Below are 140,859 nucleotides of genomic sequence, written 5' to 3'. Positions count from 1 at the left end.
GTGAAGGTCTTATGAAGAAAGGCTGAGGGACTTGGGTCTGTTCTCATTGGAGAGAAGAAGGTTAAGAGGGGATTTAATAGAGACATACAAGATGATCAGTGGATTAGATCGGGTGGGCAGTGGGAGTCTTTTTCCGAGGATGATGACTTCAGCTTGTACAAAGGGGCACAGCTTCACATTCAGGGATAATAGATTTGAGACAGATGTCAGAGGCAGGTTCTTTACTCAGAGAGTGGTAAGGGCGTGGATCGCCCTGCCGGCCAATGTGGTTCACTCAGCCACATTCGGGGCATTTAAACAGTCCTTGGGTAAGCAGATGAGTGCTGATGGGCTGGTGTAGCGGGGTGGGCTTATATTAGTTCACTGGTCTGTGCAACAACAAAGCCCGAAGGGCCTGTTCTGCGCTGTATCGTTCTATGTTCTAACCCCCCACCAGCACTCATCTTCACTGGTTTCATCCTCGCCGCTTCGAACTGTCTGTCTCCACTCGAACTATCTTCTCAGCTATCCATCTTCAATCCGCCTCCCCCTCTCTCCATATTTATTTCAGAATCCCTTCCCCTGCCCCATTTCTGAAGAAGGGTCCAGACTCCAAACATCAGCCGTCCTGTTCCTCTAATGCTGCTTGGCCTGCTGCACTCATCCAGCTCTACACCTTGTTTCTTCAGATTATCCAGCATCTGCAGTTCCTACTATCTCTGAAGAGATTTTCTTTCTCTTCTCCCACAGCAGTCTTGGAAACAACTCATATGGGCGTGGGGATTTGTTCACTTTTAAACCAGCCAATAATTTCAATTTCACACTGCATCTTCCTGCTTTATAGACATCAATGCTCCTCCTGGAAGGGAGGACAGATGGGAGGTGCTTGTCGACTGTATCGATGCTCTTCAGTTCTGAACACAGATTGCCCCATCACCCTTCGTACACCCCGGTTTCTAATTGGCCCTACTCTTTCCCTGGTTATTCTCCTGCTTGATATGCCTGCAGAATATCTTGATATTCTTTCCAATCTTGGCCACCACCGTTTCTTCACACTTCATTTTTATACGTCACTAGTCATCCATTCATTTGCTCCCTTTGCACTTGTCATAAACATGTCCTGAACATTCCTCAAGATCCAGGGTTCTCCAGGCTTGTTGATCATAAATTTCACCCAAAACGGAACATAGCTGGCCTTTACTCTCCCAGTTCCTTTTCTGCTGTAGATTCGCCCTCAACTAACTTCCCAAAATATTACACCCAGATCCTGCCTTGTTTCAGTCAAATATGCCTTACCCCAAACCAAAAACATTTTTTTTTAAACAGATCTCCTCTCCCACGTTGAAAAGTCTGTTGTCATGGTCACTATCACTAAAGCACTTAGCCACTGTCACCTTGAACACTGCCTTTGTGTCCCAGAAGTAGGTCCAGCATTGCACCGTCCCTTACAAGCTCGTCTACATGGTGATGTTAAATAATCTCTCAAATGTATTTAAAGAATTATTTCCCAAGTCAAACTTTTATGTTATCTCAATTAATGTTGTGCAGTTGAAATCCCCTAATATAATCTTTATATTATTATTTTCTCACCCCTCAGTGAATTACCTGCTCTTCAATTGCCCACTGCTTGGAGGCCGACAGCTTAAATTCCTCACCACATTAGCAAACCCTTGTGCAAGGATTTTGGTTTCTTTCTGCTTCAGCTGCAGACCAGCCAACTTGCAGAGGATATACCATCCCCACAAATTGTCGTTCAGATCCATGTGTCTAAATCCCTCCCCAAACACAAACACTTGAGCCAAGCATTCATCTGTTTTCTTCCCCTTTTTCTTGCCTTCTCAGCATGTGGCACCAGGAGTAATCCAGAGATTGCAACTTTAGAGGTTCTGCTATTTAATCCACTGCCTAGCTCTCGGAACACTTGATGCAAGACCTAATCACTCATCTTACCAAAGTGTACATCGAGCTGCGTCTTACAGTCCTCCTCCTTCAGGATATTTTTAATGACATTGTTGATCTGGTTAACACGCCATAATGGAGTCACATCAATGACTGTGAAAAATCTGGTCTACCCAGATCGTCGCAATGGGCAAAAAAGCACACCAATGTCTCTACTTCCCAGGAGGCTAAGGCAATTCAAATATAAAGGGCAACTTTCATTGATGTACCAGAGAAAGCATCCTATCTGGATGCATATCATAGCATGGTTTGGCAACTGTTCTTCCTAAGAAAACAACAGACTCCAGAGTCATGAACACAGCACAGTGCAACATGCAAATCAGCCTTCCACTCATTCATTCCACCTATACTTCCTGCTGCCTCGGGAAAGCAACTGAAATAATCAAAGGTCTTTCTCACCCGCCAATTACACTCTCTTCTACCCTTTTCTGAAGGGAAGGTGTCAAAAACTTTGTATTCATGTGTGAACAGATCCCAGAAAAGCTTCTTCACCACTGTTATTGGACATCTGAATAGAACACTTAAAATTTTAAATCTAATTTTGATCTTGCTCTCTGTGCATCTTCTCTGTTGCTGTCATTATGTTCCATTTCACTAATGCACCTTGTATGGTATGATCTGTCTATACTGCATGCATCACAGAACTTTTCACTGTACCTAGGCATATGTAACAATGAATACTCTAATCAAATTGACTGTGTGCAAGAGAGAGGTGAACATATGATTGTGTTCAAGAGTGCAAAGACAGTGCACGAAAGTGTGAGTGTGCGCAGGACAGAATGTGTGCGCCAGTGACTGTGCTCAAGAGCGTGTAAACGAGAGTCAGCACAAAAGCGAGTGTAACAGCATGCATGAGGCAGTGAGAGTGTCTGTGAGAGCGAGTGAGCTTGAGAGCAAGTGAATTTGTAACCCCAAGTGTGTGAGGGAGAGTTTTGTGTGTGTGTGTCTGTGTGTAGTTGAGTGTATGAACATTGGCAAAAGATCCTGCGAACAGGGCATGCAAGTGTGCCACGGAATGTGTGCAAGACCATGCATGATTGTATGACAGTATGGAGTATGAATGAGTGAGAACGTGACTCTGTGTGTGTGTGTCTGTCCGCGTGTGTCTGTCCGTGGTCAGTGTGTGTGGATAGTATGTTTGTGCATGAGGGAAGTGTTGGGGGAGAATAAGGAGAGGAGAGATCGAGAGAGCGTATGAGAGAGAGATGAGATGAGGAGAGGAATAAGAAATGATGAGTGGTCAATACCTGGAGGTAAAAAAGAACAGTGTGAGTGTGTTAATAGAAGCCGCTGGATAGAATATGGAGGCTAAAATAGTATCAGAGGTAATGGGAACTGCAGATGCTGGAGAATTCCAAGATAATAAAATGTGAGGCTGGATGAACACAGCAGGCCAAGCAGCATCTCAGGAGCACAAAAGCTGACGTTTCGGGCCTAGACCCTTCATGAAGGGTCTAGGCCCGAAACGTCAGCTTTTGTGCTCCTGAGATGCTGCTTGGCCTGCTGTGTTCATCCAGCCTCACATTTTATTATCTTATAATATGGAGGCTATTGTTTTACTGATGGTACTGAATGAAAAGCAAGTGACACCTCTACTTGTTAGGGGACAGGAGATGTGCATTCGAGAAGGAGATACAGTCAAGCCTTGTTAGAGACAGCAGACACATTGAAAATGCACAGAAACTGAAATTAAAGCTTTCTTGTCAATGTGTCAAGAGGTGAGACAAATATGACGGGCTAATATTGTACCTTTGTGCTCAGTAAAATCATAGAATCATGAATCAGAGAATCCTTACAGTGTGGAAACAGGTCCGTCAGTCCAACACAACCACACTGCCCCTCAAAGCATCCCACCGAGACCCATCCACCCATAACTCACCTAACCTACACATCACTGAACACCTTGGGAAATTTAGCATGGCCAATCCACCGACCTTGCACGTCTTTTGACTGTGGGAGGAAACTGGAGCACCCAGAGAAAACCCATGCGGACACATGAAGAATGTGCAAACTCCACACAGATAGTCAAAGGGTGGAATTGAACCCAAGTTGCTGGTGCCGTGAGGCGGCAGCGTCAAACAGAGCCCCTGTGCTCTTTATTATGCCAATTAAGCTGCAAGCATTATTTTTAAAGGAAGGAAACGTACCATCGTCACAGGATGCCAGTGCTTTCAATTTTCTATCAGCTTTGAGAACTTTATCCATGTCTGTCTTGACAAGGGCAAGGTGATGGCAATGGTGTGAACAGCAATTTGATTCACTCTAAATCAACTATAACACTAATTTCCAAAACTTTGAAAACTCAATGTCCTGTTTTTCGAAGATGTCTGCATGTTCCATGGAAAATCATGTATTTTCCACTGCCTACCAGGCTAATCATTTCTTCACTATGATCTCCGTCTGTCTCTCTCTCTCTCTCTCTCTCTCTGTGTCTTGCCCTCTTTGATTTCTGGAATTCCCGCCCTCCCTACCCTCAGCTACCTGTGCTCATATGCTCGAGGCTTCTCCAATTTTCTGATGTTCATGCTAAAGCTTTAAGATCCCCGCACTGAACGTCAGCAAATTTTTCCAGAAGCCTCAAATGACTGCTGCCCAGTGGCTCTTACATCCATTTTCATCACTATGAAGTGCTTTGAGAGGTTGGTCATGGGTCACATCAACTCCACCCTCCCACATTACCTTGATTCACTGCAATTCACCTACTGATGCAGCAGATCCATCGTCGATGTCCTCTCTTTGGCTTTACACACATCTCTGGAAGGTCCAGATAACAAGGGCATCTACATCAAGCTCCTACTTATTGACCACATCTCCACCTTCAATACCCTAATGCCAAACAAACACATCTCCAAGATTTTGAGTAGGATTAATTTCTTATATTTTTATGCCAATTATATGACTGAATTAATTAAGTCGATTTAATTTTCAAACAAGTCTAGGTTTCTTTGTATTTCACCAGAGTCCAAATGTAAATTTATTCACATGCAAATTACATGAATGGCTTCAACATACAAATAAGTTCAGAGCTGATACACATTGTCATATAGGTTATGACACTCAGAAAACTTGATGTAGCAAAGACACCTAACATGTGCTGTCTCTATGATAACAAGGTGTAGAGCTGAATGAGCACAGCAGGCTGAGCAGCATCAGAGGAGTAGGAAAGCTGACGTTTTTGGTCCAGATCTTTTGTCAGGAATTGGACACAAAAGAATCTGAGATAACAGGTGTAGAGCTGGATGATGAGAGATAATGGGAACTGCAGATGCTGGAGAATTCCAAGATAATAAAATGTGAGGCTGGATGAACACAGCAGGCCAAGCAGCATCTCAGGAGCCTGAGATGCTGCTTGGCCTGCTGTGTTAATCCAGCCTCACATTTTATTATCTTAGAGCTGGATGATGCTGCTTGGCTTGTTGTGTTCATAAGACCATAAGACAGAGGAGTGGAAGTAAGGCCATTTGGCCCATCAAGTCCACTCTGGCATCTGAATCATGGCTGATGGGCATTTCAACTCCACTTCCCTGTACTCTCCCCATAGCCCTTGATTCATCCAGCTCTACACTTTGTTATCTCAGACTCCCCAGCATCGGCAGTTCCCACTACCTGTGTGGTCCTCCTCTACGTCAGGGAAACCAAGCGGAGGCTTGGTTCACACTAAACAACTGCACGTCCCAGTCGCCAACCATTTTAACTACCCCTCCCAATCCTCAGATGGACTGTCCATCCTGGGCCTCCTGCAGTGCCACAACGATGGCACCCAAAGGTTGCAGGAACAGTACCACTTATTTTGCTTGGGAACCCTGCAGCCTAATGGTATCAGTGTGGATTTCACAAGCTTCAAAATTTCCCCTCCCCACCTACATCCCAAAACCAGCCCAGCTCATCCTCACCTCCCTAACCTGTACTTCCTCCCACCTATCCACTCTCCCACCTCAAGCCCTACCCCCATCTCCTACCTACCAGCCTCATCCCACCCCCTTAGCCTGTTTGTCCTCCCTGGACTGACCGATCCCCTCCCTAACTCCCCACGTACACTCATCTTGACTGGCTCCATCCACCGCCTCTTTAACCTGTCTGTCTCCTCTCCACCTATCTTCTCCTTTATCCAGAGATAATGGGAACTGCAGATGCTGGAGAATCCAAGATAACAAAGTGTGAAGCTGGATGAACACAGCAGGCCAAGCAGCATCTCAGGAGCACAAAAGCTGACGTTTCGGGCCTAGACCGTTCATCAGAGAGGGTGTTGGGGAGAGGGCTCCGAAATAAATAGGGAGAGAGACGGGGAAGCGGACCGAAGATGGAGACAAAAGAAGATAGGTGGAGAGGAGAGTATCGGTGGGAAGGTCGGGAGAGGATAGGTCAGTCCAGGGAGGACGGACAGGTCAAGCAAACGGGATGAGGTTAGTCAGGAGGAAATGGAAGTGCGGCTTGAGGTGGGAGGAGGAGATAGGTGAGAGGAAGAACAGGTTAGGGAGGCGGGACAAGCTGGGCTGGTTTTGGGATGCAGTGGGGGGAGGGGATGAGTTGGGCTCGTTTTGGGATGCAGTCGGGGAGGGGAGATTTTGAAGCTTGGGAACTTCACATCGATACGATTGGGCTGCAGGGTTCCCAAGCGGAATATGAGTTGCTGTTCCTGCACTCTTTGGGTGGCACCATTGTGGCACTGCAGGAGGCCCACGATGGACAGGTCGTCTGAGGAATGGGAGGGGGAGTTAAAATGGTTCGCGACTGGGAGGTGCTGTTCTTTATTGCAAACCGAGCGGAGGTGTTCTGCAACGCAAACATGAGATTTTTTCCTTCTAGCTTGCACTCACTGGAGCACTGCAGCAAGCCTGAGACAGAGATTTTGGCCAGGGATCATGATGGAGTGCTCAAGTGACAGGCAATTGGAAACCTGGGGCCATTTTTATGGACAGAATATAGGTGTTCTGCCAAGTGGTTGGTCAGTCTGTGTTTCATCTCCCCGATGCAGAGGGAGGCCATATTGAGAGCAGTGAATACAGTAGACTAGATTGAGTGAACTGTGGGTAAATCGCTGCTTCTCCTGGAAGCCTTGGATAGTGAAGCGGGAGGAAGTAAATGGACAGATATTATGCCTTCTGTGGTGGCATGGAAAGTGCTGTCGGGTAATGGGGAGGTGTTGCGAATGGATAAAGAGTGGACTGAGGTGTCCTGGCGGAATGGTCTCTGCGGAAGGCTGACAAGAGAGGGGAGGGGAATATTTGCCTGGTGGTGGAATCTTGTTGGAAATCGTGGCTGATGTTCTTCTAGATGTGGATATTGATGGGTTGGGCTTTGAGGACCAGTGCACATCATCAGGGGTGAGGCCAAAGTGTAGGAGATGGGTTGGACACAGCTGAGAGCTCTGTCAACCACAAACGCAAGGAATACTCAGTTGAGGAAGAATGCAGACATTTCAGAATCCCTCCAACAGAAGACGAAATCATGAGAACAAGTGGATCTGTCGGGACAGTCCTGTTTGAAGATTATGGGAACTAAGACTACGTTGTTTGTCATAAAGGCTATGGTTGAGTGATCATATTCAAACTGAAGAGACCAAGAATGTGAGATTGGAGAATGGGTGGAGAACCATGCCTCGAGAATCCCTCTGCGGGTCTATGCTTGGCTTGGGCTACTATGGTTACCTTGTCCCAGTTTCGTATGAGAGGCGTGATCCTCCACCCATAATGCAGCCAACAAAGAGATACAATTGGACCCCCACATACAAAACCATACAGATCAAAACCCGAAATGACGGTACTCATGGTAACAGACCGGACAGTATAAATTCCAGACAGAGTAGAGTAACATTGTTTCGCTGGAGGCTTTACTGATGATGTCACACATCATGGTGACGAAACGTCTCAATGAAAACAAGCCAGCTCGGCGAGCAAGTCAACAACCTCAATCAGAGAGCTGGCTGTTTTGAACTACCTTGTTCAAGTGTATCATTTTGGATCTTGAATGTTAAATCTCGCTCCAACACAGGGACGGAGGATTGCTGTTAACAGCTGCATTATAACTAATTCATATTGAATCATTGTTTTGACCAGTCCAGAGATGTGCAGGTTAGGTGGATTGGGAATGCTGAATTACCCACAGTGCCCACATACGTGTAGGTTAGGTATATTAGCCATGGGAAATGCAGGCTGACAGGGATAGAGTAGGGAATGGGGATGGGTCTGGGTGGGATGCTCTTTGCAAGGTTGCTGCGGACTTGTTGAACTGAATGGCCTGTTTCCACACCAGGGATCCTATAAAACCAGGTTTTACTAAATTAGTGAGAGAGTGAGTTTATCAATTGCTAAATGCAAGAAGTCAGAAGGCACCACAAATACACACAAGTTAGAAACAAGAAATTAGCTCAAAAAACATAACCGTTAAGAGGGATACGGATAGTTCAGCCTTTGGATTGTTTGTGAAGAATAGAAAGTGGGATGTTGTGGCCACTAAGTTGGGCGATCCCCGGAATGCTTATATGAATTCAGCAGTTAATTTTGAGATTCTTGTTGAAATTCTTTTGACCTTGTTTCCTTTTTGACATTGCCCTGGTTTGCAGAGCTCAGAGCAAGAGATTGTCTTTTCTTCTAACCTGCAGCATAGGCCTATGAAATGGCTGTCCTAGAACAGTGACCTCCACAACTCCATAGACCACACGAGCAGAGTCGCCCAGGAATACACACGATCTGACATTCAAGAACTATTGAGATAACAATACTCAGTGTGGGATTGGAAAAGACAGCATGTACAAACAGAAAACAGCTGTAAATGCTGTCAAGAGGTGAAATAAAGTTATAGAGCTAAATTAGTGGCTCTTTGCTTACATGCTCATTGTATTCAGAACAAAATCAACAAATTAATAGCACACATACAGGTTGGCGGGCATGATTTGAGAGCTATTACAAAGACATAGTTATAAGGAGATCAACACTGGAGCTAAATGTGCAGGGCGACGTGACATTCCAAAAAGACAGGCAGGAGGGAAACTGACTGTCAGCGATGAAATTACTGTGAGAACAAGAAACGATCTTCGATCGGAAGACGTAGAATCCAATTGTATTTATTTGTTAATGGGAGGAGGACATCACTAGCTACGCAGTGTTTGTTGTCCATCCCTCATTGCCCAGGGGTCAGTTCAGAGTCAATCATATGGCTGTGGGTCTGCAGTCACATGTAGGCCAGACCATGTAAGGATGGCAGTTTCCTTTTCTAAAGGACATCAGTGAACCAGGTGGGTTTTTCTGACATTTGGCAATGGATTCATGGTCATCATGAGATTCTACATTCATGATTTTCTTTTATATTCAATTCAAATTCCACCACCTGCTGTGCTGGGATTTGAACACAGGTCCCCAGAATGTGATCTAAGTCTCTGAATTAACAGTCCAGTAATAATACCACTCGGCCATTTCCTCCCCAATCTTGGAACAAGAAAACCTGTAGCTGACTCCCACATGGGGAAAAACACTGAACCAGGAGCTTCTTCAAACGAGGTGATCGCCTCTTCTTACATTTTAAGATAGCTATGAATTATCAGGACCTTGGGGGAAGCTACTAAATTGGGGGAAGGAGTATCAGGTAGGAGCAGAGCAGTATTAATTGGGAGGAGCTTTTATTGTACATGTCGACATTTGATACGTGGGAGTTATTTAAAGACCTAGTGATCAGCGTTCAGATCTGGCCTATTCCAGGGAAGGAGGAATGACAAGGATGGCAATCTAAGGACATATGGACATAAGAAATAAAGCAGGAGTAGGTCATCTGTCTCTTCCAGCTCGCTCCGCCATTCAATAAGGTCATCACTGATCTTTTTGCGGACTCAGCTCCACTTACCCTCCCATTCACCAAAATCCTCAATTCCTTTCCTGTTCAAAGATCTATCTGTCTTGGCCTTTAAAACATTCAACCAGGGAACCTCAACTGTTTCACTGGGCAGAGAATTCCACAGATTCACAACCCTTTGGATGAAGAAGCTCATCCTCAACTCAGTCTTCAATCTGTTCACCCTTATTTTGAGGCTGTGCCCCGGAGTTGTACTTTCACCCATCAGTGGAACCAACTTCAGTGCTCCTTTCCTGTGTATTTCTTTCGTAATTTTAAAAGTTGCTATTAGAACATCCCTCATTCTTCGAAGTTTCAGTGAGTGCAATCGTAGTCTCCTCAAACTCTCCCCATACAGCAACATTTTCAATTCTAGAATCAATCTTGTGAAGCTCCTTTGCACCCCCTCCAGTGCCAGTACATCCTTTCTCCAGTGAGGAGACTAAAACGGTACAAACTACTCTACATCAAGCCTCACCAGCACCCTATACAACTGGAGCATCCCCTCCCGATTTTTAAACTGCATCACTCGAGCAATAAAGGACACTATTCCATTTGTTGCCTCAATTACCAGCTGCGTCTGCAAACATTTTGTGCTTCATACACAAGGCTGCCCAGCTCCCTCTGCATTGCAGCATGCTACAATTTTTCACCATTTAAGTAATACTCCATTTTGCCCGAATTGCCACCAAAATGGATAGCCTCACATTTTCCATCATTGCACTCCATCTGCTAGACCCTTGTCCATTCACTTACACTTTCTGTGTCCTTCTGCAGACGTTCATTATCCTCTTCACACTTAACACTAAAATGTGTGGTAGAGTAATCTGTGAACTGTAATAGAACATATAACAACACAGCGCAGAACAGGCCCTTCGGCCCTCCACGTTGCGCCGAGCTGTGAACTAATCTCAGCCCATTCCCCTGCACTACCCCATCGTCAACCATATGCTTATCCAAGGGCTGTTTAAATGCCCCTCATGTGGCTGAGTTAACAACATTGGCAGGCAGAGCATTCCACGCCGTTAACACTCTCTTAGTAAAGAACCTGCCTCTGACATCTGTCTTAAAACCATCACCCCTCAATGTGTAGCTGCACCCCCTTGTACAAGCTGAAGTCATCATCCTCGGAAGAAGACTCTCACTGTCCACCCTATCTAAACCACTGATCATCTTATATTATCTCTATTAAATTCCCTCTTAGCCTCCTTCTCTCCAATGAGAACAGACCCAAGATCCTCAGCCTTTCTTCACAAGACCTTCGCTCCAGACCAGGCAACATCCTGGTAAACCTCCTCTGCACCTGTTCCAACGATTCCGAGGCCGCACTAGTGTTTGTAAGTTGCAGCATGACATCACGTCTCCGGAACTCAATCCTTCTACCATTGCAACCTAACACACCATCAGACTCCTGAACAGCACCATCTACCTGGGTAGCAATTTTCAGGAATCTATGCACATGGACACCAAGATCCCTCTGCTCACCTACACTGTCAAGAATCTTTCCCTTGACTCGGTGTTCTGCCTTCCTATTAGTCCTCCCAAAGTGAATCACCTCACATTTATCCGTATTAATCTCCATTTGCCAACTTTAGGGACAATTCTGCAGTTTATCCAATTCTCCCTACAACATGCAACATTCTTCCACAATGTCCATCACTCCACCAACTTTAGTGTCATATGCAAACTTACTAACCCATCCACCAATGCCTGCGTCCAAGTCATTTACACAAATGACAAACAGCAGTGGTCTCACAACAAATCCTTGAGACACACCACTAGTAATCAGACTCCAGGCTGAATATTCTCCATCAACCAGCACTCGTTGCCTTCTTACCGAAAGCCAGTTTCTAATCCAAATGGCTAAATCTCCCTCAATCCTGTGCCTCTGTATTTTCTCCAATAGCCTACCACGGGGAAACTTATCAAAGGCTTTACTGAAGTCCATGTACACCACGCCAACTGCCCGACCCTCATCCACATGTTTGGTCACCTTCTCAAAAAATCCAATGAAGTTTCTGAGACACGACCTGCCCTTGACGTATCCATGTTGACTATCTCTTATAATCCTTTCCAAAATTTTTCCTCCAACACATCCAAGGCTCACAGGTCTATAATTGCCTGGGTCATTCCTACTACCCCTCTAGAACAAGGGCACAACATTTGCAATCCTCCACTCCTCTGGTACGAAACCTGTAGACAATGAGGACTCCAAGATCAAGGCCAAAGGCTCCACCACCTCCTCCCTCGCTTCCCAGGCAATCCTCGGAAAAATCCCATCAGGCCCAGGGGTTTTATCTACCTTCACACCTTGTCGAATTGATAACACTTCCTCCTTACTAACCTTAACCCTTTCAATTCTAGTGCCTCTAACTCAGTCACCTCCTCTACAATATTCTCCTGTCCCTCAGTGAAAACAGATGAGAAATATTCATTTAGCACCTCTCCAATCTCCACAGCGTCCACACACAACTTCCCACTTCTGTCTTGGACTGGCCCTATGCCTACCCCAGACATCCTCTTATTCCTCACATACCTATCGAAAGCTTTCGGGTTCTCCTTTATTTCCCTGCCAATGTCTGCTCATGCACCCTCCTTGCTCTTCTTAACTCTCTCTTTAAATCCTTCCCAGCTAATCTGGAGCTCTCCATCACCTCATCTGAACCATCTGGTCTCATCATCACATCAGCCTCCCTCTTCTGCTTAACTAGAGATACAAGTTTTTTTTAGTTAACCACAGTTCCCTTAGCTTATCGCTTCCTCCCTGCCTGACAGGGACGTGCCTATCAAGAACACGCAATATCTGTTCCTTAAACCAGCTCTACAATTCAATTGTCCCCATCCCCTGCATTTTGCTAACCCATTCTATGCCTCCTAAGTCTTGACTCATCACCTTATAAGGGAGGAATGGAGAAGCCGATAGTGAAGAGGACGATCAGAGGTTACAGCAGAACATAGATAGACTGGAGAGTTGGGAAGATAAATGGCAGATGGAGTTCAATCCAGGCAAACGCGAGGTGATGCATTTTGGAAGATCACATTCAAGGACAAACTATACAGTAAATGGGGAAAATTGATGAACAGAGAGATCTGGGCGTTCAGGTCCATTGTTCCCTGAAGGTGACAATACAGGTCAATAGGGTGGTCAAGGCGGCATATGGCATTGGACGGGGTATTGAGTACAAGAGTTGGCAGGTCATGTTGCAGTTGTATCGGACTTTGGTTCGGCCACATTTACAGTACTGTGTCCATTACCAAAAGGACGTGAACGCTTTGGACAGGGTACAGAGGAGGTTCACCAGGATGTTGCCTGGTAAGGAGGGTGCTAGCTACAAAGAGAGGTTGAGTGGATTAGGATTATTTTCATGAGAAAGATGGAGATTGGGGGGGACCTGATTGAGGTCGACAAAATCATGAGGGTATAGACAGGGTGAACAGCAAAAAGCTTTTGCCACCCAGAGCGGAGGACTCAATTACTAGGGGTCATGAGTTTAAAGTGAGAGGAGGAAAATTTAGGGGAGATATGCATGGAAAGTTCTTTACAGAGAGGTTGGTGGGCACCTGGAACGCATTGCCAGTGGAGGTGGGCGACGCAGACACATTAGCATCTTTTAAGATATATTTGGACAGGTACACGGACGGGCAGGGAGCAAATGGACACAGACCGTGAGCAAACAGGTGAGAGGTTAGACAGAGGATCTTGATCGGCGCAGGCTTGGAGGGCAAAAGGGCCTGTTCGTGTGCTGTAATTTGCTTTGTTGTTTTGACTGACTGGAGGGAAGGAGGAATGGATCGCTGGAGGGAGGGAGGGAGGGAGGGAGGAATGGATGGATGAATGGACGGGGCAAGGAGCAGGAGGACGGGGTGGGGGGGGGTGGGGGAAGGAGAAGGAGGACGGGGGTGGGGAAGGAGGAGGAGGACGGGGGAGGAGAGAGAAGGAGGGCGGCGGCCGGGCGGGGGGGGGGAAGGAGGAGGAGGAGGGCTGGGGTCGGGGGGGAAGGAGGAGGAGGAGGACCGGGGAGGGGGGGGGGGGGGGAGGAGGAGGACCGGGGCGGGGGGAGGAGGAGGAGGAGGAGGAGGACCGGGGGGGGGGGGGGGGGGAGGAGGAGGAGGACGACGGTGGGGGGGGGGGGGGGGGGGAGGAGGAGGACGACGGTGGGGGGGGGGGGGGAGGAGGAGGACGACGGTGGGGGGGGGAGGAGGAGGACGACGGTGGGGGGGGGGGAGGAGGAGGAGGACGACGGTGGGGGGGGGGGGGAGGAGGAGGAGGACGACGGTGGGGGGGGGGGGAGGAGGAGGAGGACGACGGTGGGGGGGGGGGAGGAGGAGGACGACGGTGGGGGGGGGGGAGGAGGAGGACGACGGTGGGGGGGGGGGAGGAGGAGGACGACGGTGGGGGGGGGGAGGAGGAGGACGACGGTGGGGGGGGGGGGAGGAGGAGGACGACGGTGGGGGGGGGGGAGGAGGAGGAGGACGACGGTGGGGGGGGGGGAGGAGGAGGACGACGGTGGGGGGGGGGGGGGAAGGAGGAGGACGACGGTGGGGGGGGGGGAAGGAGGACGACGACGGTGGCGGGGGGGGGAAGGAGGAGGACGACGGGGTAAGAAGGAGAAGTAGGACGGTGGGGAAGGGGAAGGAGAAGGACGACGGTCGGGAAGGGGAAGGAGAAGGAGGACGGTGGGGAAGGAGGAGGAGGAGCGGGGAGTGGGGGGGGGAGGAGTTGAACACAGCAGACATCCTGACATCAGCTTCCCTGGCCTCTGATGCTGCATGTCCTGCTGTGTTCATGCTCACGAACACCTCGTTACCTCCCATTCTCTTTTGTTTGTGTTTTCTTGCTCTTCCTCCCTCCCTCTGATTCTCACCCCCTCTCTCACCTCTGCTGGCCCTAATTTCACTCCCTTGTCATGCTCCTTTATTTCCATCTTTCTGTCCCTTTTCTCTCTCCCACCACAAATTCACTCTCTCTCACTCTGGCTTTATGAACAGGGGGAGAGAGTACAAGAGGAAAGGAAACCAAAGCACACAGCGCCTTCGGCTGAGAGGGAAATTAAGAACTGCCAGAGATTTTCCAAACCGTGACACAGGAGTTGCCTCTCTCCCTCTCTCTCGACAGTCTCTGTCACTGCCTCACCCAACCCCACACCCACTCGCGTCCCATGGTGACTCTCCACAAACCCACCTCCGGGTAAAAATGCAAACACAAGTTACTGGAAATGCTCAGCATCTGTGAAGAAAAAGTACTGAGGTAGCATTTTGGGTGCGATGACCCTTTCTCTCCGAGCTCCGGCTAGAAATGCTCCAGCCTCTGGGACAGGGTCCCCTTGTAGTCGGAGAGCTGCGGGTCGATCTCGGCTGTTCGCTTGGCGCAGGGCATCAAGAGCTCCCCTCAGCCCCAGGAAGGGATATGTTCACCCCCTAACCTTATACTGACAGTGGTTGTGTTATTCCCTCATCCCCGGGAGCCCCTCTTGCCTTCTCACCTGGTCGTCAGAGTGCTATTCGGCTACGGAGGGCGGTGCGATAAAGAGCCCACTTCCCACAGCCGCGGGGGAAGGGGGCATCCCTTTACTCCTCAACCTCCTCCCATCTCATCTTGTGGCAGTGGCTGTTCGGCTGCAGAAAGCAGCGCTGCCCGTGACCCCAAACCTCCCGACAACACCCCTCTCCGAACCCAACCCCCACCACGACCCTTTTGCAGTAGCTGTAGGCCACTCAGTCACAGGGCTGTACGATAGTGACTCTCCCCATGTCCCCTCGCTTCCAGGACGGCTATCCTCCAACGCCTACCCCATCCCATCCCGCTCCTTCCCTTAACCTTGTAGTCGGAGAGCTGTAGGCAGTTCTGCTACGGAAACCCGCGCAGGGCTGTATAATAGACACCCTCCCAATGTCCCCAGCCTTCCCCTCACCCGGGGAGGGGTATTCTCACCCCCAAAACATACATTCCCAACCCCTCGCTTTGTGATAGGAGCGGCGCAGGGTGTGAAACAGGGATCGTGCTCATGTCCCCAGTCCTCCCTTCACCCCAAACCCCGCTGTGACCTTGCAGTCGGAGATTGTTGTCGGCTGCTCAGCCACGGAAGGCGTCGCGTAACGCGGCCAGGTACTCGGGGAGCGCAGGCTCGGTGCCAGGCAGCTGTTCAGGCAGGTAGCTGTGCCCAGGAGCCGGGCAAAGAGGCCTTCTCCCACCTCAGATCCCCGCTCCTGGCAAAGGCGGCGCAGGGCCGAGCCACTGAGCAGCGAGCGCTCCAGCAGCCCAGATGCCTGCTCCCAGCCCGGTGGTCATGCTGGAGGCCGCTGGAGAACAGGAGGTTGTAGGGGTACGGGAGCGTGGTGCGATGATCCCCGTTGCCGAACAGCTGGGTCCTCAGAACCCTCCCGGGAAAAGGGATCCAGACAGCGGACTCGTCGCCGAGGGAGCGGGGGGGGAAAGGCGTGAGTCGGAACAGGAGAGGAAGGGGATTGACTGAGAGGGAGAAAGAGACAGACTCTGTGTGTGTGTGTGTGAGTGAGAGAGAGAGGGGATTAGAAATGCAGTCTGATTGCGGATGGGTTGGGTTTAAATAGAGATTTTTAAACTTCGTTCAAAAAACTCACAACGCTCCCTGCTGAGCGGGTGGAGAGGCTCGGATAGAGAGGAAGAGAGAGACAGAGGGGCGGGGGAGAGGGGACAGAGAGAGGTTCACAGGGAGAGACGGAGAGACAAGGAGACAGGGGAGAGAGAACGGCAGGAGCACACACAAACGGAGCCAGATACAAGACGAGAGATAGAGAGGGGCGCACACAGAGACCAAAGAGACAGAGTGAAAGCGGAGAGAGGAGAGAGACAGAAGTGCACAGCGAGGTGGCAGAGACAAGACGACAGAGAGAGACAGAGACATAGAGTGAGGCACACACAGAGAGATGGAGAGACAGAGATTGTGTGTGTGTGGCGGGGGGTGGGTTTGGAGAAAATGGGAGAGAGAGAGACAGAGTCGTCGAGTTGTACAGCAGGGAAACAGACTCTTCAGTCCAACTCCTCCAGGCCGACCAGATACCGTAACTGACTAGTTCTGTTTGCCAGCCTGTAGCCCATATCCCTCCAGCCCCTTCCTATTCATGTGTCCCTGCAGGTGACTTCTAAATACTGTGAGTATAACAGCCTCTGTCACTCCTCTGGCAGTTCATGCCACACACAGACTACACTCGGGAGAACACGACGGTGCCAAATCCATCTCCCATCCTCTGAGAAAAGGAACCGGAAATGACATCACCAACCCAAGGAAACCGGAACACTTAAAGAGAAGGCGGGACCTAACTCCGGATGCTCACTGATGATTTTACCTGGAATGGTGCCGAAACGTCTGCAAACTAACCTTCCAGCTCAGTGAGCAATCTTACATCCAGAACCTCAACCCTGAGCTACAAATCTTCTCAAAATTCGATAATGCTTTGCCACTTGATTAACAGATGCATCCTATTTTTTGAAAAAAATAAACTTTTTTTGCTGGATGTATGACTGACTGACCAGTGTTTATTGTCCTTCCTTAACTGAGCCTTGGGAGCTCTGCAGACCAATGGTATCAACGTGGATTTCACAAGCTCCAAAATCTCCCCTTCCACCACTGCATCCCAAAACCAGCCCAGCTCGTCCCCTAATCTGTTCTTCCTCTTACCGATTCCCTTCCTCCCAGCTCAAGCCAAACCCCCATTCCCTACCGACTAACCTCTTCCCGCCCCCTTGACCTGTCCGTCCTCCCCAGACTGACCTATCCCCTCCCTACCTCCACACCCACACTCACCTCTACTGGCTTCATGTCCGCCCCTTTTACTTAAGACCAGAAGACATCGGAGTGGAAGTAGGGCCATTCGGCCCATCAAGTCCACTCCACCATTTAAATCATGGCTCAGGGGCATTTCAACTCCACTTCCCTGAACTCTCCCCGTTGCCCTTGATTCCTCGTGAGATCAAGAATTTGTCAATCTCTGCCTTGAAGGCATCCAACGTCCTGGCCCCGACTGCACTCCGTGGCAATGATTTCCACAAGCCCGCCACTCTCTGGCTTTACAAATGTCATCTCATTTCCATTTGAAATTTACCCCCTCTAATTTTAAGGCTGTGCCCATGGGTCCTTGTCTCCCGGCCTCACGGAAACAACTTCCTAGCGTCCACCCCTTCCAACGCAGACATTATGTTGTAAGTTTCTATTAGATCTCCCCTCACCCTTCGAAACTCTGATGAGTACAATCCCAGGATCCTTAGCCATTCATCGTATGTCAAACCTACCACTTCAGGGATATTCCGTGTGAATCTCCGCTGGACACGCTCCAGGGCTAGTATGTCCTTTCTGAGCTGTGGGGCTCAAAATTGGACACGGTATTCTAAATGGAGCTTAACTAGAGCTTTATAAAGCCTCAGAAGCACATCGCTGCTTTTATATTCCAACCCTCTTGCGATAAAGGACAACATTACATTCACTTTCTTAATTACGGACTCTACCTGCAAGTTAACCTTTAGAGAATCCTGGACCAACACTTCTAGATTCCTTTGTACTTGAGCTTTACGAATTTTCTCACCATTTAGAAAATAGTCCATGCCTGTATTCTTCTTACCAAAGTGCAAAACCCCACATTTACTCACATTGAATTTCATCAGTCATTTCCTGGACCACTCTCCTAAACTGTCTAACTCTTTCTGCCGCCCCTCCACCTCCTCAGTACTACCTGCCTGTCCACCTATCTTCGTATCATCGGAAAACTTCGCCAGAATGACCCCAGTCCCTTCATCCAGATCATCAATACGTAAGGTGAACAGCTGCGGCCCCGACACCGAAACCTGCGACACCAATCGTCACTGGTTGCCATTCCGAAAAACAGCCTTTTATCCCAACTCTCTGCCTTCTATCAGACAGCCAATCCTCAATCCAAGCCAGTAGCTCATCTCAAACACCATGGGCCCTCACCTTGCTCAGCAGCCTCCTGTGAGACACTTATGAAAGGCCTTTTGGAAGTCTAGATAGACAACATTTACTGGGTTTCCCCGGTCTAACATACTTGTTACCTCTTCAAAGAATTCTAACAGGTTTGGCAGGCACGACCTCCCCTTACTAAATCCATGCTGACTTGTTCTAATCTGACCCTGCACTTCCAGGAATTTCAAAATCTCATCCTTGACAATGATTCAAGAATTTTATCAACTACCGAGGTCAGGTTAATTGGCCTGTAATTTTCCATCTTTTGCCTTGATCCTTTCTTAAACAAGGGGGTTACAACAGCAATTTTCTAATCATCTGGGACTTTTGAAAGATCACATCCAAAGCCTCTGCTATTTCCTCAGCCACCTTCCTCAGAACTCTACAATGTAGCCCATCGGGGCCAGGAGATTTAGCAATTTTTAGACTTTTTAGCTTTTCTAGCACTTGCTCTTTTGTAATGCCTACCATACTCAACTTTGCCCCCTGACTCTCCCTAATTGTTGGCATACTACTCATGTCTTCCACTGTGAAGACTGACACAAAGTACTTATTAAGTCCTTCAGCTACTTCCTTATCTCCCATCACTAGCCTTCCAGCATCAATTTGGAGCGGCCCAGTGTCTACTTTTGCCTCATGTTTGTTTCTTATGTATTGAAAGAAGCTTTCACTGTGATTTCTAATATGACTAGCTAGCCTTCCTTCATATTTGCTCCTCTCCTTCCTTATTGCTCGTCTGTCTCCTCTGCACCTATCTTCCCCTCTGTCCATCTTCAATCTGCCTTCCCCCTCTCCCTGAAAATTTATGTTCAGGGAGATCTGGGTGTTCAGGTCCATTGTTCCATGAAGTTGGCAATGCAGGTCAACAGAGTGGTTAAGAAGGCATATGGTGTGCTTTCCTTCATCGGACGGGGTATCGAGTACAAGTGTTGGCAGGTCATTTTGCAGTTGTATAAGACTTTGGTTCGGCCACACTTGGAGTACTCCGTACAGTTCTGGCCACCTCATTACCAAAAAAATGTGGATGCTTTGGAGAGGGTGCAGAGGAGGTTAACCAGGATGTTGCCTGGTATGGAGGGTGCGAGCTATGAAGAGAGGTTGAGTAGATTCGGATTATTTTCATGAGAAAGACGGAGATTGAGGGGGGAACCTGATTGAGGGCTACAAAATCATGAGGGATACAGACAAGGTGGATAGCAAGAAGCTTTTTCCCCCAGAGTTATTGACTCAATTACAAGGAGTCATGAGTTCAAACCGAGAGGAGGAAAGTTTCAAGGAGATATGCAAGGGAAGTTCCTGAGGAAGAGGGTGGTGGGTGCCTGGAATGCGTTGCCAGCAGACACGATAGGGTCTTTTGAGATGTACCTGGACAGGTACATGGATGGGCAGGGAGCAAAGACCCTGACAAAATAGACGACAGGTTTAGACAGAGGATCTTGATTGGCGTAGGATTCGAGGGTCGAAGGGCCTGTTCCTGGGCTGTAATTTTCTTTGTTCTTGGATCAGATAAGAAGGAAAAGGGAGGTGTATAACAGTTATCAAGGGAATAAATCAACAGAGTCCCTGTAGACACACTAATGTCAACCAGGCCAACATCCCCAGCACTGAGGCACTGACCATCCTCGATCAGCCACAATGGGCTGGACACTTCATCTGTATGACTCTCACGAGACTCCCCGCATGTTCTAATCCCAGCTTCAAAACAGCAGGCGAGACCCAGATGTGCAGAGGAAGCACTCGGTGATAAACTCAAGGCCTCAACGGTGAAGTGCAACATTCCTGCAGACACCGAGAATCACCGGCCGAAGACGGTCCGACGCCTGAGGAGCACCTGGGAAGGCATCAACACCTCGAGGCTTGATTTGGAAGCAGCGGAAGCCATGCAGCTACATCAACAACCCCCTCACCCCTTCCCAAGACCGCCTTCTGCCCCAAGTGCAACAGAGCCTACGGTAGCTGCATCGGTCTGGGCAGCCACCCGGAGATTCAGCCTGAGAGTGGGAGACTGTCATCCGCGAGAAACCACCATGATGGTGATGTATGGTGTGCAGGGGGATCTTGTCATAGCAATTAAGAGAACAAATAGAGGGCAACAGAACGCTGGTGGCCAGGATTAGGATCAGGGAGAATCTCAAAATCTTCTACAAGTGTCTCAGAGCGAAAGAGAAAATCCAGGGAAAACCAGGTCTCATGAGGGATGAAGAGGCAAATGTATGGTTTGAACTGGACAGCAATTGTCAGGTGTTAAACAAGAAATTCACATCACCTTTTACATGTGAGAAGGAGCATTTCGGCACACAATTCCTGAGCAGAATTAACAGAGACTGGGGACATGTAAGGTGATCCGGTGAATTTAAAATCAGAAGAATTACCTGGAGAACAAGTAACATAGTTCCGCTTATCAAAATGCATGACAAACATAAAGCAGAGTATTACAGTCTGGAGAGTATCACATCAGTAGATAGGAAAATATTGGAGAATATTCTGAACGGCAGGCTTAATTTCCTTGGAAAGAAGCGGGGTTTGATCAGCAACGGTCAGCATAGCTTTGTCAGAGGGAGGTCATGCCTCACAAACCTAGATGATCCTTTCAAAGAGGTGACGGAGTGTGTAGATGGGAATTGATGCAGTGAAAACAGATTTCAGCAAAGACTTGGACAGGGTCTCACATGGGAGCCTGGCAAAGAAGGTAAAAGCTCGTGGGGTCCAGGAAAATACAGCAAGTTCAATCCAAAGTTATACATTGGTCAAATGGGCAGGTCAGTGGTAGATGGAGTGTTAACACTGATAAGTGTATGGTAATGCAATTTGGAAGAACTAACATGGCAAGGAATCTTTCAATGGATGCCAGGACACCAGGAAGGTCAGAGCAATGGTGTTATCTTGGGGTGCTTGTGCACAGATTGCTGAACATGGCATGGCAGCTTAAAGGGACAGTTAGGAAAGCAAATGGCTGAAGAGCTGTGCAGGAGTTTGGTTAGGCCCCAGCTGAAGGACTGAGTGCAGTTCTGCTCTCGCTTTAAATTGAAGGGTGAAAGAATAGCTTTAAATTGAGGGGTGAAAGACATAGGACAGATGTCAGAGGTGGTTTCTTTACTCAGAGAGTAGTCAGGGAATGGAACGCTTTGCCTGCAACGGTAGTAGATTCGCCAACTTTCGGTACATTTAAGTCGTCATTGGATAAGCATATGGACGTACATGGAATAGTGTAGGTCAGATGGGCTTCAGATCGGTATGACGGGTCGGCACAACATCGAGGGCCGAACGGCCTGTACTGCGCTGTAATGTTCTATGTTCTAATGGTCTCTTCATTATCGAAAAGAGGTGATTGCATTTGAGCATGTGTGGAGGACATTCATCAGGATGTTCTGAGGGGGTGAAGCATTTTAACTCGATGGAGAGTCTGGATAAGTTTGAGATAACAAGAACTGTCAATGCTGGAGTCTGAGATAACACAGCGTGGAGCTGGAGGAACACTGCAGGCCAGGCAGCATCACTGTTTTATCTGGATAAGGTTGGCTTGTTTTCTTCCGAAGAGAGAAGGTTGAAGAAGGTCCTGAAAAAATGGTCTGCATTCTGATGGGTCTAGGCGAGGGAAGCAGAACGACCATTCATGGGGTGGGAGGTCGGGGGGCCAGGGGGAAGAGATACATACATTTAAGCTAAAAGGCTCAGAAGGAATTTCAGGAAAGAAAAGACACCCAGAAGGTGCTGGGTGTTTGGAATTCATTGTCTGGGACTTTAGTTGAGGTGGTGGATAATCTTTTCACATTAAAGAAAAAGGGTTGGTACAGCACTTAAAATGAAATAACATTCAAGGCAACGGGCCTATTGCTAAAACATGAGCCGAATGTGAACTTAGTGTGGCTTCAGTGGTTACAGACACAATGGAATGAAGTGCTTGTCCAATTCACACGGATGATCCCTGGAATGGTAGGCTTAACCTATGATGAATGGCTAAGGATCCTGGGATTGTACTCACTACAGTTTTGAAGGTTGAGGGGAGAACTAATAAAAACTTCCAAGATAATGTATGGTTTAGAAGAGGTGGACGCTAGGAGGTTGTTTCCGTTAGGAGGGGAGACGAGGACCCGTGGGCACAGACTTAAAATTCGAGGGGGTCAATTTAAAACTGAAATCAGACGACATTTCTTCAGGCAGAAAGTGGTGGGCTTGTGGAATTCATTGCCGCAGAGTGCAGTGGAGGCCGGGATGTTGGACGCCTTCAAGGCAGAGATCGACAAATTCTTGATCTCAAAAGGAATCAAGGGCTACGCGGAGAGTGCAGGGAAGTGGTGTTGAAATGCCCATCAGCCATGATTTAAATGGCGGAGTGGACTTGATGGGCCGAATGGCCTTACCTCCACTCCTATGTCTCATGGCCTGATGGTCTAATTCTGAAGTATTCTCTTATTCTATGATTCTGGAGCAGGGGACAGTGAGTGGACAGCACAGGACAGTTCACCTAACTTCTCCTTTACCAATCTTCTATCTGCCTCCCCACTTCTCCCTATTTTTTTCAGAATCCCCTTCTCCCCCAACCATATTTGAAGAAGGGTGTCGACCCGAAACGTCAGCTTTCTTGCTTCTCTGATGCTGCTCGGCCCGCTGTGTTCATCCAGTTCTACTCCTTGTTCTCTCAGATTCTCCAGAATTGGCAAGTTCCTACTATCTCTCGAGGAAACTGACTTGTTTTTGCACCAAAACTGTGGTGAGAATGTGGAACGCACCGACTGTGTGGGTGGTAGAGGCAGAAACCATGATAACACTTAACAAGTCTTTGATTGGTCATTTGCGATACCAAGGCATACAAGGCTCTGGGTCAAGTGCTGGGAAATGTGATTAGAATAGTAAGGGACTTGCATCTTGTGAGGGCGCATACAATTTGCTGAAGGGTCTGTTCCATTGCCACAGCACTCTATTATGCTGTCCCTCAATGATCCTATGACAAGTAAGTGAAGGTTTGCAGAAAGAGATAGTTTTCAAGGACAATGCCTAAAGGAAAACTGATGCACAGGCAAAGTGCATGTAAGAATTTAACCAAGGATTAACACCATTCAAGAACTGGAATTTGTGCCAATGCACCAAACCTGCAGATGAAAATGCAGTGTCCAGTTTGATTGCAAACAGCAACAACCACCAGTTAGGAACATGATCCATGGAAATATCTGAATGCCTGTTGTTGTGATCTCAAGCATTTACCTGCATCGAGTGAAATCCACCACCATAGTTCTGTTGCATCGTTAGCCACCTCGCAATCGGTGTTGCATCGTCAAAATCATTCCTTGACAATGCTTGAAGCAAGGCATAAGCAGTGGTTTCCACAGTCATCGCAAAAGCCCGTGCTGCTTCAATTAGATACGGCTTCTCGTCCTCCAACAATGGAGGCTTTCCAGTTACCAACATCACAATCTGTCATTTGAGAAAGGGATTAGCTGAGAATAAAGTTTACATCATATAGATTTTTGTTTGCATTTCAACAACACAACAATGGTTTTGCTGGTCAAGATCCAGCATTATCTCACCACTGATGTCTATAACATTCTCCATACTTCCCGCTCAGTGATGGGTCCTTTTCTTTGGGAAAAATAGGCACCTTCGAATGCAAATGAATCAAGATGAGCTTTAGTTTCTCATCAGGCTACATGGAGTTACGACAAGATGTTATGAGCAAAAGGTGAAGGAGCAGATGAAACCATTCATAGCATCAGTCTGGATGATCTTCTTGCGCTCGTCCTGAGGAGGCATCACAGATCTCAACTTACACGCAATTCAAATTATTTCACGCAATGACAAGACTGAATGTTCTGGATACTGTAAATGCCATGGCACCTGGCAGCATCCCACAAACTGTATTGGAACAATGTGCCCCAACGTCACCACACCAACAGTAAATGTTTTCCAGTACATTTTTAAACACTTGCAACACTCACATTTCAGAGAAAGATGACCTATCACGCAATCGGCAGACAAATTGTCCTGACCAATTATGACCTCAATGTATTCTCAATCATCAGCAAAGTAATGCAACATCTGGATGACAGTGCTGTCAAACAGTTGCACACTGAGGCTCAGTTCACTTTTCGTCATGCCACACTTCTCGCAACCTCATTCAGGATTTACCACAAATATGATCAGAGATCCTGAGCTTGAAAAGGAAGGAAACTGCAATCTGTCATTTCCACCAAGGCAACTTCTGATTGAATGTGGTGTTCAGCAGAGTTATAGGAAGTTGAGTCAGTGGCATTCACTGGATACCTGCACTGGTTGAAGTCATGTCTTCACTTGAACCAAAGTGGAGACATGAATGTTCATTGAATATTGTCCAGGTGTCCAGCAGAATTCATGACTTTTCCAACAGTGAAGTCAACGATGAGAAAATACAGTGAGACTTGGACAATTATCAGGCTTGGCCTGACAAAGGATAAGTAACATTTGCACCATACAAGTGCTAAGCAGCAATCAGCTCCAACAAGAGAGAATATGACCATATCACAAAATTCCATGTCCTTACCATCATCCTTACATTTTTTTTAAATGTGCAAGTGTTATCCAAGCCATGCAAGGCTATGGGCCAGGTGTTGGAAATGAGGTTAGAACAATTCAGTGCTTGTCTTTGACTGTCACAGAATCCGTGAGCTTCAGAATTTATTTCTCCTGTACTGTAGACCACTGAGGTGCTTGGCTATCCACTTCATCAAGGTTAACACTGATCTAAAACCAAACTGGAACGGTTATATAATCAGCAGTAGCCAGGTCCGTTGTACAAACCGCCCTGCTGTGGGACAGGGTCAGGTAAATCCAAGTGAGTGATCGTGGTTGGAGACTCATTCGTTGGGGGCATAGTTTCTGTAGCCACATTTGAGATACCAGGGCTGTGTGTTGCCTCCCTGGTGCCAAGGTCAAGGAAATCTCTGAGTGGTTGCAACAAATTCTTAACGGGGAGGGTGAGCAGCCAGAGGCCATTCTGCACATTGGTACCAATGACGTAGGTAGAAAGAGGGATGTGATCCTCCGGACTGTGTACAAGGAGTTAGCAAAGAGGCTGAAAGGCAGGACCTAGAGGGTAATAATTTATGGGTTGCCACGAGTGCCACATGTTAGTGAGTTAAGTCAGAGAAAGATAAGTGAGAGATGAATGCATTGGTTAAGGAGCTGGTACTGGGGGCAGGCTTTCAGGTTCATGGATAATTGCGACCGGTTCTTGGGCAAGGGGTGACCTGTCTAAGAGGGATGGGTTGCACCTAAACTGAACGGGAACAAATACCCTCACAGGGAGGTTTGCTAGTGCTACTTGGGAGGATTTAAAGACTGGCAGGCAGCTGGGAACCAGAGCAGCAGGTCAGCAAGTAGATGAATTGATGGCAGGTACATGCTAGGACCAATAAATCAGAAAAGAATGGCAGTCAGAGACAGGTACATGAACATGATGGCACGAACAAGCTGAAATAAGATTGACAAGTCGCCAGGCCCGGATCAGATTTGTCCTCGGCTGCTTTGGGAAGCGAGAAATGCAATTGCTTCGCCACTTGCGAAGATCTTTGCATCCTCGCTCTCCACTGGAGTCGTACCTGAGGACTGGAGAGAGGCAAATGTAATTCCTCTCTTCAAGAAAGGAAATAGGGAAATCCCCGGCAATTATCGACCGGTAAGTCTCACGTCTGTCGTCTGCAAGGTGTTAGAAAGGATTCTGAGGGATAAGATTTATGACCATCTGGAAGAGCATGGCTTGATCAAATACAGTCAACACGGCTTTGTGAGGGGTAGGTCATGCCTTACAAACCTTATCGAGTTTTTTGAGGATGTGACTAGAAAGGTTGATGAGGGTCGAGCTGTGGATGTGGTGTATATGGACTTCAGTAAGGCATTTGATAAGGTTCCCCATGGTAGGCTCATTCAGAAGGTCAGGAGGAATGGGATACAGGGGAACTTAGCTGCTTGGATACAGAATTGGCTGGCCAACAGAAGACAGCGAGTGGTAGTAGAAGGAAAATATTCTGCCTGGAAGTCAGTGGTGAGTGGAGTTCCACAGGGCTCTGTCCTTGGGCCTCTACTGTTTGTAATTTTTATTAATGACTTGGACGAGGGAATTGAAGGATGGGTCAGCAAGTTTGCAGATGACACAAAGGTCGGAGGTGTCGTTGACAGTGTAGAGGGCTGTTGTAGGCTGCAGCGGGACATTGACAGGATGCAGAGATGGGCTGAGAGGTGGCAGATGGAGTTCAACCTGGATAAATGCAAGGTGATGCATTTTGGAAGGTCGAATTTGAAAGCTGAGTACAGGATTAAGGATAGGATTCTTGGCAGCTTGGAGGAACAGAGGGATCTTGGTGTGCAGATACATAGATCCCTTAAAATGGCCACCCAAGTGGACAGGGTTGTTAAGAAAGCATACGGTGTTTTGGCTTTCATTAACAGGGGGATTGAGTTTAAGAGTCGTGAGATCTTGTTGCAGCTCTATAAAACTTTGGTTAGACCGCACTTGGAATACTGCGTCCAGTTCTGGGCGCCCTATTATAGGAAAGATGTGGATGCTTTGGAGAGGGTTCAGAGGAGGTTTACCAGGATGCTGCCTGGACTGGAGGGCTTATCTTATGAAGAGAGGTTGACTGAGCTCGGTCTCTTTTCATTGGAGAAAAGGAGGAGGAGAGGGGACCTAATTGAGGTATACAAGATAATGAGAGGCATAGATAGAGTTGATAGCCAGAGACTATTTCCCAGGGCAGAAATGGCTAGCACGAGGGGTCATAGTTTTAAGCTGGTTGGTGGAAAGTATCGAGGGGATGTCAGAGGCAGGTTCTTTACGCAGAGAGTTGTGGGAGCATGGAATGCGTTGCCAGCAGCAGTTGTGGAAGCAAGGTCATTGGGGTCATTTAAGAGACTGCTGGACATGTATATGGTCACAGAAATTTGAGGGTGCATACATGAGGATCAATGGTCGGCACAACATTGTGGGCTGAAGGGCCTGTTCTGTGCTGTACTGTTCTATGTTCTATGTTCTATGTTTATTTCAGTGCAAGGAGTATTATAGGTAAGGCAGATGAGCTTAGAGCCTGGATCAGTACATGGGACTCTGATGTTGAGGCCATTACAGAGGCTTGGTTGAGACAGAGACAGGACTGGCTGCTCAATGTTCCAGGGTTTCATTGCTTCAGACAAGATAGAGGGGAAGATAAAAGAAGGAGGTGCACTTCTAACCTGTGGGAAATGTTACATCTGCACCTCGAAAGGACATTCTGGAGGGCTTGCCCACTGAGGCAATAGAGGTAGCATTGAAAAATAAGATAGACACAATCACTCTGATCAGATTAAACTAATAGCCTGCTCCCCTGTTGCCACTGACACACTGAGGAACAAATATGTAGGCAGCTTTTGAAACGATGCAATAACTCAGAGTTGTCACAGTCAGTGAATTTAACCTCCCCGGTATTGACTGGGACTCCCTTACAACAAGAGTTTAAATGAGGCTGAATTTGTTAAGACTATCCAAGAGAGTTTCTTGACACAGTATGTGGATAGAAGATGGGCCATACTGGACTTTGTCCTGGTCAGGTAACTGGTGAGAAGGGTGGGAAAGCATTTTGGAAATAGTGATCACAACTCCTTCAATTTTAAGATTGCTATGAAGAAGGATAAGTCAGGACCTTGGGGGAAGAGTAAATTATATCAATTTTAGGTAGGAGCTGGGGTGTGTTAATTGGGAGGAGCTGTCACATTTGCCATATGGGAATTGTTTAAAGGCCTGCTTATGAGTTTAGGATCAGGAAGGAGGAAGGACAAGGATGGCAAGGTAAAAGACCCTTGGATAATTGGGGAGGTTGTGAAGTTCGTCAAAAGGGAAAAACAAAAATATGTCAGGTTTACGAAGCTAAAATCGAACAGGGCCGACATAAAGAAAGCAGAAAAAGAAAGGCTATGAAATGACCTTGGCAAGGAGGGTTGAAGGAAATCCCAAGGCATTCTGTGCATACATCTAAAACAAGGGGATAAATAGCAAGAAGGTACGACCATTCAGGATAAAGGAGGGAACTTGTGTTTGGAAGCAGAGGATGTGGGCAAGATCCTAAATGAGTACTGTGCATCACTATTCACTCAGGCGAAGGGTATGGAGGATAGTGGGATTTGTGTGGAGCATGCGAATATGATAACAGCATTTTGAAATCAAGAAAGAGCATTAAGGTGGATAAGTCCTCAGGACCCAGTGGTATCTACTCAAGGTTTTTGAGCGAGGTGAGAGAGGAGATTGTCGGGGCATTCAGCAAGATCTTTGTATCCTTGGTAGCCACTGGAGGGGTACTGGAGGATTAGCAAGTTGCTGAATGTTCTTCTTCTGTTCAAGAAGGGAAATAGGGTCAATCCAGGAAACTCGACTAGCGAGTTTCTCATCGTTCATTGGGAAGCTATTGGAGAGAATTCTTAGGGATTGTATTTATCTGTATTTGGAACAGCATGGCCTAATTAGGGACAGTCAGCATGGCTTTGTGCAGGGCAGGTCACGTCTTACTAAGTTGACTGAATTTTTTGAGGAGGTGACGAATGTGATCAATGAAGGTAGAGCAGTGGATATTGTTTTCATGGATTTCAGCAATACTTTCAACAAGGTGCCTCATGGTCGGATCATCCAGAAAATTAAGATGCACCGAGTCCATGGTGGCTTGGATGCTTGGATTCACAACTGGCTTGCCCAGAGAAGACAGAGGCAAGTGGTGGAAAGGTGCTTTTCAGGCTGTAGATCCAGGAGGATTGGTGTTCCGCAGGGATCTGTGCTGGGACCTCTGCCGTTTGTGGTCTATACAAAATGACTGAGGTGAAAATATAGATGGATGGGTTAGCAAGTTTGCAGACAATAGAATGATTGGTAGAATCGTGATGAGTGTAGACGTCATAAAAGGATACAGATCAGTTGCAGAAACGGCAAGTGGATTTTAATCCATTAAATGTGAGATGCTCCACTTTGGGAAATCAACTATAATGGAAAAATATACAGTTAATGGCACCCCTCAGTGCAGAATTGTTAAGGTGGGGATGCAGGTGCACTCAATCTGTTCATTGAGAACTGTCGATGTGATATCACCTCAATTTCTCTGTTCCCCGCACCAAACCCAACCTACGTCCTGCCCAACTGACTGCCCTCCACGCACTCATATCTCACCCTGACTTTGTTATTAAGCCTGCCGATAAGGTGCTGCTGCTGTGGTCTGGTGAGCTGAAGTCTACCTTGCAGAGGCTGAGCGCCAGCTCTCAGATACTTCCTCCAACTTCTCCTGGACCATGACCGCACCGGGCCATTGTATCTACTACAGTAACTGATCTTGGTCTATCCGGTGATCTTCCCCCTCTGTTTCCAAGCTGAAAGGCCACAGCTCCCCACAGGTTGCTCCTACGCCCCCTAAAAATCCACAAATGAGACTGTCCTGGCAGACCCATTGTTTCAGCCTGTTCCTGCCCCACAGAACTCATCTCTTCCGACCTTGACTCAATCTTCTGTCCCCTGGTCCAAGCCCTGCCCACGTACATCCAGAAATACTCTGACATCTTACGCAGGTTTAAAAACATCAGTTTGCCGGTTCCAGCTGCGTCCTCTTTACCATGAACGTGTAATTCGTTTACACATCCATTCCCCACCGAGAGGTTCTTCGGGCTGTCCTCTTCTTCCTGGAGCAAAGAGCTCAACATTCCCCTCCCACCACCACCCTCCTCAACTTGGTCGACCTCATCCTCACCCTCAACAACTTCTTTTTTAACTCCTCTCATTTTCTTCGGGTAAGAGGAGCAGCTCCGGGCACCTGCATGGGCCCGAGTTATACCTGTCACTTCACGGGGTTCGTGGAACATTCCCACCCACAACACTTTCTCCGATACATCAATGATATCATCCGACTGCTTCTCTCTCTTGTCTGAAATTGGAAAACTTCATCAACTACGCCTCCAATTTCCATCCTGCCCTCACTTTCACCTGCTCTATCTCTGACTCCACCCTTCCCTTCCTCAACATTTCTGCTTCCATTCCTGGGGGTAGGCTTCGCACTAATATCCATTACAAACTCTCTGACTCTCACAGCTACCTGGTCTATATATCCTCACACCCCACTTTCTGTAAAGACTCCAACCTCTTCTCTCACTTCCTCCATCTCCATCGAATATGTTCTCATGAGGCCAACATCAACAAGGGAGCCTCCAAAATGTCCACCTTCTTCCTCAACTGAGGATTCCCCGGCTCCGCGGTCAACAAGGCCCTCAACTGTGTCCAACCCAGCTCCCGCACTTTTGCCCTCACCTTTTCTCTTCCCTCCCAAGACAACAATAAGCTTCCACTTGACCTTACCTATCAACCCACATGCCCACATCCATACAAACATCAGGCACCATTTCCACCACCACCAGCAGGATGCCGCCACCAGACACATATTCCCCTCCTCTCCCTTATCCGCCTTTACCGGAGGACCCGGAGGAAATGCAAGCAGACACGGGGAGAACGTGCAAACTTCGCACAGACGATTGCCCGAGGCTGCAATGCGAACCACTGAGCCACCGTGTTGCCCAGAATCTTGGTGGTGTGGATGAGCAGAGAGATCTCGGTGTCCATGTGTGTAGATCCCTGAAAATTGCCACGCAGATTGATAGGCTTGTTCAAAAGGCGTACGACGTGTTAGGTTTTATTGGTACAGAGATTGAGTTTCGGAGCCATGAGGTCATGTTGCAGCTGTACAAAACACTGGTGCAGCCGCGCTTGGAGTATTGTGTACAGTTCTGATCGCCACATTATCGAAGGATTTGGAGGGGGTTTCTTAGGATCTTGTCTGGTGTGGAAGGAAGGTCTTATGAGGAAAAGCTTCGAGACTTGAGGCTGTTTTTGTCAAAAGAAGGTGAAGAGGCAATTGAATGGAGACATACAAGATAATCAGAGGATTAGATAGGGTGGACAGCGACAGCCTTTTTCCTCGATGGTGATGGCGAGCACGAGTGGAGAAAGGTTTAAATTGAGGTGAGATAGATATGGGACACATGTCAGAGGGAGGTTCTTTATTCAGAGAGTAGTATGGGTGCGGAATGCCCTGCCTGCAACAGGAGTAGATTGCCAAGTTTAAGGGCATTTAAATGAACATTGCTAAATATATGGATGGTAATGGAATAGTGTCGGTTAGATGGGCTTCAGGTTGGATTCACAGGTCGGCGCAACATCGAGGGCTGAAGGGCCTGTACTGCACTGTAATGTTCTATGTCATAATACTTCAGTGAATTCTGGTTACCCTGCCGTATGAAGAATGCTGTTAAACTATACAGAGTGCACTGTGCACTGTGCTGTATGACTCTATGAATCTATGACTGAAGAGCTAACTAGGTGTGTGGATGAGGGCAATGCATTTGATACAGTCTACTTGGGCTTCAGCAAAGCTTTTGACAAGATCCCCCATTTGAAGACTGTTAGAACAGGAAACAGTCCATGGGATCCAAGGACACGTGCACAGGAAATCATAACTCATGTAATTTGAATGAGTTTTTTAAACTAGTAATGAAGAGCATTGATTAAGGCAGAAACATGGACGTATATGGGCTTCAGTAAGGCGTTCAAGAAGGTTCCTCACAGAGGTCCAGTAGGGAAGTTAAATCACACGGAGCACAGGGAGAGCTAGCCATAGAACATAGAACATAGAACATTACAGCACAGTACAGGCCCTTCGGCCCTCGATCTTGTGCCGAGCTGTCAGGCCGAACTCAAGCCCATCTAACCTGCACTGTTCCATGTACGTCCATATGCTTGTCCAATGACCACTTAAATGTACCGAAAGTTGGTGAATCTACTACCATTGCAGGCAAAGCGTTCCAATCCCTTACTACTCTCTGAGTAAAGAAACTACCTCTGACATCTGTCCTATATCTTTCACCCCTCAATTTAAAGCCATGCCCCCTCATGCTCACTGTCACCACCCTAAGAAAAAGGCTCTTCCTAGCCACCCTATCTCACCCTCTGATTATTTTATATGTTTCAATTAAGTCACCTCTCAACCTTCTTCTCTCTAATGAAAACACCCTCAAGTCCCTCAGCCATTCCTCGTAAGACCTTCCCTCCATACCAGGCAACATCCTCGTAAATCTCCTCTGCACCCTTTCCAAAGCTTCCACATCCTTCTTATAATGCGGTGACCAGAACTGTATACAATACTCCAAGTGCGGCCGCACCAGAGTTTTGTACAGCTTCACCATAACCTCTCGGTTCCAGAACTCGATCCCTCTATTAATCAAAGCTAAAACACTGTAGGCCTTCTTAACAGCCCTGTCAACCTGGGTGGCAACTTTCAAGGATCTGTGTTCATGGACACCGAGATCTCTCTGCTCATCTATACTACTAAGAATCTTACCATTAGCCCTGTACTTTGCCTTCTGGTTCCTCCTGCCGAAGTGCATCACCTCACACTTGTCTGCATTAAACTCCATTTGCCACCTCTCAGCCCAGCTCTGCAGCTTATCTATGTCTCTCTGCAACCAATCCTTTGTCACGATCCACAACTCCACCTATCTTAGTGTCGTCTGCAAATTTACTAACTCATCCTTCTACGCCCTCATCCAGGTCATTTATAAAAATGACAAACAGCAGTGGACCCAACACCGACCCTTGCGGTACAACACCAGAAACTGGTCTCCAGGATGAACGTTTCCGATCACTACCACCCTCTGTCTTCTTTCAGCAGGCCAATTTCTGATCCAAGCTGCTGTATCTCCCACAATTCCATTCCTCTGCATTTTGTACAATAGTCTGTTGTGGGGAACCTTATCGAATGCCTTGCTGAAATCCATATACTCCACATCAACCAGTTTACTCTCATCTACCTGTTTGATCACCTTCTCAAAGAACTCAATAAGGTTTGTGAGGCACAACCTACCCTTCACAAAACTGTGCTGACTATCCCTAATCAATTTATTCTTTTCTAGATGATTGTAAATCCTATCCCTTAGAACCTTTTCCAACACTTTACCAACAACTGAGGTAAGGCTCACTGGCCGATAATTACCAGGGTTGTCTCTACTCCCCTTCTTGAACAGGAGAACCACAATTGCTATCCTCCAGTCATCGGGCACTATTCCTGCAGACAATGATGAGTTAAAGATCAATGCCAAAGGCTCGGCAATCTCCTCCCCGGATTCCCCGAGGATCCGAGGATAAATCCCATCCGGCCCAGGGGTCATAGCTATCTTCACCCTCTGTAGGATTTCAAATACCTCTTCCTTGTGAACCTCAATCCCACCTAGTCCAGTAGCCTGTATCTCTGCATTCTCCTCGACAACATTGTCGTTTTCTAGAGTGAATACTGTTGAAAAATATTCATTTAGCGCTTCCCCTATCTCATCTGACTCCACACACAACTTACCACTGCTATCCTTAATTGGGCCTAATCTTACTTTTGTCATTCTTGTATTCCTTAAATACCGACAGAAAAGTTTACGGTTTACCCTGATCCTGTCCGCCAACAACTTCTCATGTCTCCTCCTGGCTCTTCTGAGATCTCTCTTTCGGTCTTTCCTGGCTACCTTGTAACCTTCAACCACCCCAACTGAGCATTCACATCTTTTCGTAACAGAAGCTTTCTGCTTCCTCTTGACCAGAGATTCCACTTCCTTCGTAAACCATGGCTTCCGTGCTCTACAGCTTCCTCCCTGCCTGACAGGTACATACTTATCTAGAAAGCACAGGAGCTTTTCATTGAATAAGCTCTACATTTCTACTGGGCCCATCCCCTGCAGTTTCCTTCCCCATCCTATGCTCTCTAAATCTTGCCTAATCTCATCGTAATTGCCTTACACCCAGATATAACTCTTGCCCAGTGGTGTACACCTATCCCTTTCCATCACTAAAGTAAACATAACAGAATTCTGATCGCTATCACCAAGGTGATCACCAACTTCGAAATCTAACACCTGGCCGGGCTCATGACCCAGTATCAAATCTGATGTGGTCACTGCACTCCAACTCCATTGGTCACTGCATCCCATTTCGCTCAGTCACTGCATCCCATTTCAGTCAGTCACTGCATCCCACTTCCCTCAGTCACTGCGTCGAATTTCACTCAGTCACAGCATTACATTTACTTCAGTCACTCCATCCCATTTCCAACAGTCACTGCATCTCCTTTCCCCGAGTCACTGCACATCATTTCCCTTGGTCACTGCATCCCATTTCACTCAGTCACTGCATCCCATTTCTCACGGACGCTGCATCCAATATCCGTCAGGTACTGCATCCCATTTCCAGAGTCACTGCATCCCATTTCCCTCAGTCAGTGAATCCCATTTCCCTCAGTCAGTGAATCCCATTTCCCTCAGTCAGTGAATCCCATTTCACTCAGTCACTGCATCCCATTTCACTCAGTCACTGCATCCCATTTCACTCAGTCACTGCATCCCATTTCACTCTGTCAGTGCATTCAATTTCCATCAGTTACTGCATTCAATTTCCATCAGTCACTGCATCCCATTTCACTCAGTCACTGCATCCCATTTCCATCAGTCACTGCCTCCCTTTTCACTCAGTCACTGAATCCCATTTCACTCAGTCACTGCATCCCATTTCCAACAGTCACTGCATCTCCATTCCCCGAGTTACTGCATCTCCTTTCCCACAGTCACTGCATAACATTTCACACAGTCACGGCATCCCATTTCCATCAGTCACTGCATCGCATTTCACAGTCACTGCATCGCATTTCACACAGTCACTGCATCGCATTTCACTCAGACACTGCAACGCATTCCACTCAGACACTGCAATGCATTCCACTCAGTCACTGCATGGCATTACACTTAGTGATTGCATCGCATTCCAATCTGTCACTGCATCGCATTTCACTCTGTCACTGCATCCCATTTCACTCTGTCACCGCATCCCATTTCCCTCACTCACTGCATCCAATTTCACACAGTCACTGCATCCAATTTCACACAGTCACTGCATCCAATTTCCATGAGTCACTGCATCTCACTTCACTCATTCACTGCATCCCATTTCCATGACACACTGCATCGCACTTGACACAGTCACTGCAGCTCATTTCACTCTGTCACTGCATTCAATTTCCATGAGTCACTGCATCTCACTTCACTCATTCACTGCATTCAATTTCCATCAGTTACTGCACTCAATTTCCATCAGTCACTGAATCCCATTTCACTCAATCACTGCATCCCATTTCCAACAGTCACTGCATCTCCATTCCCCAAGTTACTACATCTCCTTTCCCACAGTCACTGCATAACATTTCACACAGTCAAGGCATCCCATTTCCATCAATCACTGCATCGCATTTCACTCAGTCACTGCATCGCATTTCACACAGTCACTGCATCGCATTTCACACAGTCACTGCATCTCCTTTCCCTCAGTCACTGCATTTCATTTCACTCAGTCACTGCATCCCATTTCACTCAATCACTGCATCCTATTTCACGCAGTGACTGCAACCTATTTCACGCAGTCACGGCATCCCATTTCACGCAGTCACTACATTCCATTTCACTCAGTCAGAGCATCCCATTTCACTCAGTCAGAGCATCCCATTTCACTCAGTCACTGCATCCCATTTGACTGAGACAGTGCATCCATTTCCCTTAGTCACTGCACCCTATTCCCCACAGTCACCGCATACCATTTCCCTCAGTCACCGCTTCCCATGACCCTCACTCACTGCATCCCATTGCCCTCAGTCACTTCATCCCATTACCCTCAGTCACTGCATCCCATTACCCTCAGTCACTGCATCCCCTTTCTATCAGTCACTGCATCCCATTTCACTCAGTCACTGCATCCCATTTTACTCAGTCACTGCCTCCTACGTCACTCAGTCAGTGCATCCCATTACACTCAGTCACTGCACCCCATTTCCCTCAGTCACTGCGTCCCAGTTCACTCAGTCAGTGTGTGCCATTACCCTCACTCACTGCATCCCATGACCCTCAGTCACTGCATTCAATTTCACTCAGTCACGGCATCCCATTTCCCTCTGTCACTGCATCCCATTTCACTCAGCCACTGCATCCCATTTCACTCAGCCACTGCATCCCATTTCATTCAGCCACTGCATCCCATTTGACTCAGTCACTACATCCTATTTAACGGAGACAGTGAATCCTATTCAACTGACACAGTGCATCCATTCCCCTCAGTCACCGCATCCCATTTCACTCAGACACCGCATCCCATTTCCATCAGTCACCGCATCCCATGACCCTCACTCACAGCATCCAATTTCCATCAGTCACAGCTTCCCATTTCACTCAGTCACTGCATCCCATTTCACTCAGTCACTGCCTCCTACGTCACTCAGTCACTGCATCCCATTACCCTCAGTCACTGCATCAGATTACCCTCAGTCACTGCATCCCGTTTCACTCAGTCACTGCATCCCGTTTCACTCAGTCACTGCATCCCGTTCCACTCAGTCACTGACTCCCACTTCACTCAGTCACTGACTCCCATTTCAGTCAGTCACTCCCTCCCATTTCAGTCAGTCACTCCCTCCCATTTCAGTCACTCCCTCCCATTTCAGTCAGTCACTCCCTCCCATTTCAGTCACTCCCTCTCATTTCAGTTAGTCACTGCTTCCCATTTCCCTCAGTCACTGCATCCCATTTCCCACATTCACTGCATCCCATCAGCCTCAGTCACAGAAATCACATTTCACTCAGTCACTGCATCCCATTTCACTCAGCCACTGCATCCCATTTCACTCAGCCAATGCATCTCTTTTCACTCAGCCATTGCATCCCATTTCACTCAGTCACGGCATCCCATTTGACTCAGTCACAGCATCCTATTTCAAGGAGACATTGAATCCTCTTCAACTGAGACAGTGCATCCATTTCCCTCAGTCACCGCACCCTATTCCCCACAGACACCGCATTCCATTTCCTCAGTCACCGCATCCCATTTCACTCAGTCACCGCATCGCATTTCCTTCAGTCACTGCATCCCATGACCCTCACTCACTGCATCCTATGACCCTCATTCACTGCTTCCCATGACCCTCAGTCACAGCTTCCCATGACCCTCAGTCACAGCTTCCCATTTCACTCAGTCACTACATCCTATTTCACTCAGTCACTACATCCCATTTCACTCAGTCACTGCATCCCATTTCACTCAGTCACTGCATCCCATTTCACTCAGTCACTGCATCCCATTACCCTCAATCACTGCATCACATTACCCTCAGTCACAGCATCCAATTTCCATCAGTCACAGCAGCCCATTTCTCTCAGTGACTGCATCCCATTTCACTCGGTCACTGCATCCCATTACACTCAGTCACAGCATCCCATTTCACTCAGTCACTGCCTCCCATTTCACTCAGTCACTGCCTCCCATTTCACTCAGTCACTGCCTCCCATTTCAGTCAGTCAATGCCTCCCACTTCATTCAGTCACTCCCTCCCATTTCAGTAAGTCACTGCATCCCATTTCCCTAAGTCACTGCATCCCATTTCCGTAAGTCACTGCATCCCATTTCCGTAAGTCACGGCATCCCATTTCCCACATTCACTGCATCTCCTTTCCCTCAGTCACTGCATCCCATTTCACTCATTCACTGCCTCCCATTTCACTCAGTCACTGCCTCCCATTTCACTCAGTCACTGCCTCCCATTTCCGTCAGTCACTGCCTCCCATTTCAGTCAGTCACTGCCTCCCTTTTCAGTCAGTCAATGCCTCCCACTTCGTTCAGTCACTCCCTCCCATTTCAGTCAGTCACTGCATCCCATTTCCCTAAGTCACGGCATCCCATTTCCCACATTCACTGCATCTCCTTTCCCTCAGTCACAGCATCCCATTTCACTCAGTCACTGCATCCCATTACCCTCAGTCACTGCATCCCATTTCCCATAGTCACTGCATCTCCTTCCGCCATTAACTGCATCGCATTTAACTCAGTCACTGCCTCCCACTTCACTCAGTCACGGCCTCCCATTTCACTCAGTCACGGCCTCCCATTTCACTCAGTCACGGCCTCCCATTTCACTCAGTCACGGCCTCCCATTTCACTCAGTCACTGCCTCCCATTTCACTCAGTCACTCCCATTTTAGTCAGTCACTGCATCCCATTTCCCTCAGTCACTGCATCCCATTTGCCATATTCACTGAATCTCCTTTCCTTCAGTCACTGCATCCCATTTAACCGAGACAGTGAATACGATTCAGCTGAGACAGTGCATCCGTTTCCGTCAGTCACCGCCCCCCATTCCCCACAGTCACCGCATTCCATTTCCCTCAGTCATCGCATCCCATTTCCCTCAGTCACCGTATACCATTTCCCTCAGTCACCTAATACCATTTCCCTCAGTCACTGCATCCCATTTCACTCAGTCACTGCATCCCATTACCATCAGTCACTGCATCCCATTTCACTCAGTCACTGCATCGCATTTCACTCAGTCACTGCATCACTTTTCACTCAGTCACAGCCTCCCACTTCACGCAGTCACAGCCACCCACTTCACTCAGTCACTGCCTCCCAATTCACTCAGTCACTCTGTCCCATTTCAGTCAGTCACTACCTCCAATTTCAGTCAGTCACTGCATCCTATTTTACTCGGTCACTGCATCCCATTTCACTCAGTCACTACCTCCCATTTCAGTCAGTCACTGCATCCTATTTCCCTCAGTCACTGCGTCCCATTTCTCTCAGTCACTGCGTCCCATTTCACGCAGTCACTGCATCCCATTTGACTCAGTCACTACATCCTATTTAACTGAGACAGTGAATCCTATTCAACTGAGACAGTGCATCCATTTCCCTTAGTCACCGCACCCTATTCCCCACAGTCACTGCATACCATTTCCCTCAGTCACCGCTTCCCATGGCCCTCACTCACTGCATCACATGACCCTCAGTCACTGCTTCCCATGAACCTCAGTCACTGCATCACATTACCCTCAGTCACAGCATCCCATTTCCATCAGTCACAGCATCCCATTTCACTCAGGGACTGCATCCCATTTCACTCAGGGACTGCATCCCATTTCACCTAGTCACTTCCTCCGACTTCACTCAGTCACTACCTCGCATTTCAGTCAGTCACTCCCTACCATTTCAGTCAGTCACTCCCTACCATTTCAGTCAGTCACTCCCTACCATTACAGTCAGTCACTGCATCTCATTTCCCTCAGTCACTGCATAGCATTTCCCCACTGTCACTGCATCACATTTCTGTCAGTCACTGCATCACATTTCTGTCAGTCACTGCATCCCATTACCATCCGTCACTGCATCCCATTTCACTCAGTCACTGCCTCACATTTCACACAGTGACTGCACCCATTTCACACAGTGACTGCACCCATTTCACACAGTGACTGCACCCATTTCACACAGTCACTGCATCTCCTTTTCCTCAGACACTGCATCCCATTTCACTCAGTCACTGCATCCTATTTCCCTCAGTATCTGCGTCACATTTCCGACAGAAACTGCATCACATTTCACTCAGTCTCAGCACCCCATTTCACTCAGTCACTGCCTCCCAATTCATGCAGTCACTCCGTCCCATTTCACTCACTCAGTGCGTACCATTTCCCTCAGTCACTGCATCCCATTTCTATTCTAAAGAGAATGGTCAAAGAAAGAGTAGGGCCGATCAGGGATAGCATAGGGAACTTGTGTGTGGAGCCTGAGGAGGTAGGGGAAGCCCTAAATGAGTTTTTTGCTTCTGTCTTTACGAAAGAATCGAACTGTGTAGTGAATGAAACCTTTGAAGAGCAGGTGTGCATGCTGGAATGGATAGAGATAGAGGAAGCTGATGTACTGAAAATTTTGTCAAACATTAAGATTGACAAGTCGCCAGGCCCGGATCAGATTTGTCCTCGGCTGCTTTGGGAAGCGAGAAATGCAATTGCTTCGCCACTTGCGAAGATCTTTGCATCCTCGCTCTCCACTGGAGTCGTACCTGAGGACTGGAGAGAGGCAAATGTAATTCCTCTCTTCAAGAAAGGAAATAGGGAAATCCCCGGCAATTATAGACCGGTAAGTCTCACGTCTGTCGTCTGCAAGGTGTTAGAAAGGATTCTGAGGGATAAGATTTATGACCATCTGGAAGAGCATGGCTTGATCAAATACAGTCAACACGGCTTTGTGAGGGGTAGGTCATGCCTTACAAACCTTATCGAGTTTTTTGAGGATGTGACTAGTAAGGTTGATGAGGGTCGAGCTGTGGATGTGGTGTATATGGACTTCAGTAAGGCATTTGATAAGGTTCCCCATGGAAGGCTCATTCAGAAGGTCAGGAGGAATGGGATACAGGGGAACTTAGCTGCTTGGATACAGAATTGGCTGGCCAACAGAAGACAGCGTGTGGTAGTAGAAGGAAAATATTCTGCCTGGAAGTCAGTGGTGAGTGGGGTTCCACAGGGCTCTGTCCTTGGGCCTCTACTGTTTGTAATTTTTATTAATGACTTGGACGAGGGAATTGAAGGATGGGTCAGCAAGTTTGCAGACGACACAAAGGTCGGAGGTGTCGTTGACAGTGTAGAGGGCTGTTGTAGGCTGCAGCGGGACATTGACAGGATGCAGAGATGGGCTGAGAGGTGGCAGATGGAGTTCAACCTGGATAAATGCGAGGTGATGCATTTTGGAAGGTCGAATTTGAAAGCTGAGTACAGGATTAAGGATAGGATTCTTGGCAGCGTGGAGGAACAGAGGGATCTTGGTGTGCAGATACATAGATCCCTTAAAATGGCCACCCAAGTGGACAGGGTTGTTAAGAAAGCATATGGTGTTTTGGCTTTCATTAACAGGGGGATTGAGTTTAAGAGTCGTGAGATCTTGTTGCAGCTCTATAAAACTTTGGTTAGACCGCACTTGGAATACTGCGTCCAGTTCTGGGCGCCCTATTATAGGAAAGATGTGGATGCTTTGGAGAGGGTTCAGAGGAGGTTTACCAGGATGCTGCCTGGACTGGAGGGCTTATCTTATGAAGAGAGGTTGACTGAGCTCGGTCTCTTTTCATTGGAGAAAAGGAGGAGGAGAGGGGACCTAATTGAGGTATACAAGATAATGAGAGGCATAGATAGAGTCGATAGCCAGAGACTATTTCCCAGGGCAGAAATGGCTAGCACGAGGGGTCATAGTTTTAAGCTGGTTGGTGGAAAGTATAGAGGGGATGTCAGAGGCAGGTTCTTTACGCAGAGAGTTGTGAGAGCATGGAATGCGTTGCCAGCAGCAGTTGTGGAAGCAAGGTCATTGGGGTCATTTAAGAGACTGCTGGACATGCATATGGTCACAGAAATTTGAGGGTGCATCCATGAGGATCAATGGTCGGCACAACATTGTGGGCTGAAGGGCCTGTTCTGTGCTGTACTGTTCTATGTTCTATGTTCTATGTTCTATCAGTCGCGACATCCCATTTCCCTCAGTCACTGCATCCCATTTCACTCAGTCACTGCATCCCATTACCATCAGTCACTGCATCCCATTCACTCAGTCACTGCATCCCATTACCATCAGTCACTGCATCCCATTTCACTCAGTCACTGCATCACATTACCCTGAGTCACAGCATCCCATTTCACTCAGTGACTGCATCACATTACCCTGAGTCACAGCATCCCATTTCACTCAGTGACTGCATCACATTTCACTCAGTGACTGCATCCCATTTCACTCAATCACTGCCTCCCATTTCCCACAGTCACTGCAACCCATTTCCCACAGTCACTGCAACCCATTTCCCACAGTCACTGCGTCTCCTTTCCATCAGTCACAGCATCCCATTTCCCTCAGTCACAGCATCGCATTTAACTCAGTCACTTCATCCCATTTAACTGAGACAGTGAATCTCATTGAACTGAGACGGTGCATCCCATTACCCTCAGTCACAGCATTCCATTTCCCTCAGTTACTGCATCTCATTTCCCTCAGTCAATGCATCCCATTTCACTCAGCCACTGCATCCCATTTCACTCAGCCACTGCATCCCATTTCACACAGTCACTGCATCACATTTCACTCAGTCACTGCATCACATTGCACTCAGTGACTGCATCGCATTTCACGCAGTCACTGCATCCCAATTCCCTCAGTCACTGCATCCCATGTCCATGTGTCACTGCATCCCATGTCCGTGTGTCACTGCATCCCATGTCCCTCAGTCACTGCATCCTATGTCCCTCAGTGACTGCATCACATTGCACTCAGTCACTGCATCACATTGCACTCAGTGACTGCATCACATTGCACTCAGTGACTGCATCGCATTTCACTCAGTCACTGCATCCCATTTCACGCAGTCACTGCATCCCAATTCCATCAGTCATTGCATCCCATGTCCGTGTGTCACTGCATCCCATGTCCGTGTGTCACTGCATCCCATGTCTCTCAGTCACTGCATCTGATGTCCCTCAGTCACTGCATCCCATGTCCCTCAGTCACTGCATCCCATTTCCCTCAGTCACTGCATCACATTTCCTTCAGACACTGCAGCTCATGTCACTCTGTCACTGCATCCAATTTCCATCAGTCACTGCATCCCATTTCCCACAGTCACTGCAACCCATTTCCCACAGTCACTGCAACCCATTTCCCACAGTCACTGCGTCTCCTTTCCATCAGTCACAGCATCCCGTTTCCCTCAGTCAGAGCATCGCATTTAACTCAGTCACTTCATCCCATTTAACTGAGACAGTGAATCTCATTGAACTGAGACGGTGCATCCCATTACCCTCAGTCACAGCATTCCATTTCCCTCAGTTACTGCATCTCATTTCCCTCAGTCAATGCATCCCATTTCACTCAGCCACTGCATCCCATTTCACTCAGCCACTGCATCCCATTTCACACAGTCACTGCATCACATTTCACTCAGTCACTGCATCACATTGCACTCAGTGACTGCATCACATTTCACTCAGTCACTGCATCACATTGCACTCAGTGACTGCATCGCATTTCACGCAGTCACTGCATCCCAATTCCCTCAGTCACTGCATCCCATGTCCATGTGTCACTGCATCCCATGTCCGTGTGTCACTGCATCCCATGTCCCTCAGTCACTGCATCCCATGTCCCTCAGTGACTGCATCACATTGCACTCAGTCACTGCATCACATTGCACTCAGTCACTGCATCACATTGCACTCAGTGACTGCATCGCATTTCACTCAGTCACTGCATCCCATTTCACGCAGTCACTGCATCCCAATTCCATCAGTCATGGCATCCCATGTCCGTGTGTCACTGCATCCCATGTCCGTGTGTCACTGCATCCCATGTCTCTCAGTCACTGCATCTGATGTCCCTCAGTCACTGCATCCCATGTCCCTCAGTCACTGCATCCCATTTCCCTCAGTCACTGCATCACATTTCCTTCAGACACTGCAGCTCATGTCACTCTGTCACTGCATCCAATTTCCATCAGTCACTGCATCCCATTTCACCCAGTCACTGCATCCCATTGCACTCACTGATGCATCCCATTTCACTCAGTCACTCCATCACATTGCACTCAGTGACTGCATCGCATTTCACGCAGTCACTGCATCCCAATTCCCTCAGTCACTGCATCCCATGTCCATGTGTCACTGCATCCCATGTCCGTGTGTCACTGCATCCCATGTCCCACAGTCACTGCATCCCATGTCCCTCAGTGACTGCATCACATTTCACTCAGTCACTGCATCACATTGCACTCAGTCACTGCATCACATTGCACTCAGTGACTGCATCGCATTTCACTCAGTCACTGCATCCCATTTCACGCAGTCACTGCATCCCCATTCCATCAGTCATTGCATCCCATGTCCGTGTGTCACTGCATCCCATGTCCGTGTGTCACTGCATCCCATGTCTCTCAGTCACTGCATCTCACGTCCCTCAGTCACTGCATCCCATGTCCCTCAGTCACTGCATCCCATGTCCCTCAGTCACTGCATCACATTTCACTCAGTCACTGCATTACATTGCACTCAGTGACTGCATCGCATTTCACTCAGTCACTGCATCCCATTTCACTCAGTCACTGCATCCCATTTCACTCAGTCACTGCATCCCAATTCCATCAGTCACTGCATCCCATGTCCGTGTGTCACTGCATCCCATGTCCGTGAGTCAGTGCATCCTATGTCCCTCAGTCACTGCATCCCATGTCACTCAGTCACTGCGTCCCTTTTCGGTCAGGCACTGTATCCCATTTCCCTCAGTCACTGCACCCCATGCCCGCTCGGGCACTGATTCCCTATTAACTCAGAAACTCCTTCCCAGTACCTCTGTCACTGCAGCTCATGTCACTCTGTCACTGCATCGCATTTCCATCAGACAGTGCATCTCATTTCACTCAGTCACTGCATCCCATTTCCCTCAGTCACTGCATCCCATGTCCCTCAGTCAGTGCATCCCATTTCCCTCAGTCACTGCATCCCAATTCCCTCAGTCACTGAATCCCATGTCCGTGCGTCACTGCATCTCATGTCCCTCAGTCACTGCATCCCATGTCCCTCAGTCACTGCATCCCATTTCACTCAGTCAGTGCGGCCCTTTTCGGTCAGGCACTGTATCCCATTTCCCTCAGTCACTGCACCCAAAGCCTGCTCGGGCACTGATTCCCTATTAACTCAGTCACTCCTTCCCAGTGCCTCTGTCACTGCAGCTCATGTCACTCTGTCAATGCATCGCATTTCCATCAGACAGTGCATCTCATTTCACTCAGTCACCGCATCCCATTTCCCTCAGTCACGGCATCCCATTTCCCTCAGTCACGGCATCCCATGTCCCTCAGTCACTGCTTCCCATGTCCCTCAGTCACTGCTTCCCATGTCCCTCAGTCACTGCAACCCATTTCACTCAATCACTGCATCCCATTTCACTCGGTCACTGCATCTCCTTCACCATAGTCACTGCATCCCATTTTCATCTCTCACTGTTCCCCGTATCTCACAGACGCTGCATTCAATTTCCCACACTCACTGCATCCCATTTCCCATCGTGGCAGCATCTCCTTTCCCTCAGTCTCTGCATCGCATTTCACTCAGTGATTGCATCCCATTTCCCTCAGTCACTGCTTCCCATGTCCCTCAGTCACTGCATCCCATTTCACTCAGTGACTGAATCACATTTCACTCAGTCAGTGCATCCCATTTCCCTCAGTCACTGCATCCCAATTCCCTCAGTCACTGTATCCCACGTCCATGCGTCACTGCATCCCATGTCCATGTGTCAATGCATCCCATGTCTCTCAGTCACTGCATCTCATGTCCTTCAGTCACGGCATCTCATGTCCCTCAGTCACTGCATCCCATGTCCCTCAGTCACTGCATCCCATTTCACTCAGTCAGTGCGGCCCTTTTCGGTCAGGCACTGTATCCCATTTCCCTCAGTCACTGCACCCAAAGCCCGCTCGGGCACTGATTCCCTATTAACTCAGTCACTCCTTCCCAGTACCTCTGTCACTGCAGCTCATGTCACTCTGTCACTGCATCGCATTTCCATCAGACAGTGCATCTCATTTCACTCAGTCACTGCATCCCATTTCCCTCAGTCACGGCAACCCATTTCCCTCAGTCACTGCATCCCATGTCCCTCAGTCACTGCTTCCCATGTCCCTCAGTCACTGCTTCCCATTTCACTCAGTCACTGCTTCCCATTTCACTCAGTCACTGCATCCCATTTCACTCAATCACTGCATCCCATTTCACTCAGTCACTGTATCCCATTTCCTTCAGTCACTGCCTCTCCTTCACCACAGTCACTGCGTCCCATTTCACGCAGTCACTGAATCGTATTTTACTCAGTCACTGCATCCCATTTCACTCAATCACTGCATCTCCTTCACCAAAGTCACTGCATCCCGTTTCCATCAGTCACTGTTTCCCTGATCTCACAGACGCTGCATTCAATTTCCCACACTCACTGCATCCCATTTCCCATTGTCACAGCATCTCCTTTCCCTCAGTCTCTGCATCGCAATTCACTCAGTGATTGCATCCCATTTCCCTCAGTCACTGCATCCCATTTCCGTCAGTCACTGCATCCCATTTCCCTCAGTCACTGCATCCCATTGCACTCACTGATGCATCCCATTTCAAGCAGTCACTGCATCACATTTCCATCAGTCACTGCATCCCATTGCACTCACTGATGCATCCCATTTCAAGCAGTCATTGCATCACATTTCCATCAGTCAGTGTTTCCCGTATCTCACAGACGATGAATTCAATTTCCCACACTGACTGCATCCCATTTTCCTCAGTCACTGCATCCCATTTCCCTCAGTCACTGCATCACATTTCCTTCAGACACTGCAGCTCATGTCACTCTGTCACTGCATCCAATTTCCGTCAGTCACTGCATCCCATTTCACCCAGTCACTGCATCCCATTGCACTCACTGATGCATCCCATTTCAAGCAGTCACTGCATCACATTTCACTCAGTCACTGCATCACATTGCACTCAGTGACTGCATCGCATTTCACACAGTCACTGCATCCCAATTCCCTCAGTCACTGCATCCCATGTCCGTGTGTCACTGCATCCCATGTCCGTGTGTCACTGCATCCCATGTCCCTCAGTGACTGCATCACATTTCGCTCAGTCACTGCATCACATTGCGCTCAGTGACTGCATCGCATTTCACTCAGTCACTGCATCCCATTTCACTCAGTCACTGCATCCCATTTCACTCAGTCACTGCATCCCATTTCACTCAGTCACTGCATCCCATGTCCGTGTGTCACTGCATCCCATGTCCGTGTGTCACTGCATCGCATGTCCGTGTGTCACTGCATCCCATGTCCGTGTGTCACTGCATCCCATGTCCGTGTGTCACTGCATCCCATGTCACTCAGTCACTGCATCCCATGTCACTCAGTCACTGCATCCCATGTCACTCAGTCACTGCGTCCCTTTTCGGTCAGTCACTGCACCCCATGCCCGCTCGGGCACTGATTCCCTATTAACTCAGAAACTCCTTCCCAGTACCTCTGTCACTGCAGCTCATGTCACTCTGTCACTGCATCGCATTTCCATCAGACAGTGCATCTCATTTCACTCAGTCACTGCATCCCACTTCCCTCAGACACGGCATCCCATTTCCCTCAGTCACTGCATCCCATGTCCCTCAGTCACTGCTTCCTATGTCCCTCAGTCACTGCATCCCATTTCACTCAGTCACTGCATCCCATTTCACTCAATCACTGCATCCCATTTCACTCAATCACTGTATCCCATTTCCTTCAGTCACTGCATCTCCTTCACCACAGTCACTGCATCCCATTTCACGCAGTCACTGAATCGTATTTTACTCAGTCACTGCATCCCATTTCACTCAATCACTGCATCTCCTTCACCATAGTCACTGCATCCCGTTTCCATCAGTCACTGTTTCCCTTATCTCACAGACGCTGCATTCAATTTCCCACACTCACTGCATCCCATTTCCCATCGTCTCAGCATCTCCTTTCCCTCAGTCTCTGCATCGCAATTCACTCAGTGATTGCATCCCATTTCCCTCAGTCACTGCATCCCATTTCCCTCAGTCACTGCATCCCATGTCCGTGTGTCACTGCATCCCATGTCCCTCAGTCACTGCATCCCATGTCCCTCAGTCACTGCTTCCCATTTCACTCAGTCACTGCATCTCATTTCACTCAGTCACTGCATCTCATTTCACTCAGTCACTGCATCCCATTTCACTCAGCCACTTCATCCTATTTCACTCAGTGACTGCATCACAGTTCACTCAGTGACTGAATCACAGTACACTCAGTGAGTGCATCATATTTCACTCAGTGACGGAATCACATTTCACTGAGTCACTGCGTCGCATTTCACGCAGTCACTGCATCCCTTTTCCCTCAGTCACTGCATCCCCTTTCACTCTGTCACTGCATCCACTTTCACTCTGTCACTGCATCAGAGTTCACTCTGTCACTGCATCCCATTTCACGCAGTCACTGCATCCCATTTCACACAGTCACTGCATCCCATTTCACACAGTCACTGCATCCCATTTCACACAGTCACTGCATCACATTTCAGTCAGTCACTGCATCCCATTTCACTCAGTCGCTGCATCCCCTTCACCACAGTCAGTGCATCCCATTTCCATCAGTCACTGTTTTTGTATCTCACAGACAGTGCATTCTATGCTTCTCATTTCACTTCGTCACTGCAGCTCATGTCGCTCTGTCACTGCATCCAATTTCCATCAGTCAGTGCATCGCATTTCACTCAGTCAGTGCATCTCATTTCCGTCAGTTACTGCATCATATTTCCATCAAACAAGGCATCTCATTTCACTCAGTCACTGCATCGCATTTCACTCAGTCAGTGCTTACCATTTCACTTAGTCACTGCATGTCATTTCACACAGTCACTGCAACCCATTTCCCTCAGTCACTGCATCCCATTTCACTCAGTCACTGCATCCCATTTCACTCAGTCACTGCATCACATTTCACTCAGTCACCGCATCTCCTTCACCATAGTCACTGCATCCCATTTTCATCTCTCACTGTTCCCCGTATCTCACAGACGCTGCATTCAATTTCCCACACTCACTGCATCCCATTTCCCATCGTGGCAGCATCTCCTTTCCCTCAGTCTCTGCATCGCATTTCACTCAGTGATTGCATCCCATTTCCCTCAGTCACTGCTTCCCATGTCCCTCAGTCACTGCATCCCATTTCACTCAGTGACTCAATCACATTTCACTCAGTTAGTGCATCCCATTTCCCTCAGTCACTGCATCCCAATTCCCTCAGTCACTGAATCCCATGTCCGTGCGTCACTGCATCCCATGTCCGTGTGTCAATGCATCCCATGTCTCTCAGTCACTGCATCCCATGTCCCTCAGTCACTGCATCCCATTTCCCTCAGTCACTGCACTCAAAGCCCGCTCGGGCACTGATTCCCTATTAACTCAGTCACTCCTTCCCAGTACCTCCGTCACTGCATCGCATTTCCATCAGACAGTGCATCTCATTTCCATCAGTCACTGCATCCCATTGCACTCACTGATGCATCCCATTTCAAGCAGTCATTGCATCACATTTCCATCAGTCAGTGTTTCCCGTATCTCACAGACGATGAATTCAATTTCCCACACTGACTGCATCCCATTTTCCTCAGTCACTGCATCCCATTTCCCTCAGTCACTGCATCACATTTCCTTCAGACACTGCAGCTCATGTCACTCTGTCACTGCATCCAATTTCCATCAGTCACTGCATCCCATTTCACCCAGTCACTGCATCCCATTGCACTCACTGATGCATCCCATTTCAAGCAGTCACTGCATCACATTTCACTCAGTCACTGCATCACATTGCACTCAGTGACTGCATCGCATTTCACACAGTCACTGCATCCCAATTCCCTCAGTCACTGCATCCCATGTCCGTGTGTCACTGCATCCCATGTCCGTGTGTCACTGCATCCCATGTCCCTCAGTGACTGCATCACATTTCGCTCAGTCACTGCATCACATTGCGCTCAGTGACTGCATCGCATTTCACTCAGTCACTGCATCCCATTTCACTCAGTCACTGCATCCCATTTCACTCAGTCACTGCATCCCATTTCACTCAGTCACTGCATCCCATGTCCGTGTGTCACTGCATCCCATGTCCGTGTGTCACTGCATCGCATGTCCGTGTGTCACTGCATCCCATGTCCGTGTGTCACTGCATCCCATGTCACTCAGTCACTGCATCCCATGTCACTCAGTCACTGCATCCCATGTCACTCAGTCACTGCGTCCCTTTTCGGTCAGTCACTGCACCCCATGCCCGCTCGGGCACTGATTCCCTATTAACTCAGAAACTCCTTCCCAGTACCTCTGTCACTGCAGCTCATGTCACTCTGTCACTGCATCGCATTTCCATCAGACAGTGCATCTCATTTCACTCAGTCACTGCATCCCACTTCCCTCAGACACGGCATCCCATTTCCCTCAGTCACTGCATCCCATGTCCCTCAGTCACTGATTCCTATGTCCCTCAGTCACTGCATCCCATTTCACTCAGTCACTGCATCCCATTTCACTCAATCACTGCATCCCATTTCACTCAATCACTGTATCCCATTTCCTTCAGTCACTGCATCTCCTTCACCACAGTCACTGCATCCCATTTCACGCAGTCACTGAATCGTATTTTACTCAGTCACTGCATCCCATTTCACTCAATCACTGCATCTCCTTCACCATAGTCACTGCATCCCATTTCCATCAGTCACTGTTTCCCTTATCTCACAGACGCTGCATTCAATTTCCCACACTCACTGCATCCCATTTCCCATCGTCTCAGCATCTCCTTTCCCTCAGTCTCTGCATCGCAATTCACTCAGTGATTGCATCCCATTTCCCTCAGTCACTGCATCCCATTTCCCTCAGTCACTGCATCCCATGTCCGTGTGTCACTGCATCCCATGTCCCTCAGTCACTGCATCCCATGTCCCTCAGTCACTGCTTCCCATTTCACTCAGTCACTGCATCTCATTTCACTCAGTCACTGCATCTCATTTCACTCAGTCACTGCATCCCATTTCACTCAGCCACTTCATCCTATTTCACTCAGTGACTGCATCACAGTTCACTCAGTGACTGAATCACAGTACACTCAGTGAGTGCATCATATTTCACTCAGTGACGGAATCACATTTCACTCAGTGACGGAATCACATTTCACTGAGTCACTGCTTCGCATTTCACGCAGTCACTGCATCCCTTTTCCCTCAGTCACTGCATCCCCTTTCACTCTGTCACTGCATCCACTTTCACTCTGTCACTGCATCAGAGTTCACTCTGTCACTGCATCCCATTTCACGCAGTCACTGCATCCCATTTCACACAGTCACTGCATCCCATTTCACACAGTCACTGCATCCCATTTCACACAGTCACTGCATCACATTTCAGTCAGTCACGGCATCCCATTTCACTCAGTCGCTGCATCCCCTTCACCACAGTCAGTGCATCCCATTTCCATCAGTCACTGTTTTCGTATCTCACAGACAGTGCATTCTATGCTTCTCATTTCACTTCGTCACTGCAGCTCATGTCGCTCTGTCACTGCATCCAATTTCCATCAGTCACTGCATCCCATTTCACTCAGTGACTCAATCACATTTCACTCAGTCAGTGCATCCCATTTCCCTCAGTCACTGCATCCCAATTCCCTCAGTCACTGAATCCCATGTCCGTGCGTCACTGCATCCCATGTCCGTGTGTCAATGCATCCCATGTCTCTCAGTCACTGCATCCCATGTCCCTCAGTCACTGCATCCCATTTCACTCAGTCAGTGCGGCCCTTTTCGGTCAGGCACTGTATCCCATTTCCCTCAGTCACTGCACTCAAAGCCCGCTCGGGCACTGATTCCCTATTAACTCAGTCACTCCTTCCCAGTACCTCCGTCACTGCATCGCATTTCCATCAGACAGTGCATCTCATTTCCATCAGTCACTGCATCCCATTGCACTCACTGATGCATCCCATTTCAAGCAGTCATTGCATCACATTTCCATCAGTCAGTGTTTCCCGTATCTCACAGACGATGAATTCAATTTCCCACACTGACTGCATCCCATTTTCCTCAGTCACTGCATCCCATTTCCCTCAGTCACTGCATCACATTTCCTTCAGACACTGCAGCTCATGTCACTCTGTCACTGCATCCAATTTCCGTCAGTCACTGCATCCCATTTCACCCAGTCACTGCATCCCATTGCACTCACTGATGCATCCCATTTCAAGCAGTCACTGCATCACATTTCACTCAGTCACTGCATCACATTGCACTCAGTGACTGCATCGCATTTCACACAGTCACTGCATCCCAATTCCCTCAGTCACTGCATCCCATGTCCGTGTGTCACTGCATCCCATGTCCGTGTGTCACTGCATCCCATGTCCCTCAGTGACTGCATCACATTTCGCTCAGTCACTGCATCACATTGCGCTCAGTGACTGCATCGCATTTCACTCAGTCACTGCATCCCATTTCACTCAGTCACTGCATCCCATTTCACTCAGTCACTGCATCCCATGTCCGTGTGTCACTGCATCCCATGTCCGTGTGTCACTGCATCGCATGTCCGTGTGTCACTGCATCCCATGTCCGTGTGTCACTGCATCCCATGTCCCTCAGTCACTGCATCCCATGTCACTCAGTCGCTGCATCCCATGTCACTCAGTCACTGCATCCCATGTCACTCAGTCACTGCGTCCCTTTTCGGTCAGTCACTGCACCCCATGCCCGCTCGGGCACTGATTCCCTATTAACTCAGAAACTCCTTCCCAGTACCTCTGTCACTGCAGCTCATGTCACTCTGTCACTGCATCGCATTTCCATCAGACAGTGCATCTCATTTCACTCAGTCACTGCATCCCACTTCCCTCAGACACGGCATCCCATTTCCCTCAGTCACTGCATCCCATGTCCCTCAGTCACTGCTTCCTATGTCCCTCAGTCACTGCATCCCATTTCACTCAGTCACTGCATCCCATTTCACTCAATCACTGCATCCCATTTCACTCAATCACTGTATCCCATTTCCTTCAGTCACTGCATCTCCTTCACCACAGTCACTGCATCCCATTTCACGCAGTCACTGAATCGTATTTTACTCAGTCACTGCATCCCATTTCACTCAATCACTGCATCTCCTTCACCATAGTCACTGCATCCCGTTTCCATCAGTCACTGTTTCCCTTATCTCACAGACGCTGCATTCAATTTCCCACACTCACTGCATCCCATTTCCCATCGTCTCAGCATCTCCTTTCCCTCAGTCTCTGCATCGCAATTCACTCAGTGATTGCATCCCATTTCCCTCAGTCACTGCATCCCATTTCCCTCAGTCACTGCATCCCATGTCCGTGTGTCACTGCATCCCATGTCCCTCAGTCACTGCATCCCATGTCCCTCAGTCACTGCTTCCCATTTCACTCAGTCACTGCATCTCATTTCACTCAGTCACTGCATCTCATTTCACTCAGTCACTGCATCCCATTTCACTCAGCCACTTCATCCTATTTCACTCAGTGACTGCATCACAGTTCACTCAGTGACTGAATCACAGTACACTCAGTGAGTGCATCATATTTCACTCAGTGACGGAATCACATTTCATTCAGTGACGGAATCACATTTCACTGAGTCACTGCGTCGCATTTCACGCAGTCACTGCATCCCTTTTCCCTCAGTCACTGCATCCCCTTTCACTCTGTCACTGCATCCACTTTCACTCTGTCACTGCATCAGAGTTCACTCTGTCACTGCATCCCATTTCACGCAGTCACTGCATCCCATTTCACGCAGTCACTGCATCCCATTTCACACAGTCACTGCATCCCATTTCACACAGTCACTGCATCCCATTTCACACAGTCACTGCATCACATTTCAGTCAGTCACTGCATCCCATTTCACTCAGTCGCTGCATCCCCTTCACCACAGTCAGTGCATCCCATTTCCATCAGTCACTGTTTTCGTATCTCACAGACAGTGCATTCTATGCTTCTCATTTCACTTCGTCACTGCAGCTCATGTCGCTCTGTCACTGCATCCAATTTCCATCAGTCAGTGCATCGCATTTCACTCAGTCAGTGCATCTCATTTCCGTCAGTTACTGCATCATATTTCCATCAAACAAGGCATCTCATTTCACACAGTCACTGCATCGCATTTCACTCAGTCAGTGCTTACCATTTCACTTAGTCACTGCATGTCATTTCACACAGTCACTGCAACCCATTTCCCTCAGTCACTGCATCCCATTTCACTCAGTCACTGCATCCCATTTCACTCAGTCACTGCATCACATTTCACTCAGTCACCGCATCTCCTTCACCATAGTCACTGCATCCCATTTTCATCTCTCACTGTTCCCCGTATCTCACAGACGCTGCATTCAATTTCCCACACTCACTGCATCCCATTTCCCATCGTGGCAGCATCTCCTTTCCCTCAGTCTCTGCATCGCATTTCACTCAGTGATTGCATCCCATTTCCCTCAGTCACTGCTTCCCATGTCCCTCAGTCACTGCATCCCATTTCACTCAGTGACTCAATCACATTTCACTCAGTCAGTGCATCCCATTTCCCTCAGTCACTGCATCCCAATTCCCTCAGTCACTGAATCCCATGTCCGTGCGTCACTGCATCCCATGTCCGTGTGTCAATGCATCCCATGTCTCTCAGTCACTGCATCCCATGTCCCTCAGTCACTGCATCCCATTTCACTCAGTCAGTGCGGCCCTTTTCGGTCAGGCACTGTATCCCATTTCCCTCAGTCACTGCACTCAAAGCCCGCTCGGGCACTGATTCCCTATTAACTCAGTCACTCCTTCCCAGTACCTCCGTCACTGCATCGCATTTCCATCAGACAGTGCATCTCATTTCACTCAGTCATTGCATCCCATTTCCCTCAGTCACGGCATCCCATTTCCCTCAGTCACTGCATCCCATGTCCCTCAGTCACTGCTTCCCATGTCCCTCAGTCACTGCATCCCATTTCACTCAGTCACTGTATCCCATTTCCTTCAGTCACTGCATCTCCTTCACCACAGTCACTGCATCCCATTTCACGCAGTCACTGCATCGTATTTTACTCAGTCACTGCATCCCATTTCACTCAATCACTGCATCTCCTTCACCAAAGTCACTGCATCCCGTTTCCATCAGTCACTGTTTCCCTTATCTCACAAACGCTGCATTCAATTTCCCACACTCACTGCATCCCATTTCCCATCGTCACAGCATCTCCTTTCCCTCAGTCTCTGCATCGCATTTCACTCAGTGATTGCATCCTACTTCCCAAAAATACTGAATCCCTTTTCCCTCAGTCACTGCATCTCATTTCACTCAGTCCCTGCATCCCATTCAACTCAGTGATGCATCACATTTCACTCAGAGACAGCAACAGATTTCACTCAGTGACTGCAGCCCATTTCTCTCAGTCACTGCAGCCAATTTCACTCAGACACTGCAGCCCATTTCACTCAGTCACTGCAGCCCATTTCACTCAGTCACTGCATCTCATTTCACTCAGTCACTGCATCCCATTTCACTCAGTCACTGCATCACAGTTCACTCAGTGACTGAATCACAGTACACTCAGTGAGTGCATCATATTTCACTCAGTGACGGAATCACATTTCACTCAGTGACTAAATCACATTACACTCAGTCACTGCGTCCCATTTCACGTAGTCACTGCATCCCATTTCACGCAGTCACTGCATCCCATTTCACGCAGTCACTGCATCCCATTTCACACAGACACTGCATCCCATTTCACTCAATCACTGCATCCCATTTCACTCAATCACTGCATCTCCTTCACCACAGTCACTGCATCCCATTTCACTCAGTAACTGCATCACAGTTCACTCAGTGACTGAATCACAGTACACTCAGTGATGCATCCCATTTCACTCAGTGACGGAATCACATTTCACTCAGTGACTAAATCACATGACACTCAGTCACTGCGTCCCATTTCACGTAGTCACTGCATCCCATTTCACGCAGTCACTGCATCCCCTTTCACGCAGTCACTGCATCCCATTTCACGCAGACACTGCATCCCATTTCACTCAGTCACTGCATCCCATTTCACTCAATCACTGCATCTCCTTCACCACAGTCACTGCATCCCATTTTCATCACTCACTGTTCTCCGTATCTCACAGACGCTGCTTTCAATTTCCCACACTCACTGCATCCCATTTCCCATAGTCACAGCATCTCCTTTCCCTCATTCTCTGCATCGCATTTCACTCAGTGATTGCATCCTACTTCCCAAAAATACTGAATCCCTTTTCCCTCAGTCACTGCATCTCATTTCACTCAGTCCCTGCATCCCATTCAACTCAGTGATGCATCATATTTCACTCAGAGACAGCAACAGATTTCACTCAGTGACTGCAGCCCATTTCTCTCAGTCACTGCAGCCAATTTCACTCAGACACTGCAGCCCATTTCACTCAGTCACTGCAGCCCATTTCACTCAGTCACTGCATCTCATTTCACTCAGTCACTGCATCCCATTTCACTCAGTCACTGCATCACAGTTCACTCAGTGACTGAATCACAGTACACTCAGTGAGTGCATCATATTTCACTCAGTGACGGAATCACATTTCACTCAGTGACTAAATCACATTACACTCAGTCACTGCGTCCCATTTCACGTAGTCACTGCATCCCATTTCACGCAGTCACTGCATCCCATTTCACGCAGTCACTGCATCCCATTTCACACAGACACTGCATCCCATTTCACTCAATCACTGCATCCCATTTCACTCAATCACTGCATCTCCTTCACCACAGTCACTGCATCCCATTTCACTCAGTAACTGCATCACAGTTCACTCAGTGACTGAATCACAGTACACTCAGTGATGCATCCCATTTCACTCAGTGACGGAATCACATTTCACTCAGTGACTAAATCACATGACACTCAGTCACTGCGTCCCATTTCACGTAGTCACTGCATCCCATTTCACGCAGTCACTGCATCCCCTTTCACGCAGTCACTGCATCCCATTTCACGCAGACACTGCATCCCATTTCACTCAGTCACTGCATCCCATTTCACTCAATCACTGCATCTCCTTCACCACAGTCACTGCATCCCATTTTCATCACTCACTGTTCTCCGTATCTCACAGACGCTGCTTTCAATTTCCCACACTCACTGCATCCCATTTCCCATAGTCACAGCATCTCCTTTCCCTCATTCTCTGCATCGCATTTCACTCAGTGATTGCATCCTACTTCCCAAAAATACTGAATCCCTTTTCCCTCAGTCACTGCATCTCATTTCACTCAGTCCCTGCATCCCATTCAACTCAGTGATGCATCATATTTCACTCAGAGACAGCAACAGATTTCACTCAGTGACTGCAGCCCATTTCTCTCAGTCACTGTATCACATTTCACTCAGTCACTGCATCCCATTTCACTCAGTCACTGCATCCCATTTCCCATCGTCACAACATCTCCTTTCCCACAGTCTCTGCATCTCATTTCAATCAGTGATTGCATCCTACTTCCCAAAAATAGTGCATCCCATTTCGCTCAGTCACTGCATCTCATTTCACTCGGTCACTGCATCCCATTTCCCTTAGTCACTGCATCCCAATTCCCTCAGGTCACTGCATCCCATGTCCGTGTGTCACTGCATCCCATGTCCCTCATTCACTGCATCCCACTTCCCTCAGTCACGGCATCCCATGTCCATCAGTCACGGCATCCCATGTCCCTCAGTCACTGCATCCCATGTTCCTCAGTCACTGCATCCCATGTCCCTCAGTCACTGCATCCCATTTCACTCAGTCACTGCATCCCATTTCACTCAGTCACTGCATCGTATTTCACTCAGTCACTGCATCTCATTTCACTCAGCCATTGCATCCCATTTCACTCAGTGACTGCATCACAGTTCACTCAGTGACTGAATCACAGTACACTCAGTGAGTGCATCATATTTCACTCAGTGACGGAATCACACTTCACTCAGTGACGGAATCACACTTCACTTAGTCACTGCATCCCATTTCACGCAGTCACTGCATCCCATTTCACGCAGTCATTGCATCCCATTTCACTCAGTCACTGCATCACATTTCACTCAGTCACTGCATCACATTTCACTCAGTCACTGCATCCCAATTCACTCCATCACTGCATCTCCTTCTCCACAGTCACAGCATCCCATTTCCATCAGTCACTGGTTCCCGTATCTCACAGACACTGCATTCAATTTCCGACACTCACTGTATCCCATTTCCCAAAGACACAGCATCTCCTTTCCCACAGTCTCTGCATCTCATTATAATCAGTGATTGCATCCGACTTCCCAAAAATAGTGCATCCCATTTCGCTCAGTCACTGCATCTCATTTCACTCGGTCACTGCATCCCATTTCCCTCAGTCACTGCATCCCATTTCCCTCAGTCACTGCATCTCAATTCCGTCAGTTACTGCATCATACTTCCATCAAACAATGCATCTCATTTCACTCAGTCACTGCAGCTCATGTCACTCTGTCACTGCATCCAATTTCCATCAGTCAGTGCATCTCATTTCACTCATTCACTGCATCGCATTTCACTCAGTCACTGCATCCCATTTCACTCATTCACTGCATCGCATTTCACTCAGTCACTGCATCGCATTTCACTCAGGCACTTCATCCCATTTCCGTCAGTCACTGCATCCCATTTCACTCAGTCACTGCATCCCACTGCACTCAGTCACTGCATCCCATTGCACTCAGTCACTGCATCCCATTTGAAGCAGTCACTGCATCCCATTTGCGCAGTCACTGCACCGCATTTCACGCAGTCACTGCACCGCATTTCACGCAGACACTGCATCCCATTTCACTCAGTCACTGCATCCCATTTCACTCAATCACTGCATCTCCTTCACCACAGTCACTGCATCCCATTTTCATCACTCACTGTTCCCCGTATCTCATAGACGCTGCTTTCAATTTCCCACACTCACTGCATCCCATTTCCCATCGTCACAGCATCTCCTTTCCCTCAGTCTCTGCATCGCATTTCACTCAGTGATTGCATCCTACTTCCCAAAAATACTGAATCCCTTTTCCCTCAGTCACTGCATCTCATTTCACTCAGTCCCTGCATCCCATTCAACTCAGTGATGCATCACATTTCACTCAGAGACAGCAACAGATTTCACTCAGTGACTGCAGCCCATTTCTCTCAGTCACTGCAGCCAATTTCACTCAGACACTGCAGCCCATTTCACTCAGTCACTGCAGCCCATTTCACTCAGTCACTGCATCTCATTTCACTCAGTCACTGCATCCCATTTCACTCAGTCACTGCATCACAGTTCACTCAGTGACTGAATCACAGTACACTCAGTGAGTGCATCATATTTCACTCAGTGACGGAATCACATTTCACTCAGTGACTAAATCACATTACACTCAGTCACTGCGTCCCATTTCACGTAGTCACTGCATCCCATTTCACGCAGTCACTGCATCCCATTTCACACAGACACTGCATCCCATTTCACTCAATCACTGCATCCCATTTCACTCAATCACTGCATCTCCTTCACCACAGTCACTGCATCCCATTTCACTCAGTAACTGCATCACAGTTCACTCAGTGACTGAATCACAGTACACTCAGTGATGCATCCCATTTCACTCAGTGACGGAATCACATTTCACTCAGTGACTAAATCACATGACACTCAGTCACTGCGTCCCATTTCACGTAGTCACTGCATCCCATTTCACGCAGTCACTGCATCCCATTTCACTTCGTCACTGCGTCCCATTTCCATCAATCACTGCATCCCATTTCCCAGTCACTGCATCCCATTTCCCTCAGTCACTGCATCCCATTGTCCTCAGTCACTGCATCCCATTACCCTCAGTCACTGCATCCCATTACACTCAGTCACTGCATCCCATTAACTTCAGTCGCAGGATCCCATTTCCAACAGACACTGCATCTCATTTCCCGCAGTCACTGCATCCCATTTCCCTCAGTCACTGCATCCCATTTCACTCAGTCACTGCATCCCATTTCACTCAGTCACTGCATCCCATTTCACTCACTGACTGCATCCCATTTCACTCAGTAACTGCATCCCATTTCACTCAGTGACTGAATCACATTTCACTCAGTGACTGCATCTCCTTCACCACAGTCACTGCATCCCATTTCCAACAGTCACTGCAGCCCATTTCACTCAATCACTGCATCGCATTTCACTCAGTCACTGCGTCACATTTCACTCAGTCACTGCATCACATTTCACACAATCACTGCATCCCATGTCCCACAGTCACTGCATCCCATTTTCATCAGTCACTGTTTCCCGTATTTCTCAGACCCTGCATTAAATTTCCCACACTCACTGCATCCCATTCCCCTCAGTCACTGCATCCCATTTCCCTCAGTCACTGCATCCCATTTCACTCAGTCACTGCAACACATTTCACTGACTGACTGCATCCCATTTCACTCAGTGACTGAATCACATTTCACTCAGTCACTGCATCCCATTTCAAACAGTCACTGCATCCCATTTCATTCAGCCTCTGCATCACATTTAACTCAGTCAGTGCATCCCATTTCACTCAGTCAGTGCTTCCCATTTCACTCAATCACTGCATCCCATTTCACTCAATCATTGCATCTCCTTCACCAGAGTCACTGCATCCCGTTTCCAACAGTCACTGTTTCCCCTATCTCACAGACGCTGCATTCAATTTCCCACACTCACTGCATCCCATTTCCCACAGTCACAGCATCTCCATTCCCTCAGTCTCTGCATCGCATTTCACTCAGTTGATGCATCCCATGTCCCTCAGTCGATGCATCCCATGTCCCTCAGTCACTACATCCCATGTCCCTCAGTCACTGCATCCCATTTCCCTCAGTCACCGCATATCATTTCCCTCAGTCACCGCATATCATTTCCCTCAGTCACTGCATCCCATTGCCCTCAGTCACTGCAGCCCATTGTCCTCAGTCACTGCATCCCATTGTCCTCATTCACTGCATCCGATTCCCCTCAGTCACTGCATCCCATTTCACTCAGTCACTGCATCCCATTACCCTCAGTCACTGCATCCCATTTCACTCAGTCACTGCATCCCATTTCACTCAGTCACTGCATCCCATTACCCTCAGTCACTGCATCCCATTACCCTCAGTCACTGCATCCCATTACCTTCAGTCGCAGGATCCCATTTCCAACAGACACGGCATCCCATTTCCGTCAGTCACTGCATCCCATTTCCCTCAGTCACTGCATCCCATCTCCCTCAGTCACTGCACTCCAAGTCCCTCAGTCACTGCATCCCATGTCCCTCAGTCACTGCATCCCATTTCCGTCAGTCAATGCATCCCATTTCCCTCAGTCACTGCATCCCATTTCCATCAGTCACTGCATCCCAGTTCAGTCAGTCTTGGCATCTCATTTCCCTCAGTCACTGCATCCCATTGCCCTCAGTCACTGCATCCCATTTCCCTCAGTCACTGCATCGCATTTCACTCAGTCACTGCATCGCATTTCACTCAGTCACTGCATCGCATTTCACTCAGTCACTGCATTCCCTTTCACTCAGTGACTGCAACACATTTCACTCACTGACTGCATCCCATTTCCCTCAGTCACTGCATCTCATTTCACTCAGTCACTGCATCCCATTTCACTCAATCACTGCATCCCATTTCCAACAGTCACTGCATCGCATTTCACTCAGTCACTGCATCGCATTTCACGCAGACACTGCATCCCATGTCCCACAGTCACTGCATCCTATTTTCATCAGTCACTGTTTCCCGTATCTCTCAGACGCTGCATTCAATTTCCCACACTCACTGCATCCCATTCCCCTCAGTCACTGCATCCCATTACCCTGAGTCACAGTATGCCATTTCCCACAGTCACTGCATCTCCTTTCCCTCAGTCACTGGATCCCATGTCCCTCAGTGAATGCATCCCATGTCCCTAGTCACTGCATCCCATGTCCCTCAGTCACTCCTACCCAGTACTTCAGTCACTGCATCCCATTTCCCTCAGTTACTGCGTCACATTTCCATCAGACACTGCAACTCATGTCACTCTGTCACTGCATCCCATTTCCATCAGTCACTGCAGCTCATGTCCCTCTGTCACTGCATCACATTTCCATCAGACACTGCATCTCATTTCACTCATTCACTGCATCCCATTTCACGCAGTCACTGCATCCCATTCCACTCAGTCACTGCATCCGATTTCACTCAGTCAGTGTGTCACATTGCACTCAGGCACTGTCTCCCATTTCCCTAAGTCACTGCACCCCAAGCCCGCACGGGCACTGCATCCCTATTAACTCAGTCACTCCTTCCCAGTACCTCAGTCACAGCATCGCATTTCACTCAGGCACTGCATCCATTTCCATCAGTCACTGCATCCCATTACCCTCAGTCGCAGCATCCCATTTCCCACAGACACTGCATTTCCTTTCCCTAAGTCAGTGCATCTCATTTCCACCAGTCACTGCATCCCATTTCACACAGCCACTGCATCCCATTTCACTCAATGCTTCACTTTACACTCAGTCAGAGCATCCCATTTCCATCCGTCACCGGGTCCCATTTCCTCAGTCACTGCATCTCCTTTCCACAGTCACGGCAATCCCGTTTCTCTCAGTCACTGCATCCCATTTCAATCAGTCACTGCATCTCCTTTCCATCAGTCACTGCATCTCCTTTCCATCAGTCACTGCATCTCCTTTCCATCAGTCACTGCGTCCCATTTCACTCAGTCACTGCGTCCCATTTCCCAGAGTCACTGCATCCCAATTCCCAGTCACTGCATCCCATTTCCCTCAGTCACTGCATCACATTTCCCTCAGTCACTGCATCCCATTCCCCTCAGTCACTGCATCCCATTGTCCTCAGTCACTGCATCCCATTGCCCTCAGTCACTGCATCCCATTGTCCTCAGTCACTGCATCCCATTGCCCTCAGTCACTGCATCCCATTGTCCTCAGTCACTGCATCCCATTGTCCTCATTCACTGCATCCCATTGTCCTCATTCACTGCATCCCATTTCACTCAGTCACTGCATCCCATTACCCTCAGTTACTGCATCCCATTTCACTCAGTCACTGCATCCCATTTCACTCAGTCACTGCATCCCATGACCCTCAGGCACTGCATCCCATTACCTTCAGTCGCAGGATCCCATTTCCAACAGAAACTGCACACCATTTCCTTCAGTCACTGCATCCCAGTTCACTCAGTCTCGGCATCTCATTTCCCTCAGTCACTGCATCCCATTTCCCTCAGTCACTGCATCCCATGTCCCTCAGTCACTGCATCTCACGTCCCTCATTCACTGCATCCCACGTCCCTCAGTCACTGCATCCCATTTCACTCAGTCACTGCATCCCATTTCCCTCAGTCACTGCATCCCACGTCCCTTAGTCAATGCATCCCATGTCCCACAGTCACTGCATGTCATTTCACTCAGTCACTGCATCCCATTTCACTCAGTCAGTGCATCCCTTTTCGGTCAGGCACTGTCTCCCATTTCCCTCAGTCACTACACCCCAAGCCCGCTCGGGCACTGATTCCCTATTAACTCAGTCACTCCTTCCCAGTACCTCTGTCACTGCATCCCATGTCCCTCAGTCACTGCATCCCATGTCCCTCAGTCAGTGCATCCCATGTCCCTCAGTCACTGCATCTCATTTCACTCAGTCACTGCATCCCATTCCACTCAGCCACTGCATCACAGTTCACTCAGTGACTGAATCATAGTTCACTCAGTGACTGAATCACAGTTCACTCAGTCACTGCATCCAATGGTCCTCAGTCACTGCATCCCATTTCCATCAGTCACTGCATCCCATTTCCCACAGTCACTGCATCTCCATTCCTCAATCACTGCATGTCATTTCACTCAGTGTCTGCAGCCCATTTCACCTCAGTCACTGCATCCCATTACCATCAGTCACTGCATCCCATTACCCTCAGTCACTGCATCCCAGTATGCTCAGTCACAGCATCCCATTTTCCTCAGACACTGCATCCCATTTCCCTCAGACAGTGCATCTGATTTCCATCAGTCACTGCATCCCATTTCCCTCAGTCATTGCATCCCATTAACCACAGTCACTGCATCGCGTTACCCTCAGTCACTGCATCACATTACCCTCAGACAGAGCATCCTATTTCCCACATTCACTGCATCTCCTTTCCCTCAGTCAATGCTTCACATTCCACTGAGTCACTGCATCCCATTCCACAGTGTCACAGCATCCCATTTCACTCAGTGACTGCAACCCATTACCCTCAGTCACTGCATCCCATTTCCATCAGTCACTGCGTCCCATTCATCTCAGTCACTGAATCCCAGTTCCCTCAGTCACTGCATCCCATTGTCCTCAGTCACTGCATCCCATTACCCTCAGTCACTGCATCCCATTACCCTCAGTCACTGCATCCCACTTCACTCAGTCACTGCATCCCATTTCACTCAGTCACTGCATCCCATTTCACTCAGTCACTGCATCCCATTTCACTCAGTCACTGCATACCATTAACTTCAGTCGCAGGATCCCATTTCAAACAGACACTGCATCTCATTTCCCTCAGTCACTGCATCCCATTTCCCTCAGTCACTGCATCCCATTACGCTCAGTCACAGCAGCCCATTTCACTCAGTCACTGCATCCCATTTCAAGCAGTCACTGCATCCCATTTCAAGCAGTCACTGCATCCCATTTCATTCAGCCTCTGCATCACATTTAACTCAGTCACTGCATCCCACTTCACTCAATCACTGCAGGCCATTTCACTCATTGACTGCATCCTATTTCACTCTGACGCTGCGTCCCGTTTCCCTCAGTCACTGCATCCCATTACCGTCCGTCACTCCATCCAATTACTGTCAGTCACTGCATCCCATTTTGATCAGTCACTGCATCCCATTACACTCAGTCACTGCGTCCATTTGACACAGTCACTGCATCCCATTTCCCTTAGTCACTGCATCCCATTTCCACCAATTACTGCATCCCATTTCACTCAGCCACTGCATCCCATTTCACTCAGCCACTGCATCCAATTTCACTCAGCCACCGCATCCTAGATCACACAGTCACTGCATTACAGTTCACACAGACACTGCAGCCCATTTCACACAGTCACTGCATCCCATTTCACCGAGTCACTGCATCCCATTTCACTCAGTCACTGCATCTCATTCCCCACAGTCAGTGCTTCCCATTACCCTGAGTCACAGTATCCCATTTCCCACAGACACTGCATCTCCTTTCCCTCAGTCACTGCATCTCCTTTCCCTCAGTCACGGCAATCCCGTTTCTCTCAGTCACTGCATCCCGTTTCAATCAGTCACTGCATCTCCTTACCATCAGTCACTGCATCTCCTTTCCATCAGTCACTGCGTCCCATTTCACTCAGTCACTGCGTCCCATTTCCCAGAGTCACTGCATCCCAATTCCCAGTCACTGCATCCCATTTCCCTCAGTCACTGCATCACATTTCCCTCAGTCACTGCATCCCATTCCCCTCAGTCACTGCATCCCATTGTCCTCAGTCACTGCATCCCATTGCCCTCAGTCACTGCATCCCATTGTCCTCAGTCACTGCATCCCATTGCCCTCAGTCACTGCATCCCATTGTCGTCAGTCACTGCATCCCATTGTCCTCATTCACTGCATCCCATTGTCCTCATTCACTGCATCCCATTGTCCTCATTCACTGCATCCCATTACCCTCAGTTACTGCATCCCATTTCACTCAGTCACTGCATCCCATTTCACTCAGTCACTGCATCCCATTACCCTCAGTCACTGCATCCCATTACCTTCAGTCGCAGGATCCAATTTCCAACAGAAACTGCATCCCATTTCCGTCAGTCACTGCTTCCCATTTCCCTCAGTCACTGCATACCATTTCCTTCAGTCACTGCATCCCAGTTCACTCAGTCTCGGCATCTCATTTCCCTCAGTCACTGCATCTCATTTCCCTCAGTCACTGCATCCCATTTCCCTCAGTCACTGCATCCCATTACGCTCAGTCACAGCAGCCCATTTCACTCAGTCACTGCATCCCATTTCAAGCAGTCACTGCATCCCATTTCATTCAGCCTCTGCATCACATTTAACTCAGTCACTGCATCCCACTTCACTCAATCACTGCAGGCCATTTCACTCATTGACTGCATCCTATTTCACTCTGACGTTGCATCCCATTACCGTCCGTCACTCCATCCAATTACTGTCAGTCACTGCATCCCATTTTGATCAGTCACTGCATCCCATTACACTCAGTCACTGCATCCATTTGACACAGTCACTGCATCCCATTTCCCTCAGTCACTGCATCCCATTTCCACCAATTACTGCATCCCATTTCACTCAGCCACTGCATCCCATTTCACTCAGCCACTGCATCCCATTTCACTCGGCCACCGCATCCTAGATCACTCAGTCACTGCTTCCCATTACCCTGAGTCACAGTATCCCATTTTCCACAGACACTGCATCTCCTTTCCCTCAGTCACTGCATCTCCTTTCCCTCAGTCACGGCATCTCCTTTCCCTCAGTCACAGCATCCCATTTCACTCAGTCACTGCATCCCATTTCACTCAGTCACTGCATCCCATTTCGCTCAGTCACTGCATCCTGTTTCCACAGTCACGCAATCTCCTTTCCCTGAGTCAATGCATCCCATTTCCATCAGTCACTGCACCCATTTACATCAGTCACTGCATCCCATTGCCCTCAGTCACTGCATCCCATTTCACTCAGCCACTGTATCCCATATCACTCAGCCACTGCATCCCATTTCCCTCAGTCACTGCATCCCACTTCACTCAATCACTGCAGGCCATTTCACTCATTGACCGCATCCTATTTCACTCTGACACTGCGTCCCGTTTCCCTCAGTCACTGCATCCCATTCCCGTCCGTCACTCCATCCAATTACTGTCAGTCACTGCATCCCATTTTGATCAGTCACTGCATCCCATTACACTCAGTCACTGCATCCATTTGACAGAGTCACTGCATCCCATTTCCCTCAGTCACTGCATCCAATTTCCACCAATTACTGCATCCCATTTATCTCAGTCACTGAATTCCATTTCCCTCAGACACTGCATCTCATTCCCCACAGTCACTGAATCCCATTTCCCACATTCACTGCATCCCATTTATCTCAGTCACTGCATCCCATTTATCTCAGTCACTGCATCCCATTCCCCACAGTCACGGCATCCCATTCACTTGAGTCGCAGCATCCCATTTCAAACAGACACTGCATCTCCTTTCCCTCAGTCACTGCATCCCTATTCACACAGTCACTGCATCCCAGTTCACACAGCCACTGCATCCCAGTTCACACAGCCAGTGCACCCCATTTCACACAGCCACTGCATCCCGTTTCACTCAATGCTTCACTTTACACTCAGTCAGGGCATCCCATTTCCATCTGTCACTGCGTCCCATTTCCTCAGTCACTGCATCTCCTTTCCACAGTCACGGCAATCCCATTTCACTCAGTCACTGCATCCCATTGCCCTCAGTCACTGCATCCCATTGTCCTCAGTCACTGCATCCCATTGTCCTCATTCACTGCATCCGATTCCCCTCAGTCACTGCATCTCATTTCACTCAGTCACTGCATCCCATTACCCTCAGTCACTGCATCCCATTTCACTCAGTCACTGCATCCCATTACCCTCAGTCACTGCATCCCATTACCCTCAGTCACTGCATCCCATTACCTTCAGTCGCAGGATCCCATTTCCAACAGACACTGCATACCATTTCCATCAGTCACTGCATCCCAGTTCACTCAGTCTCGGCATCTCATTTCTCTCAGTCACTGCATCCCATTTCCCTCAGTCACTGCATCCCATTTCCCTCAGTCACTGCGTCCCATTTCCATCAATCACTGCATCCCATTTCCCAGTCACTGCTTCCCATTTCCCTCAGTCACTGCATCCCATTTCACTCAGTCACTGCATCACATTACCCTCAGTCACTGCATCCCATTGTCCTCAGTCACTGCATCCCATTACCCTCAGTCACTGCATCCCATTACCCTCAGTCACTGCATCCCACTTCACTCAGTCACTGCATCCTATTTCACTCAGTCACTGCATCCTTTTTCACTCAATCACTGCATCCCGTTTCACTGAGACACTGAATCACATTTGTTGTTCTCACTTGAATGCAATGGTCATGAATCTCCTCCAATGGTTGGTCATGTATTTCCAATGCAAAATTTTACCAAGTTTTGATTTTCAATTTTGATTACATGTGTCTCCTCTATTCTATAGGATACTGCAATAAACTCAAATTTGACGAATCATAATTCAACCACCATTACCTACAGAGTTAATTTCATCAAACAGATCCAATTAGAATTGTCACATTCCCAAATCCTGATTCACGTTTTTCTAATTATGGGCCACGTGGTTAAGAAAAAAGACACTTAGAATCAGAGAGATGTACAGTCGGGAAACAGATCCTTTGGCCCAATTTGTCTATGTTGACCAGATATCCTAAATTAATTTAGTCCCATTTGCCAGCATTTGGCCCATATTCCTCTCAACCCATACTATTCATATACCCATCCACATGCCTTTTAAATGTACAAGCCTCCACCACTTCCTCTGGCAGCTCACTCCATACATGCACCACTCTGAAAAAAATCCGGTCCATTTTAAATCTTCCCTCTCTCATTTTTAACCTATTCCCTCCAGTTTTGGCTTCCAGCAATCCGGGGAAAAGATCTTGGCTGTTCGCTCTATCCACGTCCCTCGTAATTGTATAAACTTCTATACGGTCAGCCCTGAACTCCCAAGTTCCAAGAAATAGCTGCCTGTTCAATCCCACGGTATACCTCCAACCTCCGATGCTGGTAACATCCTTTTAGAGCTTCTCTGAACCCTTTCAAGTTTACAACATACAACAATACAGCGCAGAACAGGCCCTTCGGCCCTCAATGTTGCGCCGACATCCTTCCTCTCGCAAGGAGACCAAAATCGATTGCAGTATTCCAAAAGCAGCTGAACCAACGTCCTACATGGCTGCTAAGTGATCTCCCAACTCCTATACTCAATGCACTGACCGATAAAGGCGAGCACACCAAATGTCTCCTTCATATCCTTTCTACCGGTGGCTGTACTTTGATGGAACTACGAAACTGCACTCCAGCGTGCTGCCCTAATTTGCCTTTGCAAAATGTAGCACCTCACATTTGTCTAACCTCAACACCACCTACCATTCCTCAGTTTATTGGCCCTTGTCAATGTCCCATTGTATTCTGAGGTGACCTTCTTGGCTGGCTACTACACCTTCAATCATTGGGAAACTTACTAACCACACCTTCTATTTTCATGTCCAAATCATTGCATCACTTCAACTCCCCCTCCCACTCCCTGAATGACATGTCCATCCTGGGCCTCTTCCAGTGTCACAACCAAACCACCCAGAAACTGGAGGAGCAGCACCTCATATTCCGCCTCGGGAGCTTCCAACTCAACAGCCTCAATGTGGACTTGGCCACCCTCAAAATCTCCCCACCCGCCAGCCTCATCCCAAGACTAGTTCCTCCCCTCATCCCCGCCTCCATGACCTGTCCGCCTTCTCTCCCACCTATCCACTCCTCCCACCTCACTGACCAACTCCCACCACTGCTTGGAATTATTCTTCTTTTCACACTTCATCAGCTCGATGTTATTTCTAAAATCTATTTTCCAATTTTGGAAAAAGTGAGATAAAGAGAAGTAAAAGAAGTTACATTCTTACCACTCGTGAAATCTCTGAATATTCTTCTGTTGAAAGGCCGCCAAGGAACGATGCAATTCTTTTGTCACAAACGCTGTGAGGGAGACATCTTTTTCGGTTCCACTAACTCCACCCTAAGGAAGACAAACCCACGTAACATATCTAGTGACTTAAAGCATACTCTATTGTTGCCCAAGGTGGAGAGCTGGATGAACACAGCAGGTCAAGCAGCATCAGAGAAGCAAGAAAGCTGATGTTTCGGGACGAGACCCTGCTTCAGAAAATTGGCGCTGGAGAATCTGAGATAACAAGGTGTAGAGCCGAATGATACTGCTTGGCCTGCTGTGTTCATCCAGCTTTACACCTTCTTATCTCAGATTCTCCAGCATCTGCAGTTCCTACGACCTCTATTGTTGCCCTTTCACTTCACTGAACTAATATGAGCCAGTAGTTTTGTTTAGGCTCGTGTAATCTTACGGTTATTGGCCTGTACAAAATCCTGAATTAATTTTGATCGACTGACGGGAGGAGAGATGAATTTTATAGAAATTTTTGTTTTCTACCAATTTGCAGAGGGCATCGTGGGCGATTGAAGGACAGTGTTATTATCCTCCAGGTCTGTGGACTGCATCGTTACCAACTTGCCCATTTGCATACACATACAATATTCATTATGTACCAATGAAACATAATAAACCAATACTGCGTACTAAAAACAACCCTCACATATCAATGGAAATTTAAATATTTATCATAGAGTTTGAAGGATTGAATTCAATGATAAAAAGCAAAAACCAGTGAAGATGAGTGCAGTTGGTCAGCACTTTTGCCACTAAGTGGAGGTTGGCAGTTTGAGGCCACCCAGGAACAAGCAAGCTCTGTCTAACTCCAAGGGCAGCACGGTGGCTCAGTGGTTAGCACTGCTGACTCACAGCGCCAGGGACCCAGGTTCGAACCCACCGTTGGACGATTTTCTGTGCGGAGTTTGTACATTCTGCCCATGCCTGCATGGGTTCCTGCTGGGTGCTCTGGTTTCCTCCCACAGTCCAAAGATGTGCAGGCTAGGTGTATGGGCCATGCCAAACTTGCCCATTGTGTTTAGGGATGTGTAGATTAGGTGTGTTAGTCATGGGAAATGTAGGGTTACTGAGGAAAGGGTTGGGGGATGAGTCAGGGTGAGATGCTCTTTGGAAGGTGGCCGTGGACTTCTTGGGTCAAAAGGGGCTTGTTTCCACACCGTAGGGATTCTATGATATGGAAGTATCTTTTGAAGTGGACATTCATGGGTATGCTGTAACAGAGACCTTGAAATACTGCACAACAAATATTTGGAACTAGACTGTCAATTCAGACATAGCATCAAAAAAGGTCATGGAAGTTGTCACCGATATAAAGCAGGATTGATGAAAATCCAGCAGGAAATGGTGTCAAAAGGCACAGTATCTTTTAGTCATCTCCAGTTATTTTGTCCAAGGCACTGGATGCTGGCAGGATTGAAACATTTAAGAAATGCTTCACAAATCACATATAAGGACCTGCACATCTTTGAACAATGGGAGGAAACTGCAGCACCTGGCAGAAACCCCTCGCAGACGCGGGGAGGACGTGTCAATTCCACACAGATATTTACCCAAGACTGGAATCTCAATTGGCTCCCCAGTGCATGAGCAGCTCTAACCACTGAGCAACTACCTTGCCCAGAAGGGCTTTTATAAGCGCATACATTATTTCCATTAAGACAGATCCAATCCTCTATGTCCAATCAAAATAACATATTGTAGATATCATGACAACAATCATAAATGATTTTGAATAAGTAAATCAAAAAACTTGAAATAGTTTCCAAGCCTAAACACGAGATATGGTGCAGTTAAGATGAATAGTGCAACAACAAAAAGGCCATATTTTATGTGACCATCGGTAACACTTGAAAACTTGCAACAATTCGTCGCCAGTAGTGCTCTGAAGTGGCTTGATGGTGCACTCCTTCAGACACTGGAATGAAACACCAAAGATCACAAATTCTCCTTCAATACCGTGTTGTAACAGTGACTGCATCAACCTGTGTTTATGGGCCTGACTGGAAACCCACACAACATGCATAAACAAAAAAATAATCTCAGGTGAAAGGAGAAAAAAATGTATGTATGCAACGTCTTTGAAAAGCAATCATTTCTAGCGGCTGAAAGCCCATAAGGAATCTCATTTCGCAGATTATATTCATTTGCACTGCAGGTCATGCCAGTCAGAATCAGTTTTCGTTTCATGACAGATAACTAAAATGTCCAACGGCATTAGGGGATGGAGAAGGTACATGCACTGCTGGCATCTTGACACCATTGAATGAGCAAGCGTGGACGCAAAGGTTGTAACAGTTAACAATTGGACAGGCAATATCTTTTGAGCTCCTTCCGAGCAGGCCTGTAATACTCTAAAGCTGTGCCAGACCCTCACTTCCTCCACCTTACGTATGCTGCCTTTTCTTTTTGACAAGAAGCACCTTTGTACCCGTCATCCAAGGCTCCTTAATCTTACCCCTTCTTACCGGTCTCAGAGGAACAAATTTATACATCACTCGCAACAACTGCTCCTTGAACAGCCTCCACATGTCTGCTGCGCCCTTTCTGTGGAACAATTGCTCCCAATCTCTACTTCCCAACTCCTGTCTGATAGCATCATAGTTTCCTTGACCCCAGTGAAATATATTCCCCTGGTAACTGCTCCTTTCCCTTTCCATGGCTATGGTAAATGGGAGGCTCTTGCGGTCACTGTCGCCAAAGTGTTCTCCCACCACAAGATCTGACACCTGTCCTGGCTCATCGCCGAGCACCAAATCCAAAATGGCCTCCCACCTCGTCGGCCTGTCCACATACTGAGTCAGGAAACCCTCCTGAACACACCTGACAAAAACGGCTCCATCCAAACCATCTGCACTCAGGAAGTTTCAATCTATATTGGGAAAGTTGAAGTCACCCATAACAACAACCCTGATACGTTTGCACTTTTCAACAATCTGCCGGCCAATGAGTTCTTCGATCTCCCAACTGCTATTTGGGGTCTGTAGAAAACCCCCAGTGAAGTGACTGCTGCCTTGCTGTTCCGAACTTCCACCCACACTGACTCAGTCAACAAACCTTCCTTGGCAACCTCAGCCCATACCACCTCAGTAGACGAGTCCTCAAAGGTTCTTTCAGCCGCCGTTATGCTGTCCTTGACCAACAAAGCCACACCTCCCCCTCTTTTTCCACCTTCCCAGACCTTAATGAAAGATCTAAACCCGAGAACCTGCAACATCCATTCCTGACCCTGCTCTATCCATGCCTCCGAAATGGCCACAACATCGAAGTCCCAGGTACCTATCCAAGCTGCAAGCTCACCTACATTATTCCGGATACTCCCGGCATTAAAGTCGTCAAACTTCAATCCAGCTTGCTGTCTGCCAGCACACTTCTGTGACAGTGAGGTCCTGACCATGTCCTCCCTACGCTCATCCTCCTGTGTACGAGGACTACACCTCAGTTTCCCATCCCCCTTCTGAGCTCGTTTAAATCCACCCGAATGGCACTAGCCAATTTCCCACCCAGGATATTCGTGCCCCTCTCATTCAAGTGGAGACCGTCCTGTTTGTACAGGTACCACCTTCCCCAGAATGAGCCCCAATTGTCCATGTACGTGAAGCCCTCCCACCTGCACCATCCCTGCAGCCACGTCTTCAGCTGAAATCTCTCCCTGTTCTTTGCCTCGTTATCATGTGGTACGGGTGACAAACCAGAGATGACCACTCTGTTTGTTCTAGCTCTCGGCTTCCACCCTAGCTCCCTCAAATCCTGCCTGACATCCCTATCCCTCTTTCTACATATGCCGTTGGTGCCTATGTGGACCACGACTTGGGGCTGGTCACCCTCTCCCCTCGTGACCCGAAAGAGACGATCCGAGACATCACAGACCCTGGCACCTGGTAGGCAACACACCAATCGTGAGTCTCTTTCATTCCCGGCAAATCTTCTATCAGTCCCTCTAACTATTGAGTCCCCAATGACTATCACTCTCTTCCTATCCCCGCTTCCCTTCTGTGCAAGAGGGACAGACTCTGTGCCAGAGACCTGCACCCTACTGCATACCCCTGGTAAGTCGTCCCCCGGAACAGTATCCAAAACGGTATAGTTGTTTTTCAGGGGAGCGACCGCAGGGGATTTCAGGGGAAGGTTAGTCAACACCGGGTAAACGTGCATTTTTGGCTGAAGAAACATGTGTTTCAATGTGAGCTAATGGAAGAAGCCATGGAGTCAAAGCTAAACATTTCGACAATAAGACAACCATTCTTCAAAGCAGCAGACAGCATGAAAAAGAAATGAGCTGCTTGAATATCCACTTAAAATTTATGTGGAATATCAGATGGAATTTTCTTATTGACTCCATTGTGCAATCATGTCGAGCTAAAAATGTTAACTGCATTAATTAATACTAACCAGAAACGGACTTTGTAGTAAATGGTTTGACGATTTTCTGTATCTGGAACATCCCTTTTCCTTCTCGAACGAAGATCGTACCAACCTATGGGACCAAACTGTGAGTCAAACGGATGGGACACGTAATCTTTAAATTTCTCATCAAAACAGTCCAATCGTATGGTTCTGTGCAATAAAAGAGAAAGAATAAACATGTTTCCAACAATTTTGCTGATGTTTATGAACAGAATGCTCAAATTCAAAAAGTTTGGGCTGGCATGTCTGCTTCCTCCAGCCTGTTTAAACTGTTCCATTCAATGTGAAATTTGTGATAAGTTTTAGCACACAGGTCTATGTGATCTGCGCCACCACCTTCTATTAGTCATACATGCTTTCCCCACCTTCCTGTAATACATTCCTTGAAGTGTTCAATGAGATTTTGATTTTAAATCTTATCGTCATATTCTTTTGATTCTCAAGCATCAATGAATCTGATGTTGCCGCCATTCCATGCAGTGCACAGCACGTCAAACAGGAGTCTTACTCTTGCCATGAGCACTGAGGTAGTATGGGGTCACAACTGTCTCATAGTTCAGAATGAAATTCTACAGATAGGGCTATGAAGAGTCATGCAGTTAATTTTATTTGACATGCTATTTCTTTTCTTCACAAATATGCTGGATTTAAAGTGATCTTCACCCTCATTTAAAATGAATTCAATATCCAACCATCTGTAAAACTAGCATATCCAAATTTTAATTTGAGTTCAGTGTTACACAAAGATATGACTTTTTTAAAAATTATGTTCGAGTCAACATTAACATTTCATTCCCTGACAGCGGGTGAACTTACTTTTAAACTCCAATTTTCCTTCGGTATTAATGGAGAGGTGAGCCTTTTTGCAAGCACCGAAAGGCTGCACCAGTTTATGCTAAAACTTACGGAACTGTAAGTTTCACAAATATGTTCCTATTAAACACTAATTCCGATTGAAGCTGTATGAAGCTAAATTCATTCAACTGGACAGCAAAAATGGTCAAGATTTTAAAAGCAAGCAACTATTTTGAAGTCACTCTTCGAACTAAATTCCATCTTGGTGTGTGAGAGTCCATAGGTTCCTCACTCTCAACGAACCATTCAACTGTCATGCAATTACTGAAACACACAGACAAAAAACATCAATGTTAACAGTCACTAAGATTTTGAGAGTGATTTGGAATTCGTACTCAATACCCCCTGGGGAAAATCTGTTCCAATCTGGATAGTACTCACTTATCACCATCCCACCTACCTTCCCTACCACCTCCTCCCCCTCCACACTATTTGTTTCTGAGCTCCCTTCCACCCTCCATTTCTCAGGAAGGGTCCTGACCCAAAACCCCAACTTTCTTGAGCCTCTGATGCTGCCTGCCCTGCTGTGTTCCTCCAGCTCCACAATGTGTTATCTCAGACACCAACATTGGCAGTTCTTACTATCTGGATAACTCATTCTCACCTTGTCACAAGTGATTTATACTCATTATCTTTTCAGATGACGCATGTACATGTATATACATAAATATACATATTGCACTTTTATGCCTGAACCACTAACCTAGAGGATATTTTAAAAGAGTCTCTTCATGTCTGCATGAAAGAGAAATCATCAAGGTCATAACTTTCATTTTAGGAATAACTCGAACATTCAAAGTACTCACAGTCAGTGTCCCATTTCCTTGACCAGTCAATTTGATGTGAATCTTTCTTCCAAGTGGAAACTATAACAGCAATTGTATTTGACAGTCAAACACTTAATTGCATCACCAATATTTCCTTGTCTGTTTGAAGCATAACATAATGAAATAATCTTGGACAGATTGGCCAACAGTGTAATTTAATGTGTGTTATGGCAACTCAAAATCACAACCATTGAAGTGAGCTTTAAAAAGCTGCTGTCATACAACAGAGCACTTTTTGAGATGCAGTGATGAACATACTTCCTGAGATGCAAATAATATATGCCAAATTAATTCCAAAGAATACCTTTACAATTAAAAAGAAGCTAAAAATCTCTTTACATTGCGAAGCTTGTCAGATTGCTATTAGTCAATGGAAATCGTTCAGAACAATTATTTATTCCCAGATGAAAAGGAAGTGTATACATTTCATGACAACAAAATGTGAGGCTGGATGAACACAGCAGGCCAAGCAGCATCTCAGGAGCACTTTTGTGCTCCTGAGATGCTGCTTGGCCTGCTGTGTTCATCCAGCCTCACATTTTGTTGTCTTGGATTCTCCAGCATCGGCAGTTCCCATTATCTCGTATACATTTCATTTTCACATCTTATCCAAGAGAGAAAAAAAAAACACCTTCATGAATGCATTGTCAAACAAGAAGACTCACAAAAAAAGTCATTTGGCCCATTGAATATTCCTCCATCATTCGGTGAGATCATGGTTGATCTCATTACATGTATCATGACACAGCATTTCCACCAAACCCTGCTTATAGCTAATACATTCCGATCCAAGTAACATCCTGGTAAATCTCTGTTTCTGGGCCATGCCTTGTCTTTCTAAATATTTTTTCAGTCATCAACAAATTTCGCCACAGCACATGCACCTCTTTCCTCCAAGTCATTAATAAACAAGCACAAGAGCTGTGGTTCCTTCAGCGCGACCTCATTTCTTACTGACAAGCCAACCCTGGCATCTCTGTCCATTTGTATCGGAGATAATAGGAACTGCAGATGCTTCAGAATCCAAGATAACAAAGTGTGGATCTGGATGAACACAGCAGGATGAACACACAGAAGTAGAAGGGTCTCGGCACAAAACGTCAGCTTTTACGCTCCTGAGATGCTGCTTGGCCTGCTGTGCTCATCCAGCTCCACACTTTGTTATCTCTGTTCATTTGCCTGTTCTTTCTATCGGACATGAATCATTGGCTATTTCGTTCCCAACACTTATCCCCTAACAACCACCTCTCTGTGATACCCAGAGTGATGTATCTGTCAATTTCAATCTGCACCACAAACTCATTCACTTTGTTTCATCCACTCCCTGCAATTCAATACAAGATCTTCAGTCTGGCATTTACAGCCACCCTTCTTATCTGCTGCAGCTGAAGTGAGACTCCTGACCATTTCCATACTTTTTGTCCTATTACTTGCTCTGGAAACTTTGCTGAGCACTTACCAGCTTCTAACTTTTTCCACAATTTTCCATGCAACTGAGCTCATTTTATTTTTTATTTTTCACTTTTTATTTTAACGCCCTAGCCCCAGGCCTAGCTCTGTATTTTGCCAGGAGACTTATCCCAATATGATTCTCGTCGAGCCGAGAACACCAGAACAACTCCCTCCTTCCCCATACCGATGCCAATGTCCCATGAATTCAAACACATTTCTGCCATGCCACCATTTGAACAATGTACATCTATAATTATGTTCACACCGTGCCAAATTGCTCAGATAATAATCCAGAGATTATTACCATTCTGGTTCTGCTTTCTCACCTCGGTGCTCATAATCCCTCAGGAGAACCTCTTTCCTCTTTCTTCCATATCAATGGTACCTGTGTGGACCATGATAGCTGGATTTCTACTCCTCCCACTTCAAGTTCCTTTGTAGCCGAGATGGAATATCCTGAACCTGGGCACCAGGCAGGCAACACTACTTTCGAGACTCTCGATCCTGGTCACAACGAACAGTGTTCATTCCCCTAACTATACTACCTCTGATTATAACTAGATTTCACTTTTTATTCCCGCTTCAATGTCCCCCTGTACCACAGTGCTACAGTCAGTTTACTCATCTTCCCTCTACCCTGCACTCTCATCCACACACGAAGAAAGAATCTCAAACCTGTTCGATAAGATCAAAGGCCAAGGTTCCTTCTGCACTACATCCTGAATCCTTCCACCTGCCCTGTTCTTTGTCATTGGCCACTGACCAAGTTTCAGCTAGTTAATCTAAGGTGTGTGACTGCCTCCTGAAGTACAGCATTCCCCGGTAACTGTCCCCCACATGATTTGTTGATTGGTAAAAACTGAGATTCCAGTTCATCAACCCTAAGCTGGAGTATGGGGCCTGACCACTCGCCCGTCATGTAGGTACAAATCATCATCTGGCCTGGCATCTCCATTTCAATTACTTCGATCTTAATTTGATTTGAAAACATTCTGGTCTTTTAGTTTGTAGCCTGGAAATATTTCTCCGATTTACTTTCAATCTGAAAGCTACCGATAATAGATTCTTAAACCAGTAGCGATCACCAACCAATGAAACTGGTTCACCCTCTCGGTCCCTGATTCTGGCTTCAATTCACCCTGTCTCAAAAAAAATGCTTACCAACTATCAGGCAAAAAAAGCAAGCAAATGGCACCTCTTACCCTCTGCACTGACCTTCCGCATTGCCACCAAGTTCCCCAAAATATATATTCACTTGGTGCATTTCACTCGAGATGTCATCTCTCCTTCCAGAACGTGCAAAGCATACTGATCCATAGCAATATACTACCTTCAAAACCTCAGCTCTTAGCTTATTACTTTTGAGTACATTCTCAATGCTTTCTCCAAGTCCAAACACAACACATTTACTGGTTTTCCTCTGTTAATTCTCCTCCCAAAACTTCCTCCAAAAACCCAAACAAATTAGCCAGACATAATTTCTCTTTCATCAGGCTATGGTGATTCTGTTTGATTAGATTCTGATTTTCCAAATGTTCTGCTACTATTTTCTTCATAGTTGATTGCCACATATTTCCAACAATAGATGTTAGGCTGGTTCGGTTGTAGTTATCTTCTTTTTGCCTCTCTCCTTTTTAAACAGGGATGTCACATCGGCAGTTTTCCAGCCCTCAGATGCTTCTCTGGAATCTAAACCTTTTTGGGAAATTACAATAAATGCATACACCGACTCTGAAGCTCATTGTTTAGAATCTTAGAAAGTAAACCATCACGGCAAAGAGTCTAATCTGCTTTCACTCCATCAGATTGTCTACTGCTACTTCTCTCATGGTACTGATGGTGTGGTAGTGATGTGTTTAATTCCTCCCTGTGTTCTTCAGTAATAAGGGGATCCTTGAAGTATCTTCCACTGCAAAGACTACCCTTTTCTCATTATCACTGATAATGGGAACTGCAGATGCTGGAGAATCCAAGATAACAAAGTGTGAAGCTGGATGAACACAGCAGGCCAAGCAGCATCTCAGGAGCACAAAAGCTGACGTTTCAGGCCTAGACCCTTTTCTCATTATCATTGTTTCTTGATTTAAAAATTAACCTGGCCGTTACAGCCTAGCATATGATTAATGGCATTACCTCTAAAACCTTCTTGGCTAAAGTGTTCAATAAATTGCTACAACCTGAAAGAAGTAATTCTTCCCTGAATTAATGGGCAACCAATTTGAAAATGTGGCCTCTGGTCATAAAATCTTTCACAAATGGGAGTAATCTCTACGGATATACACTATCAAGCCTCTTAAGAATCTTACATGTTGAAAAAATAAGATTGTTTTCAATCTTATAAACGCCAATGAACGTAGTCCCTGCCTGCCCAACTTTCCTAAGCATAGCAATCCCCTACGCCATTTCCGAAATCAACCCAGTCAACATGAGGTGGACGGCCTCCGCAGCATTCGCTCTGTGGCCGTACATGACTTGTAAGTTACCATCTTGCTGCTACAACTCTACTTCTATTAACGATGCAGTCCTCTGTCCATCCGAACATACTACCCTTGAACACACGGGCTCTTTTCCTTCGAGACACCTTACGAGCTGTACCTTATCAAATGCTTTGTTGAAATCTCAATGTACGACATCAACTGGTGGTCCTTCATCAGTAATGTTTGTTTCCTTCTCAAAGCACTGTAGCAAGTTTGTCAAGTATTATTTCCCCGTTATGAAAGGATGTTAACTCTGTAGGATGTTATAGCACACTCAGTACCCTGTTATTTCATCTTTCATTGCCGGCATGAACATCTGCCCAGGTTGACCTAAATTGGCAATACTTGCTTACTATTTTGTCGAAGTATCTTTGTAATAATGGTGTTATGTTCACCATCTTTCAATCCTCTGAGAATTTTCCACAATCTAAGGATTCTTGGAACATTATCATCAGTGCCTCCATTGTATCTGAAGCTGCGCTGTTCAACATGAGAGGATACAACTCATCACACCCCTTGGCTATTTTCTCTACTGATTGGAGTCATGTTTGGAATTCTGTGCAGTGACATTCACTTTTAACAGTTTGCTAAATACTACCAGGAACAGAAATTGTCATCCAGCTGCAACTAAACTAAAGCTTTCAGCACAGAAGGAAGTGTTTCAATTCATTATGAACCTAATAACTCCTGAAAAGGGAAATACAATTTGCCTCAGTCCATAAATGTTCTTCCTCCAACATCCTGTGATGCATCATCTGTATTTCTTCAAATTTACCACAGATTCTGTTTCAATCATCCTTTCAGCAATACGCATGACAACAATTCGGCATTTTTAGTCCCCCTGTAGCCTCCGTTGCACACGTGCATTGTTAGATGATTATTTATTTGCGTGCCTGCTTTTTTGCTCGAATGGATAAAGGTAAATTTCTGTTCTTTTGTCATCAGAGCTATTGCCTCCTCACTCTCATCTTCCTTGTTTTATCCTGTGCTGGAATATTTAATTTGTTGACATATCTGAAATATGTTGTTGAATGGATCGGGTTTTGTAACATTGCATCCCCCATAGACCATCTACCGATGCTGTTGCTTGTTCTAACAGTTATTATCTCGCAGAGTGGAAAATGCAGTTTGAAAGCAATGGAACATTATCGATGAGGAAGTTGATGCATAAATTGCTGCGATCTTCCAAACTACAAACTCACCTTCAATTCTTTCTCGGTCAGAGCATTATGCCGGCGCAAATGAATCGTGTTCTCAATGGGACTTCCAAAACCATGGAATTGAATTTGCATGTTGATTTCTTCTTCCCTCTTCAGAAATGCAAAGTAGTATCGTGATGAAGCTTCCAAGGCGATGATTGTGTCCTTCAATGAACGGAAAAGTGACTTTTAGATTCATGGAAATATTTCACTACTTCTATAGACATGAAAGGCAAACATTCTCCCTGCATATGACCCAGTCTCATTTTATCGTATCTTTCTCATTTTACATGCCACGGGATAATCATTGCAGTGTAACAGAAATGTTGATCATGGAAATTTATCACTGTTTTCATAAATAATGGCAAATTTTCAACATCTTGCAATTGTATGAAGGCTCAGTCTCATCACACCTCGCCTGCTGCACAAAGACATTCTTACACTGCTTTCAATGTTAGGGCTGAAACAAAACACAATCATGACACAAATGCATCAACACACCACTTTCAACAGGATCTGATATCCTTGCCAGGCACTGGAGGGGTTGCGGAGACTGGTGAGTGGATAAAGTCATTCCTCTGTTCAAGCAGGAAAACAGGGACTTTCCAGGAAACTACAGACTGGTGAGTGTCTCATGTCTCAAAAGTATGGGCTAATAAGGGACAGCCAGCATGGTATTATGCAAGGCAGGTTATGTCTTACCAAGTCAGTTGAAGTTTTCAAGGAGGTGACAAGGGTGATCAATTCGGGTAGAACAGTTGATAACATATACATGGATTTTACGAACGTTTTCAATAAGATCCCTCATGGTATGCTCATCCAGAAGATTAAGATCCATGAGATCCGTGGTGACTTGGCCTGCCCATATAAGGCAGACGGTAGCGGTGGAAGGCGAACAAAGAGAACACAGTATAGGGCTGGAGGAACACAGCAGGCCAGGCAGCATCAACAATGTCAGCTTTCCTGTTCCTCTGATGCTGCCTGACCTGCTGCGTTCCTCCAGCTCCACACTTGGTTAACTCTGATTCCAGCATCTGCAGTTCTTGCCGTCTCAGTGGTGGAAAGCTGTTTTTCTGGCTGCAGTTCAGTGACGAGTGGTGTTCCGCATCGATGTGATTTCTGCTGTTTGTGATATGGTTTGTGATATAGGTTCACCTGCACATCTGCCAATGTGGTATACTGCATCCACTGTACCCGGTGCGGCTTCCTCTACATTGGGGAAACCAAGCGGAGGCTTGGGGACCGCTTTGCAGAACACCTCCGCTCAGTTCGCAACAAACAACTGACCTCCCAGTCGCAAACCATTTCCACTCCCCCTCCCATTCTCTTGATGACATGTCCATCATGGGCCTCCTGCACTGCCACAATGATGCCACCCGAAGGTTGCAGGAACAGCAACTCATATTCCGCCTGGGAACCCTGCAGCCATATGGTATCAATGTGGACTTCACCAGTTTCAAAATCTCCCCTTCCCCTACTGCATCCCTAAACCAGCCCAGTTCATCCCCTCCCCCCACTGCACCACACAACCAGCCCAACTCTTCCCCCCAACCCACTGCATCCCAAAACCAGTCCAACCTGTCTCTGCCTCCCTAACCGGTTCTTCCTCTCACCCATCCCTTCCACCCACCCCAAGCCGCACCCCCAGCTACCTACTAACCTCATCCCACCTCCTTGACCTGTCCGTCTTCCCTGGACTGACCTGTCCCCTCCCTACCTCCCCACCTACACTCTCTCCACCTATCTTCTTTACTCTCCATCTTCGGTCCGCCTCCCCCTCTCTCCCTATTTATTCCAGTTCCCTCCCCCGATCCCCCTCTCTGATGAAGGGTCTAGGCCCGAAACGTCAGCTTTTGTGCTCCTGAGATGCTGCTTGGCCTGCTGTGTTCATCCAGCCTCTCATTTTATTATCTTAACAAAGTGTGGAGCTGGATGAACACAACAGGCCAAGCAGCATCTCAGGAGCACAAAAGCTGACGTTTCGGGCCCAGACCCTGTATCACAGACGGGGATGGGGTGGGGGAACTGGAATAAATAGGGCGAGAGGGGGAGGCGGACCCAAGATGGAGAGAAAACAAGCTTCAAAATCTCCCCTTCCCCCACTGGATCCCAAAACCAGCTCAGCTCGTCCCCTCCCCCAACTGCATCCCAAACCTCTTCTTCCTCTCACCCATCCCTCTGTCCCACCTCAAGCCACACCTCCATTTCCTACCTCGACCTCATCCTGCCTCCTTGACCTATCCATCTTCCCTGGACTGACCTATCCTCTCCCGACCTCACCTATACTCTCCTCTCTACCCATCTTGTTTTCTCTCCTTCTTCGGTCCGCCTCTCCCTCTCTCCCTATTTATTCCAGTTCCCTCTCCCCATCCCCATCTCCGATGAAGGGTCTGGGCCCGAAACGTCAGCTTTTTGCTCCTGAGATGCTGCTTGGCCTGCTGTGTTCATCCAGCTCCACACTTTGTTCACGTGGATTGTCCAGCGTCTGCAGTTCCCCTTATCTCTCCTCCTCCTCCTCCTCCTCAACTCCTCCATTGCCACCCAGCCCACTCCTCCTCCTTCCACTCCACCCTCCTCCTACTCCGTGATAACAAAGGAGGAGCAAGAGGAGGGTTGGGGGAGAAGGAGGGTGGGGGGGGAATGAGGAGGAGGGTAGGGGGTGGAAGGAGGAGGGTGGTAGGGGGAAGGAGGAGGGTTGGGGGGAAAGGAGGAGGAGGAGGGTGGGGGGGGAATGAGGAGGGTGGTGGGGGGAAGGAGGAGGGTTGGGGGGAAAGGAGGAGGAGGAGGGTGGGGAGGAGGAGGGTGGGGAGGAGGAGGAGGGTGGGGAGGAGAAGGAGGAGGGTAGGGGTGGAAGGAGGAGGGGGGTAGGGGGTGGAAGGAGGAGGAGGGTAGGGGGTGGAAGGAGGATGAGGGTAGGGGGTGGAAGGAGGAGGAGGGTGGGGGGAAGGAGGAGGGTGGTCGGGGAAAGGGGGGTTGGGGGGGAAAGGAGGGGGTTTGGGGGGAGAAAGGAGGAGGGTTGGGGGGAGAAATGAGGGGGGTTGGGGGGAGGGTGGGGGCAAAGGAGGTTGTGGAGGAGGGTGGTGGGGAAAGGAAGAGGAGGTTGGGGGGTGGAAGGAAGAGGAGGGCGGGGGGTGGAAGGAGGGGGAGGATAGGGGGTGGAAGGAGAAAGAGGGTGGGGGGTGGAAGGAGGAGGAGAGTGGGGGGTGGTAGGAGGAGGAGAGTGGGGGGGTGGAAGGAGGAGGAGAGTGGGGGGGTGGAAGGAGGAGGAGAGTGGGGGGGTGGAAGGAGGAGGAGGGTGCGGAGGTGGAAGGAGGAGGAGGGTGCGGGGGTGGAAGGAGGGGGGTGTTGGGGCGGGAAGGAAGAGGAGTGTAGGGGGGGATGGAGGAAGAGGGTCGGGGGGGAGAAGGAGGAGGGTGGGTGGGGAGGAGGAGGAGGGTGGGGTGGTAGAGAGTGGGTCAGGACTGCAGGGGCCAGTCGCTGTGACCAGGTCAGGACAGAGGAGGCAAGTCACTGTGAGCGGGTCGAGACAGCGGGGGCAAGTCGCTGTTAGGGGGTCAGGAGTGCGGGGGCCAGTCGCTGTGAGCACGTCAGGGCTGCAGGGGGCAAAGTCGCAGTGAGCACGTCAGGGCTACAGGGGGCAAAGTCCCTGTGAGCACGTCAGGGCTGCGGGGGCAAAGTCGCTGAGAGCACGTCAGGGCTGCAGGGGGCAAGTCCCTGTGAACAGGAAAGGGCTGCGGGGGCCAGTCCCTGTGAGCGGGCGAGGGCTGCGGTGGCAAATAGCTGTCAGGGGGTCAGGGCTGCGGGGGCCAGTCCCTGTGAGCGGGTGAGGGCTGCGGTGGCAAATAGCTGTCAGCGGGACAGGGCTGCGGGGGACAGTCCCTGTGAGCGGGTCAGGGCTGCGGGGGCCAGTCCATGTCAGCGGGACAGGGCTGCGGGGGACAGTGCCTGTGATCGTGTCATGGCTGCGGGGACCAGTCCTTGTGAGCGGGTCAGGGCTGCGGGGGCCAGTCCCTGTGAGCGGGTGAGGGCTGCGGTGGCAAATAGCTGTCAGCGGGACAGGGCTGCGGGGGACAGTCCCTGTGAGCGGGCGATGGCTGCGGGGGCCAGTCCCTGTGAGCGGGCGAGGGCTGCGGGGGCAAATAGCTGTCAGCGGGACGGGGCTGCGGGGGCCATTCCCTGTGAGCGGGTGAGGGCTGCGGTGGCAAATAGCTGTCAGGGGGCCAGGGCCGCGGAGGCCAGTCCCTGTGAGCGGGCCAGGGCCGCGGGGGCCAATCCCTGTGAGCAGGCCGGGGCTGCGGGGGCCAGTCCCTGTGAGCGGGACAGGGCTGCAGGGGCCAGTCCCTGTGAGCGGGCCAGGGCTGCGGGGGCCAGTCCCTGTGAGCGGGCCAGGGCTGCGGGGGCCAGTCCATGTCAGCGGGACAGGGCTGCGGGGGCCAGTCCATGTCAGCGGGAGAGGGCTGCGGGGGCCAGTCCCTGTGAGCGGGCGAGGGCTGCGGTGGCAAATAGCTGTCAGCGGGACGAGGCTGCGGGGGCCATTCCCTGTGAGCACGTGAGGGCTGCGGTGGCAAATAGCTGTCAGCGGGACAGGGATGCGGGGGACAGTCCCAGTGAGCGGGCGAGGGCTGCGGGGGCCAGTCCCTGTGAGCGGGCGAGGGCTGCGGTGGAAAATAGCTATCAGCGGGACGGGGCTGCGGGGGCCATTCCCTGTGAGCGGGTGAGGGCTGCGGTGGCAAATAGCTGTCAGCGGGACTGGGCAGAGGGGGAAGATACCTGTGAGCGGGTCAGGGCTGCGGGGGCCAGTCCCTGTGAGCGGGCAGGGCTGCGCGGGCCAGTCCATGTGAGCGGGTCAGGGCTGCGGGGGCCACTCCCTGTGGCGGGACAGGGCTGCGGGGGCCAGTCCATGTCAGCGGGACAGGGCTGCGGGGGACAGTGCCTGTGATCGTGTCATGGCTGCGGGGGCCAGTCCCTGTGAGCGGGTGAGGGCTGCGGTGGCAAATAGCGGTCAGGGGGTCACGGCTGCGGGGGCCAGTCCCTGTGAGCGGGTCAGGGCTGCGGGTACCAGTCCCTGTGAGCGGGTCAGGGCTGTGGGGACCAGTCCCTGTGAGCCGGTCAGGGCTGCGGGGACCAGTCCCTGTGAGCCGGTCAGGGATGCGGGGACCAGTCCCAGTGAGCCGGTCAGGGCTGCGGGGACCAGTCCCTCTGAGCGGGTCAGGGCTGCGGGGACCAGTCCCTGTGAGCGGGTCAGGGCTGCGGGGACCAGTCCCTGTCAGGGGGTCAGGGCTGCGGGGACCAGTCCCTGCCAGGGGGTCAGGGCAGCGGGGGCCAGTCCATGTCAGCGGGACAGGGCTGCGGGGGACAGTGCCTGTGATCGTGTCATGGCTGCGGGGGGCAGTCCCTGTGAGCGGGTGAGGGCTGCGGTGGCAAATAGCTGTCAGCGGGTCAGGGCTGCGGTGGCCAGTCCCTGTGAGCGGGTCAGGGCTGCGGGGGCCAGTCGCTGTGAGCGGGTCAGGGCTGCGGGGACCAGTCCCTGTGAGCCGGTCAGGGCTGCGGGGACCAGTCCCTGTGAGCCGGTCAGGGGTGCGGGGACCAGTCCCTGTGAGCCGGTCAGGGCTGCGGGGACCAGTCCCTGTGAGCGGGTCAGGGCTGCGGGGACCAGTCACTGTGAGCGGGTCAGGGCTGCGGGGACCAGTCCCTGCCAGGGGGTCAGGGCTGCGGGGACCAGTCCCTGTGAGCGGGTCAGGGCTGCGGGGGCCAGTCCCTGTGAGCGGGTCAGGGCTGCGGGGGCCAGTCCCTGTGAGCGGGTCAGGGCTGCGGGGGACAGTCCCTGTGAGCGGGTCAGGGCTGCGGGGGACAGTCCCTGTCAGCGGGTCAGGGCTGCGGTGGCAAATAGCTTTCAGAGGGTCAGGGCTGCGGGGGCCAGTCCCTGTGAGCGGGTCAGGGCTGCGGGGGCCGTTCCAGTGGCGGGACAGGGTTGCGGGGGCCAGTCCCAGTGGCGGGACAGGGCTGCGGGGGCCAGTCCCAGTGGCGGGACAGGGCTGCGGGGGCCAGTCCATGGCAGAGGGACAAGGCTGCGGGGGCCAGTCCCTGTGAGCGGGTGAGGGCTGCGGTGGCAAATAGCTGTCAGGGGGTCAGGGCTGCGGGGGCCAGTCCCTGTGAGCGGGTCAGGGCTGCGGGGACCAGTCCCTGTGAGCGGGTCAGGGCTGCGGGGACCAGTCCATGTGAGCGGGTCAGGGCTGCGGGGGCCAGTCCCTGTGAGCGGGTCAGGGCTGCGGGGACCAGTCCCTGTGAGCGGGTCAGGGCTGGGGGGGCCAGTCCCTGTCAGGGGGTCAGGGCTGCGGGGACCAGTCGCTGTGAGCGGGTCAGGGCTGCGGGGGCCAGTCCCTGTGAGCGGGTCAGGGCTGCGGGGGCCAGTCCCTGTGAGCGGGACAGGGCTGCGGGGGCCAGTCCCTGTGAGCGGGTCAGGGCTGCGGTGGCAAATAGCTGTCAGAGGGTCAGGGCTGCGGGGGCCAGTCCATGTCAGCGGGACAGGGCTGCGGGGGACAGTGCCTGTGATCGTGTCATGGCTGCGGGGGCCAGTCCCTGTGAGCGGGTGAGGGCTGTGGTGGCAAATAGCTGTCAGGGGGTCAGGGCTGCGGGGGCCAGTCCCTGTGAGCGGGCCAGGGCCGCGGGGGCCGGTCCCTGTGAGCGGGCCAGGGCCGCGGGGTCCGGTCCCGGTGAGCGGGTCAGGGCTGCGGTGGCAAATAGCTGTCAGCGGGACTGGACAGCGGGGGCCAGTCCCTGTGGCGGGACAGGGCTGGGGGGGCCAGTCCCTGTGAGCGGGTCAGGGCTGCGGGGGCCAGTCCCTGTGAGCGGGTCAGGGCTGCAGGGGCCGGTCCCTGTGAGCGGGCCTGGGCAGCAGGGGCCGGTCCCTTTGAGCGGGCCTGGGCTGCTGGGGCCGGTCCCTGTGAGCGGGTCAGAGCTGCGGGGGCCAGGGCTGCGGGGGCCAGTCCCTGTGAGCGGGTCAGGGCTGCGGGGGCCAGTCCCTGTAAGCGGGTCAGGGCCGCGGGGGCCAGTCCCTGTGAGCGGGTCAGGGCAGCGGGGGCCAGTCCCTGTGAGCGGGCCAGGGCCGCGGGGGCCTGTCCCTGTGAGCGGGCCAGGGCTGCGGGGTCCGGTCCCTGAGAGCGGGCCAGGGCTGCGGGGGCCGGTCCCTGTGAGCGGGCCAGGGCTGCGGGGGCCGGTCCCTGTGAGCGGGCCAGGGCTGCGGGGGCCGGTCCCTGTGAGCGGGCCAGGGCTGCGGGGGCCGGTCCCTGTGAGCGGGCCAGGGCTGCGGGGGCCTGTCCCTGTGAGCGGGCCAGGGCTGCAGGGTCCGGTCCCTGAGAGCGGGCCAGGGCTGCGGGGGCCGGTCCCTGTGAGCGGGCCAGGGCTGCGGGTGCCGGTCCCTGTGAGCGGGCCAGGGCTGCGGGGGCCGGTGCCTGTGAGCGGGCCAGGGCTGCGGGGGCCGGTCCCTGTGAGAAGGCCAGGGCTGCGGGGGCCGGTCCCTGTGAGCGGGCCAGGGCTGCGGGGGCCGGTCCCTCTGAGCGGGCCAGGGCTGCGGGGGCCGGTCCCTGTGAGCGGGCCAGGGCTGCGGGGGCCGGTCCCTGTGAGCGGGCCAGGGCTGCGGGGGCCGGTCCCTCTGAGCGGGCCAGGGCTGCGGGGGCCGGTCCCTGTGAGCGGGCCAGGGCTGCGGGGGCCGGTCCCTGTGAGCGGGCCTGTGCTGCGGGGGCCGGTCCCTGTGAGCGGGCCAGGGCTGCGGGGGCCGGTCCCTGTGAGCGGGCCAGGGCTGCGGGGGCAGGTCCCTGTGAGCGGGCCAGGGCTGCGGGGGCCGGTCCCTGTGAGCGGGCCTGGGCTGCAGGGGCCGGTCCCTTTGAGCGGGCCTGGGCTGCTGGGGCCGGTCCCTGTGAGCGGGTCAGAGCTGCGGGGGCCAGGGCTGCGGGGGCCAGTCCCTGTGAGCGGGTCAGGGCAGCGGGGGCCAGTCCCTGTAAGCGGGTCAGGGCCGCGGGGGCCAGTCCCTGTGAGCGGGTCAGGGCAGCGGGGGCCAGTCCCTGTGAGCGGGCCAGGGCTGCGGGGGCCTGTTCCTGTGAGCGGGCCAGGGCCGCGGGGTCCGGTCCCTGAGAGCGGGCCAGGGCTGCGGGGGCCGGTCCCTGTGAGCGGGCCAGGGCTGCGGGGGCCGGTCCCTGTGAGCGGGCCAGGAATGCGGGGGCCGGTGCCTGTGAGCGGGCCAGGGCTGCGGGGGCCGGTCCCTGTGAGCGGGCCAGGGCTGCGGGGGCCGGTCCCTGTGAGCGGGCCAGGGCTGCGGGGTACGGTCCCTGTGAGCGGGCCAGGGCTGCGGGGGCCGGTCCCTGTGAGCGGGCCTGTGCTGCGGGGGCCTGTCCCTGTGAGCGGGCCAGGGCTGCGGGGTCCGGTCCCTGTGAGCGGGCCAGGGCTGCGGGGGCCGGTCCCTGTGAGCGGGCCAGGGCTGCGGGGGCCGGTCCCTGTGAGCGGGCCAGGGCTGCGGGGGCCGGTGCCTGTGAGCGGGCCAGGGCTGCGGGGGCCGGTCCCTGTGATCGGGCCAGGGCTGCGGGGGCCGGTCCCTGTGAGCGGGCCAGGGCCGCGGGGGCCGGTCCCTGTGAGCGGGCCAGGGCTGCGGGGGCCGGTCCCTATGAGCGGGCCAGGGCTGCGGGGGTCGGTCCCTGTGAGCGGGCCAGGGCTGCGGGGGCCCGGTCCCTGTGAGCCGGCCAGGGCTGCGGGGGCCGGTCCCTGTGAGCGGGCCAGGGCTGCGGGGGCCGGTCCCTGTGAGCGGGCCAGGGCTGCGGGGGCCGGTCCCTGTGAGCGGGCCAGGGCTGCGGGGGCCGGTCCCTGTGAGCGGGCCAGGGCTGCGGGGTCCGGTACCTGAGAGCGGGCCAGGGCTGCGGGGGCCGGTCCCTGTGAGCGGGCCAGGGCTGCGGGGGCCGGTCCGTGTGAGCGGGCCAGGGCTGCTGCGGCCGGTGCCTGTGAGCGGGCCAGGGCTGCGGGGGCCGGTCCCTGTGAGCGGGCCAGGGCTGCTGCGGCCGGTGCCTGTGAGCGGGCCAGGGCTGCCGGGGCCGGTCCCTGTGAGCGGGCCAGGGCTGCGGGGGCCGGTCCCTGTGAGCGGGCCAGGGCTGCGGGGGCCGGTCCCTGTGAGCGGGCCAGGGCTGCGGGGGCCGGTCCCTGTGAGCGGGCCAGGGCTGCGGGGGCCGGTCCCTGTGAGCGGGCCAGGGCTGCGGGGGCCGGTCCCTGTGAGCGGGCCAGGGCTGCGGGGGCCGGTCACTGTGAGCGGGCCAGGGCTGCGGGGGCCGGTCCCTGTGAGCGGGCCAGGGCTGCGGGGGCCGGTCCCTCTGAGCGGGCCAGGGCTGCGGGGGCCGGTCCCTGTGAGCGGGCCAGGGCTGCGGGGGCCGGTCCCTGTGAGCGGGCCTGTGCTGCGGGGGCCTGTCCCTGTGAGCGGGCCAGGGCTGCGGGGGCCTGTCCCTGTGAGCGGGCCAGGGCTGCGGGGTCCGGTCCCTGAGAGCGGGCCAGGGCTGCGGGGGCCGGTCCCTGTGAGCGGGCCAGGGCTGCGGGGGCCGGTCCCTGTGAGCGGGCCAGGGCTGCGGGGGCCGGTCCCTGTGAGCGGGCCAGGGCTGCGGGGGACGGTCCCTGTGAGCGGGCCAGGGCTGCGGGGGCCTGTCCCTGTGAGCGGGCCAGGGCTGCGGGGTCCGGTCCCTGAGAGCGGGCCAGGGCTGCGGGGGCCGGTCCCTGTGAGCGGGTCAGGGCTGCGGGTGCCGGTCCCTGTGAGCGGGCCAGGGCTGCGGGGGCCGGTGCCTGTGAGCGGGCCAGGGCTGCGGGGGCCGGTCCCTGTGAGCGGGCCAGGGCTGCGGGGGCCGGTCCCTGTGAGCGGGCCAGGGCTGCGGGGGCCGGTCCCTGTGAGCGGGCCAGGGCTGCGGGGGCCGGTCCCTCTGAGCGGGCCAGGGCTGCGGGGGCCGGTCCCTGTGAGCGCGCCAGGGCTGCGGGGGCCGGTCCCTCTGAGCGGGCCAGGGCTGCGGGGGCCGGTCCCTGTGAGCGGGCCAGGGCTGCGGGGGCCGGTCCCTGTGAGCGGGCCTGTGCTGCGGGGGCCGGTCCCTGTGAGCGGGCCAGGGCTGCGGGGGCCGGTCCCTGTGAGCGGGCCAGGGCTGCGGGGGCAGGTCCCTGTGAGCGGGCCAGGGCTGCGGGGGCCGGTCCCTGTGAGCGGGCCTGGGCTGCAGGGGCCGGTCCCTTAGAGCGGGCCTGGGCTGCTGGGGCCGGTCCCTGTGAGCGGGTCAGAGCTGCGGGGGCCAGGGCTGCGGGGGCCAGTCCCTGTGAGCGGGTCAGGGCAGCGAGGGCCAGTCCCTGTAAGCGGGTCAGGGCCGCGGGGGCCAGTCCCTGTGAGCGGGTCAGGGCAGCGGGGGCCAGTCCCTGTGAGCGGGCCAGGGCTGCGGGGGCCTGTTCCTGTGAGCGGGCCAGGGCCGCGGGGTCCGGTCCCTGAGAGCGGGCCAGGGCTGCGGGGGCCGGTCCCTGTGAGCGGGCCAGGGCTGCGGGGGCCGGTCCCTGTGAGCGGGCCAGGGCTGCGGGGGCCGGTGCCTGTGAGCGGGCCAGGGCTGCGGGGGCCGGTCCCTGTGAGCGGGCCAGGGCTGCGGGGGACGGTCCCTGTGAGCGGGCCAGGGCTGCGGGGGCCGGTCCCTGTGAGCGGGCCAGGGCTGCGGGGGCCGGTCCCTGTGAGCGGGCCTGTGCTGCGGGGGCCTGTCCCTGTGAGCGGGCCAGGGCTGCGGGGTCCGGTCCCTGTGAGCGGGCCAGGGCTGCGGGGGCCGGTCCCTGTGAGCGGGCCAGGGCTGCGGGGGCCGGTCCCTGTGAGCGGGCCAGGGCTGCGGGGGCCGGTGCCTGTGAGCGGGCCAGGGCTGCGGGGGCCGGTCCCTGTGATCGGGCCAGGGCTGCGGGGGCCGGTCCCTGTGAGCGGGCCAGGGCTGCGGGGGCCGGTCCCTGTGAGCGGGCCAGGGCTGCGGGGGCCGGTCCCTGTGAGCCGGCCAGGGCTGCGGGGGCCGGTCCCTGTGAGCGGGCCAGGGCTGCGGGGGCCCGGTCCCTGTGAGCCGGCCAGGGCTGCGGGGGCCGATCGCTGTGAGCGGGCCAGGGCTGCGGGGGCCGGTCCCTGTGAGCGGGCCAGGGCTGCGGGGGCCGGTCCCTGTGAGCGGGCCAGGGCTGCGGGGGCCGGTCCCTGTGAGCGGGCTAGGGCTGCGGGGTCCGGTACCTGAGAGCGGGCCAGGGCTGCGGGGGCCGGTCCCTGTGAGCGGGCCAGGGCTGCGGGGGCCGGTCCCTGTGAGCGGGCCAGGGCTGCTGAGGCCGGTGCCTGTGAGCGGGCCAGGGCTGCGGGAGCCGGTCCCTGTGAGCGGGCCAGGGCTGCTGCGGCCGGTGCCTGTGAGCGGGCCAGGGCTGCCGGGGCCGGTCCCTGTGAGCGGGCCAGGGCTGCGGGGGCCGGTCCCTGTGAGCGGGCCAGGGCTGCGGGGGCCGGTCCCTGTGAGCGGGCCAGGGCTGCGGGGGCCGGTCCCTGTGAGCGGGCCAGGGCTGCGGGGGCCGGTCCCTGTGAGCGGGCCAGGGCTGCGGGGGCCGGTCCCTGTGAGCGGGCCAGGGCTGCGGGGGCCGGTCACTGTGAGCGGGCCAGGGCTGCGGGGGCCGGTCCCTGTGAGCGGGCCAGGGCTGCGGGGGCCGGTCCCTCTGAGCGGGCCAGGGCTGCGGGGGCCGGTCCCTGTGAGCGGGCCAGGGCTGCGGGGGCCGGTCCCTGTGAGCGGGCCTGTGCTGCAGGGGCCTGTCCCTGTGAGCGGGCCAGGGCTGCGGGGTCCGGTCCCTGTGAGCGGGCCAGGGCTGCGGGGGCCGGTCCCTGTGAGCGGGCCAGGGCTGCGGGGGCCGGTCCCTGTGAGCGGGCCAGGGCTGCGGGGGCCGGTGCCTGTGAGCGGGCCAGGGCTGCGGGGACCGGTCCCTGTGATCGGGCCAGGGCTGCGGGGGCCGGTCCCTGTGAGCGGGCCAGGGCTGCGGGGGCCGGTCCCTGTGAGCGGGCCAGGGCTGCGGGGGCCGGTCCCTGTGAGCGGGCCAGGGCTGCGGGGGCCGGTCCCTCTGAGCGGGCCAGGGCTGCGGGGGCCGGTCCCTGTGAGCGGGCCAGGGCTGCGGGGGCCGGTCCCTGTGAGCGGGCCTGTGCTGCGGGGGCCTGTCCCTGTGAGCGGGCCAGGGCTGCGGGGTCCGGTCCCTGTGAGCGGGCCAGGGCTGCGGGGGCCGGTCCCTGTGAGCGGGCCAGGGCTGCGGGGGCCGGTCCCTGTGAGCGGGCCAGGGCTGCGGGGGCCGGTGCCTGTGAGCGGGCCAGGGCTGCGGGGGCCGGTCCCTGTGATCGGGCCAGGGCTGCGGGGGCCGGTCCCTGTGAGCGGGCCAGGGCCGCGGGGGCCGGTCCCTGTGAGCGGGCCAGGGCTGCGGGGGTCGGTCCCTGTGAGCGGGCCAGGGCTGCGGGGACCAGTCCCTGCCAGGGGGTCAGGGCAGCGGGGGCCAGTCCATGTCAGCGGGACAGGGCTGCGGGGGACAGTGCCTGTGATCGTGTCATGGCTGCGGGGGGCAGTCCCTGTGAGCGGGTGAGGGCTGCGGTGGCAAATAGCTGTCAGCGGGTCAGGGCTGCGGGGGCCAGTCCCTGTGAGCGGGTCAGGGCTGCGGGGGCCAGTCGCTGTGAGCGGGTCAGGGCTGCGGGGACCAGTCCCTGTGAGCCGGTCAGGGCTGCGGGGACCAGTCCCTGTGAGCCGGTCAGGGGTGCGGGGACCAGTCCCTGTGAGCCGGTCAGGGCTGCGGGGACCAGTCCCTGTGAGCCGGTCAGGGCTGCGGGGACCAGTCCCTGTGAGCGGGTCAGGGCTGCGGGGACCAGTCACTGTGAGCGGGTCAGGGCTGCGGGGACCAGTCCCTGCCAGGGGGTCAGGGCTGCGGGGACCAGTCCCTGTGAGCGGGTCAGGGCTGCGGGGGCCAGTCCCTGTGAGCGGGTCAGGGCTGCGGGGGACAGTCCCTGTGAGCGGGTCAGGGCTGCGGGGGACAGTCCCTGTGAGCGGGTCAGGGCTGCGGGGGACAGTCCCTGTCAGCGGGTCAGGGCTGCGGTGGCAAATAGCTGTCAGAGGGTTAGGGCTGCGGGGGCCAGTCCCTGTGAGCGGGTCAGGGCTGCGGGGACCAGTCCCTGTGAGCGGGTCAGGGCTGCGGGGACCAGTCCATGTGAGCGGGTCAGGGCTGCGGGGGCCAGTCCCTGTGAGCGGGTCAGGGCTGCGGGGACCAGTCCCTGTGAGCGGGTCAGGGCTGGGGGGGCCAGTCCCTGTCAGGGGGTCAGGGCTGCGGGGACCAGTCGCTGTGAGCGGGTCAGGGCTGCGGGGGCCAGTCCCTGTGAGCGGGTCAGGGCTGCGGGGGCCAGTCCCTGTGAGCGGGACAGGGCTGCGGGGGCCAGTCCCTGTGAGCGGGTCAGGGCTGCGGTGGCAAATAGCTGTCAGAGGGTCAGGGCTGCGGGGGCCAGTCCATGTCAGCGGGACAGGGCTGCGGGGGACAGTGCCTGTGATCGTGTCATGGCTGCGGGGGCCAGTCCCTGTGAGCGGGTGAGGGCTGTGGTGGCAAATAGCTGTCAGGGGGTCAGGGCTGCGGGGGCCAGTCCATGTGAGCGGGCCAGGGCCGCGGGGGCCGGTCCCTGTGAGCGGGCCAGGGCCGCGGGGTCCGGTCCCGGTGAGCGGGTCAGGGCTGCGGTGGCAAATAGCTGTCAGCGGGACTGGACAGCGGGGGCCAGTCCCTGTGGCGTGACAGGGCTGCGGGGGCCAGTCCCTGTGAGCGGGTCAGGGCTGCGGGGGCCAGTCCCTGTGAGCGGGTCAGGGCTGCAGGGGCCGGTCCCTGTGAGCGGGCCTGGGCAGCAGGGGCCGGTCCCTTTGAGCGGGCCTGGGCTGCTGGGGCCGGTCCCTGTGAGCGGGTCAGGGCAGCGGGGGCCAGTCCCTGTGAGCGGGCCAGGGCCGCGGGGGCCTGTCCCTGTGAGCGGGTCAGGGCAGCGGGGGCCTGTCCCTGTAAGCGGGTCAGGGCCGCGGGGGCCAGTCCCTGTGAGCGGGTCAGGGCAGCGGGGGCCAGTCCCTGTGAGCGGGCCAGGGCCGCGGGGGCCTGTCCCTGTGAGCGGGCCAGGGCTGCGGGGTCCGGTCCCTGAGAGCGGGCCAGGGCTGCGGGGGCCGGTCACTGTGAGCGGGCCAGGGCTGCGGGGGCCGGTCCCTGTGAGCGGGCCAGGGCTGCGGGGGCTGGTCCCTGTGAGCGGGCCAGGGCTGCGGGGGCCGGTCCCTGTGAGCGGGCCAGGGCTGCGGGGGCCTGTCCCTGTGAGCGGGCCAGGGCTGCAGGGTCCGGTCCCTGAGAGCGGGCCATGGGCTGCGGGGGCCGGTCCCTGTGAGCGGGCCAGGGCTGCGGGTGCCGGTCCCTGTGAGCGGGCCAGGGCCGCGGGGGCCTGTCCCTGTGAGCGGGCCAGGGCTGCGGGGTCCGGTCCCTGAGAGCGGGCCAGGGCTGCGGGGGCCGGTCACTGTGAGCGGGCCAGGGCTGCGGGGGCCGGTCCCTGTGAGCGGGCCAGGGCTGCGGGGGCTGGTCCCTGTGAGCGGGCCAGGGCTGCGGGGGCCGGTCCCTGTGAGCGGGCCAGGGCTGCGGGGGCCTGTCCCTGTGAGCGGGCCAGGGCTGCAGGGTCCGGTCCCTGAGAGCGGGCCATGGGCTGCGGGGGCCGGTCCCTGTGAGCGGGCCAGGGCTGCGGGTGCCGGTCCCTGTGAGCGGGCCAGGGCTGCGGGGGCCGGTGCCTGTGAGCGGGCCAGGGCTGCGGGGGCCGGTCCCTGTGAGCGGGCCAGGGCTGCGGGGGCCGGTCCCTGTGAGCGGGCCAGGGCTGCGGGGGCCGGTCCCTGTGAGCGGGCCAGGGCTGCGGGGGCCGGTCCCTGTGTGCGGTCCAGGGCTGCGGGGGCCGGTCCCTGTGAGCGGGCCAGGGCTGCGGGGGCCGGTCCCTCTGAGCGGGCCAGGGCTGCGGGGGCCGGTCCCTGTGAGCGGGCCAGGGCTGCGGGGGCCGGTCCCTGTGAGCGGGCCTGTGCTGCGGGGGCCGGTCCCTGTGAGCGGGCCAGGGCTGCGGGGGCCGGTCCCTGTGAGCGGGCCAGGGCTGCGGGGGCAGGTCCCTGTGAGCGGGCCAGGGCTGCGGGGGCCGGTCCCTGTGAGCGGGCCTGGGCTGCAGGGGCCGGTCCCTTTGAGCGGGCCTGGGCTGCTGGGGCCGGTCCCTGTGAGCGGGTCAGAGCTGCGGGGGCCAGGGCTGCGGGGGCCAGTCCCTGTGAGCGGGTCACGGCAGTGGGGGCCAGTCCCTGTAAGCGGGTCAGGGCCGCGGGGGCCAGTCCCTGTGAGCGGGTCAGGGCAGCGGGGGCCAGTCCCTGTGAGCGGGCCAGGGCTGCGGGGGCCTGTTCCTGTGAGCGGGCCAGGGCCGCGGGGTCCGGTCCCTGAGAGCGGGCCAGGGCTGCGGGGGCCGGTCCCTGTGAGCGGGCCAGGGCTGCGGGGGCCGGTCCCTGTGAGCGGGCCAGGGCTGCGGGGGCCGGTGCCTGTGAGCGGGCCAGGGCTGCGGGGGCCGGTCCCTGTGAGCGGGCCAGGGCTGCGGGGGCCGGTCCCTGTGAGCGGGCCAGGGCTGCGGGGTACGGTCCCTGTGAGCGGGCCAGGGCTGCGGGGGCCGGTCCCTGTGAGCGGGCCTGTGCTGCGGGGGCCTGTCCCTATGAGCGGGCCAGGGCTGCGGGGTCCGGTCCCTGTGAGCGGGCCAGGGCTGCGGGGGCCGGTCCCTGTGAGCGGGCCAGGGCTGCGGGGGCCGGTCCCTGTGAGCGGGACAGGGCTGCGGGGGCCGGTGCCTGTGAGCGGGCCAGGGCTGCGGGGGCCGGTCCCTGTGATCGGGCCAGGGCTGCGGGGGCCGGTCCCTGTGAGCGGGCCAGGGCTGCGGGGGCCGGTCCCTGTGAGCGGGCCAGGGCTGCGGGGGCCGGTCCCTATGAGCGGGCCAGGGCTGCGGGGGTCGGTCCCTGTGAGCGGGCCAGGGCTGCGGGGGCCCGGTCCCTGTGAGCCGGCCAGGGCTGCGGGGGCCGGTCCCTGTGAGCGGGCCAGGGCTGCTGCGGCCGGTGCCTGTGAGCGGGCCAGGGCTGCGGGGGCCGGTCCCTGTGAGCGGGCCAGGGCTGCTGCGGCCGGTGCCTGTGAGCGGGCCAGGGCTGCCGGGGCCGGTCCCTGTGAGCGGGCCAGGGCTGCGGGGGCCGGTCCCTGTGAGCGGGCCAGGGCTGCGGGGGCCGGTCCCTGTGAGCGGGCCAGGGCTGCGGGGGCCGGTCCCTGTCAGCGGGCCAGGGCTGCGGGGGCCGGTCCCTCTGAGCGGGCCAGGGCTGCGGGGGCCGGTCCCTGTGAGCGGGCCAGGGCTGCGGGGGCCGGTCACTGTGAGCGGGCCAGGGCTGCGGGGGCCGGTCCCTGTGAGCGGGCCAGGGCTGCGGGGGCCGGTCCCTCTGAGCGGGCCAGGGCTGCGGGGGCCGGTCCCTGTGAGCGGGCCAGGGCTGCGGGGGCCGGTCCCTGTGAGCGGGCCTGTGCTGCGGGGGCCTGTCCCTGTGAGCGGGCCAGGGCTGCGGAGTCCGGTCCCTGTGAGCGGGCCAGGGCTGCGGGGTCCGGTCCCTGAGAGCGGGCCAGGGCTGCGGGGGCCGGTCCCTGTGAGCGGGCCAGGGCTGCGGGGGCCGGTCCTTGTGAGCGGGCCAGGGCTGCGGGGGCCGGTCCCTGTGAGCGGGCCAGGGCTGCGGGGGCCGGTCCCTGTGAGCGGGCCAGGGCTGCGGGGGCCTGTCCCTGTGAGCGGGCCAGGGCTGCGGGGTCCGGTCCCTGAGAGCGGGCCAGGGCTGCGGGGTCCGGTCCCTGAGAGCGGGCCAGGGCTGCGGGGGCCGGTCCCTGTGAGCGGGCCAGGGCTGCGGGGGCCTGTCCCTGTGAGCGGGCCAGGGCTGCGGGGTCCGGTCCCTGAGAGCGGGCCAGGGCTGCGGGGGCCGGTCCCTGTGAGCGGGCCAGGGCTGCGGGGGCCGGTCCCTGTGAGCGGGCCAGGGCTGCGGGGGCCGGTCCCTGTGAGCGGGCCAGGGCTGCGGGGGCCGGTCCCTGTGAGCGGGCCAGGGCTGCGGGGGCCTGTCCCTGTGAGCGGGCCAGGGCTGCGGGGTCCGGTCCCTGAGAGCGGGCCAGGGCTGCGGGGGCCGGTCCCTGTGAGCGGGCCAGGGCTGCGGGTGCCGGTCCCTGTGAGCGGGCCAGGGCTGCGGGGGCCGGTGCCTGTGAGCGGGCCAGGGCTGCGGGGGCCGGTCCCTGTGAGCGGGCCAGGGCTGCGGGGGCCGGTCCCTGTGAGCGGGCCAGGGCTGCGGGGGCCGGTCCCTCTGAGCGGGCCAGGGCTGCGGGGGCCAGTCCCTGTGAGCGGGTCAGGGCTGCGGGGGACAGTCCCTGTGAGCGGGTCAGGGCTGCGGGGGACAGTCCCTGTGAGCGGGTCAGGGCTGCGGGGGACAGTCCCTGTCAGCGGGTCAGGGCTGCGGTGGCAAATAGCTGTCAGAGGGTTAGGGCTGCGGGGGCCAGTCCCTGTGAGCGGGTCAGGGCTGCGGGGACCAGTCCCTGTGAGCGGGTCAGGGCTGCGGGGACCAGTCCATGTGAGCGGGTCAGGGCTGCGGGGGCCAGTCCCTGTGAGCGGGTCAGGGCTGCGGGGACCAGTCCCTGTGAGCGGGTCAGGGCTGGGGGGGCCAGTCCCTGTCAGGGGGTCAGGGCTGCGGGGACCAGTCGCTGTGAGCGGGTCAGGGCTGCGGGGGCCAGTCCCTGTGAGCGGGTCAGGGCTGCGGGGGCCAGTCCCTGTGAGCGGGACAGGGCTGCGGGGGCCAGTCCCTGTGAGCGGGTCAGGGCTGCGGTGGCAAATAGCTGTCAGAGGGTCAGGGCTGCGGGGGCCAGTCCATGTCAGCGGGACAGGGCTGCGGGGGACAGTGCCTGTGATCGTGTCATGGCTGCGGGGGCCAGTCCCTGTGAGCGGGTGAGGGCTGTGGTGGCAAATAGCTGTCAGGGGGTCAGGGCTGCGGGGGCCAGTCCATGTGAGCGGGCCAGGGCCGCGGGGGCCGGTCCCTGTGAGCGGGCCAGGGCCGCGGGGTCCGGTCCCGGTGAGCGGGTCAGGGCTGCGGTGGCAAATAGCTGTCAGCGGGACTGGACAGCGGGGGCCAGTCCCTGTGGCGTGACAGGGCTGCGGGGGCCAGTCCCTGTGAGCGGGTCAGGGCTGCGGGGGCCAGTCCCTGTGAGCGGGTCAGGGCTGCAGGGGCCGGTCCCTGTGAGCGGGCCTGGGCAGCAGGGGCCGGTCCCTTTGAGCGGGCCTGGGCTGCTGGGGCCGGTCCCTGTGAGCGGGTCAGGGCAGCGGGGGCCAGTCCCTGTGAGCGGGCCAGGGCCGCGGGGGCCTGTCCCTGTGAGCGGGTCAGGGCAGCGGGGGCCTGTCCCTGTAAGCGGGTCAGGGCCGCGGGGGCCAGTCCCTGTGAGCGGGTCAGGGCAGCGGGGGCCAGTCCCTGTGAGCGGGCCAGGGCCGCGGGGGCCTGTCCCTGTGAGCGGGCCAGGGCTGCGGGGTCCGGTCCCTGAGAGCGGGCCAGGGCTGCGGGGGCCGGTCACTGTGAGCGGGCCAGGGCTGCGGGGGCCGGTCCCTGTGAGCGGGCCAGGGCTGCGGGGGCTGGTCCCTGTGAGCGGGCCAGGGCTGCGGGGGCCGGTCCCTGTGAGCGGGCCAGGGCTGCGGGGGCCTGTCCCTGTGAGCGGGCCAGGGCTGCAGGGTCCGGTCCCTGAGAGCGGGCCATGGGCTGCGGGGGCCGGTCCCTGTGAGCGGGCCAGGGCTGCGGGTGCCGGTCCCTGTGAGCGGGCCAGGGCCGCGGGGGCCTGTCCCTGTGAGCGGGCCAGGGCTGCGGGGTCCGGTCCCTGAGAGCGGGCCAGGGCTGCGGGGGCCGGTCACTGTGAGCGGGCCAGGGCTGCGGGGGCCGGTCCCTGTGAGCGGGCCAGGGCTGCGGGGGCTGGTCCCTGTGAGCGGGCCAGGGCTGCGGGGGCCGGTCCCTGTGAGCGGGCCAGGGCTGCGGGGGCCTGTCCCTGTGAGCGGGCCAGGGCTGCAGGGTCCGGTCCCTGAGAGCGGGCCATGGGCTGCGGGGGCCGGTCCCTGTGAGCGGGCCAGGGCTGCGGGTGCCGGTCCCTGTGAGCGGGCCAGGGCTGCGGGGGCCGGTGCCTGTGAGCGGGCCAGGGCTGCGGGGGCCGGTCCCTGTGAGCGGGCCAGGGCTGCGGGGGCCGGTCCCTGTGAGCGGGCCAGGGCTGCGGGGGCCGGTCCCTGTGAGCGGGCCAGGGCTGCGGGGGCCGGTCCCTGTGTGCGGTCCAGGGCTGCGGGGGCCGGTCCCTGTGAGCGGGCCAGGGCTGCGGGGGCCGGTCCCTCTGAGCGGGCCAGGGCTGCGGGGGCCGGTCCCTGTGAGCGGGCCAGGGCTGCGGGGGCCGGTCCCTGTGAGCGGGCCTGTGCTGCGGGGGCCGGTCCCTGTGAGCGGGCCAGGGCTGCGGGGGCCGGTCCCTGTGAGCGGGCCAGGGCTGCGGGGGCAGGTCCCTGTGAGCGGGCCAGGGCTGCGGGGGCCGGTCCCTGTGAGCGGGCCTGGGCTGCAGGGGCCGGTCCCTTTGAGCGGGCCTGGGCTGCTGGGGCCGGTCCCTGTGAGCGGGTCAGAGCTGCGGGGGCCAGGGCTGCGGGGGCCAGTCCCTGTGAGCGGGTCACGGCAGTGGGGGCCAGTCCCTGTAAGCGGGTCAGGGCCGCGGGGGCCAGTCCCTGTGAGCGGGTCAGGGCAGCGGGGGCCAGTCCCTGTGAGCGGGCCAGGGCTGCGGGGGCCTGTTCCTGTGAGCGGGCCAGGGCCGCGGGGTCCGGTCCCTGAGAGCGGGCCAGGGCTGCGGGGGCCGGTCCCTGTGAGCGGGCCAGGGCTGCGGGGGCCGGTCCCTGTGAGCGGGCCAGGGCTGCGGGGGCCGGTGCCTGTGAGCGGGCCAGGGCTGCGGGGGCCGGTCCCTGTGAGCGGGCCAGGGCTGCGGGGGCCGGTCCCTGTGAGCGGGCCAGGGCTGCGGGGTACGGTCCCTGTGAGCGGGCCAGGGCTGCGGGGGCCGGTCCCTGTGAGCGGGCCTGTGCTGCGGGGGCCTGTCCCTATGAGCGGGCCAGGGCTGCGGGGTCCGGTCCCTGTGAGCGGGCCAGGGCTGCGGGGGCCGGTCCCTGTGAGCGGGCCAGGGCTGCGGGGGCCGGTCCCTGTGAGCGGGACAGGGCTGCGGGGGCCGGTGCCTGTGAGCGGGCCAGGGCTGCGGGGGCCGGTCCCTGTGATCGGGCCAGGGCTGCGGGGGCCGGTCCCTGTGAGCGGGCCAGGGCTGCGGGGGCCGGTCCCTGTGAGCGGGCCAGGGCTGCGGGGGCCGGTCCCTATGAGCGGGCCAGGGCTGCGGGGGTCGGTCCCTGTGAGCGGGCCAGGGCTGCGGGGGCCCGGTCCCTGTGAGCCGGCCAGGGCTGCGGGGGCCGGTCCCTGTGAGCGGGCCAGGGCTGCTGCGGCCGGTGCCTGTGAGCGGGCCAGGGCTGCGGGGGCCGGTCCCTGTGAGCGGGCCAGGGCTGCTGCGGCCGGTGCCTGTGAGCGGGCCAGGGCTGCCGGGGCCGGTCCCTGTGAGCGGGCCAGGGCTGCGGGGGCCGGTCCCTGTGAGCGGGCCAGGGCTGCGGGGGCCGGTCCCTGTGAGCGGGCCAGGGCTGCGGGGGCCGGTCCCTGTCAGCGGGCCAGGGCTGCGGGGGCCGGTCCCTCTGAGCGGGCCAGGGCTGCGGGGGCCGGTCCCTGTGAGCGGGCCAGGGCTGCGGGGGCCGGTCACTGTGAGCGGGCCAGGGCTGCGGGGGCCGGTCCCTGTGAGCGGGCCAGGGCTGCGGGGGCCGGTCCCTCTGAGCGGGCCAGGGCTGCGGGGGCCGGTCCCTGTGAGCGGGCCAGGGCTGCGGGGGCCGGTCCCTGTGAGCGGGCCTGTGCTGCGGGGGCCTGTCCCTGTGAGCGGGCCAGGGCTGCGGAGTCCGGTCCCTGTGAGCGGGCCAGGGCTGCGGGGTCCGGTCCCTGAGAGCGGGCCAGGGCTGCGGGGGCCGGTCCCTGTGAGCGGGCCAGGGCTGCGGGGGCCGGTCCTTGTGAGCGGGCCAGGGCTGCGGGGGCCGGTCCCTGTGAGCGGGCCAGGGCTGCGGGGGCCGGTCCCTGTGAGCGGGCCAGGGCTGCGGGGGCCTGTCCCTGTGAGCGGGCCAGGGCTGCGGGGTCCGGTCCCTGAGAGCGGGCCAGGGCTGCGGGGTCCGGTCCCTGAGAGCGGGCCAGGGCTGCGGGGGCCGGTCCCTGTGAGCGGGCCAGGGCTGCGGGGGCCTGTCCCTGTGAGCGGGCCAGGGCTGCGGGGTCCGGTCCCTGAGAGCGGGCCAGGGCTGCGGGGGCCGGTCCCTGTGAGCGGGCCAGGGCTGCGGGGGCCGGTCCCTGTGAGCGGGCCAGGGCTGCGGGGGCCGGTCCCTGTGAGCGGGCCAGGGCTGCGGGGGCCGGTCCCTGTGAGCGGGCCAGGGCTGCGGGGGCCTGTCCCTGTGAGCGGGCCAGGGCTGCGGGGTCCGGTCCCTGAGAGCGGGCCAGGGCTGCGGGGGCCGGTCCCTGTGAGCGGGCCAGGGCTGCGGGTGCCGGTCCCTGTGAGCGGGCCAGGGCTGCGGGGGCCGGTGCCTGTGAGCGGGCCAGGGCTGCGGGGGCCGGTCCCTGTGAGCGGGCCAGGGCTGCGGGGGCCGGTCCCTGTGAGCGGGCCAGGGCTGCGGGGGCCGGTCCCTCTGAGCGGGCCAGGGCTGCGGGGGCCGGTCCCTGTGAGCGCGCCAGGGCTGCGGGGGCCGGTCCCTCTGAGCGGGCCAGGGCTGCGGGGGCCGGTCCCTGTGAGCGGGCCAGGGCTGCGGGGGCCGGTCCCTGTGAGCGGGCCTGTGCTGCGGGGGCCGGTCCCTGTGAGCGGGCCAGGGCTGCGGGGGCCGGTCCCTGTGAGCGGGCCAGGGCTGCGGGGGCAGGTCCCTGTGAGCGGGCCAGGGCTGCGGGGGCCGGTCCCTGTGAGCGGGCCTGGGCTGCAGGGGCCGGTCCCTTTGAGCGGGCCTGGGCTGCTGGGGCCGGTCCCTGTGAGCGGGTCAGAGCTGCGGGGGCCAGGGCTGCGGGGGCCAGTCCCTGTGAGCGGGTCAGGGCAGCGAGGGCCAGTCCCTGTAAGCGGGTCAGGGCCGCGGGGGCCAGTCCCTGTGAGTGGGTCAGGGCAGCGGGGGCCAGTCCCTGTGAGCGGGCCAGGGCTGCGGGGGCCTGTTCCTGTGAGCGGGCCAGGGCCGCGGGGTCCGGTCCCTGAGAGCGGGCCAGGGCTGCGGGGGCCGGTCCCTGTGAGCGGGCCAGGGCTGCGGGGGCCGGTCCCTGTGAGCGGGCCAGGGCTGCGGGGGCCGGTGCCTGTGAGCGGGCCAGGGCTGCCGGGGCCGGTCCCTGTGAGCGGGCCAGGGCTGCGGGGGCCGGTCCCTGTGAGCGGGCCAGGGCTGCGGGGGCCGGTCCCTGTGAGCGGGCCAGGGCTGCGGGGGCCGGTCCCTCTGAGCGGGCCAGGGCTGCGGGGGCCGGTCCCTGTGAGCGGGCCAGGGCTGCGGGGGCCGGTCACTGTGAGCGGGCCAGGGCTGCGGGGGCCGGTCCCTGTGAGCGAGCCAGGGCTGCGGGGGCCGGTCCCTCTGAGCGGGCCAGGGCTGCGGGGGCCGGTCCCTGTGAGCGGGCCAGGGCTGCGGGGGCCGGTCCCTGTGAGCGGGCCTGTGCTGCGGGGGCCTGTCCCTGTGAGCGGGCCAGGGCTGCGGAGTCCGGTCCCTGTGAGCGGGCCAGGGCTGCGGGGTCCGGTCCCTGAGAGCGGGCCAGGGCTGCGGGGGCCGGTCCCTGTGAGCGGGCCAGGGCTGCGGGGGCCGGTCCTTGTGAGCGGGCCAGGGCTGCGGGGGCCGGTCCCTGTGAGCGGGCCAGGGCTGCGGGGGCCGGTCCCTGTGAGCGGGCCAGGGCTGCGGGGGCCTGTCCCTGTGAGCGGGCCAGGGCTGCGGGGTCCGGACCCTGAGAGCGGGCCAGGGCTGCGGGGTCCGGTCCCTGAGAGCGGGCCAGGGCTGCGGGGGCCGGTCCCTGTGAGCGGGCCAGGGCTGCGGGGGCCTGTCCCTGTGAGCGGGCCAGGGCTGCGGGGTCCGGTCCCTGAGAGCGGGCCAGGGCTGCGGGGGCCGGTCCCTGTGAGCGGGCCAGGGCTGCGGGGGCCGGTGCCTGTGAGCGGGCCAGGGCTGCGGGGGCCGGTCCCTGTGAGCGGGCCAGGGCTGCGGGGGCCGGTCCCTGTGAGCGGGCCAGGGCTGCGGGGTACGGTCCCTGTGAGCGGGCCAGGGCTGCGGGGGCCGGTCCCTGTGAGCGGGCCTGTGCTGCGGGGGCCTGTCCCTGTGAGCGGGCCAGGGCTGCGGGGTCCGGTCCCTGTGAGCGGGCCAGGGCTGCGGGGGCCGGTCCCTGTGAGCGGGCCAGGGCTGCGGGGGCCGGTCCCTGTGAGCGGGCCAGGGCTGCGGGGGCCGGTGCCTGTGAGCGGGCCAGGGCTGCGGGGGCCGGTCCCTGTGATCGGGCCAGGGCTGCGGGGGCCGGTCCCTGTGAGCGGGCCAGGGCTGCGGGGGCCGGTCCCTGTGAGCGGGCCAGGGCTGCGGGGGCAGGTCCCTGTGAGCGGGCCAGGGCTGCGGGGGCCGGTCCCTGTGAGCGGGCCTGGGCTGCAGGGGCCGGTCCCTTTGAGCGGGCCTGGGCTGCTGGGGCCGGTCCCTGTGAGCGGGTCAGAGCTGCGGGGGCCAGGGCTGCGGGGGCCAGTCCCTGTGAGCGGGTCAGGGCAGCGGGGGCCAGTCCCTGTAAGCGGGTCAGGGCCGCGGGGGCCAGTCCCTGTGAGCGGGTCAGGGCAGCGGGGGCCAGTCCCTGTGAGCGGGCCAGGGCTGCGGGGGCCTGTTCCTGTGAGCGGGCCAGGGCCGCGGGGTCCGGTCCCTGAGAGCGGGCCAGGGCTGCGGGGGCCGGTCCCTGTGAGCGGGCCAGGGCTGCGGGGGCCGGTCCCTGTGAGCGGGCCAGGGCTGCGGGGGCCGGTGCCTGTGAGCGGGCCAGGGCTGCGGGGGCCGGTCCCTGTGAGCGGGCCAGGGCTGCGGGGGCCGGTCTCTGTGAGCGGGCCAGGGCTGCGGGGTACGGTCCCTGTGAGCGGGCCAGGGCTGCGGGGGCCGGTCCCTGTGAGCGGGCCTGTGCTGCGGGGGCCTGTCCCTGTGAGCGGGCCAGGGCTGCGGGGTCCGGTCCCTGTGAGCGGGCCAGGGCTGCGGGGGCCGGTCCCTGTGAGCGGGCCAGGGCTGCGGGGGCCGGTCCCTGTGAGCGGGCCAGGGCTGCGGGGGCCGGTGCCTGTGAGCGGGCCAGGGCTGCGGGGGCCGGTCCCTGTGATCGGGCCGGGGCTGCGGGGGCCGGTCCCTGTGAGCGGGCCAGGGCTGCGGGGGCCGGTCCCTGTGAGCGGGCCAGGGCTGCGGGGGCGGTCCCTATGAGCGGGCCAGGGCTGCGGGGGTCGGTCCCTGTGAGCGGGCCAGGGCTGCGGGGGCCCGGTCCCTGTGAGCCGGCCAGGGCTGCGGGGGCCGGTCCCTGTGAGCGGGCCAGGGCTGCGGGGGCCGGTCCCTGTGAGCGGGCCAGGGCTGCGGGGGCCGGTCCCTGTGAGCGGGCCAGGGCTGCGGGGGCCGGTCCCTGTGAGCGGGCCAGGGCTGCGGGGTCCGGTACCTGAGAGCGGGCCAGGGCTGCGGGGGCCGGTCCCTGTGAGCGGGCCAGGGCTGCGGGGGCCGGTCCCTGTGAGCGGGCCAGGGCTGCTGCGGCCGGTGCCTGTGAGCGGGCCAGGGCTGCGGGGGCCGGTCCCTGTGAGCGGGCCAGGGCTGCTGCGGCCGGTGCCTGTGAGCGGGCCAGGGCTGCCGGGGCCGGTCCCTGTGAGCGGGCCAGGGCTGCGGGGGCCGGTCCCTGTGAGCGGGCCAGGGCTGCGGGGGCCGGTCCCTGTGAGCGGGCCAGGGCTGCGGGGGCCGGTCCCTCTGAGCGGGCCAGGGCTGCGGGGGCCGGTCCCTGTGAGCGGGCCTGTGCTGCGGGGGCCTGTCCCTGTGAGCGGGCCAGGGCTGCGGAGTCCGGTCCCTGTGAGCGGGCCAGGGCTGCGGGGTCCGGTCCCTGAGAGCGGGCCAGGGCTGCGGGGGCCGGTCCCTGTGAGCGGGCCAGGGCTGCGGGGGCCGGTCCTTGTGAGCGGGCCAGGGCTGCGGGGGCCGGTCCCTGTGAGCGGGCCAGGGCTGCGGGGGCCGGTCCCTGTGAGCGGGCCAGGGCTGCGGGGGCCTGTCCCTGTGAGCGGGCCAGGGCTGCGGGGTCCGGTCCCTGAGAGCGGGCCAGGGCAGCGGGGTCCGGTCCCTGAGAGCGGGCCAGGGCTGCGGGGGCCGGTCCCTGTGAGCGGGCCAGGGCTGCGGGGGCCTGTCCCTGTGAGCGGGCCAGGGCTGCGGGGTCCGGTCCCTGAGAGCGGGCCAGGGCTGCGGGGGCCGGTCCCTGTGAGCGGGCCAGGGCTGCGGGGGCCGGTGCCTGTGAGCGGGCCAGGGCTGCGGGGGCCGGTCCCTGTGAGCGGGCCAGGGCTGCGGGGGCCGGTCCCTGTGAGCGGGCCAGGGCTGCGGGGTACGGTCCCTGTGAGCGGGCCAGGGCTGCGGGGGCCGGTCCCTGTGAGCGGGCCTGTGCTGCGGGGGCCTGTCCCTGTGAGCGGGCCAGGGCTGCGGGGTCCGGTCCCTGTGAGCGGGCCAGGGCTGCGGGGGCCGGTCCCTGTGAGCGGGCCAGGGCTGCGGGGGCCGGTCCCTGTGAGCGGGCCAGGGCTGCGGGGGCCGGTGCCTGTGAGCGGGCCAGGGCTGCGGGGGCCGGTCCCTGTGATCGGGCCAGGGCTGCGGGGGCCGGTCCCTGTGAGCGGGCCAGGGCTGCGGGGGCCGGTCCCTGTGAGCGGGCCAGGGCTGCGGGGGCCGGTCCCTATGAGCGGGCCAGGGCTGCGGGGGTCGGTCCCTGTGAGCGGGCCAGGGCTGCGGGGGCCCGGTCCCTGTGAGCCGGCCAGGGCTGCGGGGGCCGGTCCCTGTGAGCGGGCCAGGGCTGCGGGGGCCGGTCCCTGTGAGCGGGCCAGGGCTGCGGGGGCCGGTCCCTGTGAGCGGGCCAGGGCTGCGGGGGCCGGTCCCTGTGAGCGGGCCAGGGCTGCGGGGTCCGGTACCTGAGAGCGGGCCAGGGCTGCGGGGGCCGGTCCCTGTGAGCGGGCCAGGGCTGCGGGGGCCGGTCCCTGTGAGCGGGCCAGGGCTGCTGCGGCCGGTGCCTGTGAGCGGGCCAGGGCTGCGGGGGCCGGTCCCTGTGAGCGGGCCAGGGCTGCTGCGGCCGGTGCCTGTGAGCGGGCCAGGGCTGACGGGGCCGGTCCCTGTGAGCGGGCCAGGGCTGCGGGGGCCGGTCCCTGTGAGCGGGCCAGGGCTGCGGGGGCCGGTCCCTGTGAGCGGGCCAGGGCTGCGGGGGCCGGTCCCTGTGAGCGGGCCAGGGCTGCGGGGGCCGGTCCCTCTGAGCGGGCCAGGGCTGCGGGGGCCGGTCCCTGTGAGCGGGCCAGGGCTGCGGGGGCCGGTCACTGTGAGCGGGCCAGGGCTGCGGGGGCCGGTCCCTGTGAGCGGGCCAGGGCTGCGGGGGCCGGTCCCTCTGAGCGGGCCAGGGCTGCGGGGGCCGGTCCCTGTGAGCGGGCCAGGGCTGCGGGGGCCGGTCCCTGTGAGCGGGCCTGTGCTGCGGGGGCCTGTCCCTGTGAGCGGGCCAGGGCTGCGGAGTCCGGTCCCTGTGAGCGGGCCAGGGCTGCGGGGTCCGGTCCCTGAGAGCGGGCCAGGGCTGCGGGGGCCGGTCCCTGTGAGCGGGCCAGGGCTGCGGGGGCCGGTCCTTGTGAGCGGGCCAGGGCTGCGGGGGCCGGTCCCTGTGTGCGGGCCAGGGCTGCGGGGGCCGGTCCCTGTGAGCGGGCCAGGGCCGCGGGGTCCGGTCCCGGTGAGCGGGTCAGGGCTGCGGTGGCAAATAGCTGTCAGCGGGACTGGACAGCGGGGGCCAGTCCCTGTGGCGTGACAGGGCTGCGGGGGCCAGTCCCTGTGAGCGGGTCAGGGCTGCGGGGGCCAGTCCCTGTGAGCGGCTCAGGGCTGCAGGGGCCGGTCCCTGTGAGCGGGCCTGGGCAGCAGGGGCCGGTCCCTTTGAGCGGGCCTGGGCTGCTGGGGCCGGTCCCTGTGAGCGGGTCAGAGCTGCGGGGGCCAGGGCTGCGGGGGCCGGTCCCTGTGAGCGGGCCAGGGCTGCGGGGTACGGTCCCTGTGAGCGGGCCAGGGCTGCGGGGGCCGGTCCCTGTGAGCGGGCCAGGGCTGCGGGGGCCGGTCCCTGTGAGCGGGCCAGGGCTGCGGGGGCCGGTGCCTGTGAGCGGGCCAGGGCTGCGGGGGCCGGTCCCTGTGATCGGGCCAGGGCTGCGGGGGCCGGTCCCTGTGAGCGGGCCAGGGCTGCGGGGGCCGGTCCCTGTGAGCGGGCCAGGGCTGCGGGGGCCGGTCCCTATGAGCGGGCCAGGGCTGCGGGGGTCGGTCCCTGTGAGCGGGCCAGGGCTGCGGGGGCCCGGTCCCTGTGAGCCGGCCAGGGCTGCGGGGGCCGGTCCCTGTGAGCGGGCCAGGGCTGCGGGGGCCGGTCCCTGTGAGCGGGCCAGGGCTGCGGGGGCCGGTCCCTGTGAGCGGGCCAGGGCTGCGGGGGCCGGTCCCTGTGAGCGGGCCAGGGCTGCGGGGTCCGGTACCTGAGAGCGGGCCAGGGCTGCGGGGGCCGGTCCCTGTGAGCGGGCCAGGGCTGCGGGGGCCGGTCCCTGTGAGCGGGCCAGGGCTGCTGCGGCCGGTGCCTGTGAGCGGGCCAGGGCTGCGGGGGCCGGTCCCTGTGAGCGGGCCAGGGCTGCTGCGGCCGGTGCCTGTGAGCGGGCCAGGGCTGCCGGGGCCGGTCCCTGTGAGCGGGCCAGGGCTGCGGGGGCCGGTCCCTGTGAGCGGGCCAGGGCTGCGGGGGCCGGTCCCTGTGAGCGGGCCAGGGCTGCGGGGGCCGGTCCCTGTGAGCGGGCCAGGGCTGCGGGGGCCGGTCCCTCTGAGCGGGCCAGGGCTGCGGGGGCCGGTCCCTGTGAGCGGGCCAGGGCTGCGGGGGCCGGTCACTGTGAGCGGGCCAGGGCTGCGGGGGCCGGTCCCTGTGAGCGGGCCAGGGCTGCGGGGGCCGGTCCCTCTGAGCGGGCCAGGGCTGCGGGGGCCGGTCCCTGTGAGCGGGCCAGGGCTGCGGGGGCCGGTCCCTGTGAGCGGGCCTGTGCTGCGGGGGCCTGTCCCTGTGAGCGGGCCAGGGCTGCGGAGTCCGGTCCCTGTGAGCGGGCCAGGGCTGCGGGGTCCGGTCCCTGAGAGCGGGCCAGGGCTGCGGGGGCCGGTCCCTGTGAGCGGGCCAGGGCTGCGGGGGCCGGTCCTTGTGAGCGGGCCAGGGCTGCGGGGGCCGGTCCCTGTGAGCGGGCCAGGGCTGCGGGGGCCGGTCCCTGTGAGCGGGCCAGGGCTGCGGGGGCCGGTCCCTGTGAGCGGGCCAGGGCTGCGGGGGCCTGTCCCTGTGAGCGGGCCAGGGCTGCGGGGTCCGGTCCCTGAGAGCGGGCCAGGGCTGCGGGGGCCAGTCCCTGTGAGCGGGCCAGGGCTGCGGGTGCCGGTCCCTGTGAGCGGGCCAGGGCTGCGGGGGCCGGTGCCTGTGAGCGGGCCAGGGCTGCGGGGGCCGGTCCCTGTGAGCGGGCCAGGGCTGCGGGGGCCGGTCCCTGTGAGCGGGCCAGGGCTGCGGGGGCCGGTCCCTCTGAGCGGGCCAGGGCTGCGGGGGCCGGTCCCTGTGAGCGCGCCAGGGCTGCGGGGGCCGGTCCCTCTGAGCGGGCCAGGGCTGCGGGGGCCGGTCCCTGTGAGCGGGCCAGGGCTGCGGGGGCCGGTCCCTGTGAGCGGGCCTGTGCTGCGGGGGCCGGTCCCTGTGAGCGGGCCAGGGCTGCGGGGGCCGGTCCCTGTGAGCGGGCCAGGGCTGCGGGGGCAGGTCCCTGTGAGCGGGCCAGGGCTGCGGGGGCCGGTCCCTGTGAGCGGGCCTGGGCTGCAGGGGCCGGTCCCTTTGAGCGGGCCTGGGCTGCTGGGGCCGGTCCCTGTGAGCGGGTCAGAGCTGCGGGGGCCAGGGCTGCGGGGGCCAGTCCCTGTGAGCGGGTCAGGGCAGCGAGGGCCAGTCCCTGTAAGCGGGTCAGGGCCGCGGGGGCCAGTCCCTGTGAGCGGGTCAGGGCAGCGGGGGCCAGTCCCTGTGAGCGGGCCAGGGCTGCGGGGGCCTGTTCCTGTGAGCGGGCCAGGGCCGCGGGGTCCGGTCCCTGAGAGCGGGCCAGGGCTGCGGGGGCCGGTCCCTGTGAGCGGGACAGGGCTGCGGGGGCCGGTCCCTGTGAGCGGGCCAGGGCTGCGGGGGCCGGTGCCTGTGAGCGGGCCAGGGCTGCGGGGGCCTGTTCCTGTGAGCGGGCCAGGGCCGCGGGGTCCGGTCCCTGAGAGCGGGCCAGGACTGCGGGGGCCGGTCCCTGTGAGCGGGCCAGGGCTGCGGGGGCCGGTCCCTGTGAGCGGGCCAGGGCCGCGGGGGCTGGTCCCTGTGAGCGGGCCAGGGCTGCGGGGGCCGGTCCCTGTGAGCGGGCCTGTGCTGCGGGGGCCTGTCCCTGTGAGCGGGCCAGGGCTGCGGGGGCCGGTCCCTGTGAGCGGGCCAGGGCTGCGGGGGCCGGTGCCTGTGAGCGGGCCAGGGCTGCGGGGGCCTGTTCCTGTGAGCGGGCCAGGGCCGCGGGGTCCGGTCCCTGAGAGCGGGCCAGGACTGCGGGGGCCGGTCCCTGTGAGCGGGCCAGGGCTGCGGGGGCCGGTCCCTGTGAGCGGGCCAGGGCTGCGGGGGCCGGTCCCTGTGAGCGGGCCTGTGCTGCGGGGGCCTGTCCCTGTGAGCGGGCCAGGGCTGCGGGGTCCGGTCCCTGTGAGCGGGCCAGGGCTGCGGGGGCCGGTCCCTGTGAGCGGGCCAGGGCTGCGGGGGCCGGTCCCTGTGAGCGGGCCAGGGCTGCGGGGGCCGGTGCCTGTGAGCGGGCCAGGGCTGCGGGGGCCGGTCCCTTTGATCGGGCCAGGGCTGCGGGGGCCGGTCCCTGTGAGCGGGCCAGGGCTGCGGGGGCCGGTCCCTGTGAGCGGGCCAGGGCTGCGGGGGCCGGTCCCTGTGAGCGGGCCAGGGCTGCGGGGGCCGGTCCCTGTGAGCGGGCCAGGGCAGCGGGGGCCCGGTCCCTGTGAGCCGGCCAGGGCTGCGGGTGCCGGTCGCTGTGAGCGGGCCAGGGCTGCGGGGGCCGGTCCCTGTGAGCGGGCCTGTGCTGCGGGGGCCGGTCCCTGTGAGCGGGCCAGGGCTGCGGGGGCCGGTCCCTGTGAGCGGGCCAGGGCTGCGGGGGCAGGTCCCTGTGAGCGGGCCAGGGCTGCGGGGGCCGGTCCCTGTGAGCGGGCCTGGGCTGCAGGGGCCGGTCCCTTTGAGCGGGCCTGGGCTGCTGGGGCCGGTCCCTGTGAGCGGGTCAGAGCTGCGGGGGCCAGGGCTGCGGGGGCCAGTCCCTGTGAGCGGGTCAGGGCAGCGGGGGCCAGTCCCTGTAAGCGGGTCAGGGCCGCGGGGGCCAGTCCCTGTGAGCGGGTCAGGGCAGCGGGGGCCAGTCCCTGTGAGCGGGCCAGGGCTGCGGGGGCCTGTTCCTGTGAGCGGGCCAGGGCCGCGGGGTCCGGTCCCTGAGAGCGGGCCAGGGCTGCGGGGGCCGGTCCCTGTGAGCGGGCCAGGGCTGCGGGGGCCGGTCCCTGTGAGCGGGCCAGGGCTGCGGGGGCCGGTGCCTGTGAGCGGGCCAGGGCTGCGGGGGCCGGTCCCTGTGAGCGGGCCAGGGCTGCGGGGGCCGGTCCCTGTGAGCGGGCCAGGGCTGCGGGGTACGGTCCCTGTGAGCGGGCCAGGGCTGCGGGGGCCGGTCCCTGTGAGCGGGCCTGTGCTGCGGGGGCCTGTCCCTGTGAGCGGGCCAGGGCTGCGGGGTCCGGTCCCTGTGAGCGGGCCAGGGCTGCGGGGGCCGGTCCCTGTGAGCGGGCCAGGGCTGCGGGGGCCGGTCCCTGTGAGCGGGCCAGGGCTGCGGGGGCCGGTGCCTGTGAGCGGGCCAGGGCTGCGGGGGCCGGTCCCTGTGATCGGGCCAGGGCTGCGGGGGCCGGTCCCTGTGAGCGGGCCAGGGCTGCGGGGGCCGGTCCCTGTGAGCGGGCCAGGGCTGCGGGGGCCGGTCCCTATGAGCGGGCCAGGGTTGCGGGGGTCGGTCCCTGTGAGCGGGCCAGGGCTGCGGGGGCCCGGTCCCTGTGAGCCGGCCAGGGCTGCGGGGGCCGGTCCCTGTGAGCGGGCCAGGGCTGCGGGGGCCGGTCCCTGTGAGCGGGCCAGGGCTGCGGGGGCCGGTCCCTGTGAGCGGGCCAGGGCTGCGGGGGCCGGTCCCTGTGAGCGGGCCAGGGCTGCGTGGTCCGGTACCTGAGAGCGGGCCAGGGCTGCGGGGGCCGGTCCCTGTGAGCGGGCCAGGGCTGCGGGGGCCGGTCCCTGTGAGCGGGCCAGGGCTGCTGCGGCCGGTGCCTGTGAGCGGGCCAGGGCTGCGGGGGCCGGTCCCTGTGAGCGGGCCAGGGCTGCTGCGGCCGGTGCCTGTGAGCGGGCCAGGGCTGCCGGGGCCGGTCCCTGTGAGCGGGCCAGGGCTGCGGGGGCCGGTCCCTGTGAGCGGGCCAGGGCTGCGGGGGCCGGTCCCTGTGAGCGGGCCAGGGCTGCGGGGGCCGGTCCCTCTGAGGGGGACAGGGCTGCGGGGGCCGGTCCCTGTGAGCGGGCCAGGGCTGCGGGGGCCGGTCACTGTGAGCGGGCCAGGGCTGCGGGGGCCGGTCCCTGTGAGCGAGCCAGGGCTGCGGGGGCCGGTCCCTCTGAGCGGGCCAGGGCTGCGGGGGCCGGTCCCTGTGAGCGGGCCAGGGCTGCGGGGGCCGGTCCCTGTGAGCGGGCCTGTGCTGCGGGGGCCTGTCCCTGTGAGCGGGCCAGGGCTGCGGAGTCCGGTCCCTGTGAGCGGGCCAGGGCTGCGGGGTCCGGTCCCTGAGAGCGGGCCAGGGCTGCGGGGGCCGGTCCCTGTGAGCGGGCCAGGGCTGCGGGGGCCGGTCCTTGTGAGCGGGCCAGGGCTGCGGGGGCCGGTCCCTGTGAGCGGGCCAGGGCTGCGGGGGCCGGTCCCTGTGAGCGGGCCAGGGCTGCGGGGGCCTGTCCTTGTGAGCGGGCCAGGGCTGCGGGGTCCGGTCCCTGAGAGCGGGCCAGGGCTGCGGGGTCCGGTCCCTGAGAGCGGGCCAGGGCTGCGGGGGCCGGTCCCTGTGAGCGGGCCAGGGCTGCGGGGGCCTGTCCCTGTGAGCGGGCCAGGGCTGCGGGGTCCGGTCCCTGAGAGCGGGCCAGGGCTGCGGGGGCCGGTCCCTGTGAGCGGGCCAGGGCTGCGGGGGCCGGTCCCTGTGAGCGGGCCAGGGCTGCGGGGGCCGGTCCCTGTGAGCGGGCCAGGGCTGCGGGGGCCGGTCCCTGTGAGCGGGCCAGGGCTGCGGGGGCCTGTCCCTGTGAGCGGGCCAGGGCTGCGGGGTCCGGTCCCTGAGAGCGGGCCAAGGCTGCGGGGGCCGGTCCCTGTGAGCGGGCCAGGGCTGCGGGTGCCGGTCCCTGTGAGCGGGACAGGGCTGCGGGGGCCGGTGCCTGTGAGCGGGCCAGGGCTGCGGGGGCCGGTCCCTGTGAGCGGGCCAGGGCTGCGGGGGCCGGTCCCTGTGAGCGGGCCAGGGCTGCGGGGGCCGGTCCCTGTGAGCGGGCCAGGGCTGCGGGGGCCGGTCCCTCTGAGCGGGCCAGGGCTGCGGGGGCCGGTCCCTGTGAGCGCGCCAGGGCTGCGGGGGCCGGTCCCTCTGAGCGGGCCAGGGCTGCGGGGGACGGTCCCTGTAAGCGGGTCAGGGCTGCGGGGGCCGGTCCCTGTGAGCGGGCCTGTGCTGCGGGGGCCTGTCCCTGTGAGCGGGCCAGGGCTGCGGGGTCCGGTCCCTGTGAGCGGGCCAGGGCTGCGGCGGCCGGTCCCTGTGAGCGGGCCAGGGCTGCGGGGGCCGGTCCCTGTGAGCGGGCCAGGGCTGCGGGGGCCGGTGCCTGTGAGCGGGCCAGGGCTGCGGGGGCCGGTCCCTTTGATCGGGCCAGGGCTGCGGGGGCCGGTCCCTGTGAGCGGGCCAGGGCTGCGGGGGCCGGTCCCTGTGAGCGGGCCAGGGCTGCGGGGGCCGGTCCCTGTGAGCGGGCCAGGGCTGCGGGGGCCGGTCCCTGTGAGCGGGCCAGGGCAGCGGGGGCCCGGTCCCTGTGAGCCGGCCAGGGCTGCGGGGGCCGGTCGCTGTGAGCGGGCCAGGGCTGCGGGGGCCGGTCCCTGTGAGCGGGCCTGTGCTGCGGGGGCCGGTCCCTGTGAGCGGGCCAGGGCTGCGGGGGCCGGTCCCTGTGAGCGGGCCAGGGCTGCGGGGGCAGGTCCCTGTGAGCGGGCCAGGGCTGCGGGGGCCGGTCCCTGTGAGCGGGCCTGGGCTGCAGGGGCCGGTCCCTTTGAGCGGGCCTGGGCTGCTGGGGCCGGTCCCTGTGAGCGGGTCAGAGCTGCGGGGGCCAGGGCTGCGGGGGCCAGTCCCTGTGAGCGGGTCAGGGCAGCGGGGGCCAGTCCCTGTAAGCGGGTCAGGGCCGCGGGGGCCAGTCCCTGTGAGCGGGTCAGGGCAGCGGGGGCCAGTCCCTGTGAGCGGGCCAGGGCTGCGGGGGCCTGTTCCTGTGAGCGGGCCAGGGCCGCGGGGTCCGGTCCCTGAGAGCGGGCCAGGGCTGCGGGGGCCGGTCCCTGTGAGCGGGCCAGGGCTGCGGGGGCCGGTCCCTGTGAGCGGGCCAGGGCTGCGGGGGCCGGTGCCTGTGAGCGGGCCAGGGCTGCGGGGGCCGGTCCCTGTGAGCGGGCCAGGGCTGCGGGGGCCGGTCCCTGTGAGCGGGCCAGGGCTGCGGGGTACGGTCCCTGTGAGCGGGCCAGGGCTGCGGGGGCCGGTCCCTGTGAGCGGGCCTGTGCTGCGGGGGCCTGTCCCTGTGAGCGGGCCAGGGCTGCGGGGTCCGGTCCCTGTGAGCGGGCCAGGGCTGCGGGGGCCGGTCCCTGTGAGCGGGCCAGGGCTGCGGGGGCCTGTCCCTGTGAGCGGGCCAGGGCTGCGGGGGCCGGTGCCTGTGAGCGGGCCAGGGCTGCGGGGGCCGGTCCCTGTGATCGGGCCAGGGCTGCGGGGGCCGGTCCCTGTGAGCGGGCCAGGGCTGCGGGGGCCGGTCCCTGTGAGCGGGCCAGGGCTGCGGGGGCCGGTCCCTATGAGCGGGCCAGGGCTGCGGGGGTCGGTCCCTGTGAGCGGGCCAGGGCTGCGGGGGCCCGGTCCCTGTGAGCCGGCCAGGGCTGCGGGGGCCGGTCCCTGTGAGCGGGCCAGGGCTGCGGGGGCCGGTCCCTGTGAGCGGGCCAGGGCTGCGGGGGCCGGTCCCTGTGAGCGGGCCAGGGCTGCGGGGGCCGGTCCCTGTGAGCGGGCCAGGGCTGCGGGGTCCGGTACCTGAGAGCGGGCCAGGGCTGCGGGGGCCGGTCCCTGTGAGCGGGCCAGGGCTGCGGGGGCCGGTCCCTGTGAGCGGGCCAGGGCTGCTGCGGCCGGTGCCTGTGAGCGGGCCAGGGCTGCGGGGGCCGGTCCCTGTGAGCGGGCCAGGGCTGCTGCGGCCGGTGCCTGTGAGCGGGCCAGGGCTGCCGGGGCCGGTCCCTGTGAGCGGGCCAGGGCTGCGGGGGCCGGTCCCTGTGAGCGGGCCAGGGCTGCGGGGGCCGGTCCCTGTGAGCGGGCCAGGGCTGCGGGGGCCGGTCCCTCTGAGCGGGACAGGGCTGCGGGGGCCGGTCCCTGTGAGCGGGCCAGGGCTGCGGGGGCCGGTCACTGTGAGCGGGCCAGGGCTGCGGGGGCCGGTCCCTGTGAGCGAGCCAGGGCTGCGGGGGCCGGTCCCTCTGAGCGGGCCAGGGCTGCGGGGGCCGGTCCCTGTGAGCGGGCCAGGGCTGCGGGGGCCGGTCCCTGTGAGCGGGCCAGGGCTGCGGGGGCCTGTCCCTGTGAGCGGGCCAGGGCTGCGGGGTCCGGTCCCTGAGAGCGGGCCAAGGCTGCGGGGGCCGGTCCCTGTGAGCGGGCCAGGGCTGCGGGTGCCGGTCCCTGTGAGCGGGACAGGGCTGCGGGGGCCGGTGCCTGTGAGCGGGCCAGGGCTGCGGGGGCCGGTCCCTGTGAGCGGGCCAGGGCTGCGGGGGCCGGTCCCTGTGAGCGGGCCAGGGCTGCGGGGGCCGGTCCCTGTGAGCGGGCCAGGGCTGCGGGGGCCGGTCCCTCTGAGCGGGCCAGGGCTGCGGGGGCCGGTCCCTGTGAGCGCGCCAGGGCTGCGGGGGCCGGTCCCTCTGAGCGGGCCAGGGCTGCGGGGGACGGTCCCTGTAAGCGGGTCAGGGCTGCGGGGGCCGGTCCCTGTGAGCGGGCCTGTGCTGCGGGGGCCTGTCCCTGTGAGCGGGCCAGGGCTGCGGGGTCCGGTCCCTGTGAGCGGGCCAGGGCTGCGGCGGCCGGTCCCTGTGAGCGGGCCAGGGCTGCGGGGGCCGGTCCCTGTGAGCGGGCCAGGGCTGCGGGGGCCGGTGCCTGTGAGCGGGCCAGGGCTGCGGGGGCCGGTCCCTTTGATCGGGCCAGGGCTGCGGGGGCCGGTCCCTGTGAGCGGGCCAGGGCTGCGGGGGCCGGTCCCTGTGAGCGGGCCAGGGCTGCGGGGGCCGGTCCCTGTGAGCGGGCCAGGGCTGCGGGGGCCGGTCCCTGTGAGCGGGCCAGGGCAGCGGGGGCCCGGTCCCTGTGAGCCGGCCAGGGCTGCGGGGGCCGGTCGCTGTGAGCGGGCCAGGGCTGCGGGGGCCGGTCCCTGTGAGCGGGCCTGTGCTGCGGGGGCCGGTCCCTGTGAGCGGGCCAGGGCTGCGGGGGCCGGTCCCTGTGAGCGGGCCAGGGCTGCGGGGGCAGGTCCCTGTGAGCGGGCCAGGGCTGCGGGGGCCGGTCCCTGTGAGCGGGCCTGGGCTGCAGGGGCCGGTCCCTTTGAGCGGGCCTGGGCTGCTGGGGCCGGTCCCTGTGAGCGGGTCAGAGCTGCGGGGGCCAGGGCTGCGGGGGCCAGTCCCTGTGAGCGGGTCAGGGCAGCGGGGGCCAGTCCCTGTAAGCGGGTCAGGGCCGCGGGGGCCAGTCCCTGTGAGCGGGTCAGGGCAGCGGGGGCCAGTCCCTGTGAGCGGGCCAGGGCTGCGGGGGCCTGTTCCTGTGAGCGGGCCAGGGCCGCGGGGTCCGGTCCCTGAGAGCGGGCCAGGGCTGCGGGGGCCGGTCCCTGTGAGCGGGCCAGGGCTGCGGGGGCCGGTCCCTGTGAGCGGGCCAGGGCTGCGGGGGCCGGTGCCTGTGAGCGGGCCAGGGCTGCGGGGGCCGGTCCCTGTGAGCGGGCCAGGGCTGCGGGGGCCGGTCCCTGTGAGCGGGCCAGGGCTGCGGGGTACGGTCCCTGTGAGCGGGCCAGGGCTGCGGGGGCCGGTCCCTGTGAGCGGGCCTGTGCTGCGGGGGCCTGTCCCTGTGAGCGGGCCAGGGCTGCGGGGTCCGGTCCCTGTGAGCGGGCCAGGGCTGCGGGGGCCGGTCCCTGTGAGCGGGCCAGGGCTGCGGGGGCCTGTCCCTGTGAGCGGGCCAGGGCTGCGGGGGCCGGTGCCTGTGAGCGGGCCAGGGCTGCGGGGGCCGGTCCCTGTGATCGGGCCAGGGCTGCGGGGGCCGGTCCCTGTGAGCGGGCCAGGGCTGCGGGGGCCGGTCCCTGTGAGCGGGCCAGGGCTGCGGGGGCCGGTCCCTATGAGCGGGCCAGGGCTGCGGGGGTCGGTCCCTGTGAGCGGGCCAGGGCTGCGGGGGCCCGGTCCCTGTGAGCCGGCCAGGGCTGCGGGGGCCGGTCCCTGTGAGCGGGCCAGGGCTGCGGGGGCCGGTCCCTGTGAGCGGGCCAGGGCTGCGGGGGCCGGTCCCTGTGAGCGGGCCAGGGCTGCGGGGGCCGGTCCCTGTGAGCGGGCCAGGGCTGCGGGGTCCGGTACCTGAGAGCGGGCCAGGGCTGCGGGGGCCGGTCCCTGTGAGCGGGCCAGGGCTGCGGGGGCCGGTCCCTGTGAGCGGGCCAGGGCTGCTGCGGCCGGTGCCTGTGAGCGGGCCAGGGCTGCGGGGGCCGGTCCCTGTGAGCGGGCCAGGGCTGCTGCGGCCGGTGCCTGTGAGCGGGCCAGGGCTGCCGGGGCCGGTCCCTGTGAGCGGGCCAGGGCTGCGGGGGCCGGTCCCTGTGAGCGGGCCAGGGCTGCGGGGGCCGGTCCCTGTGAGCGGGCCAGGGCTGCGGGGGCCGGTCCCTCTGAGCGGGACAGGGCTGCGGGGGCCGGTCCCTGTGAGCGGGCCAGGGCTGCGGGGGCCGGTCACTGTGAGCGGGCCAGGGCTGCGGGGGCCGGTCCCTGTGAGCGAGCCAGGGCTGCGGGGGCCGGTCCCTCTGAGCGGGCCAGGGCTGCGGGGGCCGGTCCCTGTGAGCGGGCCAGGGCTGCGGGGGCCGGTCCCTGTGAGCGGGCCTGTGCTGCGGGGGCCTGTCCCTGTGAGCGGGCCAGGGCTGCGGAGTCCGGTCCCTGTGAGCGGGCCAGGGCTGCGGGGTCCGGTCCCTGAGAGCGGGCCAGGGCTGCGGGGGCCGGTCCCTGTGAGCGGGCCAGGGCTGCGGGGGCCGGTCCTTGTGAGCGGGCCAGGGCTGCGGGGGCCGGTCCCTGTGAGCGGGCCAGGGCTGCGGGGGCCGGTCCCTGTGAGCGGGCCAGGGCTGCGGGGGCCTGTCCTTGTGAGCGGGCCAGGGCTGCGGGGTCCGGTCCCTGAGAGCGGGCCAGGGCTGCGGGGTCCGGTCCCTGAGAGCGGGCCAGGGCTGCGGGGGCCGGTCCCTGTGAGCGGGCCAGGGCTGCGGGGGCCTGTCCCTGTGAGCGGGCCAGGGCTGCGGGGTCCGGTCCCTGAGAGCGGGCCAGGGCTGCGGGGGCCGGTCCCTGTGAGCGGGCCAGGGCTGCGGGGGCCGGTCCCTGTGAGCGGGCCAGGGCTGCGGGGGCCGGTCCCTGTGAGCGGGCCAGGGCTGCGGGGGCCGGTCCCTGTGAGCGGGCCAGGGCTGCGGGGGCCTGTCCCTGTGAGCGGGCCAGGGCTGCGGGGTCCGGTCCCTGAGAGCGGGCCAAGGCTGCGGGGGCCGGTCCCTGTGAGCGGGCCAGGGCTGCGGGTGCCGGTCCCTGTGAGCGGGACAGGGCTGCGGCGGCCGGTGCCTGTGAGCGGGCCAGGGCTGCGGGGGCCGGTCCCTGTGAGCGGGCCAGGGCTGCGGGGGCCGGTCCCTGTGAGCGGGCCAGGGCTGCGGGGGCCGGTCCCTGTGAGCGGGCCAGGGCTGCGGGGGCCGGTCCCTCTGAGCGGGCCAGGGCTGCGGGGGCCGGTCCCTGTGAGCGCGCCAGGGCTGCGGGGGCCGGTCCCTCTGAGCGGGCCAGGGCTGCGGGGGCCGGTCCCTGTGAGCGGGCCAGGGCTGCGGGGGCCGGTCCCTGTGAGCGGGCCTGTGCTGCGGGGGCCGGTCCCTGTGAGCGGGCCAGGGCTGCGGGGGCCGGTCCCTGTGAGCGGGCCAGGGCTGCGGGGGCAGGTCCCTGTGAGCGGGCCAGGGCTGCGGGGGCCGGTCCCTGTGAGCGGGCCTGGGCTGCAGGGGCCGGTCCCTTTGAGCGGGCCTGGGCTGCTGGGGCCGGTCCCTGTGAGCGGGTCAGAGCTGCGGGGGCCAGGGCTGCGGGGGCCAGTCCCTGTGAGCGGGTCAGGGCAGCGAGGGCCAGTCCCTGTAAGCGGGTCAGGGCCGCGGGGGCCAGTCCCTGTGAGCGGGTCAGGGCAGCGGGGGCCAGTCCCTGTGAGCGGGCCAGGGCTGCGGGGGCCTGTTCCTGTGAGCGGGCCAGGGCCGCGGGGTCCGGTCCCTGAGAGCGGGCCAGGGCTGCGGGGGCCGGTCCCTGTGAGCGGGCCAGGGCTGCGGGGGCCGGTCCCTGTGAGCGGGCCAGGGCTGCGGGGGCCGGTGCCTGTGAGCGGGCCAGGGCTGCGGGGGCCTGTTCCTGTGAGCGGACCAGGGCCGCGGGGTCCAGTCCCTGAGAGCGGGCCAGGACTGCGGGGGCCGGTCCCTGTGAGCGGGCCAGGGCTGCGGGGGCCGGTCCCTGTGAGCGGGCCAGGGCTGCGGGGGCTGGTCCCTGTGAGCGGGCCAGGGCTGCGGGGGCCGGTCCCTGTGAGCGGGCCTGTGCTGCGGGGGCCTGTCCCTGTGAGCGGGCCAGGGCTGCGGGGGCCGGTCCCTGTGAGCGGGCCAGGGCTGCGGGGGCCGGTGCCTGTGAGCGGGCCAGGGCCGCGGGGGCCTGTTCCTGTGAGCGGGCCAGGGCCGCGGGGTCCGGTCCCTGAGAGCGGGCCAGGACTTCGGGGGCCGGTCCCTGTGAGCGGGCCAGGGCTGCGGGGGCCGGTCCCTGTGAGCGGGCCAGGGCTGCGGGGGCCGGTCCCTGTGAGCAGGCCTGTGCTGCGGGGGCCTGTCCCTGTGAGCGGGCCAGGGCTGCGGGGTCCGGTCCCTGTGAGCGGGCCAGGGCTGCGGGGGCCGGTCCCTGTGAGCGGGCCAGGGCTGCGGGGGCCGGTCCCTGTGAGCGGGCCAGGGCTGCGGGGGCCGGTGCCTGTGAGCGGGCCAGGGCTGCGGGGGCCGGTCCCTGTGATCGGGCCAGGGCTGCGGGGGCCGGTCCCTGTGAGCGGGCCAGGGCTGCGGGGGCCGGTCCCTGTGAGCGGGCCAGGGCTGCGGGGGCCGGTCCCTGTGAGCGGGCCAGGGCTGCGGGGGCCGGTCCCTGTGAGCGGGCCAGGTGAGCGGGGGCCCGGTCCCTGTGAGCCGGCCAGGGCTGCGGGGGCCGGTCGCTGTGAGCGGGCCAGGGCTGCGGGGGCCGGTCCCTGTGAGCGGGCCAGGGCTGCGGGGGCCGGTCCCTGTGAGCGGGCCAGGGCTGCGGGGGCCGGTCCCTGTGAGCGGGCCAGGGCTGCGGGGGCCGGTGCCTGTGAGCGGGCCAGGGCTGCGGGGGCCTGTTCCTGTGAACGGGCCAGGGCCGCGGGGTCCGGTCCCTGAGAGCGGGCCAGGACTGCGGGGGCCGGTCCCTGTGAGCGGGCCAGGGCTGCGGGGGCCAGTCCCTGTGAGCGGGTCAGGGCAGCGGGGGCCAGTCCCTGTAAGCGGGTCAGGGCCGCGGGGGCCAGTCCCTGTGAGCGGGTCAGGGCAGCGGGGGCCAGTCCCTGTGAGCGGGCCAGGGCTGCGGGGGCCTGTTCCTGTGAGCGGGCCAGGGCCGCGGGGTCCGGTCCCTGAGAGCGGGCCAGGGCTGCGGGGGCCGGTCCCTGTGAGCGGGCCAGGGCTGCGGGGGCCGGTCCCTGTGAGCGGGCCAGGGCTGCGGAGGCCGGTGCCTGTGAGCGGGCCAGGGCTGCGGGGGCCGGTCCCTGTGAGCGGGCCAGGGCTGCGGGGGCCGGTCCCTGTGAGCGGGCCAGGGCTGCGGGGTACGGTCCCTGTGAGCGGGCCAGGGCTGCGGGGGCCGGTCCCTGTGAGCGGGCCTGTGCTGCGGGGGCCTGTCCCTGTGAGCGGGCCAGGGCTGCGGGGTCCGGTCCCTGTGAGCGGGCCAGGGCTGCGGGGGCCGGTCCCTGTGAGCGGGCCAGGGCTGCGGGGGCCGGTCCCTATGAGCGGGCCAGGGCTGCGGGGGTCGGTCCCTGTGAGCGGGCCAGGGCTGCGGGGGCCCGGTCCCTGTGAGCCGGCCAGGGGGGCGGGGGCCGGTCCCTGTGAGCGGGCCAGGGCTGCGGGGGCCGGTCCCTGTGAGCGGGCCAGGGCTGCGGGGGCCGGTCCCTGTGAGCGGGCCAGGGCTGCGGGGGCCGGTCCCTGTGAGCGGGCCAGGGCTGCGGGGTCCGGTACCTGAGAGCGGGCCAGGGCTGCGGGGGCCGGTCCCTGTGAGCGGGCCAGGGCTGCGGGGGCCGGTCCCTGTGAGCGGGCCAGGGCTGCTGCGGCCGGTGCCTGTGAGCGGGCCAGGGCTGCGGGGGCCGGTCCCTGTGAGCGGGCCAGGGCTGCTGCGGCCGGTGCCTGTGAGCGGGCCAGGGCTGCCGGGGCCGGTCCCTGTGAGCGGGCCAGGGCTGCGGGGGCCGGTCCCTGTGAGCGGGCCAGGGCTGCGGGGTCCGGTCCCTGAGAGCGGGCCAGGGCTGCGGGGGCCGGTCCCTGTGAGCGGGCCAGGGCTGCGGGGGCCGGTCCCTGTGAGCGGGCCAGGGCTGCGGGGGCCGGTCCCTGTGAGCGGGCCAGGGCTGCGGGGGCCGGTCCCTGTGAGCGGGCCAGGGCTGCGGGGGCCTGTCCCTGTGAGCGGGCCAGGGCTGCGGGGTCCGGTCCCTGAGAGCGGGCCAAGGCTGCGGGGGCCGGTCCCTGTGAGCGGGCCAGGGCTGCGGGTGCCGGTCCCTGTGAGCGGGACAGGGCTGCGGGGGCCGGTGCCTGTGAGCGGGCCAGGGCTGCGGGGGCCGGTCCCTGTGAGCGGGCCAGGGCTGCGGGGGCCGGTCCCTGTGAGCGGGCCAGGGCTGCGGGGGCCGGTCCCTGTGAGCGGGCCAGGGCTGCGGGGGCCGGTCCCTCTGAGCGGGCCAGGGCTGCGGGGGCCGGTCCCTGTGAGCGCGCCAGGGCTGCGGGGGCCGGTCCCTCTGAGCGGGCCAGGGCTGCGGGGGCCGGTCCCTGTGAGCGGGCCAGGGCTGCGGGGGCCGGTCCCTGTGAGCGGGCCTGTGCTGCGGGGGCCGGTCCCTGTGAGCGGGCCAGGGCTGCGGGGGCCGGTCCCTGTGAGCGGGCCAGGGCTGCGGGGGCAGGTCCCTGTGAGCGGGCCAGGGCTGCGGGGGCCGGTCCCTGTGAGCGGGCCTGGGCTGCAGGGGCCGGTCCCTTTGAGCGGGCCTGGGCTGCTGGGGCCGGTCCCTGTGAGCGGGTCAGAGCTGCGGGGGCCAGGGCTGCGGGGGCCAGTCCCTGTGAGCGGGTCAGGGCAGCGAGGGCCAGTCCCTGTAAGCGGGTCAGGGCCGCGGGGGCCAGTCCCTGTGAGCGGGTCAGGGCAGCGGGGGCCAGTCCCTGTGAGCGGGCCAGGGCTGCGGGGGCCTGTTCCTGTGAGCGGGCCAGGGCCGCGGGGTCCGGTCCCTGAGAGCGGGCCAGGGCTGCGGGGGCCGGTCCCTGTGAGCGGGCCAGGGCTGCGGGGGCCGGTCCCTGTGAGCGGGCCAGGGCTGCGGGGGCCGGTGCCTGTGAGCGGGCCAGGGCTGCGGGGGCCTGTTCCTGTGAGCGGACCAGGGCCGCGGGGTCCAGTCCCTGAGAGCGGGCCAGGACTGCGGGGGCCGGTCCCTGTGAGCGGGCCAGGGCTGCGGGGGCCGGTCCCTGTGAGCGGGCCAGGGCTGCGGGGGCTGGTCCCTGTGAGCGGGCCAGGGCTGCGGGGGCCGGTCCCTGTGAGCGGGCCTGTGCTGCGGGGGCCTGTCCCTGTGAGCGGGCCAGGGCTGCGGGGGCCGGTCCCTGTGAGCGGGCCAGGGCTGCGGGGGCCGGTGCCTGTGAGCGGGCCAGGGCCGCGGGGGCCTGTTTCTGTGAGCGGGCCAGGGCCGCGGGGTCCGGTCCCTGAGAGCGGGCCAGGACTTCGGGGGCCGGTCCCTGTGAGCGGGCCAGGGCTGCGGGGGCCGGTCCCTGTGAGCGGGCCAGGGCTGCGGGGGCCGGTCCCTGTGAGCGGGCCTGTGCTGCGGGGGCCTGTCCCTGTGAGCGGGCCAGGGCTGCGGGGTCCGGTCCCTGTGAGCGGGCCAGGGCTGCGGGGGCCGGTCCCTGTGAGCGGGCCAGGGCTGCGGGGGCCGGTCCCTGTGAGCGGGCCAGGGCTGCGGGGGCCGGTGCCTGTGAGCGGGCCAGGGCTGCGGGGGCCGGTCCCTGTGATCGGGCCAGGGCTGCGGGGGCCGGTCCCTGTGAGCGGGCCAGGGCTGCGGGGGCCGGTCCCTGTGAGCGGGCCAGGGCTGCGGGGGCCGGTCCCTGTGAGCGGGCCAGGGCTGCGGGGGCCGGTCCCTGTGAGCGGGCCAGGTGAGCGGGGGCCCGGTCCCTGTGAGCCGGCCAGGGCTGCGGGGGCCGGTCGCTGTGAGCGGGCCAGGGCTGCGGGGGCCGGTCCCTGTGAGCGGGCCAGGGCTGCGGGGGCCGGTCCCTGTGAGCGGGCCAGGGCTGCGGGGGCCGGTCCCTGTGAGCGGGCCAGGGCTGCGGGGGCCGGTGCCTGTGAGCGGGCCAGGGCTGCGGGGGCCTGTTCCTGTGAGCGGGCCAGGGCCGCGGGGTCCGGTCCCTGAGAGCGGGCCAGGACTGCGGGGGCCGGTCCCTGTGAGCGGGCCAGGGCTGCGGGGGCCGGTCCCTGTGAGCGGGTCAGGGCAGCGGGGGCCAGTCCCTGTAAGCGGGTCAGGGCCGCGGGGGCCAGTCCCTGTGAGCGGGCCAGGGCAGCGGGGGCCAGTCCCTGTAAGCGGGTCAGGGCAGCGGGGGCCAGTCCCTGTGAGCGGGCCAGGGCTGCGGGGGCCTGTTCCTGTGAGCGGGCCAGGGCCGCGGGGTCCGGTCCCTGAGAGCGGGCCAGGGCTGCGGGGGCCGGTCCCTGTGAGCGGGCCAGGGCTGCGGGGGCCGGTCCCTGTGAGCGGGCCAGGGCTGCGGAGGCCGGTGCCTGTGAGCGGGCCAGGGCTGCGGGGGCCGGTCCCTGTGAGCGGGCCAGGGCTGCGGGGGCCGGTCCCTGTGAGCGGGCCAGGGCTGCGGGGTACGGTCCCTGTGAGCGGGCCAGGGCTGCGGGGGCCGGTCCCTGTGAGCGGGCCTGTGCTGCGGGGGCCTGTCCCTGTGAGCGGGCCAGGGCTGCGGGGTCCGGTCCCTGTGAGCGGGCCAGGGCTGCGGGGGCCGGTCCCTGTGAGCGGGCCAGGGCTGCGGGGGCCGGTCCCTATGAGCGGGCCAGGGCTGCGGGGGTCGGTCCCTGTGAGCGGGCCAGGGCTGCGGGGGCCCGGTCCCTGTGAGCCGGCCAGGGGGGCGGGGGCCGGTCCCTGTGAGCGGGCCAGGGCTGCGGGGGCCGGTCCCTGTGAGCGGGCCAGGGCTGCGGGGGCCGGTCCCTGTGAGCGGGCCAGGGCTGCGGGGGCCGGTCCCTGTGAGCGGGCCAGGGCTGCGGGGTCCGGTACCTGAGAGCGGGCCAGGGCTGCGGGGGCCGGTCCCTGTGAGCGGGCCAGGGCTGCGGGGGCCGGTCCCTGTGAGAGGGCCAGGGCTGCTGCGGCCGGTGCCTGTGAGCGGGCCAGGGCTGCGGGGGCCGGTCCCTGTGAGCGGGCCAGGGCTGCTGCGGCCGGTGCCTGTGAGCGGGCCAGGGCTGCCGGGGCCGGTCCCTGTGAGCGGGCCAGGGCTGCGGGGGCCGGTCCCTGTGAGCGGGCCAGGGCTGCGGGGGCCGGTCCCTGTGAGCGGGCCAGGGCTGCGGGGGCCGGTCCCTGTGAGCGGGCCAGGGCTGCGGGGGCCGGTCCCTCTGAGCGGGCCAGGGCTGCGGGGGCCGGTCCCTGTGAGCGGGCCAGGGCTGCGGGGGCCGGTCACTGTGAGCGGGCCAGGGCTGCGGGGGCCGGTCCCTGTGAGCGGGCCAGGGCTGCGGGGGCCGGTCCCTCTGAGCGGGCCAGGGCTGCGGGGGCCGGTCCCTGTGAGCGGGCCAGGGCTGCGGGGGCCGGTCCCTGTGAGCGGGCCTGTGCTGCGGGGGCCTGTCCCTGTGAGCGGGCCAGGGCTGCGGAGTCCGGTCCCTGTGAGCGGGCCAGGGCTGCGGGGTCCGGTCCCTGAGAGCGGGCCAGGGCTTCGGGGGCCGGTCCCTGTGAGCGGGCCAGGGCTGCGGGGGCCGGTCCTTGTGAGCGGGCCAGGGCTGCGGGGGCCGGTCCCTGTGAGCGGGCCAGGGCTGCGGGGGCCGGTCCCTGTGAGCGGGCCAGGGCTGCGGGGGCCTGTCCCTGTGAGCGGGCCAGGGCTGCGGGGTCCGGTCCCTGAGAGCGGGCCAGGGCTGCGGGGTCCGGTCCCTGAGAGCGGGCCAGGGCTGCGGGGGCCGGTCCCTGTGAGCGGGCCAGGGCTGCGGGGGCCTGTCCCTGTGAGCGGGCCAGGGCTGCGGGGTCCGGTCCCTGAGAGCGGGCCAGGGCTGCGGGGGCCGGTCCCTGTGACCGGGCCAGGGCTGCGGGGGCCGGTCCCTGTGAGCGGGCCAGGGCTGCGGGGGCCGGTCCCTGTGAGCGGGCCAGGGCTGCGGGGGCCGGTCCCTGTGAGCGGGCCAGGGCTGCGGGGGCCTGTCCCTGTGAGCGGGCCAGGGCTGCGGGGTCCGGTCCCTGAGAGCGGGCCAGGGCTGCGGGGGCCGGTCCCTGTGAGCGGGCCAGGGCTGCGGGTGCCGGTCCCTGTGAGCGGGCCAGGGCTGCGGGGGCCGGTGCCTGTGAGCGGGCCAGGGCTGCGGGGGCCGGTCCCTGTGAGCGCGCCAGGGCTGCGGGGGCCGGTCCCTCTGAGCGGGCCAGGGCTGCGGGGGCCGGTCCCTGTGAGCGGGCCAGGGCTGCGGGGGCCGGTCCCTGTGAGCGGGCCTGTGCTGCGGGGGCCGGTCCCTGTGAGCGGGCCAGGGCTGCGGGGGCCGGTCCCTGTGAGCGGGCCAGGGCTGCGGGGGCAGGTCCCTGTGAGCGGGCCAGGGCTGCGGGGGCCGGTCCCTGTGAGCGGGCCTGGGCTGCAGGGGCCGGTCCCTTTGAGCGGGCCTGGGCTGCTGGGGCCGGTCCCTGTGAGCGGGTCAGAGCTGCGGGGGCCAGGGCTGCGGGGGCCAGTCCCTGTGAGCGGGTCAGGGCAGCGAGGGCCAGTCCCTGTAAGCGGGTCAGGGCCGCGGGGGCCAGTCCCTGTGAGCGGGTCAGGGCAGCGGGGGCCAGTCCCTGTGAGCGGGCCAGGGCTGCGGGGGCCTGTTCCTGTGAGCGGGCCAGGGCCGCGGGGTCCGGTCCCTGAGAGCGGGCCAGGGCTGCGGGGGCCGGTCCCTGTGAGCGGGCCAGGGCTGCGGGGGCCGGTCCCTGTGAGCGGGCCAGGGCTGCGGGGGCCGGTGCCTGTGAGCGGGCCAGGGCTGCGGGGGCCGGTCGCTGTGAGCGGGCCAGGGCTGCGGGGGCCGGTCCCTGTGAGCGGGCCAGGGCTGCGGGGGCCGGTCCCTGTGAGCGGGCCAGGGCAGCGGGGGCCGGTCCCTGTGAGCGGGCCTGTGCTGCGGGGGCCTGTCCCTGTGAGCGGGCCAGGGCTGCGGGGTCCGGTCCCTGTGAGCGGGCCAGGGCTGCGGGGGCCGGTCCCTGTGAGCGGGCCAGGGCTGCGGGGGCCGGTCCCTGTGAGCGGGCCAGGGCTGCGGGGGCCGGTGCCTGTGAGCGGGCCAGGGCTGCGGGGGCCGGTCCCTGTGATCGGGCCAGGGCTGCGGGGGCCGGTCCCTGTGAGCGGGCCAGGGCTGCGGGGGCCGGTCCCTGTGAGCGGGCCAGGGCTGCGGGGGCCGGTCCCTGTGAGCGGGCCAGGGCTGCGGGGGCCGGTCCCTGTGAGCGGGCCAGGGCAGCGGGGGCCCGGTCCCTGTGAGCCGGCCAGGGCTGCGGGGGCCGGTCGCTGTGAGCGGGCCAGGGCTGCGGGGGCCGGTCCCTGTGAGCGGGCCAGGGCTGCGGGGGCCGGTCCCTGTGAGCGGGCCAGGGCTGCGGGGGCCGGTCCCTGTGAGCGGGCCAGGGCTGCGGGGTCCGGTACCTGAGAGCGGGCCAGGGCTGCGGGGGCCGGTCCCTGTGAGCGGGCCAGGGCTGCGGGGGCCGGTCCCTGTGAGCGGGCCAGGGCTGCGGGGGCAGGTCCCTGTGAGCGGGCCAGGGCTGCGGGGGCCGGTCCCTGTGAGCGGGCCTGGGCTGCAGGGGCCGGTCCCTTTGAGCGGGCCTGGGCTGCTGGGGCCGGTCCCTGTGAGCGGGTCAGAGCTGCGGGGGCCAGGGCTGCGGGGGCCAGTCCCTGTGAGCGGGTCAGGGCAGCGGGGGCCAGTCCCTGTAAGCGGGTCAGGGCCGCGGGGGCCAGTCCCTGTGAGCGGGTCAGGGCAGCGGGGGCCAGTCCCTGTGAGCGGGCCAGGGCTGCGGGGGCCTGTTCCTGTGAGCGGGCCAGGGCCGCGGGGTCCGGTCCCTGAGAGCGGGCCAGGACTGCGGGGGCCGGTCCCTGTGAGCGGGCCAGGGCTGCGGGGGCCGGTCCCTGTGAGCGGGCCAGGGCTGCGGGGTCCGGTCCCTGAGAGCGGGCCAGGGCTGCGGGGGCCGGTCCCTGTGAGCGGGCCAGGGCTGCGGGTGCCGGTCCCTGTGAGCGGGCCAGGGCTGCGGGGGTTGGTGCCTGTGAGCGGGCCAGGGCTGCGGGGGCCGGTCCCTGTGAGCGCGCCAGGGCTGCGGGGGCCGGTCCCTCTGAGCGGGCCAGGGCTGCGGGGGCCGGTCCCTGTGAGCGGGCCAGGGCTGCGGGGGCCGGTCCCTGTGAGCGGGCCTGTGCTGCGGGGGCCGGTCCCTGTGAGCGGGCCAGGGCTGCGGGGGCCGGTCCCTGTGAGCGGGCCAGGGCTGCGGGGGCAGGTCCCTGTGAGCGGGCCAGGGCTGCGGGGGCCGGTCCCTGTGAGCGGGCCTGGGCTGCAGGGGCCGGTCCCTTTGAGCGGGCCTGGGCTGCTGGGGCCGGTCCCTGTGAGCGGGTCAGAGCTGCGGGGGCCAGGGCTGCGGGGGCCAGTCCCTGTGAGCGGGTCAGGGCAGCGAGGGCCAGTCCCTGTAAGCGGGTCAGGGCCGCGGGGGCCAGTCCCTGTGAGCGGGTCAGGGCAGCGGGGGCCAGTCCCTGTGAGCGGGCCAGGGCTGCGGGGGCCTGTTCCTGTGAGCGGGCCAGGGCCGCGGGGTCCGGTCCCTGAGAGCGGGCCAGGGCTGCGGGGGCCGGTCCCTGTGAGCGGGCCAGGGCTGCGGGGGCCGGTCCCTGTGAGCGGGCCAGGGCTGCGGGGGCCGGTGCCTGTGAGCGGGCCAGGGCTGCGGGGGCCGGTCGCTGTGAGCGGGCCAGGGCTGCGGGGGCCGGTCCCTGTGAGCGGGCCAGGGCTGCGGGGGCTGGTCCCTGTGAGCGGGCCAGGGCTGCGGGGGCCGGTCCCTGTGAGCGGGCCTGTGCTGCGGGGGCCTGTCCCTGTGAGCGGGCCAGGGCTGCGGGGGCCGGTCCCTGTGAGCGGGCCAGGGCTGCGGGGGCCGGTCCCTGTGAGCGGGCCAGGGCTGCGGGGTCCGGTACCTGAGAGCGGGCCAGGGCTGCGGGGGCCGGTCCCTGTGAGCGGGCCAGGGCTGCGGGGGCCGGTCCCTGTGAGCGGGCCAGGGCTGCGGGGGCAGGTCCCTGTGAGCGGGCCAGGGCTGCGGGGGCCGGTCCCTGTGAGCGGGCCTGGGCTGCAGGGGCCGGTCCCTTTGAGCGGGCCTGGGCTGCTGGGGCCGGTCCCTGTGAGCGGGTCAGAGCTGCGGGGGCCAGGGCTGCGGGGGCCAGTCCCTGTGAGCGGGTCAGGGCAGCGGGGGCCAGTCCCTGTAAGCGGGTCAGGGCCGCGGGGGCCAGTCCCTGTGAGCGGGTCAGGGCAGCGGGGGCCAGTCCCTGTGAGCGGGCCAGGGCTGCGGGGGCCTGTTCCTGTGAGCGGGCCAGGGCCGCGGGGTCCGGTCCCTGAGAGCGGGCCAGGACTGCGGGGGCCGGTCCCTGTGAGCGGGCCAGGGCTGCGGGGGCCGGTCCCTGTGAGCGGGCCAGGGCTGCGGGGGCCGGTGCCTGTGAGCGGGCCAGGGCTGCGGGGGCCGGTCCCTGTGAGCGGGCCAGGGCTGCGGGGGCCGGTCCCTGTGAGCGGGCCAGGGATGCGGGGTACGGTCCCTGTGAGCGGGCCAGGGCTGCGGGGGCCGGTCCCTGTGAGCGGGCCTGTGCTGCGGGGGCCTGTCCCTGTGAGCGGGCCAGGGCTGCGGGGTCCGGTCCCTGTGAGCGGGCCAGGGCTGCGGGGGCCGGTCCCTGTGAGCGGGCCAGGGCTGCGGGGGCCGCTCCCTGTGAGCGGGCCAGGGCTGCGGGGGCCGGTGCCTGTGAGCGGGCCAGGGCTGCGGGGGCCGGTCCCTGTGATCGGGCCAGGGCTGCGGGGGCCGGTCCCTGTGAGCGGGCCAGGGCTGCGGGGGCCGGTCCCTGTGAGCGGGCCAGGGCTGCGGGGGCCGGTCCCTGTGAGCGGGCCAGGGCTGCGGGGGTCGGTCCCTGTGAGCGGGCCAGGGCTGCGGGGGCCCGGTCCCTGTGAGCCGGCCAGGGCTGCGGGGGCCAGTCCCTGTGAGCGGGCCAGGGCTGCGGGGGCCGGTCCCTGTGAGCGGGCCAGGGCTGCGGGGGCCGGTCCCTCTGAGCGGGCCAGGGCTGCGGGGGCCGGTCCCTGTGAGCGGGCCAGGGCTGCGGGGGCCGGTCCCTGAGAGCGGGCCAGGGCTGCGGGGGCCGGTCCCTGTGAGCGGGCCAGGGCTGCGGGGGCCGGTCCCTGTGAGCGGGCCAGGGCTGCGGGGGCCGGTGCCTGTGAGCGGGCCAGGGCTGCGGGGGCCGGTCCCTGTGAGCGGGCCAGGGCTGCGGGGGCCGGTCCCTGTGAGCGGGCCAGGGCTGCGGGGTACGGTCCCTGTGAGCGGGCCAGGGCTGCGGGGGCCGGTCCCTGTGAGCGGGCCTGTGCTGCGGGGGCCTGTCCCTGTGAGCGGGCCAGGGCTGCGGGGTCCGGTCCCTGTGAGCGGGCCAGGGCTGCGGGGGCCGGTCCCTGTGAGCGGGCCAGGGCTGCGGGGGCCGGTCCCTGTGAGCGGGCCAGGGCTGCGGGGGCCGGTGCCTGTGAGCGGGCCAGGGCTGCGGGGGCCGGTCCCTGTGATCGGGCCAGGGCTGCGGGGGCCGGTCCCTGTGAGCGGGCCAGGGCTGCGGGGGCCGGTCCCTGTGAGCGGGCCAGGGCTGCGGGGGCCGGTCCCTGTGAGCGGGCCAGGGCTGCGGGGGCCGGTCCCTGTGAGCGGGCCAGGGCTGCGGGGGCCGGTCCCTCTGAGCGGGCCAGGGCTGCGGGGGCCGGTCCCTGTGAGCGGGCCAGGGCTGCGGGGGCCGGTCACTGTGAGCGGGCCAGGGCTGCGGGGGCCGGTCCCTGTGAGCGGGCCAGGGCTGCGGGGGCCGGTCCCTCTGAGCGGGCCAGGGCTGCGGGGGCCGGTCCCTGTGAGCGGGCCAGGGCTGCGGGGGCCGGTCCCTGTGAGCGGGCCTGTGCTGCGGGGGCCTGTCCCTGTGAGCGGGCCAGGGCTGCAGAGTCCGGTCCCTGTGAGCGGGCCAGGGCTGCGGGGTCCGGTCCCTGAGAGCGGGCCAAGGCTGCGGGGGCCGGTCCCTGTGAGCGGGCCAGGGCTGCGGGGGCCGGTCCTTGTGAGCGGGTCAGGGCAGCGGGGGCCAGTCCCTGTGAGCGGGCCAGGGCTGCGGGGGCCTGTTCCTGTGAGCGGGCCAGGGCCGCGGGGTCCGGTCCCTGAGAGCGGGCCAGGGCTGCGGGGGCCGGTCCCTGTGAGCGGGCCAGGGCTGCGGGGGCCGGTCCCTGTGAGCGGGCCAGGGCTGCGGGGGCCGGTGCCTGTGAGCGGGCCAGGGCTGCGGGGGCCGGTCCCTGTGAGCGGGCCAGGGCTGCGGGGGCCGGTCCCTGTGAGCGGGCCAGGTCTGCGGGGTACGGTCCCTGTGAGCGGGCCAGGGCTGCGGGGGCCGGTCCCTGTGAGCGGGCCTGTGCTGCGGGGGCCTGTCCCTGTGAGCGGGCCAGGGCTGCAGGGTCCGGTCCCTGTGAGCGGGCCAGGGCTGCGGGGGCCGGTCCCTGTGAGCGGGCCAGGGCTGCGGGGGCCGGTCCCTGTGAGCGGGCCAGGGCTGCGGGGGCCGGTGCCTGTGAGCGGGCCAGGGCTGCGGGGGCCGGTCCCTGTGATCGGGCCAGGGCTGCGGGGGCCGGTCCCTGTGAGCGGGCCAGGGCTGCGGGGGCCGGTCCCTGTGAGCGGGCCAGGGCTGCGGGGGCCGGTCCCTATGAGCGGGCCAGGGCTGCGGGGGTCGGTCCCTGTGAGCGGGCCAGGGCTGCGGGGGCCCGGTCCCTGTGAGCCGGCCAGGGCTGCGGGGGCCGGTCCCTGTGAGCGGGCCAGGGCTGCGGGGGCCGGTCCCTGTGAGCGGGCCAGGGCTGCGGGGGCCGGTCCCTGTGAGCGGGCCAGGGCTGCGGGGGCCGGTCCCTGTGAGCGGGCCAGGGCTGCGGGGTCCGGTACCTGAGAGCGGGCCAGGGCTGCGGGGGCCGGTCCCTGTGAGCGGGCCAGGGCTGCGGGGGCCGGTCCCTGTGAGCGGGCCAGGGCTGCTGCGGCCGGTGCCTGTGAGCGGGCCAGGGCTGCGGGGGCCGGTCCCTGTGAGCGGGCCAGGGCTGCTGCGGCCGGTGCCTGTGAGCGGGCCAGGGCTGCCGGGGCCGGTCCCTGTGAGCGGGCCAGGGCTGCGGGGGCCGGTCCCTGTGAGCGGGCCAGGGCTGCGGGGGCCGGTCCCTGTGAGCGGGCCAGGGCTGCGGGGGCCGGTCCCTCTGAGCGGGCCAGGGCTGCGGGGGCCGGTCCCTGTGAGCGGGCCAGGGCTGCGGGGGCCGGTCACTGTGAGCGGGCCAGGGCTGCGGGGGCCGGTCCCTGTGAGCGAGCCAGGGCTGCGGGGGCCGGTCCCTCTGAGCGGGCCAGGGCTGCGGGGGCCGGTCCCTGTGAGCGGGCCAGGGCTGCGGGGGCCGGTCCCTGTGAGCGGGCCTGTGCTGCGGGGGCCTGTCCCTGTGAGCGGGCCAGGGCTGCGGAGTCCGGTCCCTGTGAGCGGGCCAGGGCTGCGGGGTCCGGTCCCTGAGAGCGGGCCAGGGCTGCGGGGGCCGGTCCCTGTGAGCGGGCCAGGGCTGCGGGGGCCGGTCCTTGTGAGCGGGCCAGGGCTGCGGGGGCCGGTCCCTGTGAGCGGGCCAGGGCTGCGGGGGCCGGTCCCTGTGAGCGGGCCAGGGCTGCGGGGGCCTGTCCCTGTGAGCGGGCCAGGGCTGCGGGGTCCGGTCCCTGAGAGCGGGCCAGGGCTGCGGGGTCCGGTCCCTGAGAGCGGGCCAGGGCTGCGGGGGCCGGTCCCTGTGAGCGGGCCAGGGCTGCGGGGGCCTGTCCCTGTGAGCGGGCCAGGGCTGCGGGGTCCGGTCCCTGAGAGCGGGCCAGGGCTGCGGGGGCCGGTCCCTGTGAGCGGGCCAGGGCTGCGGGGGCCGGTGCCTGTGAGCGGGCCAGGGCTGCGGGGGCCGGTCCCTGTGAGCGGGCCAGGGCTGCGGGGGCCGGTCCCTGTGAGCGGGCCAGGGCTGCGGGGTACGGTCCCTGTGAGCGGGCCAGGGCTGCGGGGGCCGGTCCCTGTGAGCGGGCCTGAACTGCGGGGGCCTGTCCCTGTGAGCGGGCCAGGGCTGCGGGGTCCGGTCCCTGTGAGCGGGCCAGGGCTGCGGGGGCCGGTCCCTGTGAGCGGGCCAGGGCTGCGGGGGCCGGTCCCTGTGAGCGGGCCAGGGCTGCGGGGGCCGGTGCCTGTGAGCGGGCCAGGGCTGCGGGGGCCGGTCCCTGTGATCGGGCCAGGTCTGCGGGGGCCGGTCCCTGTGAGCGGGCCAGGGCTGCGGGGGCCGGTCCCTGTGAGCGGGCCAGGGCTGCGGGGGCCGGTCCCTATGAGCGGGCCAGGGCAGCAGGGGCCGGTCCCTGTGAGCGGGCCAGGGCTGCGGGGGCCGGTCCCTGTGAGCGGGCCAGGGCTGCGGGGTACGGTCCCTGTGAGCGGGCCAGGGCTGCGGGGGCCGGTCCCTGTGAGCGGGCCTGTGCTGCGGGGGCCTGTCCCTGTGAGCGGGCCAGGGCTGCGGGGTCCGGTCCCTGTGAGCGGGCCAGGGCTGCGGGGGCCGGTCCCTGTGAGCGGGCCAGGGCTGCGGGGGCCGGTCCCTGTGAGCGGGCCAGGGCTGCGGGGTCCGGTCCCTGTGAGCGGGCCAGGGCTGCGGGGGCCGGTCCCTGTGAGCGGGCCAGGGCTGCGGGGGCCGGTCCCTGTGAGCGGGCCAGGGCTGCGGGGGCCGGTGCCTGTGAGCGGGCCAGGGCTGCGGGGGCCGGTCCCTGTGATCGGGCCAGGTCTGCGGGGGCCGGTCCCTGTGAGCGGGCCAGGGCTGCGGGGGCCGGTCCCTGTGAGCGGGCCAGGGCTGCGGGGGCCGGTACCTATGAGCGGGCCAGGGCAGCAGGGGCCGGTCCCTGTGAGCGGGCCTGGGCTGCTGGGGCCGGTCCCTGTGAGCGGGCCAGGGCTGCGGGGGCCGGTCCCTGTGAGCGGGCCAGGGCTGCGGGGGCCGGTCCCTGTGAGCGGGCCAGGGCTGCGGGGTCCGGTCCCTGTGAGCGGGCCAGGGCTGCGGGGGCCGGTCCCTCTGAGCGGGCCAGGGCTGCGGGGGCCGGTCCCTGTGAGCGGGCCAGGGCTGCGGGGGCCGGTCCCTGTGAGCGGGCCTGGGCAGCAGGGGCCGGTCCCTGTGAGCGGGCCTGGGCTGCTGGGGCCGGTCCCTGTGAGCGGGTCAGAGCTGCGGGGGCCAGGGCTGCGGGGGCCGGTCCCTGTGAGCGGGCCAGGGCTGCGGGGTACGGTCCCTGTGAGCGGGCCAGGGCTGCGGGGGCCGGTCCCTGTGAGCGGGCCTGTGCTGCTGGGGCCTGTCCCTGTGAGCGGGCCAGGGCTGCGGGGTCCGGTCCCTGTGAGCGGGCCAGGGCTGCGGGGGCCGGTCCCTGTGAGCGGGCCAGGGCTGCGGGGGCCGGTGCCTGTGAGCGGGCCAGGGCTGCGGGGGCCGGTCCCTGTGATCGGGCCAGGGCTGCGGGGGCCGGTCCCTGTGAGCGGGCCAGGGCTGCGGGGGCCGGTCCCTGTGAGCGGGCCAGGGCTGCGGGGGCCGGTCCCTATGAGCGGGCCAGGGCTGCGGGGGTCGGTCCCTGTGAGCGGGCCAGGGCTGCGGGGGCCCGGTCCCTGTGAGCCGGCCAGGGCTGCGGGGGCCGGTCCCTGTGAGCGGGCCAGGGCTGCGGGGGCCGGTCCCTGTGAGCGGGCCAGGGCTGCGGGGGCCGGTCCCTGTGAGCGGGCCAGGGCTGCGGGGGCCGGTCCCTGTGAGCGGGCCAGGGCTGCGGGGTCCGGTACCTGAGAGCGGGCCAGGGCTGCGGGGGCCGGTCCCTGTGAGCGGGCCAGGGCAGCGGGGGCCGGTCCCTGTGAGCGGGCCAGGGCTGCTGCGGCCGGTGCCTGTGAGCGGGCCAGGGCTGCGGGGGCCGGTCCCTGTGAGCGGGCCAGGGCTGCTGCGGCCGGTGCCTGTGAGCGGGCCAGGGCTGCCGGGGCCGGTCCCTGTGAGCGGGCCAGGGCTGCGGGGGCCGGTCCCTGTGAGCGGGCCAGGGCTGCGGGGGCCGGTCCCTGTGAGCGGGCCAGGGCTGCGGGGGCCGGTCCCTGTGAGCGGGCCAGGGCTGCGGGGGCCGGTCCCTCTGAGCGGGCCAGGGCTGCGGGGGCCGGTCCCTGTGAGCGGGCCAGGGCTGCGGGGGCCGGTCACTGTGAGCGGGCCAGGGCTGCGGGGGCCGGTCCCTGTGAGCGGGCCAGGGCTGCGGGGGCCGGTCCTTGTGAGCGGGCCAGGGCTGCGGGGGCCGGTCCCTGTGAGCGGGCCAGGGCTGCGGGGGCCGGTCCCTGTGAGCGGGCCAGGGCTGCGGGGGCCTGTCCCTGTGAGCGGGCCAGGGCTGCGGGGTCCGGTCCCTGAGAGCGGGCCAGGGCTGCGGGGTCCGGTCCCTGAGAGCGGGCCAGGGCTGCGGGGGCCGGTCCCTGTGAGCGGGCCAGGGCTGCGGGGGCCTGTCCCTGTGAGCGGGCCAGGGCTGCGGGGTCCGGTCCCTGAGAGCGGGCCAGGGCTGCGGGGGCCGGTCCCTGTGAGCGGGCCAGGGCTGCGGGGGCCGGTCCCTGTGAGCGGGCCAGGGCTGCGGGGGCCGGTCCCTGTGAGCGGGCAAGGGCTGCGGGGGCCGGTGCCTGTGAGCGGGCCAGGGCTGCGGGGGCCGGTCCCTGTGAGCGGGCCAGGGCTGCGGGGGCCGGTCCCTGTGAGCGGGCCAGGGCTGCGGGGGCCGGTCCCTCTGAGCGGGCCAGGGCTGCGGGGGCCGGTCCCTGTGAGCGCGCCAGGGCTGCGGGGGCCGGTCCCTCTGAGCGGGCCAGGGCTGCGGGGGCCGGTCCCTGTGAGCGGGCCAGGGCTGCGGGGGCCGGTCCCTGTGAGCGGGCCTGTGCTGCGGGGGCCGGTCCCTGTGAGCGGGCCAGGGCTGCGGGGGCCGGTCCCTGTGAGCGGGCCAGGGCTGCGGGGGCCGGTCCCTGTGAGCGGGCCAGGTCTGCGGGGTACGGTCCCTGTGAGCGGGCCAGGGCTGCGGGGGCCGGTCCCTGTGAGCGGGCCTGTGCTGCGGGGGCCTGTCCCTGTGAGCGGGCCAGGGCTGCAGGGTCCGGTCCCTGTGAGCGGGCCAGGGCTGCGGGGGCCGGTCCCTGTGAGCGGGCCAGGGCTGCGGGGGCCGGTCCCTGTGAGCGGGCCAGGGCTGCGGGGGCCGGTGCCTGTGAGCGGGCCAGGGCTGCGGGGGCCGGTCCCTGTGATCGGGCCAGGGCTGCGGGGGCCGGTCCCTGTGAGCGGGCCAGGGCTGCGGGGGCCGGTCCCTGTGAGCGGGCCAGGGCTGCGGGGGCCGGTCCCTATGAGCGGGCCAGGGCTGCGGGGGTCGGTCCCTGTGAGCGGGCCAGGGCTGCGGGGGCCCGGTCCCTGTGAGCCGGCCAGGGCTGCGGGGGCCGGTCCCTGTGAGCGGGCCAGGGCTGCGGGGGCCGGTCCCTGTGAGCGGGCCAGGGCTGCGGGGGCCGGTCCCTGTGAGCGGGCCAGGGCTGCGGGGGCCGGTCCCTGTGAGCGGGCCAGGGCTGCGGGGTCCGGTACCTGAGAGCGGGCCAGGGCTGCGGGGGCCGGTCCCTGTGAGCGGGCCAGGGCTGCGGGGGCCGGTCCCTGTGAGCGGGCCAGGGCTGCTGCGGCCGGTGCCTGTGAGCGGGCCAGGGCTGCGGGGGCCGGTCCCTGTGAGCGGGCCAGGGCTGCTGCGGCCGGTGCCTGTGAGCGGGCCAGGGCTGCCGGGGCCGGTCCCTGTGAGCGGGCCAGGGCTGCGGGGGCCGGTCCCTGTGAGCGGGCCAGGGCTGCGGGGGCCGGTCCCTGTGAGCGGGCCAGGGCTGCGGGGGCCGGTCCCTCTGAGCGGGCCAGGGCTGCGGGGGCCGGTCCCTGTGAGCGGGCCAGGGCTGCGGGGGCCGGTCACTGTGAGCGGGCCAGGGCTGCGGGGGCCGGTCCCTGTGAGCGAGCCAGGGCTGCGGGGGCCGGTCCCTCTGAGCGGGCCAGGGCTGCGGGGGCCGGTCCCTGTGAGCGGGCCAGGGCTGCGGGGGCCGGTCCCTGTGAGCGGGCCTGTGCTGCGGGGGCCTGTCCCTGTGAGCGGGCCAGGGCTGCGGAGTCCGGTCCCTGTGAGCGGGCCAGGGCTGCGGGGTCCGGTCCCTGAGAGCGGGCCAGGGCTGCGGGGGCCGGTCCCTGTGAGCGGGCCAGGGCTGCGGGGGCCGGTCCTTGTGAGCGGGCCAGGGCTGCGGGGGCCGGTCCCTGTGAGCGGGCCAGGGCTGCGGGGGCCGGTCCCTGTGAGCGGGCCAGGGCTGCGGGGGCCTGTCCCTGTGAGCGGGCCAGGGCTGCGGGGTCCGGTCCCTGAGAGCGGGCCAGGGCTGCGGGGTCCGGTCCCTGAGAGCGGGCCAGGGCTGCGGGGGCCGGTCCCTGTGAGCGGGCCAGGGCTGCGGGGGCCTGTCCCTGTGAGCGGGCCAGGGCTGCGGGGTCCGGTCCCTGAGAGCGGGCCAGGGCTGCGGGGGCCGGTCCCTGTGAGCGGGCCAGGGCTGCGGGGGCCGGTGCCTGTGAGCGGGCCAGGGCTGCGGGGGCCGGTCCCTGTGAGCGGGCCAGGGCTGCGGGGGCCGGTCCCTGTGAGCGGGCCAGGGCTGCGGGGTACGGTCCCTGTGAGCGGGCCAGGGCTGCGGGGGCCGGTCCCTGTGAGCGGGCCTGAACTGCGGGGGCCTGTCCCTGTGAGCGGGCCAGGGCTGCGGGGTCCGGTCCCTGTGAGCGGGCCAGGGCTGCGGGGGCCGGTCCCTGTGAGCGGGCCAGGGCTGCGGGGGCCGGTCCCTGTGAGCGGGCCAGGGCTGCGGGGGCCGGTGCCTGTGAGCGGGCCAGGGCTGCGGGGGCCGGTCCCTGTGATCGGGCCAGGTCTGCGGGGGCCGGTCCCTGTGAGCGGGCCAGGGCTGCGGGGGCCGGTCCCTGTGAGCGGGCCAGGGCTGCGGGGGCCGGTCCCTATGAGCGGGCCAGGGCAGCAGGGGCCGGTCCCTGTGAGCGGGCCAGGGCTGCGGGGGCCGGTCCCTGTGAGCGGGCCAGGGCTGCGGGGTACGGTCCCTGTGAGCGGGCCAGGGCTGCGGGGGCCGGTCCCTGTGAGCGGGCCTGTGCTGCGGGGGCCTGTCCCTGTGAGCGGGCCAGGGCTGCGGGGTCCGGTCCCTGTGAGCGGGCCAGGGCTGCGGGGGCCGGTCCCTGTGAGCGGGCCAGGGCTGCGGGGGCCGGTCCCTGTGAGCGGGCCAGGGCTGCGGGGTCCGGTCCCTGTGAGCGGGCCAGGGCTGCGGGGGCCGGTCCCTGTGAGCGGGCCAGGGCTGCGGGGGCCGGTCCCTGTGAGCGGGCCAGGGCTGCGGGGGCCGGTGCCTGTGAGCGGGCCAGGGCTGCGGGGGCCGGTCCCTGTGATCGGGCCAGGTCTGCGGGGGCCGGTCCCTGTGAGCGGGCCAGGGCTGCGGGGGCCGGTCCCTGTGAGCGGGCCAGGGCTGCGGGGGCCGGTCCCTATGAGCGGGCCAGGGCAGCAGGGGCCGGTCCCTGTGAGCGGGCCTGGGCTGCTGGGGCCGGTCCCTGTGAGCGGGCCAGGGCTGCGGGGGCCGGTCCCTGTGAGCGGGCCAGGGCTGCGGGGGCCGGTCCCTGTGAGCGGGCCAGGGCTGCGGGGTCCGGTCCCTGTGAGCGGGCCAGGGCTGCGGGGGCCGGTCCCTCTGAGCGGGCCAGGGCTGCGGGGGCCGGTCCCTGTGAGCGGGCCAGGGCTGCGGGGGCCGGTCCCTGTGAGCGGGCCTGGGCAGCAGGGGCCGGTCCCTGTGAGCGGGCCTGGGCTGCTGGGGCCGGTCCCTGTGAGCGGGTCAGAGCTGCGGGGGCCAGGGCTGCGGGGGCCGGTCCCTGTGAGCGGGCCAGGGCTGCGGGGTACGGTCCCTGTGAGCGGGCCAGGGCTGCGGGGGCCGGTCCCTGTGAGCGGGCCTGTGCTGCTGGGGCCTGTCCCTGTGAGCGGGCCAGGGCTGCGGGGTCCGGTCCCTGTGAGCGGGCCAGGGCTGCGGGGGCCGGTCCCTGTGAGCGGGCCAGGGCTGCGGGGGCCGGTGCCTGTGAGCGGGCCAGGGCTGCGGGGGCCGGTCCCTGTGATCGGGCCAGGGCTGCGGGGGCCGGTCCCTGTGAGCGGGCCAGGGCTGCGGGGGCCGGTCCCTGTGAGCGGGCCAGGGCTGCGGGGGCCGGTCCCTATGAGCGGGCCAGGGCTGCGGGGGTCGGTCCCTGTGAGCGGGCTAGGGCTGCGGGGGCCCGGTCCCTGTGAGCCGGCCAGGGCTGCGGGGGCCGGTCCCTGTGAGCGGGCCAGGGCTGCGGGGGCCGGTCCCTGTGAGCGGGCCAGGGCTGCGGGGGCCGGTCCCTGTGAGCGGGCCAGGGCTGCGGGGGCCGGTCCCTGTGAGCGGGCCAGGGCTGCGGGGTCCGGTACCTGAGAGCGGGCCAGGGCTGCGGGGGCCGGTCCCTGTGAGCGGGCCAGGGCTGCGGGGGCCGGTCCCTGTGAGCGGGCCAGGGCTGCTGCGGCCGGTGCCTGTGAGCGGGCCAGGGCTGCGGGGGCCGGTCCCTGTGAGCGGGCCAGGGCTGCTGCGGCCGGTGCCTGTGAGCGGGCCAGGGCTGCCGGGGCCGGTCCCTGTGAGCGGGCCAGGGCTGCGGGGGCCGGTCCCTGTGAGCGGGCCAGGGCTGCGGGGGCCGGTCCCTGTGAGCGGGCCAGGGCTGCGGGGGCCGGTCCCTGTGAGCGGGCCAGGGCTGCGGGGGCCGGTCCCTCTGAGCGGGCCAGGGCTGCGGGGGCCGGTCCCTGTGAGCGGGCCAGGGCTGCGGGGGCCGGTCACTGTGAGCGGGCCAGGGCTGCGGGGGCCGGTCCCTGTGAGCGGGCCAGGGCTGCGGGGGCCGGTCCTTGTGAGCGGGCCAGGGCTGCGGGGGCCGGTCCCTGTGAGCGGGCCAGGGCTGCGGGGGCCGGTCCCTGTGAGCGGGCCAGGGCTGCGGGGGCCTGTCCCTGTGAGC

At 60.2% G+C, this 140,859-nt stretch overlaps 1 long non-coding RNA gene across 2 annotated transcripts; it reads right to left on the bottom strand.

Annotated features, from left to right (window-relative positions):
- Positions 1-24,037: 24,037 nt before the first annotated feature.
- Positions 24,038-70,145, bottom strand: LOC132207721 (uncharacterized). Of its 2 annotated transcripts, XR_009443749.1 has the most exons (4): positions 70,043-70,145; positions 29,613-29,682; positions 25,231-25,606; positions 24,038-24,128 (listed from the first exon to the last, which is right to left on the bottom strand). It is a non-coding gene; the product is annotated as an uncharacterized LOC132207721 (long non-coding RNA). The 2 variants fall into 2 exon arrangements; XR_009443748.1 differs by lacking the exon at positions 24,038-24,128 and having other exon boundaries at positions 24,510-25,606.
- Between the last annotated feature and the right edge of the window lie 70,714 nt (positions 70,146-140,859).

The sequence above is a fragment of the Stegostoma tigrinum genome, unplaced genomic scaffold (genome assembly GCF_030684315.1).
Source record: "Stegostoma tigrinum isolate sSteTig4 unplaced genomic scaffold, sSteTig4.hap1 scaffold_133, whole genome shotgun sequence".
In the NCBI taxonomy this organism is placed as follows: domain Eukaryota; kingdom Metazoa; phylum Chordata; class Chondrichthyes; order Orectolobiformes; family Stegostomatidae; genus Stegostoma; species Stegostoma tigrinum.
Note: the sequence above shows the minus strand (reverse complement) of the source record. Positions and strands in the feature narration are given on the sequence as shown.